Source organism: Micromys minutus (assembly GCF_963924665.1).
Source record: "Micromys minutus genome assembly, chromosome: 4".
Taxonomy (NCBI): domain Eukaryota; kingdom Metazoa; phylum Chordata; class Mammalia; order Rodentia; family Muridae; genus Micromys; species Micromys minutus.
The window spans coordinates 62432180-62576358 of record NC_137973.1 but is presented as its reverse complement, the minus strand read 5'-3'; the positions used below and the strand labels follow the sequence as shown (position 1 = coordinate 62576358).

The following is a 144179-nucleotide window of genomic DNA, read 5'->3' as shown; positions in this document are numbered from 1 at the left end:
ACCATTATCGTCTTATTTAGTGAATCTTTGTGTCGTCTTTGGAGATTTCTGTGCTTGTCATATGTTAATCATCCATGATTTGGGGGTGGGGTGGGAATGAGAGGTGTCAGGAATTGTAATCTGTGCGTGCATCATTGATAGACCATGTGGTTAATTTAATGTTCTTGAATAAGTAAGTGACAGATCTGGCAGACTGGTTTGTTCCTGTTTCTCCACTATCTTTTCTTTCAGAAGATTTCTTGGTTACTTTTTATATGGCAGAAATTCCAAAATCTTGATGTTTCTGGCTAATCTGTTTTCATTTGATCAGACTTTGTATTTGCAACTCTCTGGAATTATTTTAAGGACTGTACTTATGTGTGTGACAACCTCTAGCCTTGACTGTGGAAAAACTCTTACGTTCTCATTCTCAGAAAAGGTACTGCAAATCCTTAGGCTGCTTTCACTGCCTCTGTTTATTGAGTGTTTATGTGGCCAACAGAGCCCTTCTGTTATTTGGTCAGAGTATGTGTTGTAAATTTTCAGTACCAAAACTATTCATCAGTTCCCAAAAGCTAGTGAGACTAGGACTAGAACCCAGTTCTTCTGTTTGCTTCCAGAGGGAACAGTGGTTGGAAGACTTTGCTTATCATAAACTTAAGCACCCCCACCCTTGTATCTTTCTGTGTCTTCTACTGATGGTGTCTAAAGTTATTATTTTACATTGCTCTCTGCCCCTAAACAAGCACAGTATTGCCTCTTAGCACATTTTACAGAGAAGAAACTCCTATCATTTATTTAATGCTTATTATATTCAGAATAATTTTGTCTCATTGATTCCCATATTAATCATATGGCACAAATCTCTGTTTGGCAGATTAAAGAAATAAGATTCATAGAGTTGAAAGAACTTGGCCAAGATTACAGGTTAATAAATAGTAAAGCAAAGGTTTTTAGTTCAAACCCATTATATATTCTTTCTATAAAATATAACTTATTGTAGGTGACTGTTGACAGCCTTTTGATTTACCTAAGATCAGCTATCTGCATAAATAACAGGAAAATGTAATATTGGAGGTGTGTAACTTTGCAACCTTTAATTATTCATTTGTTTTATAAGTAGCAAATTGGTTTTGCCTTTGAGTAGATCTAGGGTATAGAATTGTTTTTGTGAGTCAGGAAGCTGGTTGTACAAGTTGTAGTCTGCATAAAACGGGGCTCTTGGAAGTTGTGCAAAGCCCCATCTTTTTATAGTGTGCTGGGGTCACATGGCCACTACTGCTATCCAGATCCTAAGTTCTGTGTCTGAGACCTAAGAAACCAGAGATTGGGAATTCCTATAAAGCATCTGTACCAGACATACACAGACATTGTTACTGTTCCCTAAGCCATACAGCAGAACAAGTATTTATATAGTATGAACTTACTAGGTATTATATATAATCTAGAGAGAATACAGTAGGAGAGTATGCATACATTATATACACATCCCATACCAGTTTATATAGGGGACTTGAGTGTACAGGGACTTTCAGATTTTCTTACAGAAGCAGGTGTGCCGGCATATGTAGATTTTACTAGTATATGTGTGTGGTGTGCAGTGTGTATGCATGTTTCTTTGAGTGAAGGTGTATATGTGTGCATGTGTGTAAACCTGGTAGAAGTTAATATAACATTGGGTGTCTTTCAATAGCTTTCCACATTGAGGCAGGGTTTCTAGCTAAACATGGAGCTTGGCAATTTCTTATAGTCTAGCTAACCAGCTTACCCTAGGGATCCCCTTTCTGTGTCCCTGAATGTGGGATTGTAGGCAGCTGCCCTACCTGCCTGGCTTTCATGTGGGCTCTGAGGACACAGACTGCTTTCCATGCTGCACACGAGGTTTATCAAACACCGAACCATCGTCCTAGCCTCACATAGAGTTTATCCAGTGAGTCTTGAAAAATACCTGGTACTTCTAGAAAACGGTCCCTTTCTTATTTTTACTTTTTAAGAGTTAGTTTACGGGCTGGCGAGATAGCTCAGTGGTTAAGAGCACTGACTGACTGCTCTTCCAGAGGTCCTGAGTTCAATTCCCAGCAACCACATGGTGGCTCACAACCATCTGTAATGGGATCTGACGCCCTCTTCTGATGTGTCTGAGGACAGTGACAGTGTGGTCATATATAATAAATTAATCTTAAAAAAAAAAACCAAAAACATTAGTTTACAAAACCAGGTGTGAAGGCACATTCATTGAATTCCTGTGCCCCAGAGGAAGCGAGTATGAGCTACATAGATCTGAGGAGACAGGGATTGGAGACACAAAGCTAATCCAGCCTCAGATATACTTGCAGTTTGAAGCTCCTGGATTACAGGAGACCCTCTGTAATACTTTGAGAGAAAAACTGATAATCATTCAAATTAATTATCACAGCATGTTTTCAAAGTACACCAGTAACTAACATGTACGATATTTTGTTTATATGTCAGATACTCATGTCTAAGCATTAGATTTAATCCTTACAACAAGCATTTGAGGTAGTAACTATTCTGTTTTACAGATTAGTTAAGTGAAAAATGGGAAGTTAGTTGTGAGGAGCAGAAAAGTCCTGAGTAAATGTGTATTATTTAACATGAGCATGTCTAATGCCATATAGGCTAATGGGAAGTGGCAAAGCCTTCCCCAGGTCAGGCTCAGGGAAGTGGCAAAGCCTTCCCCTGGGTTGGGCATTGATGTTCACACTGTATGCAGACAGCACAGATAGTAGCTTTCTCCTCCCAATTGCAGCTCACTCTCCTGGATGTTCACAGCCTGAGACTGCTCCCTTACAGGGACCTCCCACCAAGACTAGCTAACCCCTTCTCCTTTATGCTGCACCTAGAAAACAGTGCTGAGTTCCGGGGTTGCTTAGTAAGTGCTCTCCATCAGAGAGAGCAAAGCCCACCTGGTCTCAGCTTCTCTGTATATGTGTCTGTCATTTCTTCAGTGTCTGTAGTTTCTTCATTCCCGCGTCACCCCAGTCAGGTTTCCAGTACCTAGCCATGCTGGATGTGGCAAGTGGCGCCCTGTGAACAGAGACCCTGGACTGTGGGGAACTTGCATCGGTCGGATGAGGGAACGTCCCCCAGAGAAGTTCGCAAATAAAGGTAAAGAGAAAGATAAAAATGAAGGTAAAGGGGGTGGGGTATAATTGTGAGCGTTAGGTCTAAAACATCAGCAGGCAGAATCTAGAGATGAACAGTCTTATGTTAATACTCTGAAGGAGGTTTGGGGGAGCTATGAAGAGAGTAAAAAGATTCCCACTCCAACAGTTCTTAGACTCGTTCAGAAGACTCTTGGCTTCCCAAAAAAGGGTAAAGCATTTGATTACTTGGGAAAAGATAGAGAAAACGTTACAGGATGAAGGGCTGAGCATTCAAGCATATTCCCATTTTCATTTGCAGTTTTTGGCATCTTACTGTATGTGATTCCATAGATCCATGGTTCTTTTCCTAAAAGGAGGGCGGGGTATGTATGTAGAATTGGATCTGCAAAGGCAGTGAGGTAAATTGAATTCACAGGACAGGCTTGCTCTGACTTGCCTGATGCCCTGCATCCTAAATACTAAGGAAAATGGTTATGGTAATTGGGGTTGAGGACACCTAATCTCCAATGACTGCGCTTTGGGTCTGGCCAGCAGCGAGCTTTAGTGGACATAATTTCACTCCTTTACAGCAAATCTTGTTAGACTGACAGATTTGAGAAAAACACTCAGTTGCTTTTTTCTGTTGGAGTGATACTGATCCACAGAATTCAAGTGATATGCTGTTGTGAGACTACTTCTTAAACCCTGAGAGGTCAAGCAAGCCTAAACAGCCTAAGGGCCTGTACCTCTTTGTACCCAGGGAGCCACTCAGCATATCTTCAGTGACGATAGTTGGCCTTCTTCTGATTGGATAAACATGGAAACATCTTGCCTTCACCCACGGGATTAGCTGCTTGCTATTTAAGACTGGGTTTGCTGAATTATGTAGGGACCACGCACAGCATAATCTGACTCATGTAATTACTATAGCTGTAGGCATGTTCCTGGGTACAGGCCTCACAGAGGACCAACAACCAATTACACTATCCTTTGTAAATGTACCAACAAGTTAACATAGCTGTCTTAAGACCACAGAGAAAACTGCCCTCTAAAAAGGGGGAAAAAACCTTATGGAGAACAGATGGGACAAGGCCAGATTGTACCCAGACTTTGTGCCTGGTTCTTTCAAGCTGCAATGTCACCTTAGCTGACCCTGAGGTCCAAAGGTACTTACATATTACTTGATCCTTGAAAATGCTGACAAGACTTGTAAGGAGGCATGTAGGTATTATCAAATGCACTTACCTTTACAAAGGATGGTTAGATTTTATGTAGACATATGTCCTAGCCACCTTCAAGGCTTGTCTCTCTCATCTGTCCTTAAGTAAGTTATATGCCCTGAGGGGAAATGGTACCTGTTATACATACAAAAAAATAATAATTTTACATGTGGTTGCTGCCACAAGGGTTTCAAACTTTTAAAAAGCATGCCCCTGTACCTACCATGTCCCATTATCTGCACAGCTTCCCAGATTTCATCTGAGATGTCCCTCTAATGTGGGACAGTTTTAGACAGCAGGCACAGTAGGATTTATTTTAGGTAGAAGTGACCAAAGCCTACAGGGACTACAGATATATCTGGGAATAATAGATGAAGATTGTGCAGGGTGGAGTTGAGGTTCTGGTTCAGTTACCCCAACTTCTTTTGGTATTACACCTGAGTTTAAAGTAGCTGAACCAGTTTCCTAATGCTAAATGAAGAAAGATGCTCATGGTTTGGGGTCTTCATTACACAGTTTGCTATAATTAGTTGTCAGGGTGCTAAAGGTCAGAAAGGTGCTTTTAGTCCTCACATTCTACCCAGTCCTTGTGATCTGATAAGGCTGAGATATCTGAGCCAAGTGGGAAACGTTTATATAGCCGATACCATACTATCATTTGACACTACACCACTGACTAAACCTCCTTTATGAGGTTTAGATAAAATACAGGTGCAGTTCTTCCCATAACCCCACGGTGAACTGTCGTTTTTTACCAGCAGCCATGGTCAGTGCTACAATGCATGCCCAGTGGAAATTCACCTCACAGATCACTTGGCTTTTAGAGAAACCTGTGTGGGTAAATCAGTGGCCACTCATAGGTGAAAATTGCCTCCAGTGCTTTGGTGCAGAAACAGGTACAGGGCAGACACATAGACAGGTGTATCAATCCCCACAACACCTCGCTCTATTTAAAAAAGGAAGTAGGTAAATAAGAGGCTGTGATAGGATTTAAGATAAAGTCATGCAGGAAGTGGACCCAGCACCTCTTGTTGTTCCGTCACATTTTCACTTAATTATATAGTTTACTGAAAGCCTTGCTGCTCACCATTTGGCTACATCCTGGCTATCTCAAAAGTTTGTTTTTACCCCTCTGTTGCCTAATCCTGGTCTGTCTGCACAGCACTTGCCCAGGGTATTAAAACAACCCTCCTGTGTGTTAGGAATTTGTTGTTGAGACTGGCAAGCTCATACCTGACAAAAAAGCTATGGTTTGCATCACATATGGATGATCTTCTAATCAGTCATCCTGATTCTACCGAACTGGCTATGAACTTTGTTGACCTCAAAAACAGCCTTTAGACCTGGTTGTTTATAGATTGCTCCAGAAAGGATGCAGGTTTCTTCACTCTGATACCTGGATAAAATTACAGGGGAGCATACTGTTCACCCTCAAAACTAGAAATTCACAAGAATTTTTTTTTTTTTTCAAAACTCTTAATGACTTTGAGAGCAGTTGGGAATTACAAATTAGCTCAGCTCTGGCTTAGACACTTGAATTCACTACCAAGAACTTAGAAGGGGACACTGGTCACTCTTCTTCATGCCACTTACTTTCAAGGCCAGGGTGGTCTAGCTCTGTGGAAGTGGCTGTGTCCAAGTGCATCTGGGACCCAGCCAAGCCAGTCACTGGCATCCTAAAGTTACCCGTGACCCCTGTTGGGGCGCTCTGGCAACTGCAGAGCATTTTGAAATAGTTGCATTTAGGGCATTCCTTATCCAGGGTTTTGAACCTTTGCTATGATTGGTGTTAAAATTTATCTCAGAGGGACTCAAACATACTACAGGAATGCTAGGTAAAGAGCCAGAAGTAAGCCATGTCTCATTCAGGAGACCCACAGCATTGGCTCTGGTAGCAATTCAGTGTCTAGCAGAATTCTTTGTTATTATTCTAGCCAGCCTGATTCTCGTCTTCCATCATCCAAGGATTTTTTGGAACCTGACTCGTGGGGTTATTTTTTCTTAACCCCTTGCTTTAGATAAAAGTCTTTACAGACACCTCTGACAATAGTATAGCCCCGACCAGTCTACCATGCTTCCTCGGGTTCTGAGGTGCCATGCACGGTGTACTCAGTGAGTTACACTCTCTGCAGTTTGCATACCTTGCCCCCTCTGTCAGTACCTACAGCCTGTACTTGTATACAGTAAGGTAAGGCAAGCCATAGAGATGGCCCACATTGGTCAGGCACCGGATCAAAAGGTATACCATCTTTTCCATCACTCCTGAAACTCCTGCTTCAGAGTCAGAGTCCTTGCTAGTTGGCCACATTTGGCCACAGCTGGCTTTCCCCAGAGTGTTGGCTGACGGTAGTGCATGGCTGACATCTTGGGCTCAGGGTCCTAGCTCTGCTTCCCTCTTGCTCTGCAGTCTCCCTTGACCTATGATGATAGTCAAGCTTGTGTCATCAAAAACTCCCCTTTACAAAACACACCTGCCATTTTCTGAGGACAGGCGAGGCTAAAGCAGCATGCCCACTGTGGTCCTTTACAGCCTGTCACACATGGTGGCACTGACCCAGGAATGTATAGTGCTGTCTGGCAGGTGGATGTTCTTTCTTCATGGCCTCCTTTGGGAGAGTATAGTTTGTGCATGTTTCTGTTGATAGCTGTTCTCGATGTTTATACTCTGCTCACACAGGGAGGCTGCCAGCATGCTGTTGCTCATCACCTTGCTGGATTTGCTGGTATGGGCCGTCCACAGCACTTCAAGGTAGACAGTGCTCCTGCCTATAGCTTTTCTGCACTGAAAAACTTTTGTGTTCAACACAAAATAGCTCACAACATGAACATTCCTCAGGGACTGGGTAACATAGAAAGACCCCCACAGATGACTCAAGCAACAATTAGAAAAGCAAAAGGGGGGAATTCTCTGCTCCTGCTGGTTCTCTAAACAGGGCTTTATTTACACTTAAATGATAATTGTGCAAAGATGACATTAACCGAATGGCACTGGTCGCCAGAGGACAGGGAAAGGAAACCTGAGGTGCTATAGAAACACATCATGACAGTGGCTTGGCCTGTTCCCCGTGCTAATTTGGGAAAAAGGGTATTCTTGTGTCTTCCCTGAAGGTGTGGAACAGCCACTTTGGGTACCTTCAAGGCACCTAAAGAACTTTGGATGCAGTGAAGTTCCTGGTTGCAGGTGTGAAGAGGCTGAGACTGGAGCCCACAGAGAAACCGAAAGTGTGGCCCTTGAAGCCAGTCGAACGGTCTCCAAGGAGGAGGCCTCCTGCACAAACTTCAAGGAGGGCGACACCACCAACGTGGGGTCAAATAAAAAGGCTGATGCAAATGTCCGAGGAGGGAGCGCGAGGCCTGGGGTTGGGAAATAACCCTGCAGCTATATTTCTGATGTGTCTGGTAATCATATCCATTCAGGTAAGTCCAGTCAGGGAAAAAGCCTACTGGACCTACGGCCCCAGGCCATCGCCTTTAAATTTAGTGGCTTGGTCACACCCTTCCATACCTGTTTATACTAATGGCATCCTCTGTTTGGGAGAGTACTTCTGTAACTACCTGGAGCCCTGGTGTGCTCTCTTCATCTATTGGTGGGAGCTACAGTCCTTAGATTTAGACAGAATTTAATGTCACACAGATGACTACTGACATGTGAGAGCAGCCCCTTATAGCAAGAGCAGATCTGACGGGGGAACGAGCTGAGGCCCACCCTGGCTATTTGGACCCACATGATAGTATGTATTTGGCCCAGTTATGTCAGCACCAGAGGAGTGGAGGAGGCTTATGTTAGATTGTTTCTCCTATTATTGTCACAAAACAGTCCTTGACAAGCTTCAAGCTTCAGTCTGTTGAACCCATTAAAACATTCCTTTCACTTTGTTGGGCACAGCAGCTGTTATGTTCTTCCCTCTTCTCATCCTTACAGTCTGGTGTTGAGCATTTCAGCGAACCACCTCTGGACTAAGCACGGAGAGTCTTCATGAACATCTAAGAAATAAGAAAGGGGGAGATGTGGGGAGCAGAGGAAGGCCTAAGTGAATTGTGTGTTGTTTGACATGAGCACGGCCATGTCAAGGACCCCAGTGCCTCAGATCCATGGACATGGCAAAGCCTTTTCCGGGTCAGGCTCAGGGCCAAAGCCTTCCCCTGGTCCAAGCACGAATGTTGACAGTGTGTACAGAAAGCATCAACTGCAGCTTCTTCCTCCCAACTGCAGCTTCCTCCTCCCAACTGCAGCTTCCTCCTCCCAACTGCAGCTTCCTCCTCCTACCTACAGCTTCTTCCTTCTGGATATTTACAGCTGAGACTGTTCCCTTTCAGTGACCTCTCACCAAGACTAACCCCTCCTCCTTGTGCTGTACACAATAAACATGCTGAGTTTCGGTCACACAGTAAGTGCTCTCCGTCAGAGAGAGCAAAGCCCACCGGTCTCAGCTTCTCTGTATGTGTGTCTGTCATTTCTTGAGTGTCTTCAGTTTCTTCATTCCTGCGTCGCCACAGTCAGGTTCCAGGGCCCAGCAGTACTGGGCATAGCAGTTAATAACTTCCTAAGCACTAACAACTAGTGTATGGCTCAACCTACATTGAACTCAGAGTCCCAGTTGTTCTTTTCTTGTGTATAGCCCCTGTTGACCTGGAACTCACTATGTAGACCAGGGTGGCCTTGAACACACACTCAATATCCAGCTGCCTCTTCCTTCTGAATTCTGGCAGAGTCCAGTTTTCTCCTGCACTGTCACACTGCTCCTCTGTTGAGTATTTCTTACTGTTTTTGCTTTGCTCTCACAGGACACTTTGAAGGGTAGTTGGGACAGTAGTGTTCATAGGCTAATATGTGCACATACATTCATTGTCCTTACACCTGTCTCCCACCCTCTCTGCTTCTGAAGAGGACCATGCCTGAGAAGTTCTAACATGCTGCCTCTGTCCCTGAGGCATCTTGGGTGCCTTCATTAGTTGTTTGAGGGAAGAGAATACTTTCTTTGTAGCCACCAAGGGGTTTTAGACCTCAGTGCGGTATTTTAGGGTGTACCTTTGAAGCCAGGGTTACCATGTCCTTTCTAAAGGGGACAAAGCTGTTAACAAGGCCTTCTTTGGGTGGAAAGATAGTGCCTACAGAATGTGCATGTGAGTGTTTCTTACAAAGCTGGCCTTTCACAGGAACCCTTGCAAAGTCTCTAATATATGTTGCCTTGAAGATCATCTTAGGAAAGATAAAGTTGCTCCAAAAATCTAAACTCTTGAATTTAAAAAAAAGGTCCTTTACGATGGGGTTGGTTGTTCTCTTGAGATCAGTTCAGTTTCTTGCCAGAGTAGCTGTATATGTGGGGGACAGTGAAGATAGCTTTGTTAAGCTATCCCAGGGATGGTTCTGCAGAAGATCTTGAGTAGTAATCTAATCTGATGTGCCCTTCAGTATCACTCTGCCCTTGCTGGGAACCAGACCGAGCATGTGCAGCTTGGGCAGGTGCTCCATTCATATCAGCTGTACCCCACCACAGTGACAAATGGTGTTTTCTTTACCTTTTCTTTTTGTTTTGCAAGAAATCTGTGAAATTTGATTTCTGGGTCCATAATTTTAATTTCCCTGTATTCCAGAAGACATTAGGAAATAGAAATTGACAAGGAAGGTGGTTTTATTTAGTTTGGAAAAGGGAAACAAAATGAGGTTTATTTTTCAGCTTCCTTATAGCAAAGTTCCACGGGATATACCCTCAAAGATCCAGCTAGTATCAGAATAGTGAGATTTTTCTGAGAGCTCAGAAGTATCCCCAGAGAAATCTTAGTTATTTGATTAGCACTGCTACTTACTGTCCTTAAGTCCCAGAGTCTGCAGACAGCAGTGTGCTTCCTTATGTCAGAGCCTCTCTAGTGCACTTGGCCTCTTGCTTTCACCAGATTCATAGCTCAGAAGTCAGTGATTTAGAGGATAGTGGGCATTTTCGGAAAATTTCCGTGACAGCTTTCAAGATGAGCTCTAGGAAGCAATGTTACAGTCTTACTTTATCAGTGGCCTCCTTGCCCATGCATATGGTTTTTAACACTTAATGAGGGCTTGAATGGAAGCAAACCCTCTTAAAGTGCTTCCTGTGTTGTGAGATCCCTGTGTTGGTGATGATGGCAAGAATTCCCTTTGTTGCATTCTAAATAAACTGCACATACCTGAAACTAGATTTTGCAGTGGAGCAGTCTTACTCCAAAGCTATTACCATTCCTTTGTGTTCTGAAATACCATGTTCTTGTCTATTAATATTCCCAAGCTTTTAATGGAGCTTGATCAAGCAAAGGTAAGCTAATTTCTGAACATATTAAAGTCATGGTGGGAGAAAGGTATGTGACTTTTAGTTAATAATAGTAAGTGGACAACCACAGTGTGTTCTAAAGTCTACAGTAAATATTATCATACTTAAAGGTTTGTTTTAGTGAGTTAAATCATTGCTGAATGAATTCTTAATCATTGCTTAGTTATCTTATTTACCTCCAACTAGACCTTACATAGTTTTCTAATAATTGAAATAAATTGTTTTTTTTATAAATCTGGAGGAGAGGAAACTGTTTACTTTGATGGATTCTCTCATTTATTGTTCTCTCTTTAAAACAGCAAGCATAATATCTTTTTTCTATGTCATCTTTACACATATATATGTACCATTAAGCACAACACTAATAATACAAGGAAGTATGCCATATGTCACTACATGTAAAGACTTCTGTGAAAAAACTTTTATATTTGATCTGTTTGACTGTAACTTCTTTGTATATTTAATTTTGTCATTAGCTAAATTTTCATTTTCAGTATGTGGTTAGGAGACTGCCGCTGAATTTGGAAACTGTCAATTTGTCATGTAATCTGAATATATTTTATGTTGAGTTTTTCTTTCTTAGATGAATTCAAGAATACTCTTATTTTATCTATATTAACTGTTTTAGCTAGCCAGGTATAGTAGTTCACACCTGTAATCTCATCACTAAGTTCCAGCCCTGACAACCGAAGGAAACCAACTAAAAAGACAAAAGAAAAACAAAATCCAAAAGCAGCAAAGCTAGCAGATTCCTGTGACTCTTCACATTAGTGGAAAGATGAATCATAATTATGTGCAGATTAACCTTGGCTTCCCTCAGAACTCAAATGTGTTTATTAGCAGTCTCTTTCTTTCTCTCAAGATGAGTTCTCTTTATCCACATGAACCAAACAGGCCACCCGAAAAATAGTCTTAGGAGCGTAGGAGGTGGCAGAGCCTGTGATTAGTGACACTTAGAGTGTTTCTAGCCTTACTGAATGTTCTTGGAAATCCCAGCTGTTTCTGGAATTTTAGAGCTATGAGGTTTTTCTTCTAATCAAGTATTTATAAATTTTATAAAGTGTTGTTATTTTTAAGTTAGATTAGTTGTATTTTTTTTCTTAAAATTTTATTGATGTTACTTTTCACATTTTGATTTTCCCAGATAGGTAATACTGTAAGATAAGGGAGCAGCACCAGGTGTGTCTTCCCACAGTTACCTTCTGGTGGACTTATTTCACATCCAAATGTAAGCTGCAGGGTTACACTGGACACTTGGCATCTCAGGAAATGAAAAGTACTTCTGTTGTTGTCACACATAAGGCCATGGTGTCTCCAGTAAGCAGATAATTGAGTTTGAGTTAATATAGTTTGTTAACTGCCAGTTTTTCTGTTATGGCAACTGAGCTACCATCAAGGTGGTGTTAGCATACAGAAGGAATGTGTTTAGCATACAGCTGTACAAATTTAGTTCACTAGAAATGATTACTACCTTCCAGGAAAGCATGTTCTCAAAGAAAATGGAGGACAACAGTCTCAAGGCTGAAGGAGGTAAATGTTTATAGAGCTCAGAAAGATTTTCTGAGAACACCACTGTGGGGTCTGCAGTCAGTGAAACACATGGTACTTTTTTCAAGCTTAAACCAGTTAGTTCAAGTTGAAATTGCTTTTACTAAACTGCTTTGCATAGATTTTTCTAATGGTTCCAGTTTTGATAATCTGCTGATATTAATATGCATGCTGGGGTGTCCCGTGGAATGTCAGATCTCTCACTTTAATGGAATGTCAAGATGTATTTCCTTGCCTTTCCTGCTGGTTTGACTTGTGTTTGTGCTTCCACTTTACAGGCATGCAGTATGGTGACTATGTTAATAATCAAGCTAGCTCCACACCAACTCCCTTGTCATCAACTTCCGATGATGAGGAAGAGGAGGATGAGGATGAGGAAGCAGGTCTGCTTTAGCTTCACACAGTTTCCATCTTCGCTTGTTCAAACTGTCTTTCTTTTACAGTGTCAGCCTTTAGAAAATGTCTGAAGATTAAGCATAATGAACCTCAGTGTGGGTTATAGAACTTGGCTCACCTGACTTAATCACGTCTTTGATGATGGTTGAATGTTTTCTTCTTTTAGACATGCCTGTCTTGCCAAACTGTGTGCAAAGGAGTGAGACCTGACTGAAGCTCCTGGCTGGTTGCTCTAGCACCTCTTAGGAATAATGTTTTCAGCTTTGCATGTTCCTTCAGACTAATCAAAATGAGCTATATAGTTTTGTTTTTTAAATGTGATAGAGAAGTAAGATTGTTCTATAGGGTCTGGGTCCTCTTGGGCCTTGTCAGCATGTGCTTAGAAGTACCACATCAGGATTTTCCTGCTTGTGAAACAGATGGTTCACTAAAGAAGTACATAGGGTTGTAGTGACAACATTATTGATATATTTTTGTGCTTTGATAGGTAGAGTACTATTAAATATTGAGGTCTTCCACTGACATTAACACTTGAGGAGGTGAGGAAGTGAGGGTGCTCTATCAAGTGACTTTATGTGACCAAGTTCTCTTCCTACTGTATAGACTATTGATGGAAGGATTTGCTACAATTTGTCTAACAAAACCTGCTGTTCTGTATGTATTGTTTAAAATATTCAAATCTTTATCCATGATTTGAGGGGGGATAAAAATAAGAGATGTCAGGGAGGAAGAAATTGTCTTTACTCAATATATAAAAATATCAGTTATTTTCAGAAATGTTTTAAATTTTTTTATTTTAACTTGATTTCAGATTTTTAAAGTGTAAAAGGTATTCCCTTACGTTTTGTCCAAATAAACCTCCTTTGTAATTCTCTATGTATTTTTCATTGTTGTCTGAAGGTCAAATCTAGGCCTGAACGTTAGTCCCCTGTACTGCCATGTGTGTTGCCTGCTCTCAAAGGTAGTGTAGTTACAGGAGATTGAGAATTGTTGTGATAGTATCTGGTGTCTATGGCCCGTGGTCAATTCTCAGTAATTGTCCCACTTTCACTTTTTATAGTTGTCGTTTGGACCTGGATCCAGTCCATAATAGTTCTTTGAACTTATTTGGTAATGTCTGCAGTAGTTCTGTTGATGCAAAAAACAGAAAGAAAGCTCTCGACTCAAAGGGAATAAGAGAATTTATTCAAAGCTGAACATGAGTGACTGACTTTTTCTAAATACTGTATTCTAATGTGGTAATGGTTTCAGGAAGCTTGATAGTAGCAGGACAAAGGAAGTTATAATTAAGGTGCTTTTCAGATCTATTGATGGAAACATCAGGTCAAGGGGATTCACAGACCAGTGTGAGGGAACCTTTGCTATGGGGCTCAAATGTGATCTGATGGACATTCTAGTTGCATTGGCAGAGGCTGAGTTTCTGTACATCCCAGAAGGAATTACCTGATCATCACTAGGATGTTAGGTCGCACACAGAGGTGGGACATAAATGGCTAGCTCACGATGGTTTTGGATTTCAGCCTGCAGCATTCTAGCTTTGTAAACCTGTCAGTCAGCCTTGTAGAATTGTTTAACACAGATATGGCTTGTTTCTGGGATCATCATTCACACCGCCCAATTACTTTATAAAGTATTTCCTGATAATGAGCATCAGATCATACAGTTTTCCTCTTTGTTGATGCTCTTGATTTACAGATACTGAGAGAATCTTGTAGCTCATGCGGTATGATGCTCTCTGTATAGCCAATGCTAGCCTTGAACTAACACTCTTGGTTCCATTTTCCAACTGCTGTACTAACACATGCTCACAGCCACACTTGGCTTAAAGCACACAGCTCTGACAGGATTTTAAAGCAACATTGTATTTGCCATGGCCTTGGTGATGTATGTTGGCCTATTGAAGACGTTAACATTCTTCTGTAAGGTGGTATCTGCAAGGCTGACACTGTAAACTCATTGCTTTGTTGAAGCTAATGAGTACTTTGTAGAGATTTTTTTTGAGATGTGCAAATGTACTTGTTTCTGTTTTTTCATTCTTACATATGTGCACATGTGCTGAGGCATGGGTCTGTGCACAAGCAGAGGTCAGGAGAATGCTTTGGATTTCTTGGAGCTGGAAGTGCAGGCGTGTAATGGATGGTATTTCTTGTAGAATGGAATCTTCCTTTCACTTTATGTAGGTGCTCAGCAAGTACTCTAGCAGCTGAGTGAGCTCTCCGGTCCTGAATGCTGTGTTCTTTATCCAGCTGTCACCCATTGCCTCAGTATTCATTAATATCTTCAAACTCTCAGGGTCCTGATGGATTGGACAGACTTTTATGAATACCCATTGACTTGGCTAGTGGCAGAACCTTCACTTGGGCTCTGATATCTTTCTTCATCCCATGTAAATAAAGATAGCACTATGTGGGCATGGGGGAGATAGAACAGAGAAAGTGAAGAACTTCCTTGAGTCTCATGAGTTCATATTTCCTGTGTGTCTGCTGCACTGGGTGGATCCTGCCAGTCCTGTAGTGGGTGTTATTGTGAAACCTGCTGTAACTAACACGGAGCAGCTCAGAGATTCGAGGTCTCCATCCTTTGCTTCCTCAGATTCTAGCTCCTTTCTTTCTCCTTTGGTTGTTTCAAAGCTTCAAAAGCTGGGACGTAGAGAGAGCCAATATGACTGAGGGTCAGTTCTTCTCAAGAACTCCACTCAGACATTTCTCCCACCTAGCCTCATCGTTCTGAGTCTCATGGTAGGGTTGTAACAGGACTGAGGAGCCTAGAGCTACCTAAGGTTTATAGGGGGAAAATCCATCAAAACTGGTTGTATATATCTAAAGTTAGTGTTCACATTGAAAAGGGACAGATAGCGTTTCCTTAATCTGAAATGTGAAATACTACAAAAGACAGATGTTTTCAGTACAAATATATATGTATGACTCAAGTGGAAAAATCCTACTTTTCTCATGACAAGTCATACATAGTTAATCCTAGATGTACTAGAAACACATACAATTACTCTTGGACCCCATGTTTAAGGTACATGTGAAATATATGTTAGTCTATGTTTAGCATTAGATTTATTTAAAGATACCTCATCTTTTTTTTCTTACAGCTTTATTTTTTTAAAAAGTCAGAAATACATGTACAGATTATTAAAAGCATTTTAGCATAAAACTATGAATACATTTTGTCAGTACTTGATTTTTTTTAAATGTTTGATAGTATGCATTGAAATCTTACTATTTACAATGACCATAAAGTATATGTAAAACAAAACATAACATGGAAATAGTCAAAGTTTTCTTGATGTGTAAAGATTAAACATCATGATTTTTTAAATACCATAAATTGCCACAAGGCTATCTTCTTAGCCCTTGAGTTATTAATATTTTAAAATCTAGGTGTACCCCACTCTGAGAGGGTGCTATACACTTTTTTTCCCCTAAGAAGGACTGAGGCTTCCACTTTTTGGCCTTTTCTTTTTTTTTCTTTCTTTCTTTCTTTCTTTTCTTTTCTTTTTTTTTTTTTTTTTTTTTTTGAGCTTCATATGATCTGTGAGTTGTTTCTGGGGTATTCAGAGCTTTCTGGGGTTAGTATCCAATTATCAGTGACTGCATATTGTGTCTGTTGTTTTGTGACTGGGTTACTTCACTCAGGATGATATTCTCTAGATGCATCTGTTTTCCTAGGAATTTCATAAAGTCATTGTTTCTGATAGCTGAGTAGTACTCCACTGTGTAAATGTACCACAATTTCTGTATCCATTCATCTACTGAAGAACATCTGGGTTCTTTCCAGCTTCTGGCTATTATAAATAAGGCTGCTATGAACATGGTGGAGCATGTGTACTTATTGTATGTTGGAGCATCTTTGGTGTATATGCCCAGAAATGGAATAACTGGATCTTCTGGTCCAATTTTCTGAGGAACCGCCAGACTGATTTCCAGAGTGGATACCTCATTTTTTAAACATACATACATACATACATACATACATACATACATACATACATATACATATATATATATATATTACAGAATATGAAAGAAATTTAAAAACTGAAACCTTTTGGTTTCGTGTATTTTAAATAAAAGTTTTCAGTCACTGTAAAGAATAACACAGTGAGTTCCAGAAATACTTACTAGGAAAACAGCATTTATAATTATAACACAACCTGAAAAGGCAAGGATTTAGGATTTTAAACCGTGCCTTACCTAGAGAGGAAATGCTTTTCTATTGTCATAAGGAAATATTTCTTAAGTGGGAAAAGGAAATCAGACTGCAGTGTACAGGTCATGAACATGGGAAAAGGAGGGGTCTTGATTAGTAAGTCTTTAGTGTAACAATGTAAGAGGGAGGTGGTACAGCAGTGTGTGGAAAAACAAGGGTGCAAGGCAGGTGTCAGCTATAGTTTGAAAGGTACCCAGTGTGAGGTTCTTTAGATGTTGTTTCTCTAGAATGTAGTGTATTCTTGAGATTTCTTTATGTTATGTCATCATTTTTAAATATGTCAGAATGTCAACATACTGGTTTCATATGTGTTTGCATGTATGTTTTTAGTATAGTTCTGATTGGTATCGCCAGTGATTTTATGAATGTACTAGAGTGGATCAATTAAGCATTAGGTTTTACCAAAGTTCAATTGTGTTACTTGGTCCTGACTCTTAGTGGTCCATTTGTGATTACAAATGTTACTGCTTTGCTATGTGACAAGACTTGAACTTCTGAAAGTAAATGAGCAAACTTAAATATCACTAAACAAACTAAAACAACTTCTTATAAGAGTCATACTTGAAAGTCTATAGCTATGGTATTATTAAGATGGGCAGTTTAAAACTTTTATTAAGATGTTTCCATAGATTTTTATGATAATCTTTCTATCCCTACTTCTATCTCATCCTAGATCTTTCCCCTTTCAGCCTACCCCCCCCCACCATCCACCAGCTTCAGGTTCTCTTTCTCTCTTTCTCTCTCTCTCTCTCTCTCTCTCTCTCTCTCTCTCTCTCACACACACACACACACACACACACACACAGGGAAATGAGAATGGACAAATAAACTGAAAAGAAAATTAGTAAGGGAGGAGAAGCACAGAGACCCGGAGCCCATGTTGTGGAGCCACTGCTCCTGGGAGTGCTTTCTTCCCTGTGCTTCATGGTTAGGGGTGGGACTGTATGTCTACTTCAAAAGAACAGATTTTATTTAAGATGTTAAAATTTTAACATTGAACTTGGCCTCGAAGAGCCTCAGATTTACGATTAAATAGAAGTGGAATCTTTAATAATTTGGTACAAATAACTTAATCTTTGATTTTACTTTTTTCAAGAATAATTATTTTTATTTTAAGATTTATTTTTTTCCAAAAAGCATTCATTTGTAAGTGTGTTCATGTGGGAGTCAATCTTTTTCTGCCACACCAGCCTGGGGCAATCTAACTCAGGGTATTAGGCTTGGATGGAACATCCTGTTCCGTGCAGAGGTCAGCAAACGGTGTTGAATTCCCTGAAACTAGAGATTTAGGTGGTTGTGAACCACTAGTGGTGCTGGGAATAGAACTTGGATCCTCTGGAAGAGCAGGCAGTGCTCTTAACATCTGAGACATCTCTCCAGTCCCAGAGTTATTAAGTGTTTATGAGTGTTGTGCCTAAATGTATGTGCACTGTGTGTGTGCCTGAGGCCCAAGGACGCTAGAAGAGGGCACTAGATCCTCTGCTACTGGAGTTATGGAAGGTTTAAGTCACCAAAGAATTATGGGAATGGAGTCACCCAGATCCTCTGTAAGAATAGCAAGTTCTCTTAGCCACTGAACCATATCTCCAGCCTCAATAATTATTATGATTTCTTCCTCCTCCATTTCTTTTTTGAGGGATGGTCTCACAGGGTAGTGCTGGGCCAGCTTGGGATTAGTTATGTAGACCTACTGGCCTCAACACACAGATTCTGTCTTCTAAGTGCTAGGATTAAATGCCCAGCAAAAATTAGTATTTCTCAGCAGTTACATTTAAACCTTTGTCTTGGTCATAGAGCATACCATAGATTGCTGTTGGCATTTGTTTTGAGATAGGGTCTCGTCATGTAGCCCTTGCCTAGCCTGGAATTTGCTATGTAAGCTAGGCTGGCCTTGAACTCATAGAGTTCTGCCTTTTGTCTTAACATGGTACTTTTATTGAGGTATAACTCACATGCCATAAAATGAACTTAAATTACTGCTCAGCAAGTTTCACTGTTTTCTTGCTCACCAGTATTCCAAAGCATTCTGATCACCTCGAAAGAGACACTCCTTATCTTTTAGGAGTCACTTCCCATTCTGCCTTTCTCAGCAACTCAGCTCAAGTACCTGCTGACTTGTTGAATTGTATGTCTTAGTCAGGGTTTTACTGCTGTGAACAGACACCATGACCAAGGCAAGTCTTATAAAGGACAACATATATTTAGGGCTGGCTTACAGGTTCAGAGGTTCAGTCCATAATCATCGAGGCAGGAGCATTGCAGTGTCCAGGCAGGCATGGTGCAGGAGGAGCTGAGAGTTCAACATCTTCATCAGAAGGCTGCTGGTGGAAGACTGACTTCCAGGCAGCTAGGGCAAAGCAAAGGTCTTAAGCCCGTGCCCACAGTGACATACCTATTCCAACAAGGCCACACATTCCAACAGTGCCAGTCCCTGGGCCAAGCATGTACAAACCGTCACATCGTACTTATTCTGTGACTGGCTTTTTTGAGCACAGTATGTGAAGCTCATTCATGTTGTCCCCATATCAGTGCTCAATCTCTTTTCTCTGTGGAAGAGCCGTTCCATTTTGTACATCATTTTTTATTTACCTATTCCCCAGTTGGTGGACACTGATTGTTCCCATCTTTTAGCCACGGTAAGTAGTAATCCTATGAACACTTGTCAGTACATTTTTGTGTGGGTTGTTTTTATTTATCTTATGACATTTCTTGATCATATAGTAACTGCATTTTTAGAAACTATCGTGTTTTCTAGAGTGGCTATACTATTTTGCAACTTCATTAAGTTTCTAGTTTTTCTTCATTCTTACCCAAAAAAAATACTATTCTGGTTCTTTTTGGGGGTTAGCTGTCTTGGTGGATGTGAAGGTGGTACTGGGTTCCCATTTTGATTTCCGTTGTCCCAGTAGCTGGTGATGCTGAACATCCTTTGATGCTCACTTTCTTTCATGCACCCGGTGTACTGAAGGGTTCTGTGCTCTCTAGTTGTGTGGTTTTTAACAAACACTTAGGCCATAGTGCATTTTACAGGACCCCTCCCTGTGCTGATGGCTGCTTTGTGGGTGAGCTGAAGGAGGTCGCTAAACATTTTTGTCATACCAAAGGAGAAAGAACCCTGTTCCCATTGAGCCATTTTCCCCTTTACTCTCCCCTCAGCCCTCAGTGGCCATTGTCCCCTCTGACTCTGTAGATTTGCATATTCCGAGACTCACTGAAATACAGCTGTACAGTATGCAGTATGTTACATATGCTTTTTGGGGCCTGGTCTTTTTTTCTTTAGCATGTTTCAAGATTTGCTTACCTTGTAGCAAGTATGAATACTTTCTTTTGACCGGATGGTAGACCATTATTCTAGACATAGTACGTTTTGTGTAGCCATCACCTGTTGGTAATTGTTTGAGTTTATGTGTGTTTTTGTTTGTTTGCTGTTTGCTTTGCGATAGTTTTATTATGTAGTTAGACAAATGATGATTCTTCTGTCTCAGCTTCCTGAGTGCTAGAATTACAGCATTAACTCTCACACCTGTTTCCATGTGCTTTTAAAAATGCTAGTACTGTGATCCTTTTTGTTATGTTTTGGTGACAGGATTCCACTGGGTAGCCCAAGCTCAAGTTCAACACTGAGCCCCCTAAGTACCACTTCTGTAGGTGTGCCACTGTGCCAGCACTGAGACTTTGACCCTGTACACCAGCACTGCACTCGAGTTAGATATGTGGACAAACAAGAAGTGGCATGTGTATGCGTAGTTTTCTATTTATCACCAGAGAGGAAGGCTTAGTAAGTACAGTTAGTGTTGTGCTTGGCTGCAAGTGGCTTTGCCTCCTGAGCCATCTAGTTAGCCATGTGTTTTTAGGGGGTGGTAACTGGCCCAAAGCTATGCAGCAGGTAAAGGACAAACTCTGTGCCTGCAGTCTTCTGCCTTGAAATTATACTCTTTGCTGAGAATAAAGCATCCTTGTATAAGTAACTGTCAGTCATGCCAGTTGGTTGATATACTTAGTTCTTAAGGTTATCTGAAAGCTATTCAGGGAAAGATAACTCTGCATGCATGCCCATTCTTTTTACACCACAGCTTTAAAACATCAAGTTAAAGTGTCCAACTACATAGGAATTAGGTAAATAAAAGTCATTTTTATGTACATGGAGGGTTTTTTCCAGTCATAAAGAGTGGTTGTTTGTAGAGAAAATGAATGTAATTGGAGATAATCAGATCTTGTGAGCTAAACCAGTCCTAGAAAGATAAATGTGTATATTTCCTCCCATCCGTGATTCATATAGTGTTATAAATTCACACACATATAAACAACATGAAGGTAGAAGTAAAATTGTGTTAACAAAGGGAGCCAGTGGAGGGGAGGTGTGCAGGGAGTGCTCAACAAGTGACCTATACTTGATGAAAAGGTAAAACAGACTACACTTTTTAAAGGGAAATAAAGTCCTGGTTGTTTGTCAGTTAAGAGCCAGGGAAACTCTACTACAGTGTATTTACCTGAGCTTCCCAATGAAGCATTTGTTGAGTGAATGAATGAAGGAACTGTCTCTTATGTTCTATTCTCCCATGTGTCCTAGCACCTCTCAACTTTTCTTAATCTAACCGGTTTGAATGGTCACAAACCGTAAGTTCTTATGTCTGATGTTTGTGTCTATGAGCATGGCTTCCATTTATATTCTCTTAGTCAACATGGCGAGCATTGTTTAGCCTTTATTCTGCACATGGATAAATGGAGACACAAAATTATTTTCATGTTATGCTGGAAGAAACTCAGGCCATAAAGTCTCCTTGTTTTAATTTTTTATGTGTATGAGTGTTTTACTTTGATGTGTATATGTGTACCACATGTCTGTGTATGCTCATACAGGTCAGAAAAGGACATTGGATCCCCTGAACTGGAGTTACAGCTCATTAGTAGCCATCATGTGGGTGCTGGGAATCCAACCCAGGTCCTCTCTGAGATCTCTTAGCTGTTAAGTCATCTCTCTAGCCTCAGAATCTTTTTTGAATGTGTGAAACAGCTCTATTTCAGGCGTGGTTCCATTAAAATATCTGCTAGCCCTAAATTTTTATTTGCTTATTTTTATAATTTGATGTTTATTTTTGAAGTTGATGTGTAGCAGAATTTTATTCCACTCATCAGCTATGTAGTCTCCCCACTATTATTTGTTATTCATTTAAAATTTTTTAAAAATTAAATTTGTGTATTTGTCAGGGTGGGCATGTGCCAGTATGTGGAGGGCAATATGAGTTCCAGAGTTAGTTTTCCTGTTCTTGGGATCAGGTAGTTAAGTGGTCAGTTTATCATGGCAAGTGCTTTACCTCATGAGCCATTCATAGTCTCTGTGTCTGTGTCTGTATCTGTGTGTGTGTGTGTGTGTGTGTGTGTGTGTGTGTGTGTGTGTGTGACTGCTCTCAAAAACAGTCATTTTAATTTGGTACCAGCATTGGTAATGTTTTTAGCTCAGCAATAGGAACTTTATTCATGTTGACAGCTGTTGCTGTGAGAAGCACCGCTGCTTTGAACTTAGCAGGTGTTTGGTTTTCCTTTTAGGTGTTGATAGCTCTTCCACCACAAGCAGCGCCTCACCCTTACCCAACAGTTATGATGCCTTGGAAGGAGGCGGCTACCCAGGTAATCTGTTTAGAGTTTGTGCACTGTTCATTTAAGTTACTGGCTATATCATGTTAAAGGAGACTGAATGCATATCAAAAGCAGACTGCATTTTAAAAAAAAAGTGTGCCATTTCCTGGCATCTCTCTGCTGTCATACAGTAATGCTGCAGCCATTTGTGTCGTCCCTGGTGTCCTGAGACATTTGTTGTGTTGGTTTTTTTTCTTTTATTCTCTCTTTCTAAAAAAAAGTTTGATAGTGAACAAGGTATTCTTTTCTCTTCTTTTAAAAAAAAACAGCTCCTCAAATTGTGCTATTTTTGTTCATTTACACGGCTCCTTGAATCCCTTCCAGCTACCCCCATATGTGTTTGCTTCCTTCCTTCCCTTGTGGCTCCTGATGCCTCCACTTGGTAAAAGGCCAAGTAGACCCAGGGGTAGGTTTTAGAGACATTGCTATTTTTTTAGATGTATAACTGCATATATATTTGTAGCCTGTATTTCTAGTCAGAATAGAGGCTTGTATTTCCTGGAACTGGAATTGCAGAGGGTAGTGAGCCTCTGGAATTTAACCCTTTTCCTCTGAGCCAGTGCCCTAAAGCCATCATTCTTAACTGTATCTGGAAAGGACATCATTCCATGAGGAGAACGGGGCAGTGGATGGCACTAACGGAGAAAATAGACAAACTGCTGTAAGCAGTGGTCATGTCACTGTAGTAGTAACTTGCGCTGAAGTCTTCCGGATGCTGCTGTCTCCTGTCACCCACACAGTGGCACTCAGAGTTCAGAATTACAGCACAGATGACTTTGTCCTTCTGGTCCCTCAACACTGATGATACATTTTCACTCGGATAAAATGTAGCTGCAGCTCTGCTGTTTTGTACCCAACAGTGTTCACTGTCATGATACCGTGATCAGTAGGAAAATGCAATCCTCTCAGCTTAGCATACAGCTTCCTCTTACTTTTTAAACAAAGTCAATTGTGGTTGAGGACTTTTTGTCCTGGTAAGTGAGTGAGTGTGTGTGTGTGTGTGTGTGTGTGTGTGTGTGTGTGTGTGTTTAGAGTTTAGGAATCATTTCAGTCATAATTGCCATTACCAGATTGTGTTCCAAGAGTTGCCTCTTGTGCTGAAAGTGACTGTTGCAGCTCTGTGTTCTTTCACAAGCTCCAGACTAGCCTGACGTAAAATGTCACTTCAGTCACATGCAGTTAGGAGCCTGAGTATCAGACACTGGCTTGGCTGTCTGTATTCCGTTCAGCTAGCAAGTTTTAAACTTATGCTCTGACTGCCAGTCAGTGACCTTGGGCAGGTTTGTAGGTATTTATTTCTTCAGTAAAATTAAGGAACTATGTAAGCACCTGTAGCAGTAATAAATGAATTGAAGGTCAGCCTACTGTGTGTCTTGTACTTAGGGCTTTAGTAACATAGGAATGTTGTCCACCATGCTTAAAGTCCCATTATTAAATCTTATGTGGATACTGTTTTGGTATGAGATCCCTCTGGCGGAGTAACACCTGCACTAGCAGGAAGTGTAAAGATGAGGGTTGCACTGAGGCACCTGTTCTCAAGAGAAGTCTGACAGTTTGTGAGAAAACCCATGACCGTGTGTGTGTGTGTGTGTGTGTGTGTGTGTGTGTGTGTGTGTGTGTCTGACCTATCTACAGGTGTCTTCTAAATTCAAACAGTCAATAAAAAGATAGATTCTTCAAGAGAACTTTTAAACAATAAATCTTTATTAAATCATGTACTTTTCAGTACATGTTTTTGCAGACTCTTAGCTGGTAAGGAATACCATTTTTATTACAAAAAGATCAAATGATTAAGTAAAGTAAGACCAAGTCAATATAACAAATTCTTATACTGGTTTTACACATACACACTGCCAAGTTTTCCAATTTTTTTCCAGTCTTATTGGAATTTTTACTTTTATGTTTAAATTAAAGAACATCAAGTCACTAAATTTTCTTAGTCACTTTTTGATGCCAGACGTTTTAGAAGTTTGGACACTTTTATAATCTGCTCACATTTAGCTATGCAGATAACACATGTTTCTAGGGTATTATAAGAATATGCCAATACTTTCATGGACATTTTGCATTAAGGGTCAGATAAAGGGCAGTTTAGAAAGAACTGATTTTATCTTAATTCCCTTGTTTCATTTTCTGCTTCTTAGCCCCAGTCCTCCTGGGAGAATTACAAACCAAAAAGTTGGTGAACTGCACATGAGTTTCTCTTTCTAGTTGATATGTGTTCTGCATTTGTCACAGTAAAACGTTCTGAAAAGAAAAGAATGCCAAAGGTTATTGCTCACCAACTGGATTTGGGGTTGTTCTTTGTAGACATGCATTCTTCTTCAGCAAGCAGCCCTGTTCCTGACTGTGCCCCAGAACCTAACTCCACCCTCACCCAGGCTCTGTCTGCAGCCCCCACTCCCACTGCCGCTCAGCCAGCGAAGGTAGCAAAGCCTTTCGGCTATGGCTACCCAACTCTGCAGCCTGCTTATCAGAATGCAGCACCACCACCCACTCCCTCAGCACATCCCAGTGGCCCAGCGTACTCTACATATCCTCAGGTGTGTATTCAGTCATGTTTGATACGTTGGTGAAAGTTGTATCAATTATGTCTCTCATAATCTGAATTTAAAGAGGTGGAGTCTGGATGAAAAGTGACTAGCTTGGATTTTCTCTAGGTTTTTGCAGTTTTTAATCTGTTTATAATCTGGAAATTAAATGGTAATTTAAAACTTACGTTTTATGTGCAGATAACTACAGAGCCCAGAAGAGGGCGCTGGGTTACGTGGGGTGGAGCTGTGGGCAGTAGTGAGCTTCCCAACTGGAATCCTGGGAAGTGAGCTTGGGTCCTCAGGAAGAGCCAGTGCTCATAATCATTGAGCCACTTGTGCAGCCCACAGTAGCTTTAAAATGTTTATATCGATAAGCTGACAGTTCCTTCAGAGAATAAGAAACTGTAATTTAGTGTTTATCCTCTGTTCTTTACTTGGAGTCTAATACAAAAATAGCCCTGTGAGAATCTTCATGAACAGACAGACGTGCTCTCTAGTTTGTGTGTTCAGTTGCTGCGTTAGTTATTTTTCGTGTTATTGTGATAAGATGCTGTGACCAAAGCTGACTTACAGAAGAGGGTTTACGGTGGCTTATGACTCCAGAAGGAGAGTGGCAGCAGTGAGGAAGGTGCCGGAAGTAGCTCATGGCTTTGTTTTGCTGCTATGTCATTTGCTGCTTCCTCTGCTCCAGGAGCTCAATCGTTTTCATATTCTATGGGACTCATGGGTTTATATGATTGCGGTAGTCATATACTCATGAGTATTTTTATTTGGCATTTATATCAAGTCTTAGGTCCATGATTGTTAACACAGCTGACGTCTTATTTCTTTGCATGGGCCTGATTAGGAACTCATGACAAAACCTAGGACACTCTTGACATGCTGGCTCTCTGTCCCACTGCACAGCTTTGAAGATAGCCTAATGCTTTACCCAGTGACCTCCTGGCCATTTGAACTGTTCTCATTAAGTTCTTACCTAGTCTGTCTATTATTCCAGATCATCATCATTTTCTATGTATTAGTGAGAATTAGTTCATTCACATAGTGAACCTTGGTCGCTGTACTAAAGAATGTGGAAGATAACTATATACAAAGTGTGTCCTTCATTTATTTTTTTGTCCTTTGTTAAAAGGTTTGTGGTTAGAGTCACATGTATGTCTAAGTTTATACTATAAATAACAACAAAAGAACTAAATGGAAAATGAATTCAAAATGTTGACTACAGGTGAAGAATGAAAAGAGATATCCCTGAATATTTTTATAACATTTTCATATCAAAATAATACAAATTTTGGCCTATAGATGATTGAATCTATCACGTGTAGCTTATAGACTAGAATATAGACTATACTTAACACTTAATATTATACTTAAATATACACCAATATATTTAAATAATTTCAAAATATCAACTTTTATTATGAGTGTAAAATTATTAAGTGTAAGATTTGTTGGTGTAAGAGAGACAGATTAGTTGTTACAAGCGCTGGCTGTTTTTTTTTTTTTTAAGATTTATTTATTATATATGAGTACACTGTAGCTGTCTTCAGACACCAGAAGAGGGCATGGGATCCCATTACAGATGGTTGTGAGCCACCATGAGGTTGATGGGATTTGACTTAGGACCTCTGGAAGAGCAGTCAGTGCTCTTAACCACTGCTCCAGCCCCTGCACTGGCTGCTCTTACAGAGGACCTGGGTTTGATTCCCAGCACTTACATTGTGGCTCATAACTCCAGTTTTAATGCCCTCGTCTGGTCTCTGAGGACACCAAGCACACAGTGCTGTATAGACATATATGCAAACAAAACAGTCATATACAAAATAAAATTTAAATGTATGTTTACCAAAGTGATGAGGAAATAAAAAAAAACATTTCTGTATGAATCACATATTAAAATAAAAGATTTGTCTTGTCATAATTTTTGTCCTTAAATATGTACCCCAAGTATCAGTAAAATTAGTTAAAACAATATTTTTCATGGTACTAGAACTTGGGCTTGGTTTCTTAAACTTTAAGAATTGCTTTTTATCTCTTTTGAATAGTTTTATTGTTGTGTAAATAAAGTATTTTGTGTTTTGAGGGAAAATTCATAAAGTAAATCTGGTCATACAAATAGCCTTAAAGGAAGTACAAATACAGGTACTGTTTTGGTAAGTTTTGACTTACTTAACTCAAAGCTTGAGTAGTTTTAAGGTATGACAGCAATTGGTTATTTTGAGTTAACAGAAGCTGTAAACACATAGCAATACTACAATACCACAGGGAGCAGAAAGCAAGCAGAGGAGGCCTCAGGACACAACCCTCAGAACCTGTGAAACCCTTTGAAAGCACAGGGTCACATATCTGACATTTACACTATAGTTCATAACAGTAACAACATTTCAGTTATGAAGTAGCAACAAAAATAATTTCATGGTTGGGGTCAGCACAACATGAGGAACTCTACCAAGGGTCGCAGCCTTAGGACGATTGAGAACCACTGCTCTGAGTGTCAGCTTATCCTGAAAATTGATAGGACTTGAGGTGCTTCAGCATTTATCATCCCTATTTAATGTAAATATATTCTTTGGTGTTGAACAGTATGATATTATGAATAATGCTGGTTTTGCTTTGAAATGTTTAATTATGTTTAAAGTTTTGTTAAGGTATGACTCTAAAACTAGATATAAATTTTCTCAATGTCTTGCTTTTCCTTTGCATTAAAATCTAGAATTCAGAAGCTTTTTGTACTTGTTGTAAACATTGTCCTTCTGCCTTGACTTTCTCTCTCAGCATTACCCAGCTGTGAACCAGCTGTCCTCGGGTCTAGGAGGACTGAGCCTGCAGAGTTCTCCACAGCCAGAAAGCCTAAGACCTGTAAACCTCACTCAGGAGAAGAATATCTTACCAGCAACTCCTATTTGGGCACCTGTACCTAACTTGAGTGCAGAACTCAACAAGTTAAACTGTAGCCCAGAGTAGGTACTCTATTTTACAGCATCTTTACAGTAAGAGAGCTTGGATGAAAACAGTGATCAGGCGGTGTGGTGTTGGTCCCTTAATTGGAAGTTTTGTTCATATTGTGCTTTTCTGTTTGTATAGAAGTACATATAAGCTTTACTCTTTTGGACTGTGTGTGTTGTGGCAGGGTGTATGTGTGTGGTACACTGTATATGTGTTAGTGGTGGTGTGTATGTGTGTGATACACTGTATTTGTTGGTGGTGTGTGTATGGTGTACTACTGTGTGTGTGTTGGGGTGGTATGTGTGTTGAGGTGGTGTGTATGTGTTGGAGTGATATTTGTGTGTGGTACACTGTGTGTGTGTTGGGGTGGTGTGTGTGTTGGGGTGGTGTGTATGTGTAGTGCACTGTGTATGTGTTGGGGTGGTATTTGTGTGTGATGCACTGTGTATGTGTTGGAGTGGTGTGTGTGTGTGTATGGTACACTGTGTGTTGGAGTGGTATGTATGTATGGTGCACTGTGTGTATGTTGGAGTGGTGTGTGTGTGTATGGTACACTGTGTGTGTGTTGGAGTGGTGTGTATATATGGTGCACTGTGTGTTGGGGTGGTGTGTATGTATGGTGCACTGTGTGTTGGGGTGGTGTGTGTGTATGGTGCACTGTGTGTGTGTTGGAGTGGTGTGTATGTATGGTGCACTGTGTGTTGGGGTGGTGTGTGTGTATGGTGCACTGTGTGTGTGTTGGGGTGGTGTGTGTGTATGGTGCACTGTGTGTGTGTTGGGGTGGTGTGTGTGTATGGTGCACTGTGTGTGTGTTGGGGTGGTGTGTGTGTTTTGCAGTGGTGGTGGTACCATAGACACACATCAGGCATTCTGCTCTGTCACTCTGCTTTACCCCTTGGAGACACGAATTCACCGAACCCAGAGCTAAGCTGACAGCACTCCTCTACGATCCACTTCCCACGGCCGGCACACATGGCCACTCCTGCTCTTTCACACGGTTACTGGGGATTTGAACTCAGCTCCTCATACTTGCATAGCAAGCTCCCTTATTGCTGAGCCATCTCCCCAGAATCCCTGGCACTCTCTAAGTAAGGTAGTCTTCAGAAAATTCTTTCTTGAAAATGATGTAGATCTCACTAATGTAATCCCAAGGATAGGTTTAGATAAATAATTTTTCTCTGAATTTTCATTTGTCAGTCAATATAGAACTCTCTGTTAATTGGAGCATCATGCATTCACATAGGGGCTTCCTTCACTGAGAACATCCTGGCCTCCTGAAGAAGTGTAACTGGTGTCTCCACGCCTGGGTGTTGGTTAGTGGACTCTGGGACTCTGTACTTCCTGCCCAGGGCTCAGTACCTTCCTCACTCCTCCTCCTCCAGTTTCTTCTCTGCACACCAGAGACCTCAAATGTCAGGAGAGCATTGTCTTCTTTTTCACACAAGAAAATCAGTCATTCTTAGAGCCAATGTTCTCTTTTTTCTAAGGCAATGACTTTCCACCTTTTCATTAATGAGGAGGCCAAGGTCCTCCTTCTCAGCCAGAATATTGCATAGAATTTAAACACAGGTTTCCTTCTCCAACCACCACTACTGACCCATGACTTTGGAAGGCAGTGTTGAGGTGATTTCCATAAAAGCAGAGTACAGCAAGGAGTGCAGGCTGATAGCAGCTACTGTCCCAATTCTAAGATGTTGATTATGGCCCTGCTTTAATGAATGGTTATACATTTTATAGGAGCTGAGTGTAGTGTGTGCATATGAGATCTTGGCTGGCTGCAGTAGTGTATGCTTGGACTGGGTCAGGGTGAGTTCTAGTTCAGATGTCTTCCTGGGTTGCTTAGCATCTGAATACATAAATTTTATAGGTAGGGAATGATGTATATATTTTTGTTTAGTTACTTTTTTAAAGCAGCTCTCTTTCAAATTAAAAGGAGTAATTAATACTGGCTTTAGGTTAGGACAGACCAAGACATTCTCCTGTGGGTCTGGGTGCATGTGACTTCGTAATTTAAAGTGTCAGTGATGTCATCAGGTAAGGAATTCAGGCCGAGTATTCTTTTTCTAAAATGCTTCCAGCTTCCGGATTGTTTTCATGGACTTCTTTGGTATTATTTAGGAAGCCTGAACTACTCCATCATCTGAGTATCTGAAACCTTCTGAGCATCCTGTCTTCACTCAAAACATTTTGGGTGGGGCCTTCTTGGTTTCATATTTTTGGATTAGAGACACTGGAGCCTACAATAATAGCACAACAGGGTCCATCCTTGAGTCAGTAAACAGTTCTGGATGCCTTCAAGTTATGAGTAAGACAGTCCACACACAGTAACTCCAGCACTCTGTGGACTCATAGAACGTATTCCATGCTGTTAAGAATGGATGTAAGGGGACTGGAGAGAGAGCACTGTGATCTAGGCTTCTACACTGCAGAGTGAGGCAGCGAAGTGTGTTCAGGGAATCCCCAGCCGGCAGTGCAGCTCCCTGTCCCTACTGTTCAGACAGGAGTGTGCCACAGAGCTCAGCAGAGCTCAGGAGAAGCTAGCTACCACTCAGATTGTGAAGCTTAGGGGGGCTCCTGAAGAAGCAAGCAGCAGCTGGATGAGTCTTGTGGTGAGAGTGAGGTCAGAGGGGAAGCTGAGGTAAGCAGAAGATGAAGACAGGGTGGGGAACCAGCTTTTCTGTAGCTCCTGCTTATGCCATACTGAAACTGAACTTACTGTTAGAGTTAGGATATGCTGCACTTTCCAACAGTGAGATGTGGGGGCCTTGGTGTAGGTCTTTTGATAGCTCTCCCGTACATTGCTGGCTGAGTGATCTCCTTCCTGCTCATAGCTGCAGTAACCTGCCTACGTAGTTGTCATTCAGATCTTCGAGAGTGCAGTCATCATAGTAGCTAACCTACTACATGTTTGTGTCTTTTCAGTTCGTTTCGATGTACCTTGACCAACATCCCACAGACACAGGCTTTACTGAATAAAGCTAAGCTTCCTTTAGGATTGTTGCTGCACCCCTTCAGAGACCTGACGGTAAAGTACATTTTAAGTATTTAGGTTCTGATACATGTGTAAGGTATTCAGATTATTTTGTTTCCTAAGAGTGTCTTTTATTAGAGTTGGAATAATCATTTCTAGGTTGGTGATTGATCCCCAGGACCCACATGGTAGAAGGAAAAAACCGACTCCCACAAGTTGTCCTCTGACCTCCACATTCAGGCTATGGCAAGCACACCCCCCATTCCCACATACCGTGGAACATGCAGAATAAATATAAATAAATGTAGCACATCTCACTGTTTCTGTAAGAGTCAACACTTGTCTTCTGAGGAACTGCTTTGTGCTGGGTGCCTATGTGCAGTGGCCACAGTCTGGGTTTCCTCTCGAGTGGGACAGCAGCTGTGTGCTGCCTAACTGACGTGGAATCAGTCTGGTTCTGTTAGTCATTAAGCACAGTGTGAAAAGCCGGTACTTCCCTGTGAGTACAGTTAGTAGAGCATTCCGTAAGACAGTCTGGGCCTCAGTTTGAACTACTCAGTAGTTTGGAAGTTGCAGCCATCAAGAAGTAGTTTGGAAGTTGCTTAAACATCAAGAGTCTTTTATTAAACTGTTATGTCCACGTAGAGCAGGAAGTTATCTGATTGAAGTTAAATAACCTTGTGACAGTGGGAAGTCTATGAATGTCAGATCTGCTGAATGAAAGCAGCTGTTTAACCTCCACAGTGTGTTTGAGTTAATAGCCACTTTGCTAGGATCTTACCCATCTTTTTGGCATTTCATGTAGATAAATGTTAGCAGTAGCTGACAAAATAGCCTATTTGGCCAAAAAAATAAAAATTAAAATTTTAAAGTTCATTAAAAAAATTTAGCCAGAGACATTTGTATTTAAGCTGCATTTTTCTGTCACATTTTTTCCCTGTGGAACACTTGCCTGTTAGGCTGGATGCAAAGTATCAGTGAAAAGAAAATAATTATAATGTATAACCAGTCCTGAGAATTTAGTCATTCAGTAAATGCTGTGTAATTTAAACACTATTATAATCTTCATCATTAAACCAAGACAGTTAATTTTTTCCATGCATAGCTGAGAGTTTTTCTTTTATATTTTTGGTTTTTTGGGTTTTTTTTTCGGGGGGCCTCACTATATGGATTGTTCATAAACTTACATAAGCCCACCTGATTCTGCTTCCTGAGTGCTGAGATTAAAGGCAGATGCGACTGTTTCTGCTGCCCAGCCTTTTAAGTACAGATTTCACATACGGTATCTTCTAGAAATATGGACACTGAGAATTAGTAGCACTAGCCTATGGGAATCTAGATTTATGAGTAATTAATTAAGTTTTCTCATTTTCAGTTAATTTGGTTTTCCATTTGTTCCCCACAAGTGATATGTAGCTGTTACTGTGATAAAATAATAGTGCAGAACATTAAATACAGAAATTTTTTGTTGATTTTTTAAAAAAAAATCTCAAATGAAGCATATAAAATGGTAATGAATGGGTTCAGGGACATAGAGTAGCATATGCCACTTTAATGTGTCTCCTATCTTCTGAATTGACTAGCTGCAAAGTTTTTCTCCAAGCTAAGCGTAGGGGCTCTGTTCTCAGCTGCTGAGGGACAGCAGGAGCCAGGCAGCAGCCTCCTCTGCCTGGTCCCAGGGGCAGACATGCAGCAGAGGCAAGGCTTCCTTCCACCATGCGTGCCATCCCTTGCTGTTTCTTGAGTCAGGCTGAGAAGTTCTGGCACTGTTTTCTTGGCTCACCAGGCTATTTGGTCAGCTCGGTTTTTATATTGTGTGGCTTGCCTTTGGGAAGTGATAACTGCTTGTCTTGCTAAGCACCCATGTCACTAGGTTGAATAACACACACATGCTTGTATATGGAGCAGGCATATTTGTCTCCTGATTGCCCTGTGGTCTTTGTTTTGCACCAATGTCTCTACTTTCTCTTGCAGCAGTTGCCAGTGATAACCTCAAACACCATTGTGAGGTGTCGGTCCTGTAGGACATACATCAACCCTTTTGTGTCCTTCATTGATCAGCGCAGGTGGAAATGCAACCTGTGCTACAGAGTTAATGACGGTGAGTTTCAGGTTCTAGAATGATGTGTTCCAGTGTCTTCTCTGACATCTCTCATTGGCTAAAAACAGCTTTGATGATATTTAATGGAGACAGCACAGGCTAGGGAGCCCTCAGTATGATCTCTGAAGAGATGCCTGACCACAGAGAGAGTGACAGGGCAGAGTAAAACAAGATGGAGTGGAAAGGCACATAGAGAAGCTGGGCTGGTCTCTCAGGTGACACGTGTAACCAGTCGCTGACTGTTTGGTTCAGTGAGCTCACATGCAGGCACATGTGTCTTCCTGTTACAGCTGCTTCCCAGTTGTGCTTCTCTGAGTCTCCTACCTCCGTGTCTTGTGAAGTTTATTATTAGGATACAAGTGTAAGGAAAAAAGCAACCCAAGTCCTGGTTTTCTCAGAAAATACATTTTAAAAAGAGTATTAAAGGTTTTCTTTTTTAGTAAACATCATAAATACTGATGGTGTTGTTTGACTCCCAATGTGTTGCTAAATGTGCCTTGGATTCTTAATTCTTCCCTAGTTCCAGAAGAGTTTTTGTACAACCCCCTGACTCGGTCTTACGGAGAGCCTCATAAACGGCCAGAAGTTCAGAATTCCACTGTGGAGTTCATCGCTTCCTCAGACTACATGGTAACTATTCAGTGTCCGAGTTGAGTGTGGGACACAATTACATGAGTCAGTTCTTTCAAGTGAGTTCTCATCCATATTTCGAAGTCTGTATTTTAAGGTATTAATATGGAAGTGTGTATGTAACAAACAGAAAGCCTTTCCCAGATCTGATGTGGGAAGAATGAGTTATATTGCTAAGAAACATGAGCCATGGCTTATGAACAGCAATCCATTGTTAATTGCCTCTGGAATGTGACTGCTTACTGAACGAGAATATAAATACTTAGATCATTTACAGTTAAGTGACCCCAAACAGAACAAAACTAGTGTGTATTTTTGCCAAAAACAATAGTCTTAAAATTATCACCATCTTTAATGGCTCCTCCAATACGGCTAGCGAAATGTTCAGTTCTCAACATCAGTCAGAAAATCCTCTTCTTTTCTACTTAGAAAACTAGGTTTTACAAAATACTTAAAAGTGGGCTTTAGGTTACATAATGCTTATCTTTGTTTTTTCATTTTTATTAAAAATAATAGTGAACCCTCCGTTGTTTTTCTCTGGTTGCTGGCCATTTGAGGAGCTGCAAGTGAGGAAAGGTGCCACCTCAGCTGTAGAACTCACATGTCCTCGGCTCTGGAGGACTTGGAATCTTAGCCCGGTGCAGTGCAGTAGGGCCCACCCAAAGCCTTCACGGACTGAGTGCTGCTCAGTGGTAGAGCTCTTGCCTCACATTTGTGATGTCCCGCGGTCAATTCCCCAGCACTAGGGACCTCACTAAAAGGAAGAGAAAAGCTCTTTATGCCTTTTGTTACTTTCTGTGACTCAGGTCAATAAACCTACTTCTGTACATAATTGAGCTTTTATATCATTAACAGAGGTACATATATTACAATATGTTTCATTTCCTGTCCACCCACTTCACTCCTCATCCTCTTGCCCCTTCCCATCCTAGAATATATTAAATTCTAGTCTGGAGGCTGGAGAGCTAGCTCAGGGGTAAGGCTACTCACTGCGAAAGCATGGAGAACCTGAATTCGGATCCCAGTGTTCACGTCAAAGCTGAGTATAACCCGACAGGGTTTTCTAATCCTTGGTAAGGAGGGAGCTGGAAACAGGAAAACCATTGAGGCTTATTGACCAGCAGCCTAGCTCCAAGTTCAGTGCCAGACGATGTTCCTATCACTCCAGCAGAGAATGAGAGAGCAGGACAAATCTATGACACACACACTACTTACTCACACACTCACGTACAGTTACACACTCAGACATACATTCACATATACTCACACAGACATTTACATACACCACTCCCAGACTCACTCATAAACAAAGTGCTCTGATCCTAGACACACGATCTCACTTTCGTATGTGTCAGCATGTTTCCCTAACAGAAGGGGATTTAAAGTGAGTGTTTACACCATATACCATCTCAAGAGCCTTAAGCTTTGAGATTCAGCCACCATCGGGTAATCTAGTAGCTGATACCAATGGCAGATTGTCAGACTTTAATTTTAGTTCCTGGTTAAGCATCTGTGGGGGTGGGCGGGTGTGCATTTGAGACCAGAAAAAGATACTAGATCTCCTGAAGGTGCCATTGTAGGCATCTGGGGACTACTTGAATTGGCCTGGGAATGGAACTGCCGTCCTACAGGGACAGCATACACTTGTAACCACTGAGCCAACTCTTTAGTAATACTATTTTATTTTTAAATAAAAAAGTAAAATTAGGGACTGGAGATGTAGTTCAGTGGTAGTATCTGTTTAGGATATGCAAAGCCTTAGGTTTAATTCCTAACAAAGCAAAAAGTAAAAGTTAATTTAAAAATTAAAATTCTAGGGGTTGGAGAGATGGGTCAGTGGTTAAGAACATTTGCTGCTTTTACAGAGGACCAGGGTTTGGTTTCCAGCTGTCTGCAACTCCAGTGCTGGGAAATCCAATGCCCTCTTCAAGCCTCTGAGGCATTGTGTGAGAGTTGTTTATTTAGATGTAGGCAAAAACACTCAAGCACATAAAATCAAATACACTTAAAAAAAAAAACCCTTAAAATTATATAAATTTTTAGGAATAAATAAATATTTAGATAGGTTAGCATTTCATAACAATAACCCAGCATGTTTTTACTTTAGCAGATATGTTTGTCAGTATTCCTTACAAAAATAAACCAAAACAAAAATAAAGCAAGCCCATTTAGCATACTTAGCCACTACAACTGCCTTTCCTTCTAGTCTCACATGAACTTTACACGACACGTTCTCATAGCTGCCATGTCGTGTGTGCAGACACTCAGTGCACACATCCGGTAATCAGTGACGGAACTGGAGCAAGCACAGCTGCTAACTCACTGTCTTCACCCCCACAGCTCCGGCCTCCTCAGCCTGCAGTCTACTTGTTTGTTCTAGATGTGTCTCATAACGCGGTGGAAGCTGGGTATTTGACGGTTTTATGCCAGTCCTTATTAGAAAACTTAGACAAGTAAGAATTTTTTTTATTTATATGTGGGTATATAAGTGTGTGTATACATCTTTTAAATGTATGGGGTTGGTTTTTTGCTAAATTTTCTTAGATTCTGCTATGTTTACCTAACTTTATAGAATAAGGATTCTGTTTCTTAAGTTGTTAGGATTTAATAACTCACATGATATCTGATCGATAAAATAATCAATGCTTTAATATTTTGAAAGCACTTGATCTTATCTCACTCTCGGGCTGACCTGAGCACTGAGCCAAAGACACTGTGTCAGGAGTCGGGGTGAGACTGTCACCCTGATGGCTAAATCTGAGGTACGTTAGGTTGAGTGACATGAGGCAGGCACTGAGATACATCTAGACCGATAGACCTATAGATCAAAGCAGACACTGGGGAAGTAAGCAAGGCTAGCCTGGGAGCGGCATACCAGCCGCAGTAGCACATTCCCAGAAGCACTCCTAAGAGGGGTTTACCACAGAAGCAGTTTAGCAGAAATTACGGTAGGTCAGTAGTCGCCGTGCTGGTTGCTGACTGATGCCATCAGACTTTCTGAATTTCTCAAAGGAGTGCATGTTAATCTTTAGAAACACAAGTCTTGAGCAGTATTGGCCCTTGGATACTGTGTTTTTCTCCGTGTGCCTGGTCTTTATACTGAGTAGCAGTCAGTCACCCGTAACAGGAGTAGGGTTGTGCTCTGACACACAGTCTACTTTTGAGTCTTTTGAAGATTTGCTTACTTTTATGATGTGCACTGCATGCCTGGGATCCAGGGAGACCGGAAGAGGGCATCGTATACCCAGAACTAGAGTTATGCTCTTAGAAGCCATTATCAGTTTTGGGAACCAAGCTTGGGTTCTCCCCAGGAACAGCAAGTCCTCTTAACCACTAAGCCATCTCTAACCTCTGGAATCATTTGTATTAAAATAAACGTTCTAAGGCATTCTAAAATGTAACATACATAACCAAGTGAACACAGACAGCTGGGCAGGCGCACTTGGAGACATTCTTCTGTAACAAGTGTCCTTGCAGACGCTTGGCAGGCAGGACTTGGCAGGCTTCGTTCTTGGGGCCACAGTATTGTTTTGAAAACTGAGTTCAAACAGAAAACTTCTTGGTGATTGATAACAATCATTTTTATACTCATAATTATTTTTGCTTAAAATTTACACAATTAAATCTAACAGCATTGTTAGTATTCTCACTGAAAAGTATTTCCCATAGAGCGCTTACCTCCCTGTGTGTGACTGCCCTTGACTGTGTGGGAATATGCAGATGATCATCTGTTTCAGGAGTAAAGTGTTGGTTTTGACACAGCACTTCAAATGCTTTACACCACTGGGTGATACTAAGACAAAAATTCAGAGCACATTTTTATTTAGGAATATGAGAGTAAGATACGATGTCTCACTCCGATAATCTTATAATACAGCACCTAAGTCTGGATAGCCGCAAGTTCAAGGCCAGCCTGAGTGATAAAAGTCCAGATCTCAAAACAAATTAAACAGTGCTTTAGGCCAGTGGTTCTCAGCCTGTGGGTTACAACCTTTTTTTGGGGTCAACAGCTCTTTCATGGGGGGTCACATATCCGATGTCCTGCGTAGCAGATTTTACACTGTGATTCATAACAGTAGCAAGATTGTGGTTATGAAGCAGCAGCAAAATAAGTTTATGGTGGGTCCCCGTAGTGTGAGGGACTGTAGTGACCATTGCAGCCTTAGGAACGTTGAGATCCACAGGATTAGGAGAGCGTCAGCAAACTGTCGAGCTTCTAGAAACGCCTTGGGTTCCAGTTTGCTCTTCCCTGAAGGCTGTTTCGCCTTCTGAGCCTGAATTAATAAGTGTTCCTGCCTGAAAACAAGGTGCGGAACTTGTCACTTTCCTTGTATATGCTCACACTGTCCCCACAGTCTCGGGGAGCTGTCCTTAGAGTTCTGTCTATTTCATTATTTCATACATAATGTGACTGAATACTTTGAATTTCAAGTTGCCATTTTTTGTCACAAGGCTTCCTGGAGATTCACGAACAAGAATAGGATTCATGACTTTTGACAGCACTATTCATTTCTACAATTTACAAGAAGGATTATCCCAGCCTCAGATGTTGATTGTATCTGATATAGACGGTAAGTATCTGCAGAGTGGTCTGTCATGTCATGTGCTGTGAGCATGATTTGGTATACCTTAGAAATGCTTTGGCGAGCACGTGTGTGTGTGTGTGTGTGTGTGTGTGTGTGTGTGTGTGTGTGTGTGTGTGTGTATGATGCATATATGGAGTATATGTATATACTAAGGCAGAATTCCAATAAACATGGCAAGTGTCTCTGTAGAACCAAAACTGCTACTTTATAATGTTCTCTTGACTATGTGCTGATGGAGTGTTTTTGCCCCTGTAGACGTTTTTCTGCCCACACCGGATAGTCTGCTTGTGAATCTGTTTGAAAGTAAAGAGGTGAGATTAATTTGTTTTTCAAAGTATCAAGACACTTATTACATCAGCAGTTTCCCATGCTAACCTTTGTTTACTGGCACAGTGCTGTCAGACACTGTAGGAAGCATCCAGTGAGTTTCCTTCCCAGTTCAGAGATGCAGCTGCCATGCTTTATCCTGGGCTGTTTTAAAGTAGTCTGTTTTGCCTTCTCAGTAATTCAACCTTCACTCTTTCCTCAGCTTATAAAAGACTTACTGAACGCATTACCAAATATGTTCATCAATACCAGAGAAACGCACAGTGCTCTTGGACCTGCACTTCAGGCTGCCTTCAAACTAATGTCCCCCACGGGCGGCCGAGTGTCTGTGTTTCAGACACAGTTACCTTCTTTGGGGGCAGGACTTCTGCAGTCCAGAGAAGATCCGAATCAGAGGTCAAGTACCAAGGTATTGTGTGTTGAGTGCTTGGATCATAACCACAGGTGTTTTCTTTCCCCACAGGCTAACGCCATTCATCCCTTCCTCACTGCATCAGCAGCAGCGATAAATAGCCAGTAAGAATTGAAGCCACAGGGCCTTTGTTTGGGGGTTAGATGTATTCTTCTTATGACTCGGTTAACAGGCCATAAACTTGGTCTGAGGAGATGACTCTAGTAAGAGCACTGGCCGTGAGCACATGATGATTGAGTCCATTCCCTGTCGGGCAAAGCGTTGTGTGTGGTGGTACACGTGTGTAGTCTAGCAGTCCTGCAGCTCATGGTGCCACATGTGTGCTCACATCCACACACTAACAAGATAATTTTTTTTAATGTTTAGAAACATACCCTATTCCTTTTATTTACAGATGAAAAAAGTGGTATCTTGTCAAAGGTTGGATAGCTAGCTATTTAAAGATCAGGCTGTGGCTGGATTTTCTGTCCCCAGTGTCATTTCTATTGTAGAAGTGACAAACATAGTTAAGCTAGTATAGTTTCACATGCTTGTGAGTAAACTTTAGGTCACAGTGAGAATGCCCATCACAGTGTAGAACTTAGATGTACAGGAAATGGAAGCCAGCAGTACTCTCACTCTCTGGGTATTAGTGTTTAGTTAACACACACAAGTGTAACTTGTCTTCAGTCACATAGACTGTTAACCTTGGCCTTTTTCATTGTGATCTCTGAGACCTCCAAAGAATGTGTAAGTTGGTGAATGTGAAGGTAGTCAGGTGACGGCCAGGGCTGGGAGAGGATGCGCTCCGCCTTCCTCACCATGCTGAGTAGCAGGGTACTGTAATGCTCGGTAGCACTCCCTCTGGGGCTAGCTTTCTTATCAGTCTGATGGCATCGGTGTTCTCATCTGTGAAAGATAAATAACGAAAATCTTAATGGGATGTGTGTTGTGAGAATTAGTCAGCTTATATCAAATAGCTCAAGCAGTCTACCTTGAAATTAGTTTTTTTTCCTCTAAGGATGAAAGTGGGGAGCTTCTCACTCATTACTCCAGACTGGGTTTGAATATTCAACAGTCCTTCTGCCTCAGTTTCCAAAGTGTTGGGTCTGATCCAAACATAGTTTCTTGCTGCAGTGCTTTTGTTTTTAATTTAAAAAAAAAAAAACTAGATTGTATTACTATTATAAATCTGGGCCCATACTCTGTTGGTATATATTGATATATAATATTGATATATAATGGAATAAAGTATATGTATCTTCCTTGTTATCGGAGAGACATATATTATGTGCATGACCAAAGGTTCTTATTTTATTATCTGTTGGCTTAGGTTGTGCACCATCTTGGCCCTGCAACTGATTTTTATAAGAAACTTGCTTTAGATTGCTCAGGACAGCAAACTGCAGTGGATTTGTTCCTTCTAAGTTCACAGTATTCTGACCTCGCTTCTCTGGGTAAGATGATGTCATTACGTTACCTAAAGATTTCTAACATGTAATTAAAGCTGGGCTCTACGGGAAGCTTTCTTAGTACTGGGGAGGCAGGTGTGTGGATCAGATCCGTAATACCTATGACGGTGACCAGTAAACTAAAGCCCTGGACAACGAGGAAATGTTCTTACTGTTTGCTTTGTAGCACTTAGTCATTCAACAGTGAACTCTATGTTTGCCATATTTTATGAATGCTTCTGATTACAGTTCTATCTAGTTCTTGCCCATGTTGGGCTTACTCATAACAGATGTTTAGAGTCATGTATCTGTACTAGTGTTAGACAAAGTATCCTTACCTCTCTGGCTAATACTTGATGCATTTCTCTCTAAAGCTTGCATGTCCAAGTACTCTGCAGGCTGCATATTCTACTACCCTTCTTTTCACTCTACCCACAACCCTGCACAAGCAGAAAAGCTGCAAAAAGACCTAAAACGGTACCTCACCAGAAAGATCGGATTTGAAGCCGTTATGAGGATAAGATGCACTAAAGGTATGGCCTTGGGGACAGTGTGTTCTTTCCACTCCTGTCAGTCACAGCACCCAGCCCGTGGTGATGGCACTTCAGCACAGAGGACTTCCCGTGGATCCAGCTGAACCTGTGTGAAATACATTTACAGGGTGATCTTTGACATCTCCTTTTAATAACTAGATGAAGTGGATAAAGCAGCATCTTGGCTTTATTCAAGAAAAGCATGAGGAAAGCCCTTGATGGATTATTTGAGAATGACAGTGGGGAGAAGAGGAAAGTGCTTAACTGCCAGTAGCTGATGACATCCTTGGGTTACCAAGTGTTTGGGGATGACCTCTAATCTCTCATCTTACATTCAAGATACGAACCCATGGTTTCTTAATTTTGTGTATGTATTTTATGTATTTATGTCTGATCTAGACTTGCATATAGAATGATGGTGAGGCTAGGTATAAATACAGGTTGAATATGTCATCTCCCTTTAGAGAACACATTGTTTGTTTAGTTAGAACATTGCCCAGAGTCCATCTGACTTAGGACAATGGCGTCAGCTGCAGTGAAGGTGTTGCTCATGCTGTCTCTCTCACGCCAGTTCTCTCTCCCCTCAGGACTCTCAATGCACACTTTCCACGGGAACTTCTTTGTCCGTTCCACTGACTTACTGTCCCTTGCCAACATCAATCCTGATGCTGGATTTGCAGTACAGTTGTCAATTGAAGAAAGCCTGACAGATACTTCCTTAGTGTGCTTTCAAACAGCCCTCTTGTACACATCAAGCAAAGGTAATGTAAGCAAGACTGAACTGGCTTGTAGCCACAGGTCCTTCTACTTCCCTTTTAGTAGTGAGGAGGAAAAGAATGCTGTGCTGTGACAATAATGGCATCTGTAGGAGGTGACTGACTATGTTCTTTCTTTTTCTTCTTAACTCACATTGGAATCCTCAAGTAATACAGCTTAAAAATGGATTTATTATTTATGTGTGTGTACCTGTGTGAGTTTATGTGTACCACATGCAAACAAACTCATGGGGGGCCAAAAGAGGGCATTAGATCTCCTGGTCCTAGACTCACTAGTGCTTGTGAGCCAGTATACGGGTGCTGGGAGTCAAACCCAGGTCCTCTGCAAGAGCCATAATCACTTCTACCCCTGAGCCATCTCTCCCGGATAACACGCTTAGAAGGACTTTGTATGTTTATTTACTGTGTAGTACACTCCCAGGCAGGATGCCACTTGTACATGTACAGGCCAGAAGACAACTGACAGGCCGAGCTTCTTCCATCACCTGTGGGTCTCAAGGCTCAAACACAGGTCATCAGTGTTGACAGTCTTTACCAGCTGAGACGTTTCACCGGCTGTGTGTACTTTGTGGACAATTGAGTTTTCAACATCATCTGTATCTGGCATGCATGGAGACCAGCATCCTTTTCGTTGGTGCTCTGTAGCATAAAGAAGTGCAGTAAGGAAGACCTTCACTTCTTACTTAACAGGATAAGCTTTTGGATACTGTACTCACTTGAGTATAATTTAGAACAACATTAAAGCTAAGCTAGAAACTGAAGAGATGGCACAGCAGTTAAAGGACTTGCTGTTTCCAGAGGCTGGAATTCTGTCCCAACACCGCACTGAGCAGATCACAACTGTCTGTGTCTCTTGCTCCAGCACATCCAACACCCTCTTCTGGCTTCTTTGGCCACATCATGCACACTTACATACATACATACATATATATATATATGCGTACCAGTACACACACACACACACATATTTGATCTTTGAAAAAGACCAAAGCTAACCAGAAACTACTGTTCAACCATGTATAAGACATATGCTGATAGTTTTACAGGATTGGAAGACTTTTTAAGATTTATTTTATGTGAGTTCCTTGTCTGTGTGTATATATGTGCACTATATGCATGCCTGGTGCCTGTGGAAGCAAGAAAAGAGCATTCATTTCCTAGGACTGGAGCCACGGACAGTTGTGAGTTGCTGTATTGGTGCTGGGAACTGAACCTGGGTCCTCTGAGAGGATAACAAGTGCTTTATCTCCTGAGCCCTCTTTCTGTCTCTGGGGAATGTCTTACTTGAAACAGTCTGAGACGAGGGGTGTTGCTCGGCACTAGCGTGCTTGCCCAGCATTTGTGAGGACCTGGTTCAGTCCCTAGTACCCAAAGCAAATAAACAGAAGACTCTCAAAGCTTATGGATGACAAAGCCTTTTCTGTTCTATAGTGTTGCTGATTAGCCCAAACAGCAGCTTGAGTGAAGTGGTGATGTTTGTCCCTTTCTTAGCCTAGTATGCTTGAATGGTGTGCTTTGTTGTATCCAGGCGAACGGAGAATTCGAGTGCATACACTGTGCTTGCCAGTGGTGAGCTCACTTGCTGATGTTTATGCAGGAGTGGATGTGCAAGCAGCCATCTGCCTTCTGGCCAACATGGGTGAGTAGCATATGAAAAAACAGAGAAAATACATGTTTCTAACCTAAAAACAAGCTGAGGCTTTTCTACTTTTTTTTTAACTTTAGAAATCCCTCAATTAAAGAAAAAAACATTTCAATGCATTTTTATTTATTACAGGATGAATTAGACTATTCTTACATTTTAAAAATAATTCCTAGTTTTAAATCTATTGGGGTGGGGGTTGTGATTTTTAAAAACCAGGATCTCCTTCAGCTAATGTGTAACTGTTACACATCCACAGTGTGGAATACAACTCAGCTGTGAACAGGAATATGCAAATGTGACTTTCAAAGCTATTATGCTAAGTGTCACAAGGTGTGTCCATGTGACTCCAAATATATGACATTCAGTAAAAGGACATTTATGGAGAGCTGATTGCCAAGACTTGGACTGAAAACTTTACTAAAAGGTGCCCCGCAGGGAAATTATTTGGGTGCTGAGACTGCCATGGGTGTTTCGTGCTGATGGCTGTATCTGATGCACAGCTGCTGTAGGACTACGCTCAGAAGTCTATTCCATTCTGAAGTTTAAAGACGCCTTCAGAATTAATATGTTAGGGAGGGTTTTGTTTTTATTGTGTTTTCCTTTATGGATAAACATGCAGTGAGCCTTGCTATTTCTCACATACACTAGAGAAAGCAGCAATTATTACTAACTTGGTGCAGAGTTATAATAGCATTCCTAACAGATACCTGGTCTTCACACCTCACTGGGTTAAGTACTAGGAACTGAATCAAGGACGTTCGTGCACGTGAGCGTGTGTGTGAGCATACACTTAGAGAGAAGAGAGCACTCAGTAGAGCCTAGTGGCTGAGCACACTGTTACTTTGGTTACTTTGCAGCTGTGGATCGCTCAGTGTCGTCGAGCCTATCAGATGCCAGGGACGCCTTGGTGAATGCTGTGGTGGATCCCCTGTCTGCCTACAGCTCAGCCGTGTCCAGTGTGCCTCGCTCCACCCTCACAGCACCAAGCTCGCTTAGGCTGCTCCCGCTCTATGTTTTGGCACTTCTCAAACAGGTAGTTCTCTCTCTCTCTATCTCTCCCTCCCTCCCTCCCTCCCTCCCTCCCTCCCTCCCTCCCTCCCTCCTCCTCAGTTTTTTACGAGCTCGGGTGAATGAAAAAATGAAATCTATGTTGTTTTCAATCCTTAGCTAGAGGATTATGTACTTTTGCAGTTTAAGTTAAAAAACTAAGGGGAAATGTGGGATATGGAATTACATTTGAACAAACAATTTGAATTATGATGTGGTCAAAGCCAGCTCTTCCCATGTATTTCTGAAAGAGACTCTGCTAAGGGGAAGGTTTACTGACAGCTTTTCTTCCCAGTGTTGCGTCCTGTTAGCAGGCGTTATGAGGCACAACAACCTGCAGATGCCTGTTTTCCCACAGGGACAGGATAGTTCAGAGAATCTAATTTACTCCCTTACCTATTAAATACCAGTTGAGTCTTGAAACCAAGTATGTGGACTTGAAGACAAGCCTTTCCTGTGGCTGTTGGCTTGCTGCTCGCCTACTACCACGCATGCGTCACTTGGGTCATGTGTTCTTCCTTGCAGAAAGCATTTAGAACGGGCACGAGCACACGCCTGGATGACCGTGTGTATGCCATGTGCCAGATGAAGTCACAGCCGCTTGTGCATCTAATGAAAATGATTCATCCCAACTTATACAGGATAGACAGGCTGACTGACGAGGTGTGTACGTGAGTGTGTTTGACCTCTTCTCTTGGTGTCCCGTCTAACATGATGAGGTATATCCAGTAGTTCTTCCAGGCTCCTGTCTGTGGAGATAAACATTCAAGTAGGGACTCAAGAGATCCAGGTGCACAAGAGGATGCTCAGATGCTATCAGCCAGTAGATGGGCTTTTTAAAAAAACTGTCCTGTGGGGAGGAACTGGACATGGGCTTGGTTTTAATATTTGATTCAAAACTAAGCTACAGAGTGATCTCCATTTGCATTTTGTAGCCATTGGCAGTTGGTGATGTAACCAGATTACAGTATCAGTTACATAGTAACCAGTTCTGTTTTGATTAATTAACTGTTCATTAATAGTGACTAATTAAATGCACAACTGTTTAGTATCTTTTCTTCCTTGTCTACAAGCTGAATTCTTTGGGATTAATATTCATTCCATGCATAGTATTCCGTTGTACAAAGTGGCAGTTAGCTATTTTAGTGTTAATAACACTGACCTCAGAAGGGAAGTGAATGAGACAAAGGATCCGTATTAAACTGGAATACATTTGAACGTCATGATCTGTGAACTTGTGGTATTCAGTCAATACAGTTTCCATTCTCTAAAACGTGTCATACTCTAGTTTTGGTAGAGGTGGTGACTGGCTTTTATGGTCTGTTGGTGGCAATAATCTGCTCTATGACTTAGTTCTACCTTTTCTTTTCAGGGCGCCATACATGTTAATGACAGGGTAGTACCTCAGCCACCTCTTCAAAAACTGTCTGCAGAGAAACTGACCAGAGAAGGTGCTTTCCTCATGGACTGCGGCTCAGTAAGCATCACTGCCAACGAAGTTTCTGCTCTGACTGGCAAGCAGAGCACCCAGTCTGGCCCTGCTGTCACCTAGCAGACAATATATAATCAGCTTGTGACTCAAGGACTCTGCACCCAACACGGGAGCTGAGTCAACTTCAGACCCTATAGTAGGAGAGCACATTAACGTGAATTAGTAACTTATCAAGAGTTAGAGATACTCAGGAAAGAAATTCCTACCATCAAGAACCTAACCATCAGAATCATAAAATTCAGCTCAAGAATTTCTCTTGTAGTTCAAGTTATATCTTGTGGTTAGAGTGTCAGAGAAGTCACCCCATTGCTCACAGGGGTGGCAGGAGTGTCCAGTAGTCAAGACAAGTGTGTGTACCTCGGAACTCCAGAGCTGAAAGAGAATGGGAGGTAGGGCCAGGCATTCTTCGTAAAGCAGTGTGTTCCTATTCAGGAACTAAGTCAAGGTGCTGGAGAGACAGCGCCCATGGTGTAACTCCAGGAGTTCTGCCTCTGGACATTGCACACATGAGGTACACAAACATGCATATAGGCAAAAGACTCACACATCAGAAGAGTGGTTTTTAAAGTATTAAGATTTTCATTGCATGAACATGAGTATTTTGCCTGCATATGTGTACATGTGCCACGGGGAAGCCCGGTACTTGGAAAGGTCAGAGGAGAGCATTGGATCCCTGGGCTGGAGTTAGATGGTTATAAAGCACCATGCAGTTGCTAGACACTAGTCTGGGTCCTCTGCAAAGGCAGGGAATCTCTTAAATGAGCAACCTCTCCACCCCTAAATGAATGAACCTTAAATGAGGAAGAATGTAAAATGTTACAAGAAGCCTTAAAATATAAGCAAAGACAATGGGAACTGCTTTTGATTGTTAGAACTAGGTTCACAGTGCTCTAATTATATCTCCCCTTTGTTTGTTAGATCTCGTGTTTGATATTATGTTATGTTATCTTGTGTGTGATAACCAAATAAGTTGTGATGGATTTTCTCTTAGAGAAAATGCTTTGTTTTGCCCCCTCTCTTTTATACTTTAGGTTTTCTACATTTGGATTGGCAAAGGCTGTGACAGTGACTTCATAGAGAATGTACTTGGGTTTCCTGATTTTGCATCAATACCACAGAAAATGGTCAGTGCATTTTATTGTGTTTCTTTTTTCGGGGAGGTAAATGAATATCTGTTTGCCTGGAGTAGGAAGGACACTGAAGGCAGAGAAAAGCAAGAGTTCCATTCAGGCCAGTTCATGAGCAGTGAATTTCTTTGGCCTATGTTTAGGAACATACATGAGGGGGTTATACACAGAAGTGTGGGTGACTCAAAAACAACTGTATCCCTGAAGTTCCAACTGTCATGGGTAATAGTCTTAGGACACGTAAACCATGGAATCCCCTTCAGTTACCCTGCCCCTTACTTTCTTCAGTACCTACATACAGGTGGGAGGCAGGAGAGTCTGGTGGATGGAACCCAGGTGAGGGTGCGGGCCCCCTTCTCCTTGAGAAAATATTAGCAGAAAACTTAAGCCGCCAGTGCATTGTTCCACCTACTTTGTTTCCATGACTGCACAAAGGGTGTCTTTCATTGGTGGAGCTGGAATGATCATGGCGACTGTTAGGCCTGGAGGAAGTAACTTTGTGTCAACAGTTTACGCACTATTAAGTTTTATCTTATTTATATATGCAAGTTGTTGTTGTTTTTAACATAAATATTTTATATGTTTACCTTTCTTTCCTCCTCCCCCTATTTAAAATGGGTCTCCCTATTTAGTCTCAGCTAAGTTAGGACTTCTCTATTGAACAGGTTGGCCCCAGGTTGTCAGTCTTTCTGACCCCATGTGCTAGGATTACAGGCATATTTTGTGGCATCTGGCTTAGTTTACCATTTGGAAGTATACAGCTCAATTATAGTGAGATATATTAATAGTGTTGTACAAACACTGTCAGCAGCTGTAGAGTTCTGCTTACTTAGAACAGCTGAAATTCTCAGTCTCTGTCTCTCTCTCTCTCTCTCTCTCTCTCTCTCTCTCTCTCTCTCTCTCTCTCTCTACACACACACACAATGTCAGGATAAGTCGGTGTAAGCAGATTTGGGAGTTTAGAAAGAAGTGGCTTTAACAGGGTTGTCTGTGTTGAGCACTGAGGGAGAGCTGCAGGGAGAGGAGCTTGCCTGTGGTGTACCCAAGCACTGGATTGATGCCAGGGAAGACACACTGTTTAAAGGATTTCTAAGGAGCACCTTCTCCTACACAGGCAACTGTAGGGTTGTTGGAAACAAACACTCAAAAATAAGATCAAAACTTAGTCCAGTAGAGTCAAAGGGATCATTACTATTCTGTCACAGAGTGTTAGACACATTTCGACTGCATACGAAGTTCAGACTCTTTCATGATCCTCTCAAAGGGGTGTGTGCTTGTGCCTCCAAATACCCTTTGGCCATTAAGCATGTCTTATGATATTCAAACATTCATATTTGAAATAATTGCTGTCAAAAGGGAATGTTGGGTCTGTTGGTATCTTAGGTGATCTTTTTGTTTTGTTGGTTGGGGGGGGGGTTGTTTTGAGGTTTTAGGGGGTTATTTTATTGTTTGCCCCAACCCACAGGACAGTCAGCGGGAACCCGGGATCACCTAGGAGAGAATGGGGGAACAAGAGGCATGAGGAAGGCCAACAAGTCAAGTAGTCTGATCAAGCTGACAAATTTTATTTTTTCACATGCTAGTTTTATACAGGTAGAAGAAGTAAATAAGGCATGGAAAAGTAAGGCGTGGAACTAAGGGAACTTTCTGGTTAAAGGGTTTCTCACAATACCCATTGTGAAGAATTACTTGAGGAAGGGGACAACCTAGGTGCAGGAGGGAACGTTCTGCCAATCAGGATCCGTTGTCTGGGTGACTGTTCTACGCATCTAGCTACCTGACCAAAGTGAAATCACCTCATTTCTGGGAAAAGACCTTTACTGTGAGAAACAGAAACCTAGGCTGAGATCTGTGTAAAATGGCGTTACTCAGGCTAAGGAAGTTTTTAAATTCTATCAGCTCTCAGACTAAGGGAATTTCTTAAGTCTGTCAGCTCCTGGCAGTTGTTGTTTTGTTTGGAGTTTGGGGGGCTGTTTGTTTTGTTGTTGTTGCTGTTGTTTTAGAGACCAGGCCTCTGCATGTGGTTCAGCTGTCCTAGGACTCACTGCACACTCCAGGCTGGCCTTGGGTCTCAGCAGTCTTCCCAACTCAGCCTCCTGAGTGTGAGAGTTGTAGTGTCAGCCACAGTGCCTAGCTTAGTCTCCTCAGCAGGTTTTGTCGGTTTATGCTGAGCACCTTGACTCCCTGCTGACAGGAGACATTCCCGGGCTGCAGGGGCTCTGTCTTCCCTTGGCTATCCTTTTTATCCTGCCTCACAGCACCACTGTCTAATTTCAGAACATTCCTACCACACTCAAGATAGAAAACCTTTCTGTCCAGTTACCCTCCTCCCTGGCAACTGTCGTCTGTACTTTAGTCATGGTTTTACCTGTTCTCGATAAGTCATTGATGGAGTTACACACTACTTGGCCTTTCACCATCTCTGAGACAGTCTAGAAAGCTGCTGATGTGACTGTAAATGAGATTTAACAGGTACACAGAGAAAGTATGCTTCAAGGACAGCCAGTAAGCAAGTTCCCAGAGAGAGGATGGATGGCTGGGTGGATGACAGGGCTGTAGAGTGGGGATCTCACTATTGTGCCCAGTAAGTTTTACAGAGTGGACTATTTCCTTGAGATTAGCCTTAAAGTGAAGGCATTGGGGTCTTTAGGACTTAGGCTCACGGGTTGATACATGATGATGATTCCCTCGGAATGCGGTTCTAAGTGTCAGGATTGTTGAAGTGTGGAGATTCTTCTTTCACTTTTGTCTTTCTTGAGCTAGGTGTGGTAATGTCCACCTGTAATCTCAGCATTTGAGAGATGGGTGAAGGAAGATCAGGAGGTTAAGGCCAGCCCAAAATAAAAACAACCAAATGAATGAATGAATGTATGTATGTCTGGTATGGTACTGGTAGACAGATACCTTTAATCCCAGCACTGGAGACACAGGCAGACCTCTGTGAGCTCAGTGCAAGCCTGGTCTGTATAGTGAGTTCCAGGTCATCCAGGGCTACACAGTAAGTCTGTCTCAAACACAGATCTGCAAAATTAATTCTGAAAATCTTATTTAAAGGAAATGTTAAGTATTGACATGAATTAAATGCATGACAATTTAGCAGTTCCAAGATTGGGGCCTAAAGACATAGCTCTGCTGAGAGTTTACTGTTCTTCCATAGGACCCAGATTAATGCCAGTACCCACACAGCAGCTCACAACCATCTGTAACTTAGTTCCAAGGGATCTCACACCCTCTCCTGGCCTTGGAGCACTGCATACACACAGTGCACAGACGTGCGTGCAGGGGAGACACCCATAGACATAAGTAAACCCTTCCCTCCCCTCCCCGCTAGGCACAGGGAGGGGTCTTTTTCTTTTTAAATTAATTTATGTTGTAAGTGTTCTACCTCTGTATATGTTTGTCTGATGCCCACAGAGACCAGAACAGGATGTTGGATCACCTAGGATTTGTGTGCCAATTGTGAACTACCATGTGGGTGCTTGTAATTGAACCTGGGTCCGCTGGGAGAGCAGCCAGTGCTTTTAGCCACTGAGCCATCTCTCCAGCCCATCCTCCGCCCCCAAATAAGTAAAATTTTTTTTTTAAATCCAATTTTTGGAACGTGATTTTTTTTTTTTTTTGAGTAAGTTATGTATAGTTTTAAGGTGAATTTGGAGCTTAGTGATTGCCTCCACTTGAATATTGCCTTAGAAGAAACAGGAAACTGTAAAAGTGCCAGTAGCACACCAGTTTGTATAGGCTTTGCTGGGTTGTCTAGAACCATACAGTAGTCATGTAAAATATCCATATACTCACCAGTAAGCATAGTTCCTTTCTACAACTGAAATTCCATTCATGTGGTTGCCGCTTTTGGATCATGAGACACTTATGGGGCAGAATGCAGGCTTATAGTCAGTGGCCCCGGAAACCCCAGTTCCATTGCTACCCCGGTATCTATGAAATGGGAAAGGATTTTAAGACTTAAGAGAGCCAGTTGAAGACAGCTGTTCTAAATAAATAAATCACACAGTGTATGATACAGTAATTTCTCCCAAAAGTTGTTCATTGTGAATGTGCCGTGGAAACTGTACACGTGCACACATGCTTACAGGATTAAATACTGTTCCCTCACATTGTCTGAAAGGAGCACAGCCTGCAGAGAGAAGGGTGTGCTCAGGGCTGCCGTGTACATGTTTTCTAATCCTATTTCTTTTACCAGACACATCTGCCAGAGCTAGACACACTTCCATCAGAAAGAACTAGATCCTTTGTAACTTGGCTTAGAGACAGCCGACCATTAAGCCCTGTCCTGCACGTGGTAAAGTAAGTCTTCATAACTTCTTTATGATGTCATCCTTCCTGTGCTTCTCCTCAAAGCAAATTTCAGGATTTTCCTGAAGTCCATGTAGTAGTAATGTCTACAATGTATAGTTTTTCTTTGTAATACATATTATGTATTTATATATGTGGTAAATGCTCTTTTCTGCCTTTCAGAGATGAGAGTCCTGCCAAAACAGACTTTTTTCAGCATTTGGTTGAAGACCGAACAGAAGCTGCGTTCTCCTATTATGAGTTTCTGATTCACATTCAGCAGCAGATTTGCAAGTGAGGTAAACAAAGCCAGGTCAGATGAACCGCCCCACAGCCAGGTGGAGCTCCATCCATCGGAGAAGCACACGGGGACTTGAGAAGACACGGTGTACATCACTCTGTCTGAGCTGGGGCTAGAGATTATGGGGAAGACAGAGCAAGACAGAGCAGAGCCCCTCCAAGGACGCTGATGCAGCCAGCAGGCCTGAGGACCGTGGAGGACCATGGAATGACATGTCCTAATCTAAAACCATGAAGTCACCGCAGTTAATATGTCCACACTTGAACTCTGACAAGAGATGCCAAAGGGCAGCAGTGCAGTGGTACTCATGTGTATGAATTACTTTTAAACAGGAATGATTCATGTTTATTAAATGGATTCAACACTTTCCCTGTAAAGACAGTAGAGTTTCAGTACATGAACTATGGAGAAATATATATAATGTACATACGTGTTACATTTGTAAAGAAAATGTACCTAAGAATATGAATTGCTGAACCTGTGCTACATTGTTGGATGGCAGCTCTGTCACAGTGAGGGAGTGAGGTTGACTAATGCATATTATGAATTGAGTCCACAAAAGAAACACAAAACTTTGTAATTCTGTTAAATCTTTTATGTGGATTTATTTATGATCAGCCTACTAATTAAAAATATTTTGCTTGATGGCTGGTTTGGTGGTTTGTTTGTTTGTAGAAGTTTTTTGGTTTGGATGATATTGTGATATTTTATAAACAGGAATCTTAGATTTGTCGCTTGGAGAAAATGCAATGCCAAGTCTGACTCATCAGTGAGTGAGTGAGTGAGTGAGTGAGTGAGTGAGTGAGTGAGTGCACTGTCATTAGTTCATAAGTGAGTGAGTGAGTGAGTGAGTACACAGCCATTAGTCCATCAGTGAGTGAGTGAGTGAGTGAGTGAGTGAGTGCACTGCCATTAGTCCATTAGTGAGTGAGTGAGTGAGTGAGTGAGTGAGTGCACAGCCATTAGTCCATCAGTGAGTGAGTGAGTGAGTGCACTGCCATTAGTCCATTAGTGAGTGAGTGAGTGAGTGAGTGAGTGAGTGAGTGCACAGCCATTAGTCCATCAGTGAGTGAGTGAGTGAGTGAGTGCACAGCCATTAGTCCATCAGTGAGTGAGTGAGTGAGTGAGTGAGTGAGTGAGTGAGTGCACAGCCATTAGTCCATCAGTGAGTGAGTGAGTGAGTGAGTGAGTGCACTGCCATTAGTCCATTAGTGAGTGAGTGAGTGAGTGAGTGCACTGCCATTAGTCCATTAGTGAGTGAGTGAGTGAGTGAGTGCACAGCCATTAGTCCATCAGTGAGTGAGTGCACAGCCATTAGTCCATCAGTGAGTGAGTGAGTGAGTGAGTGAGTACACAGCCATTAGTCCATCAGTGAGTGAGTGAGTGAGTGCACAGCCATTAGTCCATCAGTGAGTGAGTGAGTGCACAACCATTAGTCCATTAGTGAGTGAGTGAGTGAGTGAGTGAGTGAGTGCACTGCCATTAGTCCATTAGTGAGTGAGTGAGTGAGTGAGTGAGTGAGTGAGTGAGTGAGTGCACTGTGATTAGTCTGTGGGTGTCATTAGTCTGTGGGTACTGCCAAGGAGTTACTGTTTGTATTCTAAAAACATGATGTTATTTTCAGAATACATTTAATGACTAAGCATAATCTTATCATTTAAATTAAGGATTTTTTTTCCTACCTATTTGTAATGAGAATTTTTAAGACCATGTGACTTCCTTTTTAATTGACTTGATGATTATCATAGTGAACTCTTGAGAGATTTTTGTTCTGATCAAGAATTCTGTCATTCACAGCAGGTTATTTACTATAAAAATTGATGATGATCCATTGGATTGTGGAGTGGAATTTTATTTTATGTTCTGTGAAAGTTCCTGTTGGTGAATGTTGGGGGAAACCAAGGCTTTGGCACACGTGACTCTTACTGGTTTTACGCTTTGCGTTCCTTTTCTTCATCTTTTTTTCAGAACAAAATACTTTTTTTATTTTGGTCCTGGCGTTGGGCATAGACGGTGACGCTGACTATGGAGAGATGAAGGCGCTTACTTGGCCCCGTGGTCTGGTGAAGCCAGCTACCGCTGCACACTGACCAGCCTTTCCTCTCTGAGAATAGCCATCACCACAGGAGACCGCACGCTGGGGTTCCCTCTTCTCTTTAGACTGAGATAAAAGCACTCTCTCCCTGCCGGGATGGAAATGAGTTTAAATGACTCACCCTAATTAGTGGCAGAGCTGTAATCAAAACCAAGGGCTCTCTCCGCCCACAGCCCCCACTTGACTCTATCTCTGTCCCCACTGTTACCACCTTTATCATGTATTGTGTATGTGTGAATGAGAGCACATGTGTGGAGGTCAGGACGTCTTCGGGAAGTCTGTTCTCTCCACCCACCCGGCCATCTAGCCCTTTGGGTGGACTGGTCTAGTACCATCATGTGTACCACAAGTGGATGTCCGGGGTGCTTACAGTGTGAAATGAGGAGAGAGGGGACACTGTATTTTATCTGTCTGTCATGGATGCTGGCAGGTAAAACTGTGTGGCTGCTGACAGCACTGTGTTAGGAACTGAATGGCCCTTCTGAATGGCGAGAGCAAACTGAAGACCTAAAGCCCAGTGGGTATTTGGGGGAGAGCTGTCTGAAGTACCTGTGGATTGCACTGATTCTTCTGGAAGACTCCAGAATATAAGCAGAGAAGAGGGAAAGTGCCCAGGGTCTCTGGGAGACTGGACTGTCTGTTGGTGTGTAGCAGGTCTGACAGACAGATAGACACTGTTCAGATTCCAAAGCTGGGCGTGTAGCTGTAATCCCAGCGTTTGAGACATGGAGGCAAGAAAATCAAGAGTTCAAGGTTATCCTAGGTGACATAGTAAGTTCTGGACCAGCCTGGGCTACATTAGTACCATCTCAAAAAAAAAAAAACTAAGAAAGAAAATGGGGGAAAAAAGACTGAGTCCTTAGTGTTGATACTGGAGAAGAAATAGAATTCCAGAGAGAAATTTTATTATATATTCATCTAATATTATGTGTTATTTGCCAAGCCGGATGTACACCACTTGGGCAAGGACCAGATCAGAACCACATACTGTATGAGAATACATTAGCATATTTGTATGTGTCAAATAGCATTAGGCATTTGTTTTTACTTGGTTTTGTTTTGAGATAAGGTCTTACGAACTTTAGGTTACTGTGTGGCTGGTGGGGGCGTGACCTTGACTTTCTGATCCTATGTCTTCTCCTGAGCACCAAGATTATAGGTGCTCCTTGCTGCCTGATATTCAAGGATGTGACTATTTTAGTCACGAGACCAGAAAATACATGGATGGGGAAATCTGTATGTTAAAAAAGCCATGAGGCTATTTGACATGTATTGCCACTAAATACTTTTGAAAACAGGAAAAGATGAAAACTTAACTTGGAAAAGAAAAAAAAAAAAAACTTTAACATTAAAGATACTATTCCTCCCTCTTGCCCCTTGTCACCTTGGTCAGTGTTTTGTCACAGGAACAGTGAGGCTAACCAGAATGACGCTTAGCTAACACAGATCACTAGAAATTGGTCTTCGGGTTTTTTATGATCTGATGTTTATGCAGAGGCTCACTTGGTGGAGGTCAGAGCGCAACTGGTAGTTCTCTCAGATCATGTGGATTCTGTAGAAAGTTGGATAGTCACGCTTAGGGGCAAGTCCTGTGTTCACAGAGCCATTTCACAGCCCCTCCCCCCACCTTTTATTGGAATTTTTAGCTAGCACACAAAATAGCAGCAATCGTCATGACATATAATAATATATCTCATTGTACCTTGCTCATTTTCCATCCTTCACTTTGCTCCCCATCCTCCCACACACAGATCCTCCCTCTAGAGTCCCATGTGACCCATTTCTTCCCCCCCCACACACACACACACTGAAATCTAGACTTCACTTAGGAAAGCAAAGATACTGGACATTGTAGTGCACACTTTTAGTCCCAGCTGCAGAAGCAGAGGTAGGTGGATCTTTGAGTTCAAGGCCAGCCTGGTTTACATATTGAGTTTCAGGTCAGCCAGGGCTACATACATACTAAGAACCTGTCTCAAATAATAAAATGTTTAAAATGAGAGCAAATATATTCCATGTTTCTTCTTCACTGTCTCTCATCATCTACCATCTAATGTCTTGTTAGGATTGTGTACTTCTCTGCATATGAGAGAAAATATATTTGTTATGCTGAGTCTGACTTAATGAAGATTTACTTAAAGCTGTGTGCACAAATGGTAGTCAATGTCTTAGGAGTTTTTTACTGGGACAGCTATTCGTCACAAAATCCTGTTTTCTGTAGGTTTATATTTTAGAGATTTCCCAGAAGCACATGTGCAGGTCCTACCCCACATATAGATTATGCAGAGGTGACAGTCGGAGTTGGATTCTTACATCCTCTTAGGAGAGCAGCCCTGATGGGAGGGGCCATGTTTCTGTTGCAACCCTTAGGAGAGCAGCCCTGATGGGAGGGGCCATGTTTCTGTTGCAATCTTTGTTGCCTTACCTTGGGAACTTCTCAGGTGTAGATTACTTTGTTTACTGTGTGGTGACATTTATGTACACATTTATACTTTACATTTTTGGTTTTATATAATAAAGTCTTAAGATAGCCCGGAAATGAAATAATCATGACATTGTAAGAACCAAATCCAAAGCAACCACATATGTATAACCCAACCTTTACTTTGCTTATGACACTTACTGATGACAATAGCAGATTGAGAAAGGCAATAGAAACATTGGGGTTTCTAACGTAATCTATAGTTTTATAATCACGTTTTTAAGTTCTTAAAAATAAGCAATTTTTTGTATGTTCCTCTCAGTTCTTTATTACATATGAACCTCCTTAAAGAGAGGGATTTACCATATCTTAGGTTCCTTCCTTCCTCCCTCATTGCTAGGGATTGAACCCTAGGTCTTCTGCGTGTTCGGCAGGTACTCTACTATTAATCTACACCCAGTCCACCTTTATCTTTTTTGACCTTCTTATCCTATTTCCCGTATCCCCAAGTTCCCATCCCGAGGCAGAGTATACAAGACCATATTAATTTAATTGAACAACTGGAAAAACTTACTAGCCGTACCTGGAGGGCTCTGTGTTTGCCTTGTACCACCAACAGTTACAATCAACCCATTTCACACTGACCCTGGGCAACTTCTAATATGTACCACTTAAGAGGACTCTCCCAGTTTTTAATGAATTTTCCAGCTTTTAAAACTTTAATGAACCCCCTGCAGCCCTGGTATTCAATTTCGTTGTAGTCTGGCTCCGTTAGGATTTAATTTCCTACTGGATGGCAACTTGGAATGGGATAGAAGGTACTGTGACCTGCTTCCAATTAATTATTAAAAATAGATTTTTGTTATTTCAGAGTCAGGAATAAAGAATAAATGAATAAATTTCACATTTCAAGAAAGGCCAAGACTTGAATAACCAGGGCTTGAAATGGTATGAGCATAAGAAACCACCTGCACCCCTGGCTCTCTCTCTCTCTCTCTCTCTCTCTCTCTCACACACACACACACACAGAGAGAGAGAACTAGGTGAGTCTAAATTGCGCTAATAGAAGTTATGGGGATCACTTGAGACATACTCTGAGGAAGGAAAGAAGGAAGAAAACTGAATTGGAACAAAGTTGGTGTGATGGATTGTATATCCTTGGCCCAGGGAGTGGCACTATTAGAAGGTGTGACTTTGGAGTGGGTGTGGTCTTGTTGGAGGAAGTGTGTTACTGTCAGGGTAGGCTTTGAGACCCTCCTCCTAGCCACAGTCTGTTCCTGGCTTTCTTCAAATGAAGATGTAGAACTCTCAGAGCCTCCTGCACCATGCCTGCCTGGAAGCTGCCCTGTTTTCTGCCTTGATGACAATGGACTGACTGAACCTCTGAACCTGTAAGGCAGCCCCAATGAAATGTTGTCCTTATAAGAGTTGTCTTCGTCATGGTGTCTGTTCGAGTAGTAAAACCCTCACTAAGACAGTGGAAGATGTCATGGAAGCAGAACTGAGCACTAAGCCGCGAACAGCTAACTTCATAGCATTGTGGGATCTGCTGCCATTCAGACCTTTTGTGAAGCCCTTAAGACCCACTTCCTGCCTGGATTTGCTCGTTTGCCTCTCAGAACTCAGCCAAAGCAGAACTACCTCCTGCAGCCTTTGCTGACCACTCCCTACCTGGGTTAGATCTTCCTTCTGTGTGTGCTCTTTTGTGTGTCTCCTCCACAGCCCCAGAGGTGCTGTGTAAACATTACTACTCTCAAACACAAATATTTCCCTTTTTATTACAGGGTTTGCCATTCCTGGCACATCCTGAGTGTCTTAGTTAGGGTTCTATTGCTGTGAAGAAAGACATTGTGACCACAGCAATTCTGATAAAAGAGAACATTTAGTTGAGGATGGCTTACCATTTCTGAGGTAATGGTAGAAAGAATGTCAGCGTGCAGGCTGACATGGTGCTGGAGGAGGGGCTGAGATCCACATCTGGATCTGCATGCAGCAGGAAGAGACAGCCACACTGAGTGTGAGTTGAGCACTTGTAGCTTCAAAGCCTGACCCTAGTAACACACTTCCTCCAACAAGTACACATCTCTTAACAGTGCCATTCCCTATAGGTCAGTGGGGGCCATTTTTATTCAAACCACCACACTAGGTATTCTGTAAGTGCTTGTAGAAACCCCATGGAATAATTCTAAGTTGGCAAATAAGTTGAAAATGAAGCCCAAACATCAGCTTTTCTAGTTGTTGATATCTTTGAGCTCCCCTCTTGCAGCCCCCTTATGATTAACAACCTTTTGAAGCATGTTTTAAAATTATTTTCTTAGATTTACTACTTTATATGGTCAAGTGCTCTGCCTGCATGTCTGCCAGGTACGCACAGATGTCAGAACAGAGAGATCTCACAGAACTGGAGGGACTGGTAGTCTGGGAATCGAACTTGAATACTGCTGACCCATCTCGCAGGCCCTTGCAGCGAGAGTTGCCTGGCTTTTGTGGCTCTCTCGGGAGCATCACATACCTTTTGCTTTTGTGACCCTCTGCCTGCCTGGAGCACCAGTTCCTGTAGGTTCCAGCTCTGCAGCAGGTCAGTGCACCAGTCCCTCCTCCTCTGTGGCTTGACCTGTCTGGTGCCCTCCACAGCTCTGTGCCCTCTGACTTGTCAAAGCAGTTGGTTGCCCCACTGCTTCGGGTGCTCAGCGTGCTTTTTTTTTTTTTTTTTTTTTTTTTTTTTTAATAACCAGCTCAACATACTCTACACAAGTAGACCATATAAGAAGACCATTCTTTGTACTGGGTAGTTGTATATCAACTTGGCACAGGCTAAAAATCATCTGAAAGGAGGGAACCTCCACTAAGAAAAATGCCTCCACAAACCCAGTCTGTAGGCAGACCTGTAGGATATTTTCTTCATTAATGATTGATGTAAGAGGGCCCAAACCCTTGTAATTGGTGCCACCTCTGGGCTGGTGGTCCCCAATCCTATAAGAGATCAGGCTGAACAAACCAGGGCAAGCTAGCCAGCAGGCAGCACCCCTTCATGGTCTCCACCTACAGGTTTTTTGTCTGTCTGCCTCCCAACTGCTGGAATTAAAGTACATCATTACCACTGACCTAGAGAAGCATTCTACTGGACCTAAGGTTGCTACACTAGAGCAGGGGAAACAACGATGGTGCCTCCCCTGCTGGCTCACGGGTCAGCTAAACACCCCGCTTACGTGGCTGGAGAAGCGGGTTAGTGCAAAACTCTCATACAGATGGTGTGTGTTCACACTGGGGACAACACTGTAGCTTTTGAGCTGCCAGGTAAAGTGCTTCTCCCCTGAGCACTAGAAATAGTTACAGGGCACATGATAGCAAAAGGTCCTATGTAAACGGAAACACGCCGGGCTGCAGTTGGAGCCTCCGGAGCTGTAGCCAACAGCTTTGATCACTATCCTGTAGTTTCCTCAAGGCATCAGACTGGCAGTGTTTGACTGACAATCCTTTGGCTCTAGGCAGCCAGGAATCAGGGAAAGCCTAACAGCCGCCAATTGGGAAGCCAAATTGCCTCCCCACCCCCACATGTTTGCCATTTACAGGAAAGCGAGCATCAGGAGTGCTTGCTGTGCGAAACTACAGAACTGACCGTTAACACTAAGAGCGGTTTTAACAGTGATTTCACAATGCTTAACTCCTGCTCCTGAGGGAACTGGTTCCTTTCATATGTCCCCCAAAGAGAGGCCAGTTCCGCTGTGGAAGAAATTTTCCCAGTGTCTGAATTCGGACCACCCTGTAATGAACTACAGACCTTTGGAGCACCTAGAGTCCTGGGATGACTTTGCCATGGACTGAGTCCGCGGGGAGGCTCATCCCAAACCTTGGCGCCTACTTGGAGGTGGAGCTTTGGCAAACTCATTTTTCTTCCTGCTGAGCAAAGCGGCTCAATTTCTAGGTACCGTTCCACTACTAGTTACCGAAGTCCTTTCATCGGGGCTCTGGTTCTCCCTGTGTAAGTAATCCTCCGGTGTGTGTGTATGGGGGCGGGCGGGGGGAAGCGAGGGGGGTATCAAGGGAAAAAACTATTCTCCCAGCACACGGTGCCCAGAACCTGGTTGTGGGAGTTTTAGTTCACGTGACAGGGTTTCAGGTAGCTCAGTGTCCTCCAACTTTTTAGTGGAGGGTGGCCTTGAACTCCCGATCGATCGTCGGGCCTCCGTTCCCAAATCTGAGATCCCAGGCAAGCCTCACTACTTCCGGTCCTGGCTTCTGTTCAGTTTTGACATCACCAGCTGCCTGGTGTGAGCCCAGCTCCTGTTCTTTCTCAAGACATATGTGAGGGGAGCCAGGTACCAGAAACATTAAGACTAGGAAGAAGTTCGTCACTCGTTTACTCTTTCTTTTAAAAAAGAAAAGGATTGCTTCTTTTTTTTGTCGGAGGAAAAATACCCAGCCTGACGCCGGGTGTGCACCAAGCGAAGTCAAGGCGGGGACACACCCTCCTGTCGCCGCCCCAGTCGGCGGGGCGGGCTGAGCCCACAGCGGGCTGGGCTCTAGCGGCCAGAGGATGCGTCGCTGGTGCCTGGAGCTCGGGCCCGGCAGGAGGATGCTCCCGAGCGGTCTCTGTCTGGGTCGGTGGCGGCTGCAGCCGATTCGATCCCGCGGCCACGGGTGTCTGAGGGCGCTGCCACCCACACCCCAGGTAAGGCGCGGCGCGGGCTCGGGAGTCTCGGATGGAAAGTTTGCGTCGGACAACTTTGGCGGGAGTGAAAGCCCAGCAGTTCCCTGCGTGCTGCTCTGCACCCAGACAAGTGGTGGCCGCGGGCGACTTGTCCCGGGGTTGCGGGGGGGGGGGGGGGGGAGGCAAGCCAGGAGCGGCCAGCGCGGGGCGCATTTCCCAGGAGCGCAGCCCGCGGACTCCAAGGGTCCCCATCGCCGTGTCCAGAGATCTGTAGCCGCCGTGGTGGAGGAGAGGCCGCGAGAGCTCGGTGGGCTGTGTCGAGGGCAGCTAAACCTAGGAACCTAGGATGCTGTCTCCAGGGCGAACTGGCCAAGGACCGTGCCTTGCCCCTCATCCAAACCTGGAGCGCATCCCCCCTCCCCCGCCTCCTTCGTTACAGGCAAACCCAAGGCAGTGGTGAATCACAAGTATGTGCTGGAGAACAGGCGGGCACGGTTTGTGTCATGGCCTGCGTTTAAGGAAGAGGGAAGTGGTGGGGATGTGCACGGAAAGGGACGGAAGAAGAGCGGGAAAGTACCGAGTTCGGTGAAGCAGAGGCAGCCATGGGAAAGGAACCTCAGGCTTCTTGGAACTGGGACTGGAGCTGAGTCTGCCCACCCCTCAGTTACTGTGTTCGCTTTCAGATTGCTAAGGGGGGAGCGATGTATAGACCTATTTACTGTCTTTCACTGCAGTGAGAAAGGGGCGGTGTCAGCTGTCACTTTCAGTTCCTGTATCTTTCCGGCTCCACTGCCCCAGCCCCCCCATCCTTGGATTCTGCCCCAAAGTATTATCTAAATACCCCAGAATTTACATTGATGAAAGAAATATTTCAATGCTTAAAGAAACACTTTTCTTAAATATCTGAAAGCAAGCAGAAACGCGCATTTGGATACTTATACCTAAGGCAAACTTAAAACTTAATGTGGCAAACTCAGTGAGGTTGGGAGAAAAGCCCTCTGAAAACGGTACTCTGAGGTTTACCTTTTAGAGACAAGGACATTCCAAAAATTGTAACAACTCCTTTCGTAGCCTCACATCAAAACAACAACAACAACAACAACAACAACCAGAAAACACAGTGATAATTGAACAGTGCTGATTAGTAAGTTCATTTGACAATTTGGTAGTGTTGAGAATGGAGCCAGTGACCCTCTATTTGGCCACGCCCACCTGCTACTAGGTCCCGCCCATTTAAATACCCGGAGTAAAGGTTTCCAAGACTGGCTGTCCTTTCTCAAATGATCACACCAGCTCTAAACTCTTTCTCTCTGCACTGTCCACTTAAGGCAGTAGGGTGACGCCACCACATGCCTGACTCCAACGGAAAAAGATAGAGGGGGCTGTAGCTCATTAAGCATCTTAAGAAAGCTAAGTTTGAATCATTCAATTTGCAGTCCTAAGTCAGCTGCCCAGGCCATAAAGACAAATCTCAGAACTTCAGAACTGGGAGCTCTTCCATCATTTTGCCCATGTAATCAAATACCCCATCCCAGAATAAAGCCAAGCCTGTGGGTTTGAATCTTTGTGTGCAGCTTTGGAATCTGTAGCCTTCCCCCATCCCGCCCCCGTGCCCACCCCAATAGTTTCAGCTACAACTGCTGAACCATTTTCTGTAAACAGATCTCCCCATTTTAGGGACATTTCTTACTATACAATCTTACTGCTTTCCATATGAGACACCCTCTGGCTAAAGGCAAACATCCTTGTTATATGCCCCCCCCCCCAAGCATTTCCACCATCCAAAGCCCATGTAAAAAGATGGGGTGGGGGAGAAAAGAAACAACGAAAGAAAGAAATTGTTTTCTCATGAAATCCTAGCTTGCAAGGACTCGTCATAAGATCCATCTTTAATAAGCAACTATAATTAGTCTTTTCTGAAATCATGAGTGTGCGTTTAATAATTTTGAAAAATATATGTTTCTCAGCCTTTCTATGGTAGGTGAGTAATTGGCAGGGTTTGTGTATGGGGAAAACCCCACAGTTTGTTGACATGATGTGTTTAATGTAGCAGAATTGTTTATTAAACATCTCTTGTCTGAAGCAAAAACAAACGAGCAAATTGCATTATCTTTGGCCTGGCCTGGAATTCGTGATTCTCCTGTCTGGCGATAGCGTTTCTGCCTCCAGTGCTATGGTTGTCAGGGTGATCTGAGGCTCCTGCTGGTGCGTGTGGACACTGCTTTGAGCTGTAACAGTGCTTGGTGAGATATCTAAACAGGAAGCTCTTGCCTAGTTGTGCCTTTCTTAATTTGGGTTTCCTGTCGCTTAGATTGAAACACTCCCAGATAGGATTTTGTATTCCCAAAACATCATTTAAATCCCAACACAAGCTATTTAACATTTTTTTAAGGTAAGCATATTTTTGCTAAGAAACTCAAGGATCAAGTTTGCTTTGTTCTTTTCATTTCCGGAAACAAAGCATCCAGGTGTTTTAGACCCTTCAAGATATTAACTCTGAAGGTCATACCCACCCCCCACCCCCTGAATTTCTGTGCTCTGCAGTTTTGCCTTCAGAGCTCTGTCTTGGAGGGCAAGTGGTTGTAGTGGTGGCTGATGCTTTGACCTCAAAGTTGTTCTAGGTCAGCTTGTCTGTTAAATACTAAAATCACCATCTCCCTGTTTTGTAGGAATTAGTGCTTTTTAAGAAAAGATGTCACTTGCTATTTACTGCAACTAAGTGATATTTGTGTTGTTTAGTAACAATAGGAAGTCATTTTGTATCTTGGCAGATAAGATCTGTTGATGAGGCTGTAAACTAGAAAGCCTGGGGTTCAATACCTCTTCACTACTTGCTGCTAGCATGTGTGGAGGTCATGCAATCTAGGACATCAGGGTGCCCGGCCTGACCCTAACAGTCCTTAGCTCTGTAAGTTTGCTCTGGCTGTTCAGTCTATATAAGACTGTCTTCCACAAGAGGATTTGTCTTATCAAACTTAAAGTCCCAATTTCATGCTGTTTTGTTATTTTCTTGCCCCTGGGTGTAACATAACACTGAACAGACCACTGTCAACTTCGGAAAACTACATAATTGAAGAATTCTGTCTTAGGTAGTCAGGAGTGCTGCTCCCCCATGGGCAACAATTGTAACTTTGTTATAGTTTAAGACCTGATGTTTCTCCAAAACCCATGATAGGACCACCAGAGAACCCTGTGGGCCTATTTTAGATGAAGGAAGTGCCAGAGACAGGGCCATTTCGGGACTCTGGTTCCTCTTCTTGCTGTTGTGAATGGTCTTGTCCAGCCCACACATTCTCCAGGGCGTTCTGTGCTATCAACCCAACAGGGCCAACTGACCGTGGATTGCAGTCTCATGTCATAAGCGAAAATGATTTTTTTCCCTCCTTTGGAGTTGATTGTTGTCAGAAAGTATGTCTTGACCTAATCAACACCCTCCAAGAGAAGTTTCTATTCACACAGTTGGGTTTTTCTGTCCTAACAGAATAGAGTAAGTCCCTCAGTATTTCATCCTAGAATCTCCATCAGTGAAACGTCGCCTACTCAAGAATGTTCAATATCAGAACTCTAAAATATGTAGATATTTCAAGGCTAACATACAGGCCATATGCTAATAGGAAATAAACAAGAAGGCATATTCTAGGAAAATCTAATTTAAACCCCCACTTAACTTGCTGTCATTGGTTCTTTTTATAACCTTAAATTTGATTTAATGCACACGGATATTTTGCCTACCAATATACATGTGTCATGCTTATGCCTGGCACGTGCAAAGGCCAGAAGAGGGCAGTGGATTCCCTGGAACTGTTATAAACAATTGTGAGCTGCCACGTGGGTGCTGGGTATCATGGAAGCCGTGCTTTTAACCCCTGAGCCATCTCTCCAGTCACTTAAAAAAAAAAAACTTACACAAAAACAAACTGATAAGAGGACATACTGTTCACAGACTGTGAGCCTGGTGACACATTCTGGCAGGTGCTGTTGGAGAGGATGGGGTGACATCTCCTATCCTTCTGATGAGAAAACTAGTGTTCTGAGGATGGACTGAGCCCCAACCCGGGGGTCTTGACGCAGATTCCTCCTGTGGCTGAGTTTGGTATGTAGAATGGTATTAATTAGCTCCTTGCATGTCTGGGATACATCTTGGGTCCCTTATCTAGTGGCCTAATGGAAGGATTCATCTCAGCTGGCCTTTGTCTGCATTTCAAAAGTCATACACAGATGGTTTCCTTGGTTGAGAAACTCGTGAGCTGGAGAAAGGTCCCTAAATGAGGCAAAGGTATGTTGAACATCAAATACAGTCTGCCCTTGGCCATCCTCTGTAAGGCTGATGGCCTCGTCTGCTTTCATTGCATGTGTTTGTAAGGCACCTCTTCCCTCAACCCCTTCCTCAGCTGCCTGCTTTGCAAACAGTGCCAGGGCAGTGTTATGTGAGCCAGGGATCGAAACCTTGAGTCATGGGATTCCATACCCAAGTGTTTGCACAGAAGTTTTCACGCTGACATGCCTTTGAAGCAACGGCTCTATAGAATGCTAAAATCAACTGATGGTGCCCTTAAGAGGATTCATAAAAGAAACTGTTGCACAGTCTAGGTATTAGAATGAGGGGGGTTCTCCTGGACAAATGCAGGAGTTGTCACGGTGAACGGCAGAGTCAGTGCATCATCTCTGAGCTGCCAGAAAGTGTGGACCAGGTCTCCACTCACTTCTAACAATGGCGAGGGCTGTAGCCAGCATTTTATGATGTGTGGTACTCAGAGCTCTAGCTCCTCAGCCTGAAGTCTTGCCCACTGTGCTATCATTCGTTTTATTCATAATCATTTTAATGGGGAAAGTAATGGGAAAATACAGCTTTGAGAAGTGTGAACAAAAATCAACCCTTTGGTGTTTGAACCGAAGTGTTCTAAGTAGTAAATCATGAAAATATAGCAGGCCATTGGCTTCTCGTTCACAACATATTTTTGGTGCTTTTCCCATAGAGAGTGTCATATTAAGTGACTTGCTGGAGACTCTAACTGTAATGCTGTGTGTGTGTGTGTTATATGTGTGGCATGTGTGGTATGTGTTGCTCATGTGTATAGTGTGTATGTGCTTTGTATATGCATATGATATGTATAGTGTGTATGTGTATGGTATGTGTGTGTGGTATATGTTGTGTATACATGTGTGTGGTATGTTTGTAGTGTATATATATTATGTGTATAATGTGTATGTATATTTGTGATGAGTGTACACACATGGGTGTGTTTGTGAAGGTCAGAGGGCAATCGTTGGTCCACACTGTCCACCTTGTTTTAAGCATGGTGTCTTTGCCCTTTGCAGCTGCACATGCCAGCCTAACTTAAGGATGCTAAGACTTCTCTTGCCCTGCCACCTGTTTCACTGCCGGCATACTGGCATTACAGACACATGTGCTTTTCCTGCGTTTCTGGGGATTTGAACGCAGGTCCTCACATTTGCAGGCAAGTGCTTTGACCACTAAGTGTGCAGAAAAGCAAAGCCATTAAAGAGAATTGGGTTGAACACATTTCAGGGTGGTGACTAAGTAGTAAAGCAAGAGATGGGTTTAAAGTTAACATTTTTATAGCCTGTACCAAAAACAAACAAACAAAAACAAAAACAAAACAATAACAAAACCTTAAAACCAGGAAGTGATGTAAGTCAGTGAAGTGACCTCAGGAAGAAGGCATCTTGGAGGCTGTTCTGAGTCCTCCCTGGGGCTCTTGGGATACAGTTACTGGATTGAGTAACTATCTGAACTTGGCAGCACATTTTCTTTTCTTTCCTTCTCCCCTCTCTGAATGGCTACCGACACAGCAACCCCATTACATCCTACTTTATAGAATGATGGCATTGACAGAAATCACATTTTGGTCGATGAGCTTGTGTATTTGGAACCTCTTAGGCATAAACAGGAAATAACAACGGAGCTGGCTGTGGAGAAGAATGAGCAGCCTACAGTTCCTTTTGGGAAATCTTTGTTTTTCTGGCCATGGGCGTTTTCATGGGGGGGGGGGGTAAATTTGTAAATCATTAGATGAATCTTCTGAGTGGGGGGTAAATTTGTAAATCATTAGATGAATCCTCTGGGGGGATCTTTCTGTGCTCTCCTGATGGATCTCCAGCTCCCAAGCTCAAGGGACCCACCCACTTGAGGCTGCTGGAGGTTAGGATTACAGGGTCCTGCCATCCTGCCTGGCTTCTAAATGAGATATTTGAATCCTGGGTTTAAAGGCTGTGAATGAATAAGAACGAATAATTGCCATTTCTAGAGGCTGACACTAATGTGACCATAAACCGGGAAAGAAGAATCGGTTTAGAAAAACGTTGTAAACAGATCAGCACAGTGTCAGCTGCCTAAACCCTGGCTGGGGGACATCTGTGGTATTTTATAGCCTGACAGCCCACTTCTGCAGCTCTGCTTTCTGCTTAGAGAATTAAAAGCAGTGTTCATTCATCAAAAGAAAGTTGTGTCCTTGATGCGTGTAAAGATCTCTCTACGCATTCATTACTATTGACACCAAAGCAAGCAAGCATTCGAATGAAAGCCACTGTTAGATGATCCAGAGTGTGTCTCAGCTTCAGCCTCCAGCCTCACTCCCTGCTCCATGCCCCACATAACCCACGTTCAGCTAATGAAGTCTCATGTCTTGTCCCATGTTTTTCTTCTCTCTCTGGATATCCTGGCTTTCCTTTGGTTGCTGCTTACCCCACCCATCTCCACCCCACCTGAGGCATTTGAGGGCTGTCTAGTGGCTGCAGGCAGAATTATACGCATTACCCCAGGACTCATCCCCATGCCATGGGACCATGCAGTGTGTTTAGCTGTGTGCACAGGGTTTTCCCAGCTAGGTTCTAACCACTGCTGTCACCCAAAAGACCCTCCATTTCTAAGAACCTCCACCGGGGCACAGCAGGTACAGAACAGATGCTTGGTTTGGTTCCAGGCACCCTTACCTGCTAAGCCATCCTTGCTGGCCCCAGAAGAAAAGGTTAATCACTAAAATTTAAGTAATTTAGAAATTACTTTAAAATGCACTTAAAGATATTTGCTCATAAGATGTAACTCCTGCTCAAAATATAAAATAGAATAAGCCTTAAAAAAAGGGATATGGTTTTTGTCATAAGGTACATACAGACCTCTAGTAACAGCACTTTGGTTCCTTTCCAAATGTGAGCATTTCTCCTTTGTCATGAAAAATAAGCTAGCTGTGGCTGCCATCCGCTTCTCCCACTCACATCCAGTGAAGGAAGCCCGGAGGGTGCCGAGCTGAGGTCTGAACATGACTGAGTGTTCCCACACTGAGGACTTACCCCAGCACAGAGGTGGCTATTCATCCACACGTTAACACAGCCGGCAGTTTTTGAGGATTGAATAGAGACTTATTCGCTTATAGAGCTGGAGGGTCCAAGCCAGGACTCCAGCCATTGCTCCAGCTTCTCTAGACTTGTAGAGCAGGATTAATAAATGTGTAGCATTTAAATACCATGTTGGGGTTCTAGCCATTGCCAAAGTTTCTGATCTGCCATCATCATGGTGACTAATTCGAAGACCTGACCCCACCTTCACTCCTAAGATCGTCTTTGTGTCTTTGCTGCAATTAGATTGCCCTTTGGTTAGTTCTAGGCAGCACTCCCCATGGTTCTGACCTTTCATGAGACAATATTATTAGAGACAATAAACTCTAGAAGAATTCAAAGATGGAACATCATTAGAAATAGCAGAGGAGAAGGCCAATGTGTAACCACACATCTGCTGCCCCGTGTCCTGGAGGCTGAAGCTGGAAAATCTGGTGTTTAAGGTTAGCCTTGACTACATAATGGGTTCCAAGCCAGATTGGGCCACACAGCAAGACCCTGTCTTTAAAGCAAAGACGGAGAAGTTGCAGAGATGAGGGCAAGCAGGCCCTGAGAGCAGAGCAAAGGTTTAGTGGACGCATTTGAGCAGGACAAAGCGTATGGTCAGACTGGAGTCTGGAAGAAGATGCTTACAGCACCCGAGCTTCCGTGGAAAGCCACATACAGTTTCCTATGACAAACAGCCCCTGGTTCCATCTCCCTTGGAGATCTAAATTTTTTTATAAGTCATGGGTTCCTCGTGTGTCAGTCTTCTCAGGCATGGCTGACAAGCATGTGGCACCACGTGTACTGGCTAACCAGAAATCTCTGAACTGTAGAGATTTGAAACACTGGGGTGGATGCTGTTGGAGGCTTTCAGATTTACTGTACAAGCTTCCAGCACAGTTACCCATGATTAATAACTGAATGAGAGAGAGCAACAGTCAATAGCTGTATGGCTGTAACACCCTTTATACAGCGTAGCCATTTGCCGTACGGCTAATACCTGACACCTGTTTTCTTTCTAGCTCAGCTCTGATGTCTGGTTTTTCCTGATTAAATGGAAATCATTCTTATCTACATTTTTATTGTTTTTCTTACTCTTTGATGCTCATCTACTCCCTCACATTAAGGCTTTCTGTGTGTATTAACAGTTTCCTTCTTCCATGCAAAATGTCTTCCTTTGGGCACCGGAACTCTTAAAGAAGCAGGTGCTATATCCGCTGTAGATTTGGGACTATGCAATCTTTTTATTTACTAGCACAAGTACTTGCTGCTGTGATAAATTAGTGAAGTTTAAGAAGATAGCTTTCATTATCTGTATGAGAAATGATGTTGATCTAGACCACGGATTGGTGGGTAACCTTTTCCAGTGAAAGTCTAGACGGTCAACAGTTTAGGCATTGCAGACAACGTGTATGTGACCAGGCAAAGGTGCGTTCTAATAACAATCTACTTCCAAAGTATGACAGCAGATGAAATTCAACCCCTAGAGCACCGTTTGCTGGGCCTTTGGTCTGTAGATGCTCCGCCAAGATTTTCACAGTAACAATAAAGACACTATGATGACATACTTCATCACTAGGTATGGCTGCTTGGTGGCAGAGGGTGGGGGGGGAGAGCAAGGGGAGTTTGACTGCACTTGCCCCATGTGCCAGGCAGGTGCTGGGCCTTAGGGATGTGCCAAGGCACCTCTGGGGAAAGCTGGAGCTGCTCTGGGGTCCCGGGGCCTGCGATGAGGTCATGGGGTTCTCAGACTCTTGAACATCCAGGCACCACTGGGAGTTGAGGAAGAACAGAGAATAGAGTTGGGGGTCCTAGGTCTGGGTCTAGCCCAGGGCCAGAGGCATGGGGGCAGAGCTCCAGCTTGTCCCAATGGAGAAGACTGTTCTTGGCTTGGTGGTGGCAGGCTTGGTGGCACTTGTGGTTGGGACCACAGAGAAGCTCTATGGGAGATTAGGCTATGGCTCTGTAAGCCAGGGTCTTCTTCATGCCTCCCCACGGTGGATCTTGGTGAAACAAGGCAGTCCATGGTTCTAAACAGTTTATAGTCATGGAGGAAAATGGATGCATAAAATCATACCCTACTTCTCAGGGTGGGTCTGAAATTAAATATCTTTTGCAGGGAGAAATGTCTGGGAAGGGAAGCTGATTGGCTAAGCCCTCCAGGCCTAGGTACCTCCTTAGCATGGAGAACTGTTTTGGGCCTACGTGACTGTGGTCTCGGCTCTTTTTCTATGTCTTGGTCTGAGATGTTAGGGCTGCCTCATTTACATGTGGAAGGGCTTGGGGCCCTTATGTGACTGATGGCCATAATCTCTTGGAAGAGGGGTATTGTGGCTACATGACAGGAGCCTGGTGCCAGGAGCAGGCGAAGGTCCTAGGGTCCCTTCAGGGTCTCCAGGGCTTCTAGCCTTCTGCTTGACCTTACCAGGCTTTCCTCTCACAGTCCACTGTCCCACACTGTGCTAGAAGATGACTCAGACCTAGCAACCTGTGGGATGAGGAAAGTGAGAACACAAAGAAGACATCATGTCGTCATGGTTACTGCCCTCAGAGCTAGATTAACAGGAGCTCGTAATATGGATCAAGGTGACAAATGTGAAGTCGAGTATAAACCTCAACCATTTTCTGTGTTTACGCTCCAGTGCCCAAAAGGTACCAAATTAAATAAAAGAAAAAGAAAGGGAAGATTGCGATTGTAGTGTAGGGTAGGCTGTTGTCTTGAGTCACAACAATGTGATGAATTCTAATTCTTTGGGGCAAAGTGAGAGGACAGAACAGACCAGACTGTGGTGGTGCTGGAAGGCAGTGCGCTGCCCTGAGGGCTCACTCCCATGCACTCCTCATCAGCATGGCCATTAAATCATGGGAATGGCAGACCAGACAATACCACATCCCCCTGTGTTTGGTTAAGAGTGAAGCACTGTTAACCATGGGACTTGATGGTAGGTTCCACTATGAATGTTTACTGATCCTTTAAGGTGACCAAGGTCCCAGGGGAATTTGATGCCTTAGTTGAGAGCTGGTAAATCCATTCCCGGCACCTGTGCTGCTCTGAATGAAGGACCATTAGCCAAGCAACCAACATGGCTGCCTCTGGCTGCTTAAAAACAAAACCAAACAACAACAACAAAAAAGTTACCACAAAGCAGTTGCTGGCTCCAAACCACTCTGAAAGATACTTTCCTAACCAGTACTGTTTCAAGTAGCTTGCTATCACAAACCTGAGGGAACTCTGCGAAAGATTTTAACTTAAGTCAGTGGGGGAAGCACTACCTACTAATGGCCCAGCACAAGACTTGCAATTGGCACAAGCATAATCTTTTATTTGTGTGAAGGTCACTGTGATTGGTGTGAATGAACTTGCCCATATTTTGCTGTATTTAAGGATGCTGTTTAGCTCAGTCTTCTGGGCAGTTTGGAAACATCCTCTAGTGTTGGTGTTTGGTATTGCAAGATGGGTTTAATTAAAGGTTCTTTTCTGGAGTTGGGGAGTGAAGGAAAGGAGGCAGGGGCAGAGGCAAAGGCAGGAGCAAGGGCAGAGACAGACTGGACCTTGCACAGGCTTTTGAAATCTCAAAGCCCACTCCCAATGAAGCATTTCTTCCAACAAGGCCACACCTCCTAATCCTTCTGAAAGAGTGCCAATCCCCAGTGACTAAGCTCTCAAATATATGAGCCTATGGGGTCCATTCTTATTCAAACCATCACATCCTGACTTAAAACAAAAGTAACAACAAAAACCAAGCCCCAACTACTTGACAACAACAAACAACAAAAATGTAAACTGTTTGGTGTCATGGCATTTGTTTTTATGTCTAGTGTGTCATTGAGCCTGATCTTTAAAAATGTATCAAACAATAGCTCTGCTCCTCACGTTCAGGAAGGCACTCAGGAGCCCACAGTGATCTTCTGCTCTGTCAACCACAGGCAGCTTCCAAAGTCAAAAACACACAGGGCTTTAGTTTTGCAGGGTAATGTGGGCCAGGCCTTGGGGTGTTACATGTCACTTGAGCTCATATTCCATTGAATATTTCATTGGATGTGGCACATGGCTGCATTTAGAACAAAGGGCTAAGTAGTGTAGTCCTGACCAGGAGCCACATTTCAGCTAAACCCGACTACCCTGGAAGAAGGAAGAACAGAGTCCGATGGAAATTTAGTAATATTTCCCACAATTCTGTTCACTAGGAACAAGCTAACTTTGTTTTGGGGTGCTCACTGAGCTGCCAAGGCACCCTAGGGGTTCCTCTATAGAAAACAGTAACAGGAAAACATACTTCTTCCTGAACAATTTAAAAGTGAATTGTGGGGAGTCAGCATTTTTAATTTGTCTAGAACAGGATCATTTGACACCTTGCTGGGTTCATTATAAGCAGCCCTCAGGCAGAAACTTAATAGGAAAGGGGGAAGTCTTCCCAGTACACTCTGAGCTAAAGAAGAGAAAGAAGCATTATAATAGTTCAGTCAGCATTGAGGCCAGAGCTGGCCTTTATGAGATGACACCTGAAAGAGAAAAGGACAGCTGAGGAAAGATGCCCAGAGTGCAGTTTTACGGAATGATTTCCTTCAGAAGACTTTGTGATTACAGCCATATGAGCGGTACTCAATGCTAGAGCAGTGTCACGGATTTATGGTGTTTCATTAGCTTGGTGTGATATGGCTCCCCAAATAGGAAATCAGTTACTTAGGATAAAGATACTATGCCTTAGAATAAAAGAGAGAATGCCAGACTACTCTCCTGCAGTCAGGGAACACAGGAAGAGTGATAGGTTGGCTTGCCTTTGTGTATTTTCTTAGCATCTTGTCTCAATCGCAGACTTGGTTTTTAGATGTGATTTTTGATCCTGTTTTGTCAGGCTTGGATGTTGCTATTGATAGGCTGATGAAGGGCGATCTTGGGATGTTAGAAGGGTTTCCCTTCCCTGTCTATTTTCCTGGAGCTTTAGCATAATTGTTACCTAACGAGATGGTGACTTTGCTGTAGAAACTTGTGTATCCTTGAACTTTGATACTCTGTAATCGTTATTAAAGTATTAACAAGGCCTCAATAAAGAGTCAACATACATATTATACACAAAATATATGTTTTAACACATGTTTATAATATGCTCTGTGAGATATAACTGTCCTTTGCTGGAAGCATCATGATAGAAATGACCACTTTGTGTTCTAAGAAACTGAAGGCATCATGTTCACAGCAGATTGACCTGGGTTGATAAACATAGACTGACTATTGGTCTGAGATTAGTGGGGGAAAAAAAAGCCCCAACTCAGCAATTCTACAAAAGACAACCCTTCTCACTGGGGGAAGCCATTGATAGGCTGAGCCAGTTGTGACTTGGTTGCTCTGTAGAAAGGCTCTGGGAATTTTACCTACAAGCCACCATGAATGTGGGGTTCTTGGGCACTCATCTTCCAGGACTGTCTCACCAAGAGGAGAGAAGAACAGTCCCACTCTCTCCCAGAAGGACTGTCAGGCTGCCTCAGGGACGTTCTGTTTTGTTGTTGAGACAGAACCAAAAGGACATTAACATGTCACCAGTGGCCATGGTATCTTGGCTATTTTCCCCTTTGCTATGATAACATACCCTAACAGAAGCAATTTAAGGGAGAAAGCATGTATTTTTGGCTCATGGTTTGAGGGGACAGCCCATCCTGGCAGGAAGACCATGGTGGCTGGTCACATTGCTTCCTGTTCAGAAAGCAGAGAGGGATGAGTATTTGGACTCAGCTTATTTTTGCCAATTCACACAGTCCTAGATTCCCACACAGAGAATGGCCTCCTCATGGTTAAGATAGGTCTCTCTGCACCTATTAACACAGAAGAGATAATTTCTCACATTCTCCAAAGCTAAACAATCTCTAGAGGCTCATCTCTCAGGTGACTCTAGAGCCTGTCAAGTCAACAGTTAACACTAACCAGTGAATAAGATGTTGAAGATTCCTATGGGAGATAATTAATTAGTTTTGTAAAAGAAAGCAAACAAAAAGTGAGATTTAAAATATTTATTTACTTATTTACTTATGTACTTATTTTAGACAGTGTCTCCATAGCTCAGGCTAGTCTTGAACTCCCCATGCAACCAAGGAAGTCCATGGGCTTCTGATCATCTGCCTCCACCTCTCAAGTGCTGGGATTCCCTTCACCCACCATCACTGCACATGTGTATGATGTTGGAGGTCAAATCCAAGTCTCTATCCACTGAGCTACATCCCCAGTTCAAGCTATTTACATTCAAATATCTGAGTGAGTATCACATGAAAAAGTCTTCCTCTTGAAAACGTATGTAACCAAGAAAACCCCTCACAAGACTGGGGAGAACGGGAAGGCAGAGTTCAGGTCAGTTTAAGAGTCTGTTTATACCCATTCTGGCTCTTCACTGCTACTCATACTACAGGATCTGTGTCATTAGAGGGATTCAGGCAGAAGCTGTAGATACCATCAGCATGGCAGATTGATGGTGCTGAAGAAGCCACCAACACCCACACCTGAAGGGCCTGCTAAGAAAATATGCCAGAACCAGGAAGCAGAACCAACTTGTTTCTCAAGGCTCTCCCGAGTATCCTCCGTTAAAAACAAAACTTCAGAGCTAGCCAGTAAAGGAAAAGCACATAAAGACTCGGATCCATTTAGACAAAGCAATCAAATGGGGTAGATTTGGAGCAGACAGGTAATGTATTGAGAATCACCACAGGTGGACTAGGACAGCCCTTGTGCTCCAGCTTCCTTTGAGCAGGGCTAAGCTGTCTAGGCCAAGGAAAGAAGGGAGGCAGGGCCAGAACATGATTAAGGCACTGGTAAAGAGGAATCTGCCTACCAGAACAGGAAGCAAGGAAGCACATGGCTTACCCATGACCCTGGGACAAGGGTCAAGCATGGCCTGGATGAGCCAGAGATCCGCAGCAGCGTATGAGGCTTGTAAGCACGCAGGGGCATTAGAATGAAGACGCAGGAATAGGGTGAAACATCGAAAAGCCGAGAGTCTGGCTTGTGTAGGGGGATCTGGAATGGGATCTTTAATTCTTACAACTTACCTTTATTTCTCACATTCCCTGAGCTTCTTGGACCTCTGACGTTCATCAAAACGCTTGAGAGAGCTGGAGAGATGGCTCAGTGGATAAGAGCACCGACTCTTCCAGAGTTCAATTCCCAGCAACCACATGGTGGTTTATAACCATCTGTAATGGGATCTGATACCCTCTTCTAGTGTGTCTGAAGATAGTGACAGTGTACTCACACACAAAGTAAACAAATCTTTTTTAAAAAAAGGTTTTAAAAAATTGAAATCACTGAAATTTTAGTGATATTTCTCTGTCTACCCGTTACCATCTCTCTTGGGGATAGGTTTGTTTTGGACCTTTTTATTTGTATGAAATCATTAATCTCTACAAAACATTTGGGTTTTGAATGCTGTAAGGTTTCGCCTAGAGGCAACACAACCTTGATGTGTGTAGCTGTTGGTTAAGCTGCTCTGTTATCAGCTTGAAGCCTGGCTTGTCTATGAAGACACATTTAATTTGTTTATTCCATTTAGTGACATTGTGTGCCATTTAATTAGTGGAGTTGGAACGTCTGCCAGTGATTAAGATTTGCAATCAACAATGTTTGTGAAGCCTGCAGTTATGAGAAAACATAAAAATCAAATCTCATTTAGAAACTACATGGCCTGAATGTACCTTTTCCACTGAACTAGATGCAAATACCTTAATATTTATACTGATTTACTTAAACTTATTAAATACCAGGCATATCAGTAAAATTATTAATACTGTCACATAGTGGGGCTTAGCTATGAAATCCGAGAAAACAACTTCGCTGTTTGTACATGCCATCTGCTTCTTAGGGGATGTCCGTCCCTTTACCTACATGGTCCAGCATCTTACCTACATAGTTCTGGGATTGGCCATTTTAGCGGGACATGACATTCCCAGCAATGGTGGCCTAACTTGGATCTTAGACCTGAGTCTGGGATGCCTAACTCTACTAACTGCACTTGGAGCTGTTGGGTGGTGACTGTTGCCTACTGAGGGGCAGTGACATCAGGTTCAGGTCCTGTGAGGCTTATGTGCAGGATACAGATGAAGAGAACATTTTACCCTCAACATCGGATTCTAGTGCATTCATGAGGCTTCACGGAACCTTCTGTTTAGTTCTGAGAGACATTCTTGTGTCCTTAGAACACAATTCTGTTCTTGATTAAGGCAATTCACAGAGATATCTGTTCCTTTGTCTAAACCGTAAGTATGCAGGAAGTCATTCCAATCTAGAGGAAAACATTAAGATCTTAGGGGAGAAATGGACAGAGGCCTTGAGTGATTCTCAGAAAACAGAATAAAATATAACTAAACATGAAACAAGTCGGCCTCATTAGTAGTCAAAGGAGTAGATGAATGGGACAGATAACAAACTTTTTTTTTCTTTCATTTTTGGAAAGAAAGTAATAAATTGTCCAACACAAAGATAATACTTGTATAAGTTGTTTTTGTTTTGCTGTGTTAAATATTATCTAAAAAAGAAAGTTGGAGAAAAAGCCGGGGGGAGTTTATTTGGCTTATCAAAAGTAAGTTAAAAAAAAGGGGGGGGGTCTATTTGGCTTATGGTTCCAACAGGACAGAATCTGTTATGTCAGGGAAGGCATGGCTACAGTCAAGGAAAACATGGCCGAAGGAACAGAGAGCAGGTGGATCATGTTTGCATCCACACAGGAAGCAGAGAAGGCAAAGTCACCAGTGACATACTTCCTCCAGCAAGGCTCTACCTCCTCAAGGCTCCACAACATCTCCAAACATGGCTACCAACTGAGGACCTAGGATTCAAATCCATGAGCCTGTGAGGGGCATTACTCATTCATACAGCACAGCACTCAAAGCCTAAGGCAAAGCATGATGGGAAAGCTGCTGGTTTCTAGCTAGGGCGAAAGCTACAGTGTAACTCCCGATCCCAACAGGAAACAGATGGTCCGTTCAAGATTAGCATTACACAAAAGAAACATTCTCCGGGTGTGATTCTTGGGGTAGGAGGTTGGGAGGGTTAGGAGGTAGGTAGGGGAATGGGGGGCGGGTGGGGAGCAAGTAGAAATGAAGCAGCAACCCTGTGCTAGTCCTGGCTGTGGGAGGCAAGAAGGAGTTGTGGACCACAGCTCTGACATGAGGTCCAAGCCAGACACTCATGAATAACCTTCCCTTAAATGTGAACATTCCAAAACCACATTCAAACTGAAATTGCCAAGTTCTAGTTCAGGTGCTTAATGAAGGAACAGACTTTCAAAGTCAAGCTGGTATATATCTTATAAATTTTGAATCTCAGCAATCATTGAATTTAGTACTCTCTGTTTTAATTAATAATAACGCATAACCACAGCCTATTCTCCACGTAGGCCAACCAGGACTGAAAGCCTTTTCCACTTAGCTCCCCACTACTGACTGGGAGATGTGTCGCCTTTATGTCGCCAGCCCTTGGCCTCTAAGATGAGCACCCAACAGCTAGTTTATGTTGCTGTAGAGGGTTGGCTCTTGTTTTTAGGCTTTGATTAAGCTGACGGACATGAAAGCTTCAATTACTGCTAAAATGTCATTGTCCCATGGTCTGAAATGGAGGCTTGAATTCTCTAAGAGATATACAAAGTAATGATCTTCACAGGATTGCTGGGCTAGCTACTTTTGTCAATTTGACACAGGCTAGTATTCAATTGAAACAAATCCTCTATCAGATTGACCTGTAGACAAGCCTATGGGAACATTTTCTCTCTCCCTCCTTTTCTTCCCTCCCCCTCCTCCTCCCTCTTCCTATCTCCTCCCTCCCTTCTTTCCTTCCTTCCTTCCTTCCTTCCTTCCTTCCTTCCTTCCTCCTTCCTTCCTCCCTTCCTTCCTCCCTTCTTCCCTCTCTCCTCCTTTTCTCACTCCTCCCTCTAACTTCCTTACTTCTTTCCTTTGTTCCTTCATTCCTTCCTTCCTTTTTGTCTTCCACATGGGACTCTGGGAACTGGAGTTTAGGATGGTTGTCAGCCATGTTCCACCATGTGGGTGCTTAGGACAGAACTTGGGTCCTCTGCAAAGGCAGCAAGTGCTTTTAACCACTGGGCCATCTCTCTAGCCTTTGTGGGGCATGTTCTCATTAATGACTGTTGGAGCAGTGCCAGTCCTTGGCAGGTGGTCCTTGATGCTATTAAAAACCAGGCTGAGCAAGCCATGAGCAGCACCCAGTGAGCAGCACCCTCTGTGGTTTCAGTTCCTGCCTCTGGTTCGCTGCTCTGAGTCTTGACTTACCTTCATGAAGGACAGTGATGCAAAAGTGTAAGCCAAAGAAACCCTTCTCTTCCCAGTTGCCTTTGGTCAAGATATCACAGCAAGAGGAACCCAACTAATGTAATGATCTAGCCAAACTCCTTTTATAGTTAGGATATAAAAGGATGATATTTCCTCAGCTTTTATAGACTTTCACATGAATAATAGGGAAACTATTGGATAAAATTCCAAACAAAGTACACATTTAACCCCCAAGAGAAGCAAGCATTTGCCTTTACAGAGGAAAAAATTATTTAAAAATGTATTTTTTAAAAAATCAGATTAAAAAAATTTTAAAAATCAGATTTAGGTGGGACTTGTCTAAGAATATTGGGTTAGCTTGGCATAGTAGCATTTGCCTGTAATCCCAGGACTCAGGAGACAGATGGCTCTCTGAGTTTAAAACTAGCCTGGTCTACACAGCAAATTCCAGAACAGTTAAGGCTATGCCAACCTGGTCTGTTTTGGGTCAGTATTGTGTTCATAGCAAAACTGCAACTAATCTGACATGTAGCTGTCTTTTATGTCCCTTAATCCAGTCTCTCTCTGCTCCAAAGGAAACAGCCTAATCTTGTTTTAAAGCAATTCTATTCTATTCTACTTATTTAAATTATTCATGTGTATCTCCGTACATGGGTATACTTGCTCTTGGGACTAGCATGCATTCTGCAGGGAAAAACTGGACTTCTCTGAAAAAGCAGAGAAAAAAAGTAAGGTTTATATGGTTCAATTCTGGAGACTGGGAGAAAAGGAGAAAGAGTTATGTCTGAGTTCAAGTCCCAGCAACCACATGGTGGCTCACAACCATCTGTAATGGAGTCCATGCCCACTTCTGGTGTGTCTGAAGACAGCTACACTGTACTCACATAAAATAAATAAATAAATTTTTAAAAAAGAAAAGAAAAGAAAGAGTAATGGATGGTTGCAAGCCACATGTGGATGCTGGAAACTAAATGCTGGTCCTATGTAAGGGCAGTACCACTGAGCCATCCCTTCAACTCCTTATTTTCTTTTTATTCATTTGTGCGTGTATGTGTGTGTGTAAGTGTAGGTATGTGTGTAAAGGTGTGTGTGTGGGGGGGGTGGGGGGTGGGTATAGGGGTGTGTGTGTAGGTATAGGTGTGTGTGTGTGTGTGTAGGTGTGTGTGTAGGTGTAGGTATGTGTGTAAAGATGTGCATGTGTGGGTGGGTGGGTGGGTGGGTATAGGGGTGTAGGTGTGTGTGTGTAGATGTGTGTGTGTGTGGGTGTGTGTGTGTGTGTGTGTGTGTGTAGGTGTACACAGGCATCACTGCACATGTGTGAAGGTTAGAGGACAACTTTTTGCCTTTGGTCTTTCTCCCTGTAGAGGCAGAGTAGGTATGCCTTGGTCTAGCTAGCCATTGTACTACATACTCCATGATAGCTAGCTCCAGGTCTCTAGCTGATTCCCCGTCTCTGCCTCCCATCTACAGATGTGTGCCACTGCATCTGGGTTTTACATACCTTTTCTGGGAATCGAACTCAGGACATCAAACTTGCACAGCATGCACTTTTATTCAATACACCTTAACAGGGTGACCCTACACACAGCCCTTTCCTCTGAGGAAGACTTTTTTCTTTCCCTAACCTAAGGGAACTAAGGAGTTCTTGGTTGCTTCCTGTTGAGTCTTCCTCCAAACAGGTTCATTCAATTTGCGGTCTGCTGTTTTCTACTGTTTCCATAAGGGTGCAGTGGGTTTGGTATGTTAGTCCACTTGTAGAGGCCAGTGAGATGTATAAATACTGTAGAACTGTGAGCTTCCAGCTCCCCTAACTGGATGCAGAGATGGTACAAAGAGAGTCCCTAGAAGTCTCTCTGGGAGGTAAGTTTCATTCCATCAGTAAGAAAAATTAGTATGTTCTATTCATCTAGTACAGAAGGAAGGCAGCAGCTACCCTGCCCTTCCAAAACAAGAGGAAAGGTTCCACGAGAAATATGGGAAGGCTCCTAGATTCATAATTTTAATTTTATTAATAATTAATTTTTAAAATAAATTAAATTATGAGTTTTATACATTCATATGATGAATTTTAGTCATTTCATTCCCATCCCTTCCCCTTCTCTGGCTCCTCTCCCTTTCCCTCCCTTCCCTCCTCCTCCTCCTCCTCCTCCTCCTCCTCCTTCTTCTTTCTCTCTCTCTCTCTCTCTCTCTCTCTCTCTCTCTCTCTCTCTCTCTCTCATTATGTTACCCTCTACTCTTGAACATAGCCTATTAGGTTTAATTAGAGTTTTTTGCCTGGCTGTGAGTGGGAGATTAATGTAAATACGTCATTCCAAGAGCCACATATACATTCTTGGTGGGGAAGGAGGTTATAAGCAGGAGGTCTGGACTTCTGGAAGAACTCAGGCTGCATGGTCACCTTGGCCACTTGGACTTTAGGTGAGGAGTACATTCTGGGCAGCTGATCCTACATGTGAAGATAAGTTGTATTATGGTTTTGTAAAACAAAGATAATTAGCCAAACCAAACCAATGTCTATAGATCTTATCTGTAGGAGAGCAAAAAAGTAAAATACTCCCAGAAGAGATAAAAGTAAGCTATATTTCCCCCCACCAGCCATGAGGGTGGAAATGCTGGGGGATTGTTTTCCTATACTGAAGGAAACTCACACAATTCTGATAGTCCTGTTTTCTGACTCTCTGTCACACACAGACATGTGCACACATGTACACACACGTACACACACTTAACTAGACAGATAAAGGAGGAAACTCAGTTGCTTAGATCTCTGACAGGTGAGTGCTTCTCACAATGAGAGTCAAGCTTCACTGGAACCAGGAGTCTAGGCCCTAAGTTTATTTATCTCTCTGTTAAATGAAGAAGGGTGTTTATTTAATGACTATTGCCTTTAAATTTTTTTTATTAGATATTCTCTGTATTTACATTTGAAATGTTATCCCCTTTCCCCCCACTCTCATCCCCTTTCCCCCTCCACTTGCTTCCATGAAGGTGCTCCCTTTCCCAATCACCCTCTCCACCTCAGCACCTTGGCATTCCCCTACACTGGGAAAATGCACCTTCACTGGACCAAAGGCCTCTTCTCCCATGGATGGCAGACAATGCTATCCTCTGCTGCATATGCAACTGGAGCCCTGGGTCTCTCCATGTGTGCTCTATGGTTGGTGTTTTAGTCCCTAGGAGTTCTGGAGGGTTGAGTTGGTTGATAAGGTTGTTCTTCCCATGAGGTTGCAAACCCTTTAAGCTCCTTCAGTTTTTTCTCTAGCTCCTTCATTGTGGTCCCCCTGTTCAGTTTGATGGTTAGCTGCAAGCATCCTCCTCTGTATCTATATGACTTTGGCAGAGCCTCTGAGGAGGCATCCATATCAGGTCCCTGCCAGTAAGCACTTCTTGGCATCAGCAATAGTGCTTGGGTTTAGTGGCTGTATATGGGATGGATCCCCATGTGAGGCAGTCTCTGGGTGATCTTTTCTTCAATCCAGGCTCCTCTATTTGTCCCTTTATTTCCTCCCATGAGTGTTTTGTTCTTTCTAAGGACTGAGGCATCCGCATTCTAGCCTTCCTTCTCTTTGAGCTTCCTAAGGCTATTGCTTTTTATTTGCATGGCTCACGTTGAGGAAGAGCAGCAGATGGCCAACTGGAGTATTTTTCAGCCTCGCTGGTAGCTCAGACCATAAGAAGAAAACAAAGCCTTGTGATCACGCGGCATTGATGAAGCGATTGAGGTGAAGAACATTCTGTAACAAAATTCCCATCTCCTCCGCTGTACTGGGGCATGAAAAGTTTAGCAGCCCTCATTCAAAAGGGACTTGTGATGTATTCATCTGCTGTAGCCAGATATCATAGATTTGGTGGGCTAGAACCTGGTGTTTATTTCTCATGCCTAGGGGCTGGCACTAGTAACAGGCAAGAGTGAGGGCACTCTGCTTGGCTTGACGATGACCACTTTCCTGTTATGCTTTTTCAGGTCCAGAGGGAAAGTTCTGGTGTGCCTCTTCTTTAAAAGGAACCAGTCCAGTCATGGGGCCTCACCCTATGACCTCATCTAAACCTAATCCCTCTCACAACCACTACCTTCCATGTGTCATTCCACGGGGAGTTAGGGCTTCAACATGTGGCACGGGAGGGAGAATACAACCATTGATCCCTAGCAGAGGGATGGTAGATGACTTCTGATAGAATACGGTAGGTCCTAGAATGCCCAAAATTAACCTGTAAGCCCCGCATCAGGTAACTTCCTAGAATGCTGGGAGTTGTAGTTCTTAAAAAATAACATAGCCTCATGGGAAAGTGCATAGGCTTGTCTTCATAACTCCCACCTCCCACAACACATGTCTTGAGGCCACTCAGCTGGAAAATTCCAGGGAGTGATCCTGACCATTGGTCAGTATCTAATATTTGATAAAGTTTGCTTAGGGTTAGGCCCAAAAGAGTAGAATCGCTTTTTCTCTGGTGAATCTCCAGATTAACAGTCCAACAAATACAGGGTTGCTTCCTTCCTGAGGTTCTTACACAACAGAAGAACAGAAATAAAAGGCTGCGAGGCAAAGAAGCAATAGGGAAACACTGGGGCTGAAAGATGAACTGCAACATCTTCTGCCAACTGTATACTTAAAGATGAACTGCAACATCTTCTGCCAACTGTATACTTAAAGATGAACTGCAACATCTTCTGCCAACTGCATACTTAAAGATGAACTGCAACATCTTCTGCCAACTGCATACTTATATTTAGTGGCCTGAAAACTTTTATTATCCTATTTTTTTCTGGGTGCCAAGAACCAGGGCATGCTTCAGGATTGCCCACTGCCTGAAGGCTTGGTTAAAATGTTACCACTGAGCTTCTAAGGTCTTGCCTTGGTCTTTAGCACAGGGAAATGGGCTGTAGGCTTCACTTTCTGGTTGGCTGATGCCAGGGACACTTGGGTCTCTCCAGCCAGGCAGCTCGGTTCTCCCAACAACCTTAAGGCAACAGAGAGAGTCTGTTAGCAGACAGTTATTTCTATCACTCACTCCATTTCCCATTTGTTAGAAGGAAGACAGTGGGACCCACCCGTACCAATGGGGTACAGAGCACACGAGGGGCAACAGCAGAGTGACCGGCCTGGCAGAAATGAGGACCTTCTGCAGAGATACTTCTGTCTCTCGATCAGACTGTTAAAACACTGAACTCCAAGGAAGTAAAGATCTCCATGGGAATCTCATTCTGGGGGAAGGAAAAGGTGCCAGCCACAGGGCCATCTTGTCTCCCTAGAAAGAGATGCCACACAGACCTAACAGTTTGTCAGACCCCCTTGTGGTGGTCAGTGGTGGGTACACTACACTGCCACTGAGACTGCTTAGATCTGTATATCCTTGGCCATCACTGAAACATTGGTCTCACATCAGGACAGGCTGGAGGGGAGGAGCATCCCATGCATCTTCTTGTTCCTCTTCCCTGTGTGGCCACATTGATTAAGGTTTCCTCCTTCTGCTTTCCACTTTACATTTGGCTCTTCTAATTGGTTTCATGGAGATGGGTGGCCTGATATGACTTGGGGCAGAGCTTGCAGCCCCAAGTCTGATACCAGCAGCAGCTGGGTCACTGAGAGCTAAACGTTTTCTTTTGGTTGGTATATTGATTGAAACTGTAATAGATTCAGAGACTGGTTGTAAGAAATAACATAGAGAGACCAGGTATACACAATGCCCATTTCCTTCCAAAGTACCATTTTGAAGACCACAGCAATGACATCACAACAGGAGTTGACACTGATATATGTCACCAATGTTAGTGATGTTTCCCAACTTATTTTTGTGAGCTTATTCCTATACTGCTCTGTAGCATGCTCCTATAGCAAGAACAATCTATAACATAAGATGTTCCTGCATCAAAGATAATTCACGGTACAGGATTTGAACCTGCCTACACGAGTGTGCCCTGTGATTCCTGCCACTATAATGTGCAAAAGCATGGGGCTAAGAATTTAGCTAAGCAGAAGAATTGGATCAGTGTCCTTAATACTTAGCTATAAGTTCAATCCCCAGCAACACAAACAAAAACAAGATAAACACTTTAAATCCTGGTTACACAAGTTCTGGGGCAGCCTCGGTTATGTGAGACCTTGTCTCAAGAAACCAAACCAAATGAAAAGCATTAACTTGTATCCATGCCCCCACATTATCATCCCTTCTTACCATTATTACAGAATTCAGAGTTGTGTCACCAGAACCAGCCTAGGCCTTTAAGAACAGGGCCCTGAGAAAAGTCCCTTTCCATCTATGGTTCTATGGTATGGACAGGTTTGGGTCCTTCTAAAATGCAGACATTGAGACTCTAGTCCCAGAGGTGCTACTTGAAGATGGGGCCTCTGAGAAATAACTAGGTCACAAGTATATAGTCTTCCTGACTGGTCGGAGCCCTTACAGGAAGAAAGAAGAGATTTCTTGTCCCTCCTCCTCTCTGCCACATGAGCACACAGATGCAACCCCAAAAGAGCCTTCACTAGGACCCCGCATGCTGCTACTCTGTGGGCTTCCCTACCTCTAGAACTCTGAGCAGCCTGTAAGCTGCCGTACACAGTCATATCCTCCCGTTAGAGCAGCCTGCAAAACTAAAGAGGCAGGTTATCTGCCCAGTCTCTCCTCCCAGGTCCCAGGCTGCGATGGTTGTTCCCTCGTGTTTTCCTATCCACTGAGCATCCATCTTCCGTGCCTGCCCAACTGCCCTGTGGTCCGCAGCTACATCACCAGACAAGACAGCAGCCTTACAGAAGCTGTTTCAGCTACTCTAATAGCTGTTCCAGGTCAAATCTCCATAATAAATCTTCACGTTGTCTTCCATGATTGTCAAACATATTCAGCAGTTTGCTTTTCTGCATGAGCCCCAACTCATCTTGGTACCCACAGGGCAGATCAGTCAGTGCCCTTATCACCGAGCCACGGGCAGTGCAGAGAAAAGCCAACCATCAATTCCTTTACACAACAGACTCACGGGATTTAATGAAACCAGTACCACTCACACCATGGGTAACTTGTAGCCTGTAAACAGGATCGGCTGAGAACCCAGCTATACTCACAGACCAGTGCTTTGCTCAGCCAGCATCACAGAAGCCTCCTCCTCTTACAGTCGGGCAGGAACAGACACAGAGGCTCAGCACTCAGAAGCTTTGTGGCAGAGGAGATGGAAAGATTGTGAGAGCCAGTGGGGATGGAAGGCATCAAAGAAACAAGGCTGTCTAGAGGCGCCAGGGCTGATGCCTACATGGATTCAAAGACTGCGGCAGACTTTGACAGCGTCAAAGCCAGAAGGGGTCTCAGCCCTGAGAGAGGAAGTAGACGTGATCCTCCACCCCATCCCTAACCCAAACATTATTTCCAATCGACAACTACTTGAAAAGCGAAAACAGACGAAGTTTTCTCCAACAAAGACTCATTGGGTGTGCAAACACACTTAAGGGTGGGCCCCATGCCCAGCAGTAGATGAGCAACACAGATGAGCTCAGTGGTATTTTTAGAGTTTTTCATAATGCTTTATTCAAGCACTTTTTTTTTGTTTTTGCTTCTATACCATGGTTTACTAGTTTGTGTTTTTATGGGATTTGTGTGTGTGTGTGTGTGTGTGTGTGTGTGTGTGTGTGTGTGTGTGTGTGTGTGTCGGCATCTGTATGCATTTCTTGTGCTTTTTTCCTTTGTCTCTTTTGTCTCTTCTGTTTGTTATGGCTTGTTTTAGCTGCCCGTTTTCTAATGAGAGAAAGAAAGGTATGAATTTGGGGAGGGAGGGAGAGATAGGAGATCTGGGAGGAGCTGGAGGTGAGGAAACTGTGACCAAAATATATTGATGCACGTTTATGTGCGAGAGCTCAGCAGGTTAAAACAAGCTCATAGGTGGTTAGGGGACAGGTACACTCCCGGGGGAGAGTAAGCCATTAAGGGTTCTCTCCAAGGGTGCAATCCATGAGCTCGCTATACACAGAGCTGAGGGGGAGGGGACTCTTGACTACTTTCACCTGCCACTCTAATTAGTGCTGGCAACCAACAAATGACAGATGTCATCCCCTGAGCACCGCTACACCGGCTTATAATGAGGAAATAAAGCACCCCAACATGGTCCTTAATTATGCATGAAATCTGTGACCCCAGAGAAGCCCAAAGCCAAACATGTGAATTCTGAAAGAGAAAAACGCAGAAGATGGGAGCAGCAGACTGACGTCTGTGGGTGAGTCAGTGCACACCGTTCAGACGCCTGCCCTCCCTCTAGGGTCCTAACCTGCCTTCTAATTAACCTGTTCCTAACCCAGTAATAAGCTTGGCTCAACTGTAGCTACTTCTTGCTGGAGAATTCTATGTCATCATCGTCACGGTCATTGTCATCTTGCTTTATCTTAGTAGTGAGACAAATTCTTTCGTCTCTGTCACGGGCACTATTCTTATTGGCTAACCTTTGGTTTCTAAGACTCTATAGAAAGTCCCGTAGAGGGGATTTTTTTTTTCAGATTTTTAAAAAAAATCTCTAGTATAGTTGGGGCTGTGTCGTCAGTGGTCAGTGGCTGGAGTCATTTATTGCCCCTCAGAACAGCCAACTCTGAGGAAGTAACCAAGTCCTGACTCTTACCACTTCCTTCTTCATCTAGCTCTGTCTTAATTGAATCTGGACTTTTGAACAAGTGTGTCTCAGCCTACCTAGCTGACTTGTGTATTTTTTTTTCTCAAAAGAATGGCAAGTGTATCTTTTTTTTAAAGCTCCTGCAATTTCAATAAAGAAAAAAGAAAGAAAAGCTGTACTAATTCTACCTCAGAGAAAATAACTGCATGGGCATTTAGTATTTTCTTTCTAACCTTTCTTTCCTTATCTGTAAGCATGTTCGTGTATAACATGTTCTTAAAACATGTGCTAAAGTTGGGGATGACAGCCAATGCCTTTAAGCCTAGCACTTGGCAGGTGAAGGCAAACGGATTAAGAATTCAAGGTCACCTTTGGATATATAGGAAATTCTGGGCCAGTTTAGGCTACATGATGCTCTGTCTCAGAAGAACCAAATAACAAGAACTAAGTGGTATGAACACACACACACACACACACACACACACACACACACACACACACACACATAAAAAAGCAAAAGCATACCAAAGTTAAAAGTATAAAATTACATTTTGTATCATTTTACATGTTTTTTTTTTCTTTAAAGAAAGCAGGAGCATGAAACAAAGTTGCAAATGATATCTCACATCTCTGATACAGCCTGTGCTTAGGACCTTATTGTTGTTGTTGTTACTATATTTGCTTTTGTTTTTTAAGACAAGGTCTCACATATCTCAGGCCAGCTTTGGTTTTGCTTAGTAAATCCTGCCTCTGCTTCCTTAGCCCTAGGATTAAAGTATGCAGCACCACACCCAACTCCACTTTATTTCTATTTATGAATAAATGGGTGAGCATTCGGTGTTATTCTGAATTTTCTCTGATACTTATTGCACTTTCTGTTGTCCTCCTTTGTTATGATCACAGTACTAGGATCTAGCCTCATCTAACAGTTTTTTATTGCTGAGGCAGGGGCCTTTCTATAGAGCTCTGCTGGCCTTGAACTTGCTATACAGCCCAGGATACTGGCCTCCTCGAATCCTCCGGCTTCAGCACAGGCAGTGCTGGGATACCATGCTGGGCGCTGATGTAGCTTGACACCTGGCAATTAGCATTTTGATTTGACCATCTTTGAAACAACAGTGGCGATTAGATGTTGGACTTAGTGGTCCCCACTCCCTGCACTCTGGATACAGGTGTGCCTAAAACTGAGCCACAGCGGGCGTCAGATCTTCCTGTTCACTCCTTGGTTTGCTGATTTCATTTGTGGTACCGATGCATATATCACAGAATATCAATCATATCCAGCCGTGTGCACTACATGTCTGTAGAACTTTTCAACCAACACAACAAGCAAGGCAATCTCACACATTTCTCATATATGCCCTGCACTGGATCAAACTCAGAAACATAGGCATTTTAGGTGGGTGACTGTTTTACTGCTGAGCTACATTTCCAGCCTCATCGAAAACAACTTTAAAGCTACATACTTGCCACATTTTAATGAGATGGGTGTTTTAAGCAGCTATGTGACAGAGCCATGAAATGGTCACATTTTATAGATGCATAACTTGTTTAACCTTCCTACTATACTATAATCGGGCAGTTGGAGTATGTCCAGTGTGGTTTGTTCGTTGTTGTTATTGTTGTTGTTGTTACAAATAATGTTGCACTTGACCTTTTTGTAGAGGTAAAATCTAATTCAATAATTATTAGGTACACACTATGAAATGCATGATGGTGTGTGTGTGTGTGTGAGAGAGAGAGAGAGAGAGAGAGAGACAGAGACAGAGAGACAGAGAGACAGAGACAGAGAGAGAGAAAGAGAAGGAGGAGGGGGCAGGGGAGAGAGGGGGAAGGGGGGAGGAGGGAAGAGAGAGATCTGCCTGTCTCAGCCTCCTACATGCTGAGCCTAAAACATGTGCCTTTATGTTGGTTGTTCTTCTGATTTCTTTTTCTCTTGAGCATCCAACTGTATCACCCACTGACCTATAGTTTACTAGGCAAACCTAAGTTCTAAGTTGGCTGTAAATTCATAGCAATTCTCCTTTCTCTGCCTCCAAGCTCTGGGATGTAGCTCCATGGTAGCGAATTCTGCACAGGGCTCTGGTTTTGATCCCAATGCCTGAAAAATGCTTTTAAAGGCTGTCATTGAACTAGTTCATAATTAGGTTTTGGATTGGTTTTAGTTACTGTTGTATTTCCAGGAAGAGACAAGATGACCAAGGCAACTCTAATAAAAGAAGGCATTTAACTGGGGCCTTGCTTACAGTTTAGATGGTTCACCCATTATCACCACGGCTGAGTGCTTTACATCCTGATCCACGGGCATCAGACAGAGAGGGAGACCCTAGGTCTGGCATCGGCTTTTGAAAGCTCAAAGCCCATCTCCAGGGACAAGCCCATGCCTCCTAATCCTTCCCCAACTGGGAACTAAATATGCAAACGTGTGAACCTGCAGGAGCCATTCTCATTCAAACCAGCATAGGGCTCACACTACACTTGCCTGAGAAATGTACAACATTTATAGTAACCGTTGTCTTGACAATGACCGAGTTCTGAGCTCTTTACACACTTGCTTTTAATGTCACGTCAACTTTATGAAATGGGTGGCATTCTTTCTTTCTGGGGGTGATGACTCGGACCCGGCTCTGCTGTATTGTATCAGTTTGGATTTCTGTGTGCTCGGTCTTTGAGTTCTTTTAGTTCCAAGACTTTGGGACCTGATATCCTTCCAGAAGTGATTGGACGGAGGCACCGCTGAGTATATTGATGATTAACTGCCAGGCCTTGTATTCCTCTGCTCCTTGCAGAGCCCTACAGTAGACGATATGTGCCCTGGTAACCTGTGTGTCTAAGACCTGCCACCCTAAAGCAGAACTTTACAGAACATTCCCGTGGCTCACCAGTCCAGTACCAGTTTAGGAGTAAGTCTTGTCTAGCTCCACTGTAGTTTCTAGGCAGGAAAACATTCATTACTGAACAGAATTAATTATGGGTGGTTGTGTATCTAAATCTCTATTAAAAGTTACACATTAGTACTATTTGCACTTAGAATTTATTGTACCTGTGACCTAAAGATCCCTTTGAATAAAATTAGATAATTAACCTAATTAGATATAACAGGAAAAGGTAACCTGGAGGAGAATGTTTCTTGAGACCCTCCAGAGAAGCAGGTACAGTAGCTTCATATACATGTAAATTAGAATTCAGTTTGGTGTCAACCAACAGAATAAGAAACATTATCTTTGCCAATCCTACATCTGATAGAGGGTTAATATCCAATTTATACAATATACCCAAAGAACTCAAGAAGTTAGATTCCAGAGAATCAAATAGCCCTATTTAAAATGAGGGACAGAGCTAAACAAAGAATTATCAACTGAGGAATATTGAATGGCTGAGAAGCACCTAAAAAAATGTTCAACATCTTTAGTCATCAGGGTAATGCAAATCAAAACAACCCTAAGATTTCACCTCACACCACTTAGAATGATTAAGATCAAAAACTCAAGTGACAGCAGATGCTGGCAAGGATGTGGAGAAAGATGAATACTCCTCCATTGTTAGTGGGATTGCAATCTGGTACAACCACTCTGGAAATCATTCTGGCTGTTTTCCAGAAAACTGGACATAGTACTACCTGAAGACCCAGCTATAACACTCCTGGGTATATCCCCAAAAGATGCTCCAACATATAACAAGAACATATGCTCTACTATGTTCATAGCAGCCTTATTTATAATAGCCAGAAGCTGGAAAGAACCCAGACATCCTTCAACAGAGGAATAGATACAGAAAATGTAGTACATTTACACAATGGAGTACGACTCAGCTATTAAAAAACAATGACTTCATGAAATTCTTAGGAAAATGGATAGAACTAGAAGATATCATTCTGAGGTAACCCAATCACAAAAAATACACACATTGCATGCACTTACTGATAAGTGGATATTAGCCCAAAACTTGGATTACCCAAGATACAATTCACAGACCACATGAAGCTCAAGAAGAAGGAAGACCAAAGTGCAGATGCATCAGTCCTTCTTAGAAGGGGGAACAAAAACATTCACAGAAGGAAATATGGAGACAAAATTTGTAGCAGAGAGAACAGAGCCCGGCCCATCTGCCATGCGGACCACCAGCCCCTAAAGGTTGAAAAACTGGTGAGTAGGAGAGATAGGCAGCCAGGGAGCAGAGAGATCTCTGCGGAGTGCACACACAAAGCGCACATTCCGACCTGCCTGATTCAGGGACCAGGAACACAACTTTGGAACTTCTGTTTCCACCCGGTGGTGACTTCAGGGTGCAGAACAGAGCCCGGCCCATCTGCCACGCGGACCGCTAGCTCCTAAAGGTTGAAAAACTGGTGAGTAGGAGATCTAGGCAGCCAGGGAGCAGAGAAATCTCTGCGGAGTGCACATGCAAAGCGCACCCTCTGACCTGCCTGATCCAGGGACCAGGAACACAACTTTGGAACTTCTGTTCCCACCCGGCAACTCTGAGGCATAGAACAGGGCTCGGCCCATCTGCCACCTGGACCAGTGGAGATCCAGGGACACAGACCAGATAGATACAAGGGAAAGGCGAGAACATATCACTGACAACAAAATGGCAAGAGGAAAGCGAAAGAGTATATCCCAAGGAAACCAAAACAACCTGGCAACACCAGAACCCAGCTCTCCCATAACAGCAAACATTGGAATGCCAAACACTCCAGAAAAAGAAGACACAGACCTGAAATCATACCTCAAGATGCTGATAGAGATACTTAAACAAGAATGGGAGGAAAAGCAAAAAGATTCAGAATCTTCTAAAGAGGAAACAAGAAGAACAGTCAAAGAACTAGAGGAAAACAGAAACAAAGAGATGAAGGGATGGAAGAGGAAATTTAAAACGGAAATTGACACAATAAAGAAAACACTAAAAGAGATAACCCTAGAGGTAGAACACCTAAAAAAGAAATCAGGAGTCACAGAAGCAAGCATTGCCAATAGATTACAAGAGATGGAAGAGAGAATCTTGGGGGCAGAAGAAAACATTGTAAACATAGACAAAACAGCCAGAGAAGATGCAAAAAACAAAAAGCTCCAAACCCAAAATGTCCAGGAAATCCAGGACACAATGAGAAGACCAAACCTAAGGATAATAGGAATAGAAGAGGGAGAAGAGTATCAACTAAGAGGCACAGTAAATATCTTCAACAAAATCGTAGAAGAAAACTTCCCTACCCTCAAGAATGAGATGACCACGAGCATAAAAGAAGCCTTCAGAACTCCAAATAGGTTGGACCAGAAAAGAAATACCTCCCAACACATAATAGTAAAAACACCAAGTGCCCAAAGCAAAGAAAGAATACTAAAAGCAGTAAGGGAAAAAGGGCAGGTAACATATAAAGGCAGGCCAATCAGAATCACACCTGATTTCTCAACAAAGACTATGAAAGCTAGAAGAGCCTGGACAGACATCATGCACACCCTAAGAGAACACAAGTGCCAACCCAAGCTGCTATACCCAGCAAAGCAATCAATCACCATAGATGGAGAGATGAAGATATTTCAAGACAAATCAAAATTTACACAATATCTGACCACAAACCCAGCACTACAACGAATTTTAGGTGGAAAACCCAATGCAATGAGGGAAAATACAGCCTAGTAAAAACAAGAAAACTCCTAAACAAGAAAACCAAAAGAAGAAAAAGACATAGACACAACTCATCCCACAAAAGCAATAATGACAGGAAACAGAAACAACTATTCCTTGATATCTATTAACATAAATGGACTCAACTCCCCAATAAAGAAACATAGGCTATCAGACTGGATACATAAACAAAATCCAGCCTTTTGCTGCATACAGGAAACTCCTCTCAGAGACACAGACAGACACTATCTCAGAGTAAAAGGGTGGGAAAAAAACTTCCAAGCAAACAGCCCCAAGAAGCAAGCTGGAGTGGCTATTCTAATATCGAATAAAGTAAATTTCCAACCAAAAGTTATCAAAAAAGATAAGGAAGGACACTTTTTACTCATTACTGGGGAAATCTGTCAGGAGGAACTCTCAATCCTTAACATATATGCTCCAAATAAAAAAGCACCCACATTCATAAAAGAGACCCTACAAAAGCTCAAAAAATACATTTCACCCCACACAATAATAGTGGGAGACTTTAATACCCCACTCTCACCAATGGACAAATCATGGAAACAGAAACTGAACAAGGACACTGCAAAACTAGCGGAGACTTTGAACCAACTAGAATTAATAGATATATACAGGACATATCATCCTAAAGTAAAAGAATACACCTTCTTCTAAGCACCCCATGGCACCTTATTGAAAATTGATCACATAATTGGACACAGAATGAGCCTCAATCTATATAAGAAGATTGAAATACTCCCATGCATCCTCTCAGATAACCATGGTCTACGGCTGGTCTTTAACAACAACAAAGACAACAAAAAGCCCACATACACATGGAAACTAAACAACGCTCTGTTAAACGATAGCAGGGTCAAAGAAAAAATAAAGAAAGAAATTAAGGATTTTCTAGAATTCAACGAAAACCAAAACACAACATACCCAAACCTATGGGATGCAATGAAAGCAGTACTTAGAGGAAAACTCATAGCCCTAAGTGCTTCCCAAAAGAAACTGGAGAGAGCTTACATCAGCAACCTGACAACACACCTAAAATCCCTAGAACAAAAGGAAGCAGATATACCCAAGAAGAGTAGATGGCAAGAAATAATCAAAATTAGGGCAGAAATAGACCAAATAGAAACAAAAAGAACCATTGAAAAAATCAACAAAACCAAGAGTTGGTTCTTTGAGAAAATCAACAAGATTGATAAACCCCTAGCCAAACTAACTAGAGGGCAAAGAGAGAGTATACAAATTAACAAAATCAGAAAGGAAAGTGGAGACATAACAACTGAAACTGAGGAAATTCAAGAAACCATCAGATCCTACTACAAAAACTTATACTCCACAAAATTGGAAAATTTGGAGAAAATGGATGAATTCATAGACAGATACAAGATCCTAAAGTTAAACCAGGACCAAGTAAACTATCTAATTAACCCTATAACAACTAAAAAAATAGAAGAAGTCATCAAAAGCCTCCCAACCAAAAAAAGCCCAGGTCCAGACAGGTTCAGTGCAGAATTTTATCAGACATTTATTGCGGATATAACACCAATACTCTCCAAACTATTCCACAAGATAGAATCAGATGGAATACTACCTAACTCATTTTTTGAGGCTACAATAACCCTCGTACCTAAACCACACAAAGACCCTACAAGGAAAGAGAACTTCAGACCAATCTCACTTATGAACATTGATGCAAAAATACTCAACAAAATCCTTGCAAACTGAATCCAAGAACACATCAAAACAATCATTCATCATGACCAAGTAGTCTTCATCCCTGAGATGCAGGGATAGTTTAATATAAGGAAATCCATCAATGTAATCCACCATATAAACAAACTCAAAGAACAAAATCACATGGTCATCTCACTAGATGCTGAGAAAGCATTTGACAAAATTCAACACCCCTTCATGTTAAAAGTCCTGGAAAGAACAGGAATCCAAGGTCCATACTTAAACACAATAAAAACAATTTACAGCAAACCAACAGCCAACATCAAACTTAATGGTGGGAAACTTGAAGCAATCCCACTAAAATCTGGGACTAGACAAGGCTGCCCACTTTCCCCCTACCTATTCAACATAGTACTGGAAGTCCTGACTGGAGCAATTAGACAGCAAAAGGAGATCAAGGGGTTACAAATCAGAAAGGAAGAGATAAAAACATCATTCTTTGTCGATGACATGATAGTGTACTTAAGTGATCCCAAAAATTTTACCAGAGAACTCCTACAGCTGATAAACAAGTTCAGCAAAGTGGCTGGATACAAAATTAACTCAAACAAATCAGTAGCCTTCCTATACTCAAAGGACAAACATGTGGAGAAAGAAATTAGGGAAAAGGTACCCTTCACAATAGTCACAAAAACTATGAAATACCTTGGTGTGACTCTAACTAAGCAAGTGAAGGACTTGTACGACAAGAAGTTCAAACCTCTAAAGAAGGAAATTGAGGAGGATCTCAGAAAATAGAAAGATCTCCCATGCTCATGGATTGGAAAGATCAACATTTTAAAAATGGCCATCCTACCAAAAGCAATCTACAGATTCAACGCAATCCTTATCAAAATTCCAACCCAGTTCTTCATGGAATTGGAAAGATCAATGTGCAATTTCATATGGAACAACAAAAGACCTAGAATAGTGAAATCCATCCTCAACAACAAGAAAACATCTGCGGGAATCACTATCCCTAACCTCAAGCTATATTACAAGGCAATTGTGCTGAAAACTGCATGGTACTGGTACAGAAATAGGCATGTGGATCAATGGAATAGAATAGAAGATCCAGAAATGAGCCCTCATGTATATGGTCACCTGATTTTTGACAAAGGAGCCGTAAACATTCAATGGAAAAAGGACAGCCTATTCAACAAATGGTCCTGGTCCAACTGGCACTCAGCATGTAAAAGAATGAAAATAGACCCTTTCTTATCTCCTTGTACAAAACTCAAGTGTAAGTGGATCAAAGATCTCCACATTAAACCAGATACACTGAAACTATTAGATGAGAAAGTAGTGAAAACCTTAGAACATATAGGCACTGGAGAAAATTTTCTGAACAAAACACCAATGGCTCAAACTCTAAGGTCAAAGTTTAACAAATGGGACTTAATGAGATTGCAGTTTCTGTAAGGCTAAGGACATTGTCAAGAAAACAAAACGGCAGCCAACAGAATGGGAAAAGATCTTTACCAACTCCACATCAGATAGAGGCCTAATATCCAAGGTATACAAAGAACTCAAAAAGCTAGACACCAGAGAATCAAATAACCCTATTAAAAATGGGGTACAGAGCTAAACAAAACGTTCTCAGTTGAGGAATATCGAATGGCTGAGAAATATCTGAGGAAGTGCTCGACATCCTTAGCCATCAGGGAAATGCAAATCAAAACAACCCTGAGATTCCACCTCACACCAGTCAGACTGGCCAAGATCCAAAACTCAGATGACAACAGTTGCTGGCGAGGTTGGGGAGAAAGGGGAACACTTCTCCACTGTTGGTGGGGTTGCAAACTAATACAACCACTCTGGAAATCAGTCTGGCGATAACTCAGAAAATTGGACATAATACTACCTGAAGACCCAGCTATTCCACTTCTGGGCATATACCCCAGAGACACCTTAGTACACACCAAAATACATGCACCACAATGTTCATAGCGGCTCTATTTATAATAGCCAGAAGCTGGAAAGAACCCAGATGTCCTTCAGAAGATGAATGGATACAAAAATTGTGGTACATTTACACAATGGAATACTACTCAGCCACCAGAAACAATGACTTGACCAAATTCTTAAGAAAATGGCTGCATCTAGAGAATATCATCCTGAGTGAGATAACCCAGTCACAAAAGAAGACATAATATGCAGTCACTGATATTGGGATGCTAACCCCAGAGGCTCGCACTGCCCCAGAAACAACTCACAGACTGTAAGAAGTCCAAGAAATAAAGAAAACAAAACAAAACAAAACAAAAAAATCTTTACACAACAAGAAAACTTTGAGTATTTCCATGTTACATTTTGTTTTACATGTACTTTATGCTCATTGTAACTATTAAGTTTTCAATACATACTATCAAACCTTTAAAAAAATCAAGTACTGACTAAAAAATATAATCATATAGTTTTATGTAAAAATTATTTTAAAATCTGAAAAAAAAGTACTGACAAAAATGTATTGTATAATTTAAAAAAAAAGAAAAGAAAATTTGTAACAGAGACCAAAGCAAAGGTCATCTAGAGACTGCCCAACCTGGAGATTCACCCCATATACAGCCACCAAACCCAGATAATATTGCTGATGCCGAGAAGTACATGCTGACAGGAGCCTGATATAGCTGTCTCCTGAGAGGCTATGCCAGATCATGACAAATACAGAGGCGGGATCCTTACAGCCAACTATTGACCTGAGAACAGGGTCCCTGATGGAGAAGTTAGAGAAAGAAGTGAAAGAGATGAAGGGGTTTGCAACCCCATAAGAACAATATCAACCAACCAGAGCTCCCAGGGACTAAACCACTAACCGAAGAGTACTCATGGATGGACCCATGGCCCCAGCTGCATATGTAGCAGAGGATGGCCTGGTTGGGAATCAATGGGAAGAGAAACCCTTGGTCCTGCCAAGTCTCGATGCCCTTGTATAGGGGAATGTTAGGGCAGGGACCCAGGAGGGGGTGGGTGGGTATTGGGGCACCCCATAGAAGCAGGAGAAAGGGGGATGGGATAGGGAGTTTATGAAGGGGAAACTGGGAAAAAGGATAACATTTGAAATGTAAATAAAATATATCCAATAAAAATGAATAAATAAAAAGAATTCAATTTGGGTCATATCTGATTCTGTATGAGTGATTTCATGACAAGAAACTCTTTTCTTCTTCGTTATTGCTATAACGAGATTTAGAGGAGATCATGACAGATTTATTATATTAATGGTGGTATTGTTTGCATCATGATTTAGAGTTGTTTGTTTTCCAAACAGGATTTTACATAGCCCAGACTGTATAGCCTATGCTGGACTGACACTCCTTATCCTCCCAAGCACTATGGTTACAGGATTGAACTGCTGTGCTCACCAATGCCTTGTAATTAACCATGGTTTTTCCTGCAAGTCCTTGAGAATTCTATCCAGTTGAGGAAAGTTCATTCCAACTTTATGAGTCATGAGACCACAGCTTGGAGAGACTGGGTGATTTGCTTAGAAAGCAAAGCTTTAACATCTTCTAGCCGTAAAGGCAGACGATTCCACAAATATTAACAGATTGAGCTGTTTCAGAAGAAAAATGGGACAAAGGGGGAAGCTTGTGAGGTTATGGTTATAGGCGTTCTGGACACAGTGAGGTACATCTGTAACCCCAACACTTGGGCAATGGAAATAGGAAGATCAAGAGTTCGAGGCCAGCCTCTGCTACACAATGTCTTTGAGGCTAGCATGGGCTACATAAGACCTTATCCCAAAACAACCATTTAAAAACAAAAAGTACTCTTAATTCCATAGCTATTCTAAATTATCCAGTTGCCTGGAGTCTGGGTGATTCAGAGTTTTTATGACTCATTTTCTATCTCGAACCTGCTAGTGTGAGAAAAGGTACTTAATGTAGCTCATTGTAACCGACCACGGGGAAGTGTTAGAAGGCAGAGGAATAAAGGCTGTGCAGTGTTTAGAAATGCTTGGAAGAAAACATACATGGTTTTAAATCATCGGTATAGAATTACAGAAGGACAAAGCACACAGCAGTGCCTGAGCACAGAAATAAAGCAAATTTTATCCCCCAGGATCTGACGCTATAGGGAAGTAAATGGAAAAGCAAATAAAACACAGAATTTCTTTTAGTACTTGTTTGTTCAATGACAAGTCATAAAATGGTAATGTCCCCATCAGAGGTACTACCCTGTAATGGGTCAATCTCAGTGAAATGACACTAATGACTTGATTTGCTACCTCTGGTGGCTGACCCATGGGACGTATAAACAAAAGCCAGTTTGGACTCTATGCCTTTTATGACATCAATAAACATATGCGTATGTTTTCCAGTCACACAATGAATGCGTGCTTGTTGGGAAGAGAGAAAAATATAGACCACAGTGCTAGAAAGTGAAGGCAAGTTGGTTCGGTATTTCTCTTCATTTATGCTGGGGCAACATCTCAGTTATGTTTCTAATCTGAACAAAAGCATTCACTAAAGGACAGAAAACCTGATGTTTCTGGAATTTATGCTAAAAATATGTAAAAAAGTTATTGATAAATACCTTCTTTTTCTGCTTGGTTGTGGCATTAAGTAAAAGAAGAGATGTTCATTTAGAATAATTTAGATCAAAAGTGAACCTAAGTTTGGGTTCTCCATCTCTCTCCCTCTGTCTTCCATCTGTCCATAGTTTCCATCAGTGGCCTGTCTGTCATGTGTGTCTGATGTGTGTCCCTTTAGCAAGACCTCAGTTTCTAGGCTTCCCTAAACAGTGCCATCAACTTCGGTCTAAATGTTCAGTTCCCTGAGCCTGTGGGGTGGGCATTTTTATTCAAACTACCACAAATTGCAAAGTGTATCACATAATGTTAGAATTCCCTGGACACTCACCTTAGATAGTAGAGCTCGGTAAACGATCTGGGAGAACAAGAGAGAGGATTCAGGTGAGCAGAGGGACCACCTCACTGTTTTTCAAAATCTGATTTTTCCATTCAATATAATCTTCCCCGGATACCAGGTCTCACAAGCGGCTGAGTCTTAATACTTTCCTGTTCCTTCATTCATACAGAACATTCAGGATTGGGGTTTCTGTTGGCTATGTCTGCCATCTGAAATAATGGCTGTCCCAAATGAAGCTCATATTCTGTGGCTGACAGTTCCAGCCCTTCTCAGATCACCCTTCCCAGCTGGAGTTACCTGCTGTCAGGACCCAAAAGTGTGAAGCAGAAAATTCCAGGAATAAGCAGTTTATGAATTTTACACTGCAAGCCGTTTAAGTAGCAATGGTTTCTTCTTGTCGCACAGTTCTTATTCATCCCAAGTTTTTTTTTTTCTAGAAATTTATATAAATGTATATAACATTTGCAGAGAGGGAGAATTTACTAGAAAAAAATCCCTATCATTTTCCAATGACTGTGAGTGTGCTACTTTCTGGATGGCTATACAAGGCATTATAAAAGAAATTTATGATATTTAATAGTTAAAAATCCATGTTTGGGAATTGTGGCTCTCTATAAGGTGATGTGTCCATATCCACCCACCCCTCCATCCACCTGCCTCTCTCTGTATGGAGACAGGGTTTCACTGTGCAGTCCTGGCTGCCTTTGAACTGGCTTTGAGGACCAGGCTATCTTCAAACTCACAGAGATCCATGCCTTTGCCTCCCACGGATTAAAGGTGTGCACCTCCACGCTGTGAAGTCTTGGCGAACTAGACTTGACTCTTTACCCAGTGCTGAGCTTGAGACTGTAAGCTTTATGCTCACACAGTCAGTATTTTAGTAACTGAGCTACCTCCCTAGCCCTATGCACAGACACTTAAAAGCAACAACAATAACATATTTGGGGCCAGTGAGATAGCTCAGCATGTAAAAAGGTACTTGTGCAAATCTGAGTTCAATCTCCAAATCCCACAGTGGAAAGAGAGAACCAACTTCTGAAAGTTGTCCTTCAACCTCCATGCTTCACACACACACACACACACACACACACACACACACACACACACACACACACTATACACACACATATACACCATACACTCACACATATGCACACATGCACAAACACAAACACAAACATACACACCATACAATACATATATACACACACATATACACACATATGTACACATACACACAAACACAGAGACATACACACCATACACATACATACACAGACACATCATACACACATACATCATACACACACACACACCATACACACTATACTCCATACACACGCACACACATAAAACACTCACACACATAAACACACACACACACCATAGACATATGCATACCTTTCCCACACATAGTAGTAAAGAAGCTTTTAGAAACTAGTTTCATTCCAAAGGCTAAAGAGGACAGCCAGTGGCAGAAGTATTTCTCCATGGAAATGTGCTGTCTGCTGTTCTTTACTCTTTTGGAACCTTTCCTTTCATTTAATGCCACCCACCACTATCAGAAGCTGTTTGAAAATTTGACCTGAGACATACTTCAGAGGTAGAGCAGCTGTCTAGCTGTGTGTGGCCCAGAACTCACTATCTCCAGTCTGCCACTGTGAGTGTGTGTGTGTGTGTGTATGTGTGTGTGTGTGTGTGTGTGTGTGTGTGTGTGTGTGTGTGTGTGTGTTAGATATAGGGTCCCAATACAGCCAATGCTGGCCTCAAACTAAGTAGCAAGGGCGGCCTAGAGTTCATGGTCTTCCTGCCTCCATCTCAGTGTTGTAATTCTACTTGTGCCACTGTGCCCAGCTCGTACGTTTTTAAAACCTGAATATTTTAAATGTTACGTAGAGAAGGCAGACATTAGGAAGCAGCCCTGTCACGAGTGTTTCCCTCTCTGCATGTCTTTTCCACTGGCTGGTGCTTGCTAGCCCCTGAGACGGATCTGCCATGAATCTGCTTGAGCTTGTGGGAAGTGACTAAGGTTGCTGGATCATCTTCTAGAGGGGTGCTGGCTTCGAGGACCCCAGCGGCTCTGGTTCCTGTCCCTTCAAAGGAAAAGTGCCACATTGTTCTTCCAACAGACTTCTTTAAGATGCAAGGAAATGAATGCTAATTAGCACAGAAGTAGCAAGCTGACATAAATGCTTGTAATTGTAACATTAGAGTCGAGAAGCAGACAATTGAGCGCCGGCAGTCTAGGCAGCAGCGTTTCACTGGTATGCTATAATTTAACTCTCTTGTGGAGACAAGACGTAAGTGCGTCTAACACTTTCACAAAGCGGTCTCTGAGAATTAAGTAGTTTTTGCAGGGCAGATATTGCAGAGTTTAAGTTCACACCCAGATTTATAGTGATTTTTTTCATATGTGTGGGTTCTTTGCCTGCATGTCTGTCTGTGCATCGTATACATGCCTTATGCCTTCAGCGATCAAAAGAGGACAGTGGATTCCTGGAGTTACAGATGGTCTTAAGTTGCCTTAAGTGGGAGCTGGGAATCAAATCTGGGTCCTCTGAGGCAGCCTGCCCAGGGTCTCTGCACAAGTCTAAGCCAGATGGGGTCCCCCTGCTCTGAGAGCTGGAGTGGACACAAACCATCACCCATCCTCAACCCAGAAACCATCTCTACCTGACAACCGCTCACAGAGAAAAAGCTAATGTTCTCTAACAGTCTCTCTGGGCTCCAGTGTCTCTAACTCCACTTAACGGCAGGCCCACAGTGCCCAGGAGCCGATGAGCAACACAAACTGAACTCAGTGGTTTAGAGATTGTCTCCGAGTGCCTTGGCTGGGCATTTTACCTTCCATCCCTTTTGCGTCTCTATTATGGTTTTCTCTTTTGTGTTTTCTGAGATTTCTGTGTGTGCAAGTGTGTGTGGCTCTGCATCTGCATGTGTTCCTTGTTCTTTTACCTTGACTCGTTTTTTTTTTTTCTGTTTATTTTGTCCTATTCAGTTTTTTTTGTTTGTTTGTTTTTTTCTTGCTGTCCATTTGTGTTCTAATGGAAGGAAGGAAGGGTATGGATTTGGTTGGAAGGAGAGGTCGGGAGGATCTGGAAAGAGCTAGAAGAAAGGAAACATTGATACAATATAGAAAAAAAATCTATTTTCAAACAAAACCAAACCCAACCTGGGTTCTTTGGAAGAGCAGCAGGTGCTTACCAGCACTGAGCTACCACTCTAGCCCTGTGACAGAATTTGTCCTTGTCATCCTCTAAACAGTATAACTTACATGCCATCCAGTGAACGCACTCACCTTTTGATATCCTCAAGGGGCCTTGGAACCAGTGTTCCCTTCCTGCCCCGGAACAGAAGCAGCAGGGGCGATGGAGGGAACCCCGCCTGAGTTCTTAGAGGGGGCCTGGAGTGCCAAGTTAGAGATCTCTGTAGTGCCAGAAGGTTCCCGGGAGCCAGTAAAGCTCGGGATAAAAGGCTAAGCCGCCTTTTAATATTTACCGCAACAACTTCTCATTAGGCAGGCCTGGGTGAAGTCAAACCTGCATCCTCCTGCCTCAGTATCCCAAGTGTGGGGATTACAGGTGCATCACAAATAATTTTATGTGCATTCACATGTGCCAGGCCTGACTCTACGTGCTGATGCGGAAGTGGTAAAGCCAGAGGCATAATCTTTGCTTCTTGGAAGCTTTAGCTGGGGAGAAATCAATTAGGGAAGAAACCCATAGATAATCAATTTAATATCAACTTGAGACAGGTAGGAAGATGTGACATAGGAGGAGGCAGGGACAGGGTCAGTTAGTCAGGACTATCTTGGGCTGCACTGACCAGATAATCTTGGTTGGTGCCAAGAACCACGGAGTAATGACAGGAGCCCGTGGTTCAAAGACTCAATGGAAAGACCTTCCAACTGAGGGAGTGGAAAGTGTAGAGTCCATAAACAGGACTGCAGTCTTATTTAAGAATGCATATGGGGGGTCCTGAGTTCAAATCCCAGCAACCACATGGTGGCTCACAACCATCTGCAATGAGATCTGATGTCCTCTTCTGGTGTGTCTGAAGATAGCTACAGTGTACTTATATATAATAAATAGATAAATCTTTTTTAAAAAAAGAATGCTTGTGGGTTTGGTGGTGGTGGTACAGCCTTTAATCTCCGCACTCAGTAGACAGAGGCAGGAGGAGCTCTGTGAGTTCAAGGCCAGCTTAGTTTCCAGAGCAAGTTCTAGGACAGTCAGGACTACATAGAGAAACCCAAACTGAAAACAAACAAACAAACAAAAAAGAATGCATGTATGGAATTCATGAGAAAGCACAGGTGCTAGTTTATAATCTAGCAGTTGGGAGATGAGGCAGGAGAATTAGGAGTTGTACTGGCTGGTTTTGTTTCAGCTTGATACTAGCTGGAGTTATCACAGAGAAAGGAGCCTCAGTTGAGGAAATGCCTCCATGAGATCCAGCTGTGAGGCATTTTCTCAACCAGTGATCAAGGGGGGAGGGCCCAGCCCATTGTGGGTGGTGCCATTCTTGGGCTGGTAGACCTGGGTTCTATAAGAAAGTAAAGCTGAGCAAGCCAGGGGAAGCAAGCCAGTAAGTAACATCCCTCCATGGCCTCTGCATCAGCTCCTGCTTCCTGACCTACTTGATTTCTAGTCCCGACTTTCTTTGGTAATAAACATTGATATGAAAGTGTAAGCCAGCTAAACCCTTTCCTCCTCAACTTATTTCTTGTTCATGATGTTTGTGCAGAAATAGAAACCCTGACTAATACAGGAGTTCAAGGTCATCTTGGTTACATCATGAATTTGAGGCCATCCTGGGCTACATAAATACCCATCTCAACAAACAAACAGAAAGAGGCAAAAGAGAAAGAACTAAGAGAAGAAAAGGCAAACCAGCTGCTTCAAGGGCACAGAGTGGATGATCTAGAGATGATAATGAAGTCCAGCGGCCGGGGAGGACACCGGGATTTTGGCTCGGTTTGAATGTTGAGCGTTTCGCAAAGGATAACAAGATCTGATGCTCGTTGTTTTGATGATCGAATTCACTTTTCTACGGAGAGTGGGTTGCAGAGGGTAAAATCCACAGCCAAGAAGCCGGTTAGGGGGAGTGGTCAGGGGGAGGTGGCACTGGCTCGAACCCGAGCAAACAGAAGACGTAAGACTGCATCAAGTTGGATTCCAGGTTTGAAGCGCAGATGCTAGCCCCCGCTCCATGAGAACATGCCAGAGAGAAAAGAGCAGTGAAGAGCTGAGGCCCGCCCAGTGGATGCTGATGCCACTTACAGAGCTGAGCACGGGAGGTCAGGGTTGCCTTGGAAGAGAAAATAACTTGTGCCTTCTTTTGTGAGGTAAGGTCTCCCTATGTTTCCTAGGCTGGCTTTGAACTCAAGACCCTCTCTTTCATCTTCCCTCAGCATCCCAAGTGGTGGAATTGCAGCCCTTTTCCCATGCTTGACTCCCATAAGGACTTCCTGGAGGGAGAAGGAGTTGAGTCCAGAAGGTTAATAAGGGCCTGGGAAGCACAGGCCCGAATTGTGAAACCTGGGCTCCAGTCTGGGCAGCCTGGCCCTGTAGTTTTTGCCCAACTATTTGGTTTCATGATTAGGGTTCTGATATAGGACCACAAGGCAGGATGGTATCTAAACAGAAGCAGGTAAGGGCGAGGTGCTGTGAATAGATGAGGGGAAAGTGGAACCTTCTTGCTAGGGAAAAGTTACCTGTGGCCCTATTATGTAGGCCCTAGGAAAACTCCAAGCATGTTTTCCCTCTTGACCCCACTAAGTCAAAATCCAGTCTTCCTGGAGAATGTTTTTTATTAACATGTATTGATTATGTAAAATGATGAGGTTTATTGTGATATCTGATCAAGTTTGCAATGTTGGACTTCTCTCCAGCCTAAGCTGTTCGCTGGAAATACGGTTTGGCGACCGACCATGGCTTCCTCTTATTATTTAATCAGGATAACACAGAATGCTGTAGGCATCTATTCTTGGGGGCTATTCCCAGTTAGATGGCAGAATCGCAGCTGTATAAGTCATGTCACATGTCCCCCGCCCCAGTTCCCGTCCTGGCTCTCGGTTGTTACTGGAGAGTTCCTGAGCGTCGCCATTTTACGGAAGGCATATAGAATATACCTTTGAGTTCTTTACATGATAGTTCATTCTCTTCTCTGCTTTTCTGCACTGATATTCAGTGCCTGGATGGAGGTCAGTGATGGGGTGCTAAGTACCAGGATGTGTTGCTGAGGAAGCCGTGGGAGTGGTTTCCACTCAGCAGGTCCCTGAGCTCATGCCTGTCTATGGAGTTCTGTGATGTGATTTTTAACACCACCACACACATCACAAGCCCTGGGTTTGCAGCTATTGAAACAAATACATTTTTAACTTAAGATCCCCACCTATTAGGACGCTGGAAACCCACAATTCCACAATTATCACATGTCTTCTATCTCACTACCCCAGGACTGGGGAGCGGGAAAGGAGTGTGAAATTTCTTCAGCGCACTATAGTTTGTTTTTACCCACAAAATAAATTACATACTGGCACAAAAATGGGTGTCTGCAGCATATATATCACACATGGTGACATACAGTGAGCATCAGACACTTTGGATGCACCAGGACAGACAATGGGCGAGGAAGGGGAGGAAGGAGCTTTGAGGGGCATGTGTGCCCATTGCCTATGGTATTTTTCACAAGCCTGTATTTCTGTGCCCTGCTTTGCGGTATGGGATTGGACCCTGGAAACAGTCTTCAGTTTCCAGCAGGCCATGTTAGACTTCACCTGGGGAGGGGGAAGGGCATGGAAATCGATAGCTGTCAGAGAAGGTTCTCCCTTTATTATTTAATCAGATTAAAAGGAATGTTCTAAACGTTTCTTCTTTGGGGGTTGTTTTCAGTTAGGTGATTCATTTCTCAGTGGTTCAAGCTGTCCAAGATGTCCCTTTCCCCCTGTGACATCTATCTGCTTCTCCACCCTTTGGTACAGTAGCCCAGAGGTCATTCATCACAAGATGTAGAGCAAGGACTTCCCACAGGTCTGCATGCCTATTCTGCCCAGGTAGGGATGAGTCTGGACTGTCCAGGCTCCGAGTAACACAAATGCCTTCTAAGCTATCTAATTAACTTCTTCATTACACTCTTCAACAGACTGGAAAAAGCTGTTGTGGCTTATTTAGCAAAGCTGGAATCCTCGGCAGAGGTCTCAGCACCCTGCCTTCTCTCTTTCCCTCAACATTGTATCTCCTTAAAACTGAACCTTAAATCTTACTAAACTCAAGATTCAAATGAAATACAGCAAGGTTTCATACTGAAAATAGCGAGTTCCTGTCCTCGAAAGGAGCACGGGTTTCTGGCCAGGCGTGGTGGTGGTGGTGGTGGTGGTGGTGGTGTATCTCTTTCATCTCAGCACTGGGAGGCAGAAGGAGGTGGATCCCTATGGCGTCAACAAAGCCAGTCAGAGCAGCTTGAGACCATGCCTCAGAAAACAAATACTCCCACCCTGAAAAGATGCTATTTTTGGCCTGTGGTAGATTGAAATTAAACTCGGTTATGTTTTCTCTCTGCCCGCCCTCATTCCCGCCAGTTCTGTTCTCTGCACACCCTCACTGTGAACATCTGCATCCATTGTCTCGGGGGATCCCCCTCCTGAAAATTTCCCTCAGCCCCCTTAAGGCTCTACACAGGGGCCACCTTAGCCAGAGGCCTCTCTCCTTCCACAACGGCTGCACATATAACCTGACCAACACTTAGCTTTTCAAACTTCTGAGGTCACACTCACTGTCTTGTCCTCCGTCTGTCAGAGGGCGTGACAGCCAGCCCTAACCTTGTGGTACTGTGTCTTTGCCTGCCCAGAAACCTCTCTATTTCAGTCATTAGGATGCTTGAACATGGGCAATAATTTACACAGGTCCCTGTGATGGCTAGAGACTTAATACGGAGCCAGGCACATGTTCCTTAAGGGATGTTTTGCTCTGGAATGCCTGCAGATCCTAGTGGCCTGTGGGTAAGGGAGGGTGATGGGCTGTGAGATCTCAGCAGCTGCCTTTGCTTCTGTACAACTCACCTATCGCCGTGGGAAAGGAATGACGTCATTTTATTACCCTACTTTGGGGAAAGTAAGACTCAACTGAAGGAAGTAAAACAATTTCCCTGCCAAGCTGTGGCTTCATGGACATCTGTAATGCACCCCTTTCTGATGTTCGCTTTAAAACCTCACCTTAAACCTCCTCTGCACGACTTTGTTTGGCTCTAGCTGCCGACTTTCCGCTAGCAGTAAGGATAAATTCACTTAATCTAAATTTGAATTGAGTCTAAGTCTTCGGTCCTTCCCAGTGGATTTGGACTACAAGACATCGTTCTATTTACTAAGCCAGTGTGTGTTGGGGTGGTTAACGGTTTCAGTGCTGTACCTTAAAACAACAATACAAACCCTCTGTTCTATGTTTAAGTAGATCTTAACATATTCATAGGTTCAGTCTATCCCTGTGGTTGGAATCTCAATGGCCCACTTTGGAGCAACTATTTGTCCAGTTACGGTGGGGGAACTGGCAGTCACGTGACAGACATGCTTTAGGGAGGTCCAGCACCCGCTAGTTGGACACACAGAGAGCCTTAGAAAGCGTAAGTGTGTGAGCTGAGCAGCGACCCCAGAAGGTTCCAGCCTCCTTAGAAAGAGGCTCCAGATTGGAGATGCTTCGTCTGGACAACAGCACAGCAGTGCAGTTGGGACAGTGCAAGCAGGGAGTCACTGCTGACGGTCAGCGAAGACAGAAGACAGGTTCCTCGCAGACAAGAAAGTGAGGCTGAGAAGGTGTACCAAGAGATCTAAGGAAATGTGGAGTTATGGGAGACAAGAAAGTTTCAAGGGGGAAGGAGGAAATATGGATAAGGCTTCTGCAAAGCCAGTGTTCGTTAAGTTTTTGGTTGATTGACTGAGGAAGAACTCGGAGCCTTCTGGGAGTGATTTCTGGAAAACATTAGGTTGTGAGCCAAGTAGCAGTGGGTCTGAGATGTGTAGGGGGAGGGGCAGTCAACATAGTCAGCCTTTTCAAGGCAAGCAGGAAGGAAGGCATGGGTAGAAAGCAGTCAGAGGGCCGGAGAAGCTCAACCCTGCCTTATCCACCTGTGGGAAACTATCATTGAAAATACATTGAGGGCAGTGAAATCTTTGGGTGGCAGGAAGGACTGGGATCCTAACCAAGTTTCGGTGGAATATGTTACATTTGAAGGACCCAGAGATATGTCTTCCATTGTAACAACAAAGCAGGAAAGAATGGTAGTTAGACGGCAAGAGTTCTGAAGACTGGGGGAGTCACTCCACACGGAGTAGTTGCTTAGTATAGAAGATACTAAGACTGTTGTCCAGAGGACGTTAGATGTATGGTCACTATTCACAGCCGTTTATTTATTGTTTCTCTGTGTATTCATATCTATAATGAAGGGATCTGTCATATCCAGGTTTACCACACAGGGTGCATTACTGGTTTAGAATTATGTGATTACTCAAGAAACCTGAAATCATTATCTTTATATAACTCCTCTTTGTTTCCTCTTTTGTTTATATCATATATAACTTTATGGAGTTAGCTCATTCACTGTGCAAAGAGGTCTTTATGCACATCTGCTGTATTTAAAAGTTGTGGCTAACTTTGTGTACTGATTTGAATGAATGGGTGTGTCTATACAAAGAGTATTTGGATGCTAGAATACATGTATGCAGGCGCTGGACTTTATAGATAAATATCTTGTTTGAGAGCGTAGATGATATTTCTACTCATTTGAATGTGTATAAAAGTTATTGGTTTTGAAAAAATCAAGTCTATATTTTGTTGCTGTTCTCAGACCTTGATCCATCTATTTATTTATTTATCTACTTACCTACCTACCTGCCTATGTACGTATGTATGTATGTATTTTTGTTATCTAGGTATTTGAGCCCAGGCCCTTACCCAAGTTAGGCAGGTGTTCTCCCACTAAACGACATTCCCAACATCCCAGGCTCTCTTTCAATGTCCCAAAGAATCATAATTCATTTTTTCAAAGACAATTTGATAATTCTGAGCACCCAAATGTTATCAGCAAGCATGAACTTTCCCAAGCCAGTTTCCAGATTGTATCTTAAATCCTTCTAAAGTAAAGCATGCGATCTAATGCTATGCGTGCAATACCACCGAGCCACCCTGAAGAGAGTGGCTGGCGTACCTGTGGGTGTGGCGAGGCCTCGCGTCCCAGGCAGCTTTGTGCAGCACAGTAATTAAAGCATCCCCCTAAGGCTTCTATGAGAAGAACAATGCGCCTTTTCTGGACTAACAGTTCACTGTTGCCTTTCAACCAAGAAGCACAATTATAAACTGCTGGACTGGCTCACATCGACTTCTAGATGAGGCTAGCTCCTGGTGGGTCCACTTGTCACAGCAGACTCTCCTTGTAGGAAAGCTCTGGTTCTGCTTTCTCTGGAGACAGTGCTCCCTCCTATGTTCAGCTGGAGCTAGGCAAGGGTCTAAATGATGCTTTTGTGAATTTTACTGCACACAATCTTTTTCAGAATATACATGTGCAACCCATACATCTACCTGCCCACACATATACAGTGGTAGAACAGCGTATAAAGTTTAAATTACATATAAAATATATGTATTAAAGTCTTGCACCTTCCTGTTACTCTTTTGAGATCATGTTTTACTCTGTATAGCATTGAACTCACTGTTCAGGGGGCTGGCAAGTGGGCAAGTTGATTAAGAGCACTGTTCTTTTGGGGGTCCTGGGTTCAACTCCTAGCATTCACATGGCAGCTTACAACTGTCTGTGACTCCAGTTCCAAGGGATCTGATGCCCTTGTCTAGTTAGCATGGGTGCCAGGCATAAATGTAGTACATACACATATAAGCAAGCAAAACATTCATGCACATAAAATAAAAACAAGTTAATCTAAAGAAGAATGTTTTAAAAGTCGGGGTCCATGCATGTGAACACATACAACCATGCACAGGTGCACAGTCGGGGCTGACAGGATTGAGGGTGCTTGTTTTCTTTATACCTCAATTTCATTAGTTCCGCACAGACTCTGCCACAGAATCAACCTCAGCAGAAGATAGTGATGTCTTAGAAAGTCAGACAGTGCACATGCTCAGCCAGTAATTGTGAATGCTGGGGGGGAGTGAGAGTGGGGCTTGGAGGGGGGAGGCTTTTGACATGAAGCTAGCAGTTCTTGAGTTTGTATACAGGGAGAACTATTTGAATCATCGAGCAGTTTTAAAGAACTGAAACTTCATATTTCTGCAATGTGTTTTTTTTTTTTCAATTTTCATTTCAGTACAAGTAATAGCATTATAACATTCATCAGACAAACATGAAAAACTACTGTGTGTGCTTATTAATAGAGGTATATCCATCTATGAGTTCGAGGACAGCCTAACACCAGAGGGGGCGTGGTAGAGGAGAGAGTCCCTGTCTCAAAATAGATAAAAAAATTTTTAAATAATTGTTGTTTTTCTTCCAGGACTTGGTAATAGGTTATAATCTAAGAAATAAAATTCAAGTAAACAGCCTTAAATTAGTGTGACAGATGATGTTCAGTAGAACTCATTGTCTGTGACATGTTTAACCTGCTGTCTTAGTCACTGTTCTATTGCTGTGACGAGACAAACATGACCATGTTTCATTGGGAGCTTGTTTACAGTTTCATGAGGTTAGTTTACAATCATCATGTTGAGCAGTGATGGGAGGCAGGGCAGACAGGCAGGCAGACAGGCAGGCAGACAGGCAGGGCAGGCAGGCAGGCAGGCAGGGCAGGCAGGCAGGCAGGCAGGCAGGCAGGCAGGCAGACAGGCAGACAGGCAGGCAGGGCAGGCAGGGCAGGGCAGGGCAGGCAGGCAGGCAGGCAGACAGGCAGGGCAGGCAGGCAGGCAGGCAGACAGGCAGACAGGCAGGCAGGGCAGGCAGACAGGCAGACAGGCAGGCAGGCAGGGCAGACAGGCAGACAGGCAGGCAGGCAGGGCAGACAGGCAGACAGGCAGACAGGCAGGGCAGGCAGGCAGACAGGCAGGCAGGCAGGGCAGGCAGGCAGGCAGGGCAGGCAGGCAGGCAGGCAGGCAGAGCGGGCAGGGCAGGCAGGCAGGCAGGGCAGACAGGCAGGCAGAGCGGGCAGGGCAGGTCAGGGCACTGGAGCTTACATCTGATCTGTAAGATTGAGGCAGAAAATGGGGCTGGTATGGGCTTTTAATGCCTCAAGCCCCATCCTCAGTGACATCCCTCTTTTAATAAGGCCATACCTCCTAATCCCTTTTAAACAATTTTATTAACTACCCACCAAGCATTTATCTACAAGCCTATGAATTCCATACTCATTTAAACCACCATGCCTAGCTTGCGTAGGGCACACATGAAAGTTCACATTTCACCACACCTGTCCTATAAGCGTGATTCTCCACAGAGAATCTTCCCACATTTAGCTTTCCCATTTTTTTAAAGACATAATCTTTCTTACAGGTTTTATGTATGAAACTCTATGGAAATTCCAAATACCACCAAACACTCCATTATGGAACAGTGACATCACAGGATGGTAAGGTTTATTTTGTTGTTGTTGTTTTGTTTTATCCCTTCTTGGTTCGTGGACTTGCTTACTTGTTTTCATTCTTCCAAATACAGTGGGAGACAGTCCTGAACTGAGAGGATTCTGCCCACCCCACCTCACCTGCTGGTTGGGTTCAGTTTCTTTCCCTTCTATTCGTATACCATCTCCAGAGAGGCCTTTGGACAAACTTTATCCAATAACCAGAGAAACTGGTCAGATAAAGACTTCCTGCCCTAAAGATCTGAACTCTTTGCCTGTGAAGACATTGATTAGATAGTTATGATGCTGATAAGCTGGTACAAGCTGTTCTGGAATGGTCAGCCTATAGTAATATGTAGTTTACTGCATAGCAAACATAGAACAGCATGGATACTGTATCATACAAACCTTATAGGACTCCCAAGATCTATGAATTCCGTTGTAAGCAGAAACATTCCTTTATGTGACCTTCTAAAGGGGGTGGGAGGGCAATGCTCCCAGTCACCAAAGACTGCCAATCAAAAAGCCCAGGGCTGGGCATGAGTTACTTCTTTTTGAATTGTTGGTCAGCACTGTGCGTAGGAAACCTACTCCCAACACACACACACTCTAGAACTTGGTAAGACCCCAATGCCGGAGACAACTACATACTCAAGTCACAGAACATAAAGAAATGGATCTGGAATAACCACACCGGAGGCTTTATCTCTGCTGGCTGACTTCCACAGTGCTAGAAGGTTCTGATTAAGTCTTGTTTTATTTTGTTTTTTTGTTTTTGTTATTATTTTGTTTTGAAACAAGGTCCCACTATGTAGCCTTGGCTGTTCTGAACCTCAGTTGACTGATAGGCTGGCCTAGAATTCATAATGACCCAACATGCCTCTTCCTCCCTGAACTAGGAGTAAAGGTATGCTCCACCATGACAAACAGTGGTGGGTTCTTAAAAGAAAAGAGGAGCACATTAAATTGGGGGCTGAAGGGTGCATGGTGGAGAGGATAGGGGACAACTGGAGGGAGGAGACAGTTGGAGGGAGGGGATGGTGGATGAGTTTGATCTAAACACAATACATGCACATATGAAATGCTCAATAAAATACATAAATTGCTGTATTTTTACTTTATTTTACTTAAAATATTTATTTTATGTGTGTATGTGTATTCACCTAAATGTATGTGCATGTACCATATGCATGTCGGAACCCATGGAGATTAAAACAGTCATTGGATCCCCTGGAACTGAGGTTCTAGACCACGTGAGCTTCATGAGGGTGCTGGGAACCAGACCTGGGTCCCCTGCAGAAGCGATCAGTATTTTTAACCTCTGAGCCATCTCTCTAGCCCTGGTAAACTCTTGTGTTTTAAAGTTTTAAGGCTTTAAAGTTTAAAGGTTTATGTTCTACTGTGGGTTTTGTTTGTCTCGGCAGAAATAACGGTTAGTTATAGACATGGTCTTCCCTTGGTCACCCTCACGCTGCCATCCAGAAAGGAGCGTTGCCGGTTCGTGGTCAAGCCAATGTTGTCCACAGTAGGCTCCTTCCTTCAGGACTTACAGAGCGAAGACAAAGGCATCAAAACTGCAACCATCACCGCGGCAGGTGTGTATCTGTGCATCTTAGAGCTCGACCTTCAGCCCCCCTTCTATTTGGTTCTTTACTTTCATAGGAAATATTTTATTACATAATAAACTATGTAACTTGTTATATTACAAATGATATAATTCATTATATAATCAGTTGTACAGCCATTGTGGAGTCCTTTTATCTTACATGTCAGTACTATGAAAACAGTAGGTCAAAGCCAGCACATGGCCATGCTTATGATCCTGGTACCTGGGAGGCTGAGATGGGAAGGTTGAGAGTTCAAAGTCAGTATGTAGGAAGACAGTATCTCAACATACAATTAAGTAAGCAAAAGGAATGTCCTAACTCTATTAAATAAAAGGAAATTAAATAAGTTTAGTGTTAATTTCAGTTACTTATTTTATAAATAGGCAGAGACTCTTTCCTATGAGAAAATTTCAGTAGAATGGCATTAGTGTGTAATTTTCAGGAGAATTTGAATAATTGGGAATAAGGTGCATTTTATACAATTAAAGTAGCCAGTAGAAAATGCGCACATAAGGAATCTTTGTTATAGAGCAATTATATTCAGGGATTGGTTCCATAGAATTAGCCCTTAGGAAAATGTATACTTTAGTAACAGGAGAGGGAGCTAATCATTTATGTATCTAAATATATGATGTGGACTTTATATTCTCAATGCGTGAGATAGTTTTAGACCAACTGCCCCTAAAATTAAAAAAGGAATTATTTATATCAGTTCAATAATTAAAGGTCACTAGTACATAAACATCAATAAATTATCACTGCTCTTTTTAGGTATTAAAGGTTCCATGGAAGCTTATTTAAACGTTAATAATTACTATTGTCATTTTGAAAAGGAAATAAACCCGAACTGGGGGAATGAATCAGCAATGAAAACATGTTCTAACACCCACTCCCTGTAACTCCATCTCCGGGGGATATATCGCCCTCTCGTGGCCACCACAGGCACTGCACTCATGTGCACAAATTCACAGGTAATCACACGTGCACATAATTAAAAATAAAAAGGCTAAAGAAGAAAGAAAAACGCAGTTTTCCCCCTACCCAAGTTAAGAACAAATTAGGGGATAGATACTGATGTCCTAAACATAGAGATTCAATAATTTATTCATCCAACAAATATTTGTGGAGCATCATTAGTAACATACATCAATCAGGTCTTGTAGATAGTATAGACAGAGCAAAGAACCGCAGAAATAAAAACTCCTGCTCTTTACAGAGCTTACATTTTTAGAAGGAGAAACAAATAAGATAAAGCAATAATTATGCAGAATGTTAATGAGTAAACTTTAATGGAGAAAATAGAGCAAGAAACACGGAATTGTGATGGCTAGGTCTGCAGGGTCAGAGCTGAGATTTAGACAAGAGAATGAGAGGAGACGATGGGGGCAGGGAGTTGAGGAGAGAGACCTAGAGAAGTTGAGAGGAGCTTACAGTTCCCAGGAACTCATATGCAGAGGCCTTCCATTGGGTGTAGACCCTTAAAGGAGGCCGCAAGGACTGGAGGAGGACTTCTCAGAGGTGACGAAAGCAGGTTGGAAAAGGCTAGTAGGCTATTGTAAGGACATGAAGGTGAGCTTTCTTCCTACCTGTGGCCACAATGGATTTCTAAACAACTCAGACACTGGAGCTCCGCTGCATGTCCTGGAAACTGGCAACAGACAGATGCATATATAGAACTCAGATGGGGTCAAACAAGCCCCACCTTTGCATAAATGTCCCATAAACGAGTGAAGAAAAGTTGGCAAGGTTGATGGATATAAATGGCCGATGTTTCTGCAAATAACTTTAATAACTTTGAAAACACTGCATAGGGAAGACAGAAACTCGGCCATTTTTCTCTGAGGAAAGGGGACTGACTCTAAGTTGAGTTGAACATACTTTATTGAGGCTTTTAGTTGAAGCAACTAGATGTATTTTCTAATGACACTTGGAAAGTAGATTAAAAAACCATGTGTTGCCGGGTTGTTTGTTTGTTTGTTTGATGGCTTATTTGTTGTTTTTAAGGAAATAGGGCACAGGTGGAATTTGCCTTTGCACTTGGAAAGTGTCATCTGAACCTGACATAAATCTGCCTTTTTTTTTTTTTTTTTTTTTTTTTCCAATTCCTGGGAACATGAACATGGTCTCACCCAATTGTGCCCGAGCCCAACCAGGCAGATTTAACAACAGACGCAGCTGCAGACTTGACTAGCTGCCTGCTGGAACAGTAGAGCCGAAGAGCCAGCCAGGAAGCAGCCAGCCAGGTTCTTCTCCATTCTGAGAACAGCCTTCGCTGGGCACACTGGTTACAGTAGCAGGAACAGCGTTGGCTGAACATATGAGCAGACACCTGGGCAGGAAGAAATATATTTCCAGAACTTTCTTCGGGTATATTTCCCATAATTGTGTGGGTGGGCTGTTCTGGAGAGAACTTCCTGCCTAGCATTAGTTTCCCATGTACTTCCTAGTGAGTTTGCTTTCTTAACACCTGGCATCCATTAAAGCCTGTGGGTTTTTGTTTTTAAATAGGCTGTATAAGACACAGTGCAAACCTTGAGATTAAAACACCTGGAACATTCCTAAGTGCTAAACTAAAATGCGGGGGTGTGGTGGAAGATATGTATATGTGCATATATATATATATATATATATATATATATATATATGACACCATATATAAAGCATATTATATCTGTGTCTCTATATCAAACAGTATAATTATGAGCTTGAAAAATCACCAGGTCGTGGGACAAATTTCTACAAATACCAGACACAAAGCTAGTCAGCAACTGGGAAATGCCTGCTGGACCTAGAGGTAATAGTACTGTCGTGGTGAGACGTTGGAAAGTATGACTTTGAGCCTTCATTGGCTATAGAGGACGAGGTACCTCGGAACAGTGCCAGGAGTGAGCCAAATGGAGTTAAGTCAAGGGTTAATGAACATTCGGGAATACCAACATCTTCTGCTAGCTTTATTACTGGTGGGTCAAGGGTGACGGGGTCTGAGAGACATAGACCAGACTGAGACCTCTAACCCAAGGTTCTAGAACCTTCATCTTCAGAGTACGAGTTCAGAGATGAGATAAGGTCAGGGATTAGGACATTTCGGTTCAGGAAGTACACACTCAGGAGGGTTGGTGAACTTCCCAAGAGGTTACACCATGTAGACTTTAGACAGCATCTGGGGAATGTGCTACAAATCCTTGAGGAGATTTAACAAGGACTTTGTCATGTCTGGATGCATGAGAGAAGTTCAGTTGTGATATCTGCAGTTGAAGCTATTTTTCCTTTTAACGATAAAGCCAAGTTTGATGGTTACTGATTCTACATTTTTTTTAGATACTATGTTGTTTATGACCCTAAAGTCTTTGTCTGAAAACAATTTGTTGTTGTTTGATTTAAGCCCCTTCTTTGATCCTGACCAGACTCTATTTCAGCTTCACCTACAGCTGTTGGTTGTCTGACTCAATCTCCTATTCTCTCCAATAGCCTTGTAACTCAGTCTCTTATCTCTGAGGCATTTGAAATTGCTATTAAATTCTCTCCTCGGTCTCTATCTGTTTTCATATATCGCATGAATGCAATTTAATTTTTAGGCGTAGTCACGTCTATTCTTTTCTCTCTTTCACCCAGTCTCCTTGTAGTTTTGCCTCCCCTTTCCATGAGCTGTGAGCCAGTGTGATGGGTGAAACTTTGAGTGCTATTGGGATGCTAAAGTTTGTTTTATTTAAGTCAAGGTCTCATTCTGTGACCATTGGATGGCCTGGGTCTCACTATATGGACCAGGCTTGTCTTGAACTCACAGATCTGCCTCCTTCTGCCTCCTGGCTGCTGAGATTAAATTTGTGCGCCACCATGCCCAGTTTATGCTACTAAGTTTTGAAATAACTCCAATAAGTCACCTCTTAAAAACAAGAAATTAAAAATGTCAATGTCTGCATGTCTGTCTGTCTGTCTGTCTGTCTGTCTGTCTATCTATCTATCTATCTATCTATCTATCTAATGTATCATGTATGTATATATGTATATCATGGCCTTCGTTGTAAGCGGCAGTAATGAACTTTAGCTAATCAGAAGAGCGTGTTACTAGGTTCTCTGATTGGAAGTGGTAGAAATCCAGGTTCAGATACAGGCAGCAGCATCAGGGAGAGGCAAAAGCAAACTGGATCAGCCCAGGTCTGCCTACTGGGCTCCAATACTAACACCTTGTCTCAGGGGATAAGAGCATATATCCTAAGGTGACTCAAGACTAAAGAAGAATGCAGACTGAGTCAGTACTGCACAGATGTGACTGGTTGGTGTACTTGTGTGCATGCTGATGTTATGGGTAGCATCCCAGTAGGGATCCCTCCAGATGTAGTGGTGTAGCACCTGAAGAGCAGGAGAATCGGGAGTTCAAGGTCATCCTCTGCTACACTGTGAGTTTGAGGCTAAATCAGGTTGTGTGCAACCTTGTGCTAGTTAGAATTTTTGTTGTATTTTGGTTATTCTTCTTATTATTTGTTTGTTTGTTTGTCAATTTCATGCATGAATGAGAAGCTCCCAGGTGAAGAATTACTTACTCAAATTGGCCTGTGGGCATGTGGTTTGAATGGGAATGCCCCCTACCCCAGGGTCATACTTTTGAATGACTCAGCCCTAGTTAATGGAACCATTTGGGAAGGATTAGGAGGTGTGGGCTTGTGTGTCATTGGGGTTGGGTTTTGAGGCTTCCAAAGTCCATGCTAAGCCCAGCGTCTCTCTGCTTGGAACTTGTGGTGAAGATGTGAGTTCTTGGCTGCTGCTCCAGAGCCCTGCCTGCTTGCAAGTCATCCACTTCCTGCCATGATCATGGACTCACCCCCTGAAACTGTAAGCAAGGCTCCTGATGTAGTGTTTTCTTTTAAATGTTTCCTCGGTCACAGTATCTCCTCATAGCAAAAGAAGAGTAACTAGGACAGAATATCTGTGACATTTCTTGATTAATGATTGGTGTGGGACAACCTGGCCCACTATAAATGGTTCTGGATTGTACTAGGAAGTAAAGGGAAGAAGCCATGGAGAACAGTGAGCGGCATTCCCTGTGATCTCTGCTTCTGTTCCTATCTTGAGGTCACACCTCAGCTTCTCTCAATGACAGGCTGTAACCTACATATAACTAGTTCATGCCCTACCTCAAAGAAGAAGGAAAAGAAAAGAAAAAAATCATAAGTCCTAAGGAAAGGACTTGCATGGTAGTACCCCTAAGTGATTTTATGATTTCACCTAAACCAGAGCAGACCTGGTTTTAATCTCAGGCAAATTTCAACGATGCCAGGCACATTCCTGGCTCTGACCACTGCCGGGGCTCAGACGTAGCAGTCCCTCTTACAGGCTGGTGATGGTTTCCTCTGCTTTTTTTAAAAAAAATTATTTTTAAAAAAAGATTTATTGTATATGAGTATGCTGTAGCTGTCTTCAGACACACCAGAAGAGAGCATCAGATTCCATGACAGATGGTTGTGAGCCACCAAGTGGTTGCTGGGAATTGAACTCAGTGCTCTTAACCTCTGAGCCATCTTGGTTAAGGGCGGTTTTCTCTGCTCAAAGTATATTGTGCAAGGACACGGAGAAGCAGAGCAGGGACGCTAGGGGCCATCCTGAAGGCTGCAGCTCAAGACGGCTGGAAAGTCAACCTAGATGCTGCTGCCTCCATGGGCCCGGCCTTGCTGTGCAATCCTCACCTCCCTGAATCTTTGCGGACTAGAATCCATTGGTGTGGATTCCAGTCCATCTGGCACGGTGGGAGAGGAATGCCTGCCTGTTACCTAGGGTCCAATGGAATGGGAGGCAATGAAGCAATCAGAGAAGAGTCCCTTAGTGAGAAAGGGGAGCTACCCGAAAGGCAAATGCCCACACCTGTATTATAAAAACTACTCAGTCTTAGTTCTTAGCTGTTGAGACAAGGGACCCACTGCTTCACGCAGACTTAGTTTTGTATTGTTTCTTTCAGATGGCAATGAGATTCCAGCTTCAACGTTGATGGACACTTTGCTAATGAAAGATTTTAAGCTCGTCATTAACAACCTACCATATGGCATATGGTGTCACAAGAAAGGTAAGTAAAGGCCCTCAGCCATTTTAATGTCTGCTTCAGTGGGAGGCTTTTACAGAGAGCAAAGCAACCTGGTTGAGATCAGAGTTTGTGTGGTATGAACCTCACTCCTGAACTCCCTGGCATCTTAAAATCTTAAGAGTGTGTAGGTTGCAATTCTCAGCCAGTCTACTCAGCACTGAGGGCTGTAGTTGGCCCTGTGACCTCAGTTCTCCCATTCAAGTACTAACCAGGACAGACCCTGCTTAGCTTCCACGATCAGACCAAACTGAACTCAGTCAAGGTAGCGTGGCCTGAGATCAGCTCTGGCAGCTCTCAGGAGACTTGCTGACTGTTGGTTTCTTTCCCTTGTTTCCCTTTTTAGTTGCTGTTAAGGAATGAGCACTTCCAGGCACGTTTACATGCCAAATATTAAACTATAAAGTCTTAACTCTTTCAAATTTTCCTTTTAATTTAAAACTCTAGGTTGAACAATTCTAATCTGAAGATTGGAAATCCAAAACTTTTTGAATGTTGGTATCACACAATTGGAAAATTCCACTATCTATAAGAGTCCTTGTGACTACAGTCAGGAAGCAGATACGTGGAGGGTAGGGTATTCCTCAGGGAGAGAATGTTTGCTTAACATAGAATATGTGCATATATTACATATATATCATAAAACCACTGTCAATATATATGGTATATATATGAAATATAAATGTTGTGTTTACCTGGATCACATCCCTAAGATCTCTCATGCCTGAGCCAAGATTCCAAAATCTGAAACATATGCAAAATTTGAAATAAATATCTGGCCCCAAGCAGTGTAGATAAGAGATACTCAACCAGAAATGTTTTCAGCATTAGCAATTTGCTTCTGACATTTTCATATATTGCTTCTGCCCGCCTCTTTCTTTTCCCTACGGTGTGCCCGGAGGGTAGACAGAGCCTTTTGTAGCTGTGTCCCAGTTGTTAGGTATGTTGTTAGAGTGTTCCTCTCTCATCTTTCTCTTCAGTTTTTCAGCCTCGGGGGCTTCTCTAGATATATTTCCAAGCTCACTGATTCTTGCCTCCCCAGTGCATGGTCACCCACGGAGCCCATGCACAGAGTTTCCATCCTGTGTGCTGGCTCTTACTCTAATCTTCCTTTGTTCATCCTTTGTGTTCTATCTCTCTATTCACCCGATATTCGTGGATGCTGCTCCCCTTATCCATTGGAGGCTCTATGACATTAATCAGTTGATTTCATAGTATACTAGTTGTTGGGTTTTTGAGTTTTGCTAACATGATTACACACACACACACACACACACACACACACACACACACACACACACACACACACATCTGTGAAAAGGGAACTTCAATTGAGAAAATGCCCCTATCAGATTGCCTTACAGTTATACCTGTGGGGACATTTTCTTTTTTTCATTTTTTATTGAATATTCTCTGCATTTACATTTCAGATGTTATCCCCTTCCCCCAATTACATTCCCCCTCCCATGGGGACATTTTCTTCACAATTTATGTGGAAGGGTCCACTCCACTGTGGGCAGTGCATCCCCGGGTTAGTGGTTCTGGATGTATAAGAAAGAAAACTGAGCAAGACATGGGGGAGCAATTTCTTGAATTTCCTCAGTTTCTGTTGTTATGTCTCCTTTTCATTCCTGATTTTATTAATTTGGATATTCTGTCTCTCTGTGTCTCTGTCTCTCTCTGCCCTCTAGTTAGTCTGGCTAAGGGTTTATCTATCTTGTTGGTTTTCTTAAAGAACCAGCTCCTGGTTTTGTCGACTCTTTGTATAGTTCTCTTTGTTTCTACTTGGTTGATTTCAGCCCTGAGTTTAATTATTCCCTGTCATCTACTCCTCTTGGGTGTATCTGCTTCTTTTTGTTCTAGAGGTTTCAGGTGTGCTGTCAAGCTGCTAGTGTATGCTCTCTCCAGTTTCTCTTTGGAGGCACTCAGAGCTATGAGTTTTCCTCTTAGTACTGCTTTCATTGTGTCCCATAAGTTAGGGTATGTTGTGCCTTCATTATCATTAAATTCTAAAAATTCTTTAATTTCTTTATTTTTTCCTTGACCAAGTTATCATTGAGTAGAGCATTTTTCACCTTTCATGTTTATGTGGGCTTTCTGGTTTTTTTTTTTTTTTTTTTTTTTTTTTGTTGTTGTTGAAGACCAGCCTTAGTCCATGGTGATTTGGTAGGATGCATGGGATTATTTTGATCTTCTTGTCTCTATTGAGGCCTGTTTTGTGATTATATGGCCAATTTTGGAGAAGGTACCATGAGATGCTGAGAAGAAGGTATATTCTTTTGTTTTAGGATGAAATGTTCTATGATATTTGTTAAAAACCATTTGGTTCATAACTTCTGTTAGTTTTACTGTGTTTCTATTTAGTTTCTGTTTCCATGATCTGTCCATTGATGACAGTGGGGTGTTGAAGTCTCCCACTATTATTGTGTGTGTTACAATCTGTGCTTTGAGCTTTAGTAAAGTTTCTCTTATGAATATGGGTGCCCTTGCATTTGGAGCATAGTTGTTCAGAATTGAGAGTTCATTTTGGTAGATTTTTCCTTTGAGTATGAAGTGTCCTTTTTTATCTTTTTTGATAACTTTTTGTTGAAAGCCAATTTTACTCGATATTACAATGGCTACTCCAGCTTGTTTCTTGGGACTATTTGCTTGGAAAATTTTTCCCCAGCCTTTTACTCTGAGGTGGTGTCTGTTTTTGTCACTGAGGTGAGTTTCCAGTGAAAATGCTGTTTACATATCCAGTCTGTTAGTCTATGTCTTTTTATAGGGGAATTGAGTCCATTGATGTTAAGAGATATTAAAAATAGTGATTGTTGCTTCCTGTTATTTTTGTTGTAAAAGGTGGAATTATGTTTGTGTGGCTGTTCTTTTTGGGGTTTGTTGAAAGATTTCTTTCTTGCTTTTTCTAGGCTGTAGTTTTCTTCCTTGTGTTGGAGTTTTCCATCCATTATCGTTTGTAGGGTTGGATTTATGGAAAGATATTGTGTAAATTTGGTTTTGTCATGGAATATCTTGATTTCTTTATCTATGGTAATTGAGAGTTTTTCTGGATATAGTAGTATTTGTGTTTCCTTAGGGTCTGTATGACATCTGCCCAGGATCTTCTAGGTTTCATAGTCTCTGTTGAGAAGTCTAGTATAATTCTGATAGGTCTGCCTTTATATGTTACTTGACCTTTTCCTTTACTACTTTTAATATTCTTTTTTTTTTTTTTTGAATTTGGTGCTTTGGCTATTATGTGACAGGAAGAATTTTTTTCTGGTCCAATCTATCTGGAGTTCTGTAGGCTTCTTGTATGTTCATGGGCACCTCTTTCTTCAGGTTGGGGAAGTTTTCTTCTATAATTTTTTTGAAGATATTTATTGGCCCTTTAACTTGGGAGTCTTTACTCTCTTCTATACCTATTATCCTTAAGTTTGGACTTCTCATTGTGTTCTGGATTTCCTGCATGTTTCGGGTTAGGAGCCTTTTGCACTTTTCATTTTCTTTGACTGTTGTGTCAATGTTTTCTATGGTATCTTTTGCCGCTGAGATGCTCTCTTCTATCTCTTGTATTCTGTTGGTGATACTTGCATCTATGAAACCTGATCTCTTTCCTAGGTTTCTTATCTCCAGGTTTGTCTCTTTTTGTGATTTGATTTCTTTATTGTTTCTATTTACATTTTTAGATCCTGGATGGTTTTGTTCAGTTTCTTCACCTGTTTGGTTGTGTTTTCCTCTCTAATTCTTTAATGGATTTTTGTGTTTCCACTTTAAGGGCTTCTACTTGTTTACCCGTGTTCTCCTGTATTTCTCTAAGGGAGTTATTTATGCCTTTCTTAATGTCCTTTATCATCACCATGAGATGTGATTTAAAATCCAAATCTTGCTTTTCCAATGTGTTGGGGTATCCAGGACTTGCTGTGGTGGGAGAACTGGGTTCTGATGATGCCAAGTAGCCTTGATTTCTGTTGTTTATTTCTGTTGCCTCTCACCATCTGGTTATCTCTGGAGTTAGTTGGTCTTGCTGTCTCTGACTGGAACCTGTTCCTCCTGTGGGCCTGCAAGCCTGTGGTCTTAGGAGTAAGAGCACTCCTGGGAGAGCAGCTCTCTTCAGGTGGGATTTGGGTACAGAGGTCTGTGAGACAGCCTTAGTTCGGGGTGTAGATGGAGACAGGAAGGGTCCTGTCCCAGGCTGCTCTGTGGTTCCTGTGCCCTGTGTTTCCTGGCAGGTCTCTCTTTGTACAGTTATTGTAGTGAAACTTGGGTCTCACCTGTGGGCCTAGGGGTGAGAGCACTCCTGGGAGACTGCTTTTCTCTGGGCAGCACTTGGGTATGGAGGACCGCAGGACAGCCTCAGCTCCAGGGCACAGATGGAGACCAGAAGGCTCAAGTAATTCTTAAACATTAACAGATATAAAATTAAAAGTTCAGGTAGTGAAAGTGAAATCTACATAAAAAGGCATACAACCTCCCCCCCAATCACATGTAAATGATTAATTGTTTCAAACATGGGTTTTATTAGGAGATGCAGAAATACTTGGTCAGTTTGAGTTAGAAATTAACTTGGGAATTTTGTGCTACCCATTTCTTTGGAAGCACAGTAGGTGCCTTGTTCTTTCTTGCACCATGGTGTCCTTTCAGGAAGAGACAGAGATTTTTTTTTTTTTTTTTTTTTTTTTTTACTCCTGAACAGTGTAGCCAATAAACTCCATGGCATAGTCACATCAATCTCTCTTTCTGCTTTTTGTAAATTTCTACTTTTCTCACTGTCCCTACCTTATCCCTTCACTGTTTCTTTATTCTCCATTTATTCTCCCCTTAGGGCTGGAGAAATGGCTCAGTGGTTGAGATAACTCGCTGCCTTTGAAGAGGACCCAAGTTGAGTTCCTAGCACCCACACAGTGACTTACAACCACTCTTATTTCCAGTTCCAGGGATTCAGCACCACACACACACACACACACACACAGAGAGAGAGAGAGAGAGAGAGAGAGAGAGAGAGAGAGAGAGAGTGCTTACATGAAGGCAAAACATTCATACACATAAAAATAGATTTTTTTAAAGTTCTTTTGAAATTTATAGGACGTACAAGAGACCCTGAATAACCACAGTAATCCTGACCAAAAAGAACAGTGCTGGAGGGCTCCCATACTTTGGTTGAATTTACATTGATTTCTCTGTTTAGGAAACCTGATATCATTTCACTGAATGAATTTTCTAAGCATTTAGTATTGTTTCAGCTCCTTCTACCTCATAGATTGTTTTTAGCCTTGGTTTCTGATCACATCTCAGATTCATGCTTCTGTTTAATTTCCTTTTTGACATTTGAATGTAGGCTTTGATCATTCATTCCTGTCTTAGTTCTGTTTCTACTGCTGTGATAAAGACTTTGACCAAAAGCAAGTTGGGGAGGAAAGGGCTTATTTCATACTACATTTCCTGGTAACAATTCATCACTGAGGAATTCAAGGCAGAAACCAAGCAGTAGGAACAGAATCAGAAACTATGGAACAATGTTGCCTACTGGTTTTCTTTTTGGGGCGTGCTCAGCCTGCTGTCTGTCTTCTATCACCCAAGACCATCTGTCCAGTGGTGGCACCACCTGGTGGGAAGGACCTTCCATACCAACTGTTAACCAAGAAAATTCCCCACAGACTTGCTCAAGGCAATCTGATAGATGCATTTTTAAAATTGAAGCTCGATTAAGGAAACTGTCCCAGATGACTCTGGCTTGTGTCAGGTCCATTCAAGATCTAAGCAGGGCAGTGTCCTTCCTGATGCCTTTTCTGCCTGGTTGAGTCTGCTGGTGATGCTTTCCTATATGATTTGTGTTTTATTCACTGAGGTTTCATGTCCAGTATTTCTAGGGTTTTTTTTGTTTTTCACCCTTCAAACCTCTCAATCTCCTTCTACATTGCTGGCTTTTCTCCTTGTTCCTCACTTTCTTATCAGCTTTGTTGCCTTTTCCTCTCCAAATCCTGGGTTGAATTCCAATACGTTTGTGTCTTCTCCAAGTCTCTGGTCATTTTTGCCAGACAGCTTCTGGATTTCCATCACACTACCTGTCTCTCAGGTCAGTAGAGGAGGAGCTATGATCCTCTTGAAGAGTCATGTTATCCGGCTCTTCCATGTTTCTTGTGTTTTCTGTGTTGTGCTTTGTATATCTGTTGGTTTGTGTCTCTTCTGTTTATTATGTTTTTGGAGTGTTTCTGAATTAACCTTCCCAAGACACTGAACACCCCCCCCCCCACCACCGTAGGAAACAATCTGGCTTGTGTTGAGGTAGCTTCTACTCCCTGCCTCCAATCATGGCACGGCTGGAGCTGTGTTTGGCTTATTTCTCTGCATCACCCCCCCCCCAACATATATTCACTTTAGGTATTTCCAAACTCTTCCTCTGTTTGGAATAGTCTATTTTGTCTTAATCTGACTCTTCACTGTCTTCTCTCCTTCCCTGTCTCTGGGACATTTTCCTGATTCTTTTCTCTGCATGGCCATTACTGCTTTATAGAAAACCTCCTGGTCCCTTGCTGAAAGTGTCCATCAAATAGATTTAAGGGCTTTCTTCCTCTCCTATCTGTGGTCTGGATGTCCTTCCCTTGCCAAGAACTCTCACACGCTTGGTTTAAGACTGGTGGGAATGGAACCCAGTCTCAGTGATGGTAGAGGAAATAAAAGCCTTTCATTATTTATCTTCAGTATAATGTCAGCAGCCATCGGTCGCACAGAGATTTTATTATGTTTGGGCATGAACCCTCTGTCCCTAGTTTGTTCAAGGCTTTTATCATGAAGAGATAATGCCCTTTTCTAAGTCCCTTCTCTGCAGCTATTGAGATAGTCGTGTGATCTTTGTCCTTAATTGTACTTGTACGATTCATTATTCTTATTTTCTTTGTTGTATCTGAAGTAAAATCAACCTGACCATGATGTATGAGCTTCATAATGTATTGTTGAATTTGACTTCCAAATACTTTATTGAAAACTTTGCTTTTATGTTAGATTTTTTTCAATTAGATATTTATATTAGATTATTATATTAAATGCTAGGTTTTTTGTTAAGTCTTTATCCTGTTTCTTGTATTTGAACAATAATGGTGATATAAAATAGAATCATATTACATAAGAACTTTACTGTCCTATTTCATGAACTAGTTTAAAAATCATTGGTGTAATGTCTTTGAAAATATAGTCAAATTCAGCAGTAGATCGATCCATCCAGCCCCTGACCTTGTCTTTGTTGGAGACTACTGTTGACTCAATCTTATTACTCATTTTAGATTGATTTATATCTTCTTCAATATTGGTAGGTCTTACATGTCTTGAAATTTATCAGTTCCTTCTGAACTTTCCAATTTGTTAAAGATAATTTGAAAGTATTTCTCAATGAGTCTCTAACTGTCATTTCTATTGTACTATACCACATTTTGTGTTTTTTTTTTTTTGACTAACTTGGTGGAAGGCTTGTTAGTCTTGTTTTCTGGAGGACAACCTGTCTCTCCGCTCCCTTGTTGTGTTAGCTTGTTTTGTGAATCCCACCTTACTCCTTATTGCTTTGTATCTACTAATTTTGGGTTTATCTTGCTTCTTCAATGGCTAAATTACAAGACATACATGACCTGCCAATATTTAAACAAGAAGCTATCAGTAACCCAAGAAGCAGATCTCTAATGAGCAATAAGATTGGGTTGTTTATTTGAGGTCTAATTTTTTATAGTATTCAGTTATGACCTCCCTCGAAGCATCCTGACCACAGTTCTGTGAAACAATGGTTTCACTGTCACTTGGTTTGAGGATATTTCCATTTCCTCCCTGATTCTTTACAATGACCAATTATTCAGACATTTCTTGTTCAGTCTCCAGATTTGTACATGTGGTTCTGACTATGGATTTCTGGTGTTGTTCTACTGTAATCATTACAATCTGCTAACCTGCAAGGAATTCTTTCTTTTTACTCTTTTTGTACTTGTTAACTCTTTCTCTTTAGAATATGTGGTCTGTTTTAGAGAAAACTCTATGGGCTGACAAAAAATAAAATAAAATAAAATAAAAAAATAGGTTCTCATTGTGTGGGGGAGGTGTGTTGAGGGAGGTTCTCATTGTGTGACCAAGACTGGCCTGGCCTTTACGTCATGGTGAAGCTCCCCTGTTATTGTTGGATCTGGACATAGTTGTCCCTTTTTGTCCAATGGCATTTATGAAACTTTGGTGCATCAATGTTCCATCTATATGTATATGTATATTGGTAGGCCATATATGTCTTGAAATTTATCAGTATTTTTCTAAATTACACATATATATGTAATTATTATATCTTCTTAATGGATTATCCCCTTCTTACTATGTCATGGTTTCCTCTGTTCTTCTCATTTTGGTTTGAAACATGCTTTGCCCTATCTCACACTGCTGTCCTATCCTATAGCTCGGTGGCTGCTCTTCCGTGTTCATTTTCTTCTATATATACCACTGCCATTGAGGTTTCTTGAAGATGGCAGACAGATATAACCTACTCAGCCTGTCTCCATCCTGAGACCACACACATACCCTTATGTCTTCTTAAAGTAACAGTAAAGACACATTACAAAAGGATGCAGGAACATCCCATCTCCAAAAGTTGGATTTTAAATCCAACTCTGGTAACTTACCACTACAGACTGACTCTGTACGGGACTGGTGATCAGCTAAGTCCCGGTGGACTAAGGAACAGACCAGAGCTCAGACGGCCAGGCTCAGGGACTCACATTTCATTGCCCGGAATTATCTAGAGGAAAACACATAGAAAATGCCCACCGTGTCTCTTACCTTTTCTCAGAAAAGCCAGGTGAAGAGCACACGACTGAGCTGGAAAACACCAAGTCCTTGGTTCACAGACTATTTACAGCCCTGCATTTACAAGAGTTGCAGAAGAGACGAGAGCGCCATCTGATGGCGAAGATCGACCACCTGACGGAACAGCTGCGGCCCCTGGAGCAGGTGGGAAGGCTTCCCAGCCTGAGGCGGAAGTGACAGCTTTTGTTAAATAGAGCCTGTCATGGGCATTTGGGTGTTTTGTGTCTGCTTATTTTCTCCTTCAACCCGAAAGATGGGCTGTGGGCTGCGACCGTGAGCTGAGTACCACCTTCCTCGTTTGGAGATGAGGGCACTAGACCACTGGGGTGTAGAGCTAGCGCGTGGCAGGCGATCTGACCCCAGACCTGGAGTCTTCTGATTTCTCAGCTTCCGCCAGGAGTTTGAATAGCAGACCATTAAATGGTTTGCTGTAGAGTGCTACATCTCAGGCCTGTCTAAGAGAACTGAGGGTGGCACGTTAGTAACGCCTCGTAACATCTATGGTTCTTTTCTCCAAATGAAGGACAAGGAAAAAAAAAAAAAAAAAAAAAAAACCCTGGTCCCCACCCCCACTCCTCGCCCTGGATAGAGATGTAGTCTGTTTTGCTGGATAGGGATGTGGAAATGGGTTAGAGGCAAAGAGAGTGGGGGATGAGGTGGGGGACTGTGGAGGGGGAAATGGGAAGGGGGACATTTGAAATGTAAATTAAATAATTAATAAAAATGGGTAGCCAATCTTGCTGTTACAAATAGAAATTCTAGAAATGTGGTAATTATCTCCAAGGGCATTGGAAGAATGGTAGAGAAGCACTGGTTTTGTTTTTTTCTGGATTATTTACCCACATTTTGCTTTTCAAGAAATGATATTCTGGGTACGGTGTGGTGGTGTCTGCCTTCACACGGCCCGTGGGAGGCAGAGCTCTATGAATTCAAAACCAACATGGTCCACATACAAGCTCCAGGGAAGATAGCTCCATCTACACGACCCTGCGCCATTTCACAGAACAGAATACATCTTTGGAGGATGGCACAGGCACAAAGTGCCTGAGAGATGAGTCACAGGGTGGCCTTGGCGGGACAAGGAAAACGGGCCTGCGATTTCACATGGGTTTCAGAACTGGCGTGAAGGTTTCTAATTGTAACCTCTTACCGTGTTCATGGGTTTTTTTTCTGAGACAGGGTCTCTCTGTGGTCCTGGCTGTCCTGGAAATCTATGTTTCCCAGGCTGCCCTCAGACTCTCAGAGATCCTCTGCCTCCTGAGTGCTGGACTTAAAGGCATGTGACAACACACCTGGCTAGTTTGTTTTCAGTGAGAAGATAGTACCTTCACAACTTAAAAATATTAATGAACTGATTTGGAAATAAGTAGTTGATACATACTTCATTAAGTGTCATTTTTCTAAATACATGACCTCTTCAAAGTAATGCAAAATGTGCACTGGTTCAACTGTTTCTTGTTGTTTTTGTTTTTTCTCCTTAAGCTGGCAAACTTGTAAACTGAATGGTTTCCCCTTCCTCCAGGTCAAAGCCAGAATAGAAGCTCAGTCGGAAGCCAAAACCAGCGGTCTCCTGTGGGCTGGCTTAGCTCTGCTCTCCGTGCAGGGCGGGGCACTGGCCTGGCTTACTTGGTGGGTGTACTCCTGGGATATCATGGAGCCAGTTACATTCTTCCTTACGTTTGCGAATTCCATGGTCTTTTTTGCATACTTCATCATAACTCGGCAGGTGGGTAGTTAGGAAGACGGTAAGTCAGTTCTCAACCTGTGTCATGACCCCAAAAGACCTCTTCATGGGGGTGACCAGGATCATTGGAAATATCAGAGATTTACATTATGATGCACAACAGTAGTAAAATTACAGTTATGACGTAGCAATGAAAATAATTTTATGGATGAGGGTCAGTATAACATAAGGAAGTGTATTAAAGGGTCTTGGCATTGGGAAGGCTGAGTACCTACTGGTCTAAAGATTCGTCATCAAGGTAAGCAGTGTCTTGGTTAGAGTTCCTATTGCTGTAATGAAACACCATGGCCAAAAGCACCTTGGGGAGGAAAGGGTTTACTTGGCTTACACATCCCAAATCCCAGTCATCTGAGGGAAGCTAAGGCAGGAACTCAGACTGGGCAGGAAGCTTGGAGGCAGAGGCTGGGCAGTGGCCATGGAGGAGTGCTGGTTAGTGGTTTGCTCAGTCTGCTTTCTTACAGCACCCAGGACTACCAACCTAGGGGTGGTGCTGCCCACAACTGATCCTGGCCCTCCCATATCGAAAGTTTAAAAAATGCCCTACAGGCTTGCCTATAGCCCGATCGAGTGATCTGCTTCTCAATTGAGTCTCCTTTCTCTCAGACTGTAGTTTGTGGCAAGCTGGTATAAAACTAGTTTGCACAAGTAGCAAGCAACAAAACCCTTTCATTTCCTGAGTCTTTTGAAGCTTTTCACAAGGTTGGAGTCTTTACAGCATCAAAAATGTTTACTTTCTACAGATGAAGGAATATAAACATATGAACGCCTCCACTAGGATAAATGCTGAGCAGAGTTCCCCATGCCCTCAATTAATCTATGGCATCGAACTTGTGCTACAAAAATTAGTTATTCCCAGAAACCAGCTTCGTGCCAAGGTTGCCCAATCTTTCCACTGTCCTCAGAATGTATTTTCTCGTCCCAATTAGCTTGCCTTTAAGAGGTACTCTCAGCTCCCACGCATGGCCTACTTCTGTGGGCTGTCTGCTCTGACGGCCACCATAGGCACTTAGGTCCCTTCTCGCTTTGACTCGCCTGAGTCTCTTCATTTAAACGATGCTCTGATGCTCCCCGGTCTCTTCTCTCCTGCAGAACTACACTTACTCATCCCTGAGGAGCAGGCAGTTTCTCCAGTTCTTCCACAAGAAATCAGAGCAGCAGCGCTTTGACGTGGAACAATACAACAAGCTAAAGGAAGACCTTGCTGAGGTATCTTACCAAGCGGGTTTTTTGTTTTGTTTTGTTTTGTTTTGGGGCAGGGGGAGACAGAAATGCATGTAAGGCTGGGATCTTTCATTATTGTTTAGCAAAACTTTGGGATGGATTTTTTTTTAAGAATATGAATTGGGGGAAAGATGATGGAAGAGATTATGAAGCCACAAACTCATCTCTTAAAAAAAGGGTCCAGAAAGCTGAGCATTGTGGCTTTTACTTCTGATGCATCCCAGCACCAGAGAGGCAGGTGAACTCTGTGAGTTCAAGGCCAACCTGTCTACATACTGAGTTTCAGGACAGCCAGAGGTATACACTGAAACCTGTCTCAAAGGAAACAAACAACTGAACAAAAATGTCAGAAGATTCAAACAAGGCATTGACCTCAGTGACTTAAATGCTTCCTTGCCCCAAGAAGATGCTGAGTTTGTACAAGTTCCTTCAAACATCAGTGCTAATATTTCTTACTATCTCTGACCTCAAGCTTTTCCCCCTCACAACAGGCTACAGAATCCCTGGAAAATGTGCGCCACTCCCTCCACTTTCGAATTCAAGGAGAGGAAGTTGGAGAGAAGAATTAGTCTCCCAAATGTCTGCAGGCTACGTGCTGGTTTTATAGCTCGCCAACTGGATGATTTTAAAAGTTCGTGTCCGTTGCTATTGACGCTTTCAGATACAGTTTGGTTAATAAATTTGTGTGACAGAGAAGTACTCAGACAGTCCCACATGGCCTATAGATCTGTGTGTACTGGTGTCTCGAATGTCCTGTGTGCCCCGGCAGAGCTGCTACCCCCACTCCTCCCCAGCTAGCTCCACGTGGGGGTAAAATGATCAGCGTTAAAACGGTCATTCACTTCGGTTCTCGGGTTCATTTGGTCTCACCTTGTTGTTAGCATGAACTTTATTTCTTGAGATGGGGGTCTTACACTGTGGCTCAAGCTTGTACTCCAAGCAATCCTCCTGCCTCAGTTTCCTGGGAGCTACAATTACAGATATGAGCCCTAACACCCAGTTTCTTTTTGTCTTTTACTGTGCAATACTTGTACGACCATGACCATAACACTGTATCAAAGGTGCAAATGTCCCACTAGCTACACCGGCACCTCCTCAACTGCCGCTGAAGCAAGGCATCCAAGGTGTTGGCTTTTATACCTGCAACTTATAGCCCCTATACCTGCAAGGCCCAATACAACCCTTAACAAAATATTACCATGTAAAATGTATATGTTAAAAGAACCTTAAAAGGAAACTAAGTATATTGTTAATTCAATAGTCTGTTAAAAATGACAAGACCTCAGTTTTAAGTTACTGTAGCATCCATTTTGGTAGATGTTCTGCCCAAAGTGGTCAGCAGTCACTGCACACTGGACTACAGTGGCTAGCTGTCCCTGCATGTGTGTCTACAAAGGCTGTATGGACCTAGAGTGGCTAAATATTACTATACACATGGTTACATGTCACTACATGCTATATTTCATCCTCAGAGTGCCATACAATTATTCTGAAAGGTTTATTGTTTCCAAAATAGGAATTAAATCCACACATGAAATACCCTGATTTCAGGTAAACAAGATAATAAATGGATACACAACCAAGTAAAAAATAGGCCCACTATAAATTACATAAGCATACACATTAGAAAGTGTTAATGAGTTTTAGACATTTTATTAAGTGAAAACAGTCTCATTCTTGAGTTCTAAAAATCTTTAAAAACATTATACAATTAACTTGTATAAATAGTGTCACAAAAGGTAAGGCAAAGTAGTTGGTATTTTGAATAATCTTGCAGTTTCTTAAAAATGTAATAAATGTAGTAGACATTTATGCACAGTAATTTCCTGAGGATTTTGTTTTAGCCCTTTCACCATGTCCAACATGATTTAAAAAAAAATAACAAATGTAAAACATTACTTTTTTATGGCATCTTAAAAATTCAAACAGTTTACATTGATGGGCAAGTCTTTGACCAGATGGCGTCTGTATAAAAGGAAAATGTTTGTGAAACGTATATAGCAAGTCAGAAGGCCCTACTTACTAGGTTTGGGACAGAAATGCAGCTTTTTGGTCAGCATTGAGGCGAAGCAGGGAACCTGTTTCTTGCCAATTGCACCTGGGTCTTTGCAGAAGTCCACGCGGCGCTGGGAGACCTTTCTGTTCACCAGCGTGAGCAGCTCCGTGAACTCTAGGGAACTGCCATACCTTGCCAGCATCTCACACAAATCCTGAATGTACCAGGAGCCGTTCACAGTTTCTCGGTGAGAGTAGTACCCTAAAACAAGACAGGGAAGATGCTTCATGGTTGCAGAAAGACACTTAGAATAAAGTCAGCTACAGAATGAAAGCTCCCCAAAAGTCCCTGGAAAGAATAAGACATGCTTCTACATATACAGAATTAATGAAATTTGTCAGAAGCCATCTAGAAAAGGCTATGGCAAGTAAGTGAGCTTCCTGGAGATGGCTCACCGTTACCATGGCTGCGATGGGTGCACTCTGGAGAGGCACAGCCCCTGAGACCTCATCCCAGGATGGCTTCTCACTGCTAATGTGCCTCTCTTGCTATCATTACTAGTCTAATAGTTTCTGGGTACCAGTCCACCCTATTGGGCAAATTTCCTGCAGATCAACGTGAAGATGAACTTTTATGAATTAATAACTTTATAGCATTCAAATAATTTTAGGAAAAAAGTTTAAGAAGATAGAGCGACTCTCCCAACCCCCCACTCCCACCCCAGTGCACTGCTATCAGCATGACCCCAATCACCAACACCATAACCCTTTTTTGGCTGCCTCAGTTTACCCCGAGAAGCCAAAGAAGGCTTTTGACAGAAATCTTCTCTACTCTCTGAAAAGGCAAACTAGAACAAAATAATACCCAATGAATTTGAGGCCAGAGAGTAAACAAAGCTATTCAGTTTGAAAGCAAAGAATTTAGTAAAACATTTTTTCAACAAGGCTTTCCTCAAATATTTCAGAGTGGTGCTGTGCGCGATCACCGAAGGACGGCGAGCTGCTAACACCCAATACAACTCCACAGCTGCTGTGGCCGCTCTATGATTATAATACACCGTAGGATTACAATACAGTTACACAGGGACGTGTTGTTATTCTGTAAGGAATTTCACATTTCAGTTGTCAATCAGAAAGAATTTCTTCAATGTGATTGTGAAAGACCACCCCAATTCAAAGGTGAAACAGGCTTAAGCCAAAAGTACAGGTCGCAGGCTTCAATCAGCATCTGCTGTCTCACCTTCTGCAACAGAGTAGCACATGAGGAAGTCCGCCCCGGCGGGCAGAGTGTACACCGAGGCAGCGTCCACCTGGGTCACGTTGTCCAGCTTGTCTGTCTGATGATCCACCACGTCCAGAGGAACCACGGGCACGTCATGCTGGTTGCCCCGACAGGCCTACAAAAGAGAGGAAAGAACACATTCTCTGCCTGCCATTTTGTTACCAATGCTCAAGGTGCAGAGAGAACACATAACTCAGCACAGCTCCCGTCAGAAACCCATGTGAGCAGTTCAAAAACAATGCAGTCAGGTTCTGAGAGATGGGAAGCCGGCAACACTGATTTCCCAATAATGTTTCTCTTTGGACAATGTTTATAAAGCCTGGTCCCGCCCCATCCCGCAAATAACCACAATATGCTGAATGGTATGTCCTTCTTTTAAAGAACTATGTTCCTTCCCTGAATGTTTTTATTCAGTCAGGTAATTACTTCCCATCAACATTGTGACTGTCTAGTTGAGGTCACAATTTGCCAACAGCTGAAATAGCATTGGCTCAAGAGACTATCACCTTCTGTTCCCACTATTTTTAAAATTATTTTTAAAAGGTATGTATCTATGTGTATATCTGTGGGTGTGTCTATGCACACGGGAGTGCCCCCAGGGTTCAGAACAGGGTGTTGGAGCAGCAATATGTGCCTTTCTTCACTGCGCCATCCCTCCAGCCCTGAGCGCCTGCTCTCTCTCTCCCTCTCTCTCTCTCTCTCTCTCTCTCTCTCTCTCTCTCTCTCTCTCTCTCTCTCTCTCCTACCAGTCCTTGTTCCCACTTCAAAGTGAGTTATAAATTTATATCTATTCATTTCGATTCAGAAGCTAGCATGACATTCTTCATTTTCTGGTCTGAGGGCCTGTTTGCTCCACTGAGAGCTGCATTCTGCTCCTCGGTGTCACAGACTCACCCATGTGCCCGCCTCACATCGACACGGTGAAGCCTCTCCTACCACACCTCGCATGCTCCAAACACTTGGGTTTTTGTTTGTTTGTTTGGTGTTCTTTCTTGGAGAAGTGTAAAGGGATGAGGCAGGTGATGAGAAGCCTGCCTGCGTCCTCCCACACACCTCCAGGGGCTGGCATGGACATGAGCTTCCACAGACCAGTATAGCCAGGCTGCCTTCCAGGGTCCTGCACAATCACCCAGTAATTCCTCCTCCAAACCCAGCTCAGCCACACAGCAGCACAGCAGTGACCATCTGTCACACCAAATGTTAGCCCTAATTTTTTTTTTTTTTTGGTTTTCAAGGTTTGCCTGTGTAGCACTGCCTGGCCTAGTCGCACTCTGTAGACCAGGCTAGCTGGCCTCACTGGCCTCATACTCATGCCGAGGCGATGATATGCCCAGCCTTACCTGAATGATAAATATCTTGGGTTTTCCAACCAGGCTCTGACACTTGTCTCCTTTGAACAAGCCGGTCAGTGTCTGAATTTCTATTTTGGCGTCGTATGCATAAATGTGGTTGCCTTCCCCGTGGCTCAGGAAGACACACAGGAAGCAATCGGCATCTACGTGGCTTGAAGTTGACACTACAGATGCCCCCGAAATGCACAAGGGGTTGAGAGGAAGAGTTTGTTATCCACGTGTGGTACTTGGAAGTTACAGGTACTAGAACAAAAATACACTTAAAGAAGGGCATGAGAGGCCTGCTTCAAAACTATAACCTTCTGTCGATAACTTCATCTCCTCCTCCTCTTCCTCCTTAATACTGGGTCTCATTCTGTAGCCAGACTGGCCTGGTAATCTTCCCCCCTAACCCCACCCCCTCGTGCTGGGATTACAGGTGTGTCCTACCATGGCTGGCTTAAAAAGCAATTATTAAAGTATAAAGTAATTTAATTTACAATATTAACTTTTCTCAAGTACAGAAAAATGATGAATAGAAAATGGGGAAGCTCCTTTAAGATCCAAGTTACTTAATGATCAACAACAAAATCATCATGGACCAACATAATATCCCCAAGACCATGGATACAGAAATTCTTAGTAAAATGCTTACAAGCAGAATTCAACAACACATTAAAAAGCCATATACTGTGACAAAGTTAGCTTTAATTGCAGGATTATAATGATGACCAATTATATGCAAATTAGTGACTATAATACAGGACATAAATAGACTCAAACACAGCAGTACATTATCATCTTGAGAGATGCAGAAAAAGATGTTGACAAAGTTCAGCATCTCCTAATGGAAGGCCTGAAGAAACAAGGACCAGAAGGAACACAATTCAACACCACACAGGCTGTGTATGACTCACCCACTGCAACTCTACCAACAGGAAAAGCCCCTCCACTTTTATTCAATATGCTGCTTTAAGTGTTAGCTAGCACAGTATAGCAAGAGGAAGAAAAAAGACACACACGGGAAAGGCAGATGTAAGTTTTCTGTTTGTAGATGGCACCACCCTATACTTAAAAGACACTAATCGGCCGGAGAGGGGGCTCAGCAGGTAAGAGCACACGTTGCTCTCAGTTCAGTTCCCAGAGATTAGGTTAGTATGTACACTATGTAAAGAATGATGGGGAAAAATGTGCTATAAAGCCAAATAATCCAATCAGGAAAAAAAAAAAACCCACAGGGATGATTCTCCAAATATGAAGTACCAACCCAGATGGTAGTAGCCCATGCCCTTAATTCCAGCACTTCGGAGGCAGAGGCAAGCAGATCTCTGAGAGTTCAAGGCCAGCCTGGTCTACACAAAGAGTTTCAGGACAACCAGGGCTATCCATAGAAACCCTGTCTTGAAAAGAAAGAAAAAAACAAAATATGAAACATCGACTGTCAGTAGTGAGGTGGCGGACGTTCATCAACCTCAGCCATCAGAGAAACACAAATCAGAAATGCCTTGAGATCATTTCCTCTCAGTCAGAGTGGCTCTCATTAAAAAAAAAAAAAAAAAAGTGGGAAGTGGGCAGCCGAGGTGGGAACTGGGCTGGCAAAGGTGGGAAGTGGGCAGCCGAGGTGGGTTGTGGGCTGGAGAGGAGGGGGGAAGGAGGCTGGAGAGGAAGGTAGAGTGGAAGCAACCATAGGCACCATGGAAATCACTCCAGGGCTTCCTCAGGAAACATAGCTCTCAGCTGTACCACTCCTGGGAACATGCCCTCAGGGATCCAGGCTCCTGAGAAGCCCGCTCATCCACGCTCACTGCAGCCCTACTCACACTGACAGACCCAAATCAGTAGTTATGGTAAGAGCTACATGATGCACCTGGAACATGAGTGTCACTATGAAGCCTGCTTTATACGGTGACTATTTGGTAATTTCAAAATTATGTTTTAAAGTTAAAGACCCACGTGACTTTGGTAACACATTAAAAGTTTGAGTGAGCAAACTTTTCTACAGTAGACAAACCTAGAAGCAACTACCCAGCAGCCTCTGTGGCTGCACCTGTGCCACAGCTAACACCCAGCTTCTGAGAGAGCTGAGAGCCCATATCCTCTGAGGCTTAGGAGCGAAGCAGAAAAGCTAGTAAGCAGCCAGTTTCAATTCTAACTACTTTCAGCTTAGCTAAAGGACAGCGCTGGAGAAAGCACGCAGTGATAATGCCAACAGCAATAACAACCCGTTGGTAAAGGATTTGAAGGCTGGAAGCATGCAGTGAGGACTGGCACTATCATCGGGATACCTCCTGCAGAGTCATGCAGTTAGAGACACGGGTAGTCAGATCTCGAGCTGGCACCGAGTACCCCATCCCATCAGAGACCTTAAAGAGCACCACTACCTACCCTCGTGAATCTTGAGCAGTAGCTCCTCCGCTCTGAGGTCGTTAAAGCATTTCACGTCAAATCCTAGATCTGAAAACCTGGTGACACAGTAAACTCAGAGTTAGCTTGGGAGGATCCCCAGGCCACCCACACCCATCACTGCCTTGAGGAATTCCATGCCTAGTTTTTATGACGCACAGAAAACCATGGCAATTGCCTTGATCGTCTGCCCCATGAAAGGGCTTAGCAGTGATAAGAGCCAGTTCAGTGAGGCCTATCACCACCCCCTGCACAGATGTTGGTGACAAGGGTTTGTAGAGCCACATGCACACCTGCTGGGTCCCATGAGGCCCTCAATCTGTCATCCGTGCTGAATTACAATTAGCTACCACTTAGGTGTTGGGATGGAGAAAGTCACCTTCGGGTCAGGTTGTCCCTGTCAGCACCGGTGCCCCGCCTCTCTGGGAGCATCAGGTGCCAGAAGAACCTCTCGTGATTGAAGATCAGGGCAATCCCTCTCCTCTTGTGGTCCATCTTGTATTGCTCTGCTGGATCGAACACTTCCCTACTAATGAAGAGTAAAACAACCAGTCACTCCAGGCCCTTTGACCCTAAGGATCTCCACGGGCCTAAAGCAGTTCCTGTGACCTCTGCCCACACATAAAATCATATTTGTGGCTACTTTGTAATTTTGCTACTGTTACACTGTGATACAAATATCTGTGGTTTCCAAAGGCCTTAGGTGACCCCTGTGAAGGCTGACCCCACAGGGGTTATGACCCACAGGGTGAGAACTACTACTCTAACCATACCTACACCTCAGCTCCGCAAATGCTAAACATCACTGAGCCTAGCAACTGCATACCTGCATTCACTTCTGTGAGACGCCTGTGACCAAGAAGGAAAAGGCTTTTACAAGACAGGAGTATCTTTACCTTTTGTAGAAGCCATCTGTTTCCGTCATGTTTCACCTTCACCTGTTTGCAAAACAAAGTTGGTGTTTGTTAGTTTCAGTTTTTGGTTTTTTTTTTTTTTCCTGAGACAAGATTTGTTTTATGATGTGGCCTGGATGTTCTGGAACTCTCTATGTAAACCCGGATGGCCTCTAACTCACAGAAACCGCATCCCTTGGCCTCCTGAGGCCTCTACACCTCCCTTTTATTTTCCTTTCACCTATCATACAGCAAAGGTGCCCCACCCTGCAGGTGCCCCTCCCCCCAATCTCTAAGTAAGACTGGAGAGGAAGGGAAGCTATGGATGAGTAAGTCAGCTACAGCAAGGCTCTGCATCTCTAGCCTTCAGAATAACGAATGCTAAGCAGAAATGGAGAGAACTTTATCCAAACACATGTGCCTGGAGCTAAACTGTGGTTCCAGAGTTTGAAGGAAATGCTTTGGTGTACAGAACAGAAGGTGAGTCATACAGGGAACCGAGTCCACTCTGTGGTTTACCATGTTTCCAGTACACTAAATACACTTAACTGGAAGAGGGCAAGGCCTGCATTGCAAAGGCTCAGACCCCTGTACTCAGTGCTGACCACATCCCACAACCCTGGAGGAACCCTTCACTGCATCCTTCCCTGCCCTGGAGAGCGCTATGTGACAGACCCCTGTGTGCTGATCCAATTGCTCAGTGCTCTCAATGCGGCATGTTGGTCACTAGTCACCCGCGGCTACTGAGCACCTGAGATGTAGCAAGTACCTCAGAGAGGCTCAACTTCATTGTCTCATTTCACTGCTGTGCAGGGAGGGGTCAGTCCTGGGCTGAGCGCACACTTCCTCCTGGCTCAGCACCTGGGGCAGCTTCCAATAATGTTAAACGTAAAGAGGCACAGTCAGCCAGTGGCATCTGCACCGTTGCTGGTCCGATAATCTGTTCTCTTTGGTTAACTAACAGATTAAAGGGAGGAGAGCATTATGAACAAAGAGGACAGTTAGCAAGATACAGCTTTTGGCAGGTGTCTTTGAGACAGAATTGATAATTGTCCCTCTGTCCTTAAGACAATCTCTCCTGCATTTGCTTATCAATAAAACAAAACCACGGCCACCCTGGCCATGAGGGTGAGTGGGGAGGTGGCCTAGTTCCCGTTATGAGTTAACCCAAGCAGCACTCTTTCTCAATGAAGACTCCAGTAGGGCATTTCCTTGTCCAGTGGTCACTCCCAGTAAGGCTTTGTTTAATGAAAGTTGAGGTCTATTAATAAAGTTTTCACATGTATTTGTGTGTGTACATGGCAGGCACATGCCACAGCTCCGTGGAAGTCAGGTGACAACTTGCAGGAGCAGGCTCCTCCTCCCATAGTATGGTCCCAGGCTTAGTAGCAAGTGCCTTTGCCTGCTAAGCTGTCTTGCCCGCATAGAGCAGTTTTAATCTATACTTAGGTACAGGCATTGGGAGAGAGGAGGTATGCTTAGGAAAACTACAACAGAAACCCAAGATTATCAGTCTCAGGGTTTTTATCGGTGTAATGAAACACCATGACGGAAAAGCAGTTGGGGAGGAAAGGGTTTGCTTGGCTCACAATTCCATGTCACTGTTCATCCTTAAAGGAAGTCAGGACGGGAGGTCACTCGGGGCAGAAACCTAGAGGCAGGAGCTGATGCAGAGGCCGTGGAGGGGTGCTGCTTACTTGCTTGCTCAGCCTGCTTGCTCATAGAATGAACTCTGGACCACAGGCCCAGTGATAGCACCACCCACAATGGGCTGGGCCCTCCCACATCCATCACGAATTAAGAAAATGCTCTGCAGGCTTGGCTGCAGCCTGATTTGATAAAGGCATGTTCTTAATTGAGGTTCCTTCTGTTTGGATGACTTCAGTTTGTGTCAAGTTAACATAAAACTACCCTGCACAACATGGGTCTCAAGAGTCTGGCCTTAGCAAGGGTTTAGAACAATGTACCCCAGGCTGGCCTCAAATTCACATTCCTTCCCTCAGCCTTCAGAGGCTGGGTTATAGCAAAGCATTTTCCGAAGATATGTTCTATGTTATCTAGGCTGACCTTGAACCCCAGATTCTACTACCTTAGCCTCTTTTGTAGCTAGGATTCAGATACCCTATATGAGGGTCACCTCTGTTCTGGTTATCAAAAATGTATACAGCATTAAACGCTTGGCCACGTCTCACTTCTCCCTTTCTGTTCCACCCTAAAGCAAACATTGTCTCCTCGTTTCCAGGTTTAATTTGTATAAAACCACTCACGTCTTTTTCTCTTTATGATAATTTCCAGATAAAACTATCAGCCACCGTTGCTGACTTCGTGGCACTGTAGATACTTTATCTTACTACTTCCAAAGCTCAAGAATCCAGAACGTGGGCCAGACCTGCCCAAGGTCAGCCCTGAGAAGCTGGACTGACAGCCTGGCGATGGTGTATTACAAAGTCTGCACTACCCATCACCCAGGCATGCCACCAGAGGCCACGTTTCAAACTAGCTGCCATGAGAATTTACCCATATTCCCTATTTAATAACCTATAAGAAGCAACTCACCTCCCTAGAACATCACTGGAAAGGACATGGTGTATGTACAAGGGGGCAGGGAAGAAAAGGAATCAAACAAAAAGGGGGGGCCAGGGGGCCGGTGCCCCACCCCACTCCCAAACATGGCTTCCTCCCCACACCACTCATCCATACACTGGAGATGGCCACTAGACTCTGTGGGTCCAACAGAGCCGCTCCTTGCAGGACCATGAGGATTTTGAGTTTTCCTCTGGAATAAGGACAGAAGCTCTAAATACAGGTATTCTTAAAGAGTATTCGGGCTTGACGTTTCTAACTTTAACCAGTGCCGGTTTTGCTAGGCGACAGGAAGCCTGTTCTGAAGCAAGAACTAGCAGTCTAGCACTGTGTAGGGAAAAGTTATTTGGGACTAACCCGCGGACAGCAACAGGTTTGCTGGCTGCAGGAGGCTCTGTGGCGGAGGTGCCCGCCCAGGTCTGGCCTTGGTTAGGGGTCTTGAGCCCGGCTCCCGCAGGCCTGTGCCCCGGAGCTCTGGTCCGCCACTTCTCCCCACTTTTCAGGCAGACAGGAGCAACAAAAACAAGATTCAACTTGCAGGGCCAAGTTCTCTACCACACAGCGCAAGCACCGCCCTTTAAAGTTTAAACAGCCGGACGCTGCGGACCTGAGGACAAAAGCGCTCGGCGGGAGTTAGCCTGGGCAAATATCAATGCCTCGTCCTCCACTGCACCGAGCCGCAAGCCCACAACTTCTGCTAGTCCCAGCAGTCGTGTCAGTCCCGGGAAGCATCCCGCCCTGCTCCGTCCCGCGCCCCAGGCTCGCACCACTGGGGCTCCCACTTACCTGCTCACGAGCTCCGGGTGTCCTCGCCCTGAGGCCTCCGCTCTCCAGGCCCCGTTTCCTGCCAGCCCCGCCCCGCCTCCAGCCCCGCCCCAGGATCCGCCTCTGCCTCCCCAAACCGCTGGGCCCTTCGTCACCCCGGCAACGCCAGGACGCCACTGCGTCTTCCTCCTGCACAGCAGCACCCGGCTGTGTGTATAGGTGTTTGTGTGAGTGGTGGGTTGGTTGGTGGGTGGGTGGGTGGATGGCGAGAGGGTGCACTGCCCGGGAGAGCAAGTGGGACGACTTAATGTCCAGGGTGGTAAACTCAAGTGTTGCTGTCGCCACTTCACCTAGTGCCTAGTTTGGTGTAGAGCTTACTCTACAGTTACTTTAGAGGGTTTATTTCTCATGGTTTTTGTTTGGACCGGGGGTTTTGGCAAAACAAAATGGAGGCAACTCCTGGGTTTTATTCCCACTCTTTTCTCCCTCCTTCCTTCCCTGAGTCTCCTGTAGCTGAGGTCATATGACCTTGATCCTCCTGCCTCCACACTCAGTGTTGTGCTTACTGTCTTGTGCACCACACCCAGGATTCTTACACACTAGCCAAGCACTCTACCGATTTCTGGATGTTTAAGTCTAACTTATAAAAGTAGAGATAATTTGGCACTGCATGCAGAAATTCTAAGAACAATGAGGGTCTGTCTGCAGGTGATGGTGACCATGACTTTCCAAGTGTCATTTAAAAATTAAGCAGCTACAGATGATAAAAACATATGTTAAGGTGTTACTAGTTGGCTGAAGGTTCTTCACTAGTCTCAAACTCACCATTTCCATTAAAATAAAACAGTGAAAAGTCTTTCAGGATGACAGTTTACTGAGTCTTGCTAGTTTACTGAATAAACGTTTTTTTCTTGCCCTGAAAACGTCCAAATTCATTGGGCTCCTTTTTAATGGAAATTAAAGAGGGTTGGGCTTAGTAATATCCACTGTCTTATAATAATTTTCTCTGTCACATGATGTGGCACATCAAGCTCTTCCTCCAGTGGTGGCTGTGACAAGAGTTAACCTCGCACTCAGAACTACTCAGAATGGTGCTTTTCGGGGGTGGGGGATTGCAGGAAAACTAGGTGTGAGTTGTACTTCCTTCTCTTGTTCAGTGAAAGCAAGTGTGGCTACTTTTATTTTGTGTTTATCTAGAGCTAATCATTCCCAGCCCAGCTGCCTGGACCTAGCACAGAGTGAGCTTCAGGGTCTCAACACTTGTACCCAGGACCTTCCTGGTTTGAGTGGCTTGCCTGACTCCCAAGACTGCCTGTGCAATGCATATGACTTTCATTGTTTATCTGAGTCCCGACAATGCACCTGAAGCTCTTTCTCTAGGAACAGTGAGACCCTAGAGATTCCCCGCTGGCTGGCCGTCCACTTATTTGAAAGGAGCAGATAAAAGGAGTTGCTTTTCTTCCTCAGTGCTCTCTTATCTTAAAACCTTTTATTACTCTCCCCCTTTTTGATCTAGGATCTTCCTATAGAACTCACACTGGCCTTGAACTTGTGATGGTCCTGCCTCACTTTCCAAGTACTACGATTAAAAACAGGCACAATCACACCTGACATACTACTGTTTTACTTAAACACACACAAGCACACACCCCTGCACAAGTATTTGTACATACATTTACATGTGCCCATAGAACCCTAGAGAGCAGGGTCCTTAGAGCTGGAGGTGTCTGTGAGCTGCCTAATCGACTCTGAAAGAGCAGCAAGCATTGTTAACTTCTGAGCCATCTCT

General features: G+C 43.0%; 3 protein-coding genes across 6 annotated transcripts in view; 2 read left to right on the top strand and 1 right to left on the bottom strand.

Moving 5' to 3' along the window:
* Positions 1 to 53343, top strand: part of SEC24B (SEC24 homolog B, COPII coat complex component) — a 74820-nt gene extending 21477 nt beyond the window's left edge. Inside the window, exons 4-23 of one of the 2 annotated variants that reach the window (XM_080915745.1) lie at positions 22315 to 22395; positions 24715 to 24947; positions 27714 to 27898; positions 30807 to 30909; positions 32833 to 32956; positions 33477 to 33586; positions 35927 to 36039; positions 38039 to 38157; positions 38428 to 38483; positions 38702 to 38908; positions 40224 to 40347; positions 40716 to 40874; positions 41462 to 41635; positions 43179 to 43289; positions 44153 to 44328; positions 44868 to 45005; positions 45715 to 45819; positions 46866 to 46958; positions 51160 to 51263; positions 51435 to 53343. In XM_080915745.1, coding sequence (XP_080771871.1) covers positions 22315 to 22395; positions 24715 to 24947; positions 27714 to 27898; positions 30807 to 30909; positions 32833 to 32956; positions 33477 to 33586; positions 35927 to 36039; positions 38039 to 38157; positions 38428 to 38483; positions 38702 to 38908; positions 40224 to 40347; positions 40716 to 40874; positions 41462 to 41635; positions 43179 to 43289; positions 44153 to 44328; positions 44868 to 45005; positions 45715 to 45819; positions 46866 to 46958; positions 51160 to 51263; positions 51435 to 51549 — 2630 coding nt within the window. In that variant the 3' untranslated portion in view covers positions 51550 to 53343. Of the gene's footprint in view, positions 1 to 22314; positions 22396 to 24714; positions 24948 to 27713; positions 27899 to 30806; positions 30910 to 32829; positions 32957 to 33476; positions 33587 to 35926; positions 36040 to 38038; positions 38158 to 38427; positions 38484 to 38701; positions 38909 to 40223; positions 40348 to 40715; positions 40875 to 41461; positions 41636 to 43178; positions 43290 to 44152; positions 44329 to 44867; positions 45006 to 45714; positions 45820 to 46865; positions 46959 to 51159; positions 51264 to 51434 lie in introns of both variants that reach the window. The other variant, XM_080915744.1, reaches the window with a different exon arrangement.
* Positions 53344 to 59926: 6583 nt separating this feature from the next.
* MCUB (mitochondrial calcium uniporter dominant negative subunit beta) lies at positions 59927 to 131750 on the top strand (the record flags this gene model as incomplete). 3 transcript variants are annotated; one of them, XM_080916090.1, is made up of 8 exons in its annotated part: positions 59927 to 60051; positions 111622 to 111697; positions 113113 to 113283; positions 119246 to 119350; positions 128157 to 128317; positions 129696 to 129899; positions 131007 to 131123; positions 131630 to 131750. In XM_080916090.1, 7 exons carry the CDS (start codon positions 111631 to 111633, stop codon positions 131705 to 131707), a joined length of 903 nt encoding a protein of 300 aa, XP_080772216.1. In that variant the 3' UTR covers positions 131708 to 131750. The 3 variants fall into 3 exon arrangements, with proteins under 3 accessions (XP_080772216.1, XP_080772214.1, XP_080772215.1); XM_080916088.1 differs by lacking the exon at positions 59927 to 60051 and adding an exon at positions 60646 to 60741; XM_080916089.1 differs by lacking the exon at positions 59927 to 60051 and adding an exon at positions 104366 to 104482.
* A 1034-nt stretch (positions 131751 to 132784) lies between these two features.
* Positions 132785 to 142457, bottom strand: CASP6 (caspase 6). Its single transcript, XM_080915818.1, has 7 exons — positions 142412 to 142457; positions 139046 to 139087; positions 138529 to 138678; positions 138132 to 138208; positions 135756 to 135931; positions 134374 to 134530; positions 132785 to 133395 (listed from the first exon to the last, which is right to left on the bottom strand). Exons 2-7 carry the CDS (start codon positions 139072 to 139074, stop codon positions 133154 to 133156), a joined length of 831 nt encoding a protein of 276 aa, XP_080771944.1. The 5' UTR covers positions 139075 to 139087; positions 142412 to 142457; the 3' UTR covers positions 132785 to 133153.
* Between the last annotated feature and the right edge of the window lie 1722 nt (positions 142458 to 144179).

Excerpts from the sequence above, each read along its gene's own strand:
- CASP6 (XM_080915818.1), bottom strand. The coding sequence starts at position 139,074 with ATGACGGAAACAGATGGCTTCTACAAAAG. Across the intron at positions 138,679-139,045 it reads ACAGATGGCTTCTACAAAAG|TAGGGAAGTGTTCGATCCAG; the intron begins GTAAAGATACTC and ends ACTCTTCATTAG. Across the intron at positions 135,932-138,131 it reads ACTGCTCAAGATTCACGAGG|TGTCAACTTCAAGCCACGTA; the intron begins GTAGGTAGTGGT and ends GGGCATCTGTAG.